At 33.8% G+C, this 144,179-nt stretch overlaps 1 protein-coding gene and 1 non-coding gene across 2 annotated transcripts; both read left to right on the top strand.

The window, feature by feature from the left end:
• Positions 1-26,646: 26,646 nt before the first annotated feature.
• On the top strand, positions 26,647-138,313 carry LOC128555182 (neuronal acetylcholine receptor subunit alpha-10-like). The gene is made up of 7 exons (XM_053536779.1): positions 26,647-26,944; positions 94,819-95,045; positions 104,252-104,361; positions 104,759-105,216; positions 113,581-113,667; positions 126,848-126,966; positions 128,167-138,313. Exons 1-7 carry the CDS (start codon positions 26,878-26,880, stop codon positions 128,608-128,610), a joined length of 1,512 nt encoding a protein of 503 aa, XP_053392754.1. The 5' UTR covers positions 26,647-26,877; the 3' UTR covers positions 128,611-138,313.
• On the top strand, positions 61,574-61,649 carry Trnas-cga (transfer RNA serine (anticodon CGA)). The gene has a single exon. It is a non-coding gene; the product is annotated as a tRNA-Ser (tRNA).
• Positions 138,314-144,179: the final 5,866 nt, after the last annotated feature.

Below are 144,179 nucleotides of genomic sequence, written 5' to 3'. Positions count from 1 at the left end.
TTGTTACAAATGGAGATAGGGACCAATTTAGCTAAAAATATAAACACGTTTAATGACCTCTTCTCATGAACCGCTTCATGAATCTTCATCAAACATCTGCTGTACTTATTCGTCTAAGGATAAACGAAACAAAATTGCAACCCTACGAAACCTTTGCGAAAAATTAAAAGAGAACCATTTAAATTGTTAAAGTGCGGTGTTTAGTTTTGCAATTTGAAAAATGTTAGATGAAAGATGAATGTTAGATGAAAAATTCATAAACTTCTTTCCTTATTACAATTCGCCGACCATCATTTTTAAAGATATTTCTTGTTATTCTTTATGTAGTTCTTTATAAAGTTGTTTCAATGTTGAACAATTCTAATTCTAATCTTAACCTTTGTTTTTTTCTGCTGTATTGATCCTCAGCGGATTAGCCACTGATGCCGTTATAAAAAGTGAAGCAGAGCTACATGTTTTATACGTGTCATCATATTTCAGAATAACCATTCTGGACAAGCTGTGTTTTAATGCAATGCTCTTTTTTCTATTTTGAAGAAGATATTTTACAACATTAGATAGTTACTAAAAATGAAGGTGCATGACTTTCATACGTCTAGACATTGAAAAATATTACTTTGCATGTTCCTACACAAAATGACTTCATAAAATGTCTGTGTTGCTGCTATTTTCGCGCTATTTGATGTGCATTCCCACATTCAGAACGTTTTATTAGTATGTTCACAGTTATTTGACTACACTACAAATAATCATGGTGTAAATATCATAATTTCGTTATAACATTAGGAGAACCCCTTTCATAAGTGTCATATTGAAAATAATGATTGACGATGTCAGTTGAATAGACAAATAGAGAGTAAACAGTATTTTCTGAATTAAATTGATATTGGAATAGTATGGACGTCATATATCTTGCATGTATCTGAGCAGATTCAAATTCAAAAACAAAATATTTACTTATATTTAATGTGAGATTTTATTGAACAAGATAATGGCAGAGAGGATTTGTTTCAACATTGCAATTGTGAAATATTTTAAGTGCTCTTTATGCACTAGTACGGCAATCTGAAAACAAAGTTGGAAATTTGATTAAAAAAAAAACACATTAAGACAAAGTACAAGTAAGAATTGCTACGTTCCGAAAGCCAAGCCTCACAAAAGCAAAATATACAGCAATGAGTAGTCTTACCATTAACATGCTGGACATGATTGATTCTGCCTTTGCGATCAGTATAGCTCATGATCAGCCTGCACAACCGTGCAGTCTGATCAAGATCTTCAGTCAGTATCTTTTTTTTTTTGGTAAGCACACTTTTTAACAGTAAATGGTATTCTCCAAATTGAAAGATGGACAAGTTCATTATAGAAATTTAGTAGGGTAAGTGTTAATAAACATTTACAGACCAAGTGAAACAAGTAAACATCAAGGACAAAGCAACAACATTAAACATCATAGGGGCTTCGTCTTGGAACGGCCTTTCTCATGATTTTGGAACATTAAATAATATAAATTTGCATGTTACACCCTTCGGTATTTGATGTTATTAAAATGTCATTAAGTAATTTGCGTGTTACACCCTTCGGGCCTGAATTAAAAATATAGAGTTCACACATATATGAACACCAGAAATAATATTGTTTTTATAACGCCAAGTAAGCATGTTTCTGCACTGATTTCCGATTTATTTCGAAAACAAAGTTTTTATCAAACTTTGAACCGAATTTATTGTCATCGAATTAATTGCTTGAATTAATAGATATTGGAATAAATACATAATGTCATTTAAATGCGTTCTGTTTCAGTAACCTTTGAATAAAGGTTTTAAAATATTCAGGGGTAGAAAAAATAGAAAAGATACAAGTACTCATCAAATCCGAATGTGCCAATAGTGTCAATATCCTTAGGTGGCTCATTTTTATACAATCTATGTTTTCGACAACACAGAAAATGACGTCAGACGTACTTCAGCTTTTCCCGGAAGTAAAGAAAATGAAAGTACACAGTCTAAACTTGAATTGGTTATAGTCAGGATTCACGCGCATGTGTAATCTCGTCTAAAGGTATGCGCGTTTTTTTGAATTGTAATATTTTTGTTTGTTTCTTTTTTTTTTTTTTTCTTTTTTCTTTTTCGTTTTTCTTGCTACCTGGCCTTAGCACGATCTGTCAGCTTTTCATATACAAAAAAAAAACGGAGCAGTGGTAATTTGGAGATTTCAGAACTTCGTTAAATTGTTTAAAAGGTCCTTTTTGATGTTGTCTAAAAGTGAGAATATATGCCTTGGATGTCAGATATTTCCGGTTTGAGAGCTGCAGACCTAGGCATTTGAGAAATATTTTCAAAATGAATTTCCTTTAATAAATGTTGATTCTACGGAAGTGTGAAAAGGCCATCAGACACTAATACGTTTCATTACGTTACAGATGCGGAAATGGTATATGAAATTTGATACAGTACTAGTACAATCTGATACAAGATAAATAAACTATAGAACACAAACGTTACCATATATTTATTACCTGCAACATTTTAGAAGAGTGGTAACCAAATAACAGCGGCATACTGGTCTCCATCTTGGTGCGTGAACCTTTAAACGGTATATTGGTCTCCATACTACGTTCTCTACATCTTCGATATTTGAATCGCATCGAATTTTGTTTAATTCAGCGAAAAATATTTTTGTTCAGTTTCAACATTTAAAATTAGATTAAATAACTAGTATTTTCAACAGTATAGACCACTATTTATTTCGTAACAAATAAAGAAGTTTTATTATTATCGATGAATAAAGAGAAGCGGTTATGCTAAACTTTTAAACTTAAAATGCGTTTGATAAATACATGTATAAAAAATATTAACATTATTTAATTTTAACAAGCAAACTTGTAAGACTAAGGTTATTTTATTCAGCTGTTCTGCACAAGCAAAAATGTGTGGCTGAGTATACATGTCTCCATACATACACTGATGCCTTCTTGTTTTAAATACTTCCTGTATAGCTTAGCGGCTAACTAACAGCAAATTCTTTTATAAAGTCTGTACATATATACATTTTATCATAAAATGTTTCTGCCAGTTCTTTATGCTCTACGCAGGCTTGAAAATTACTACGTTTAAGTGTTTCACTAAAAAAAGTAAATCGATTACAGAATGTTATATACAATAAATAGTTGTCTTGTCCACCCACACATTTTAGGCAGAGATAATCAATACTACTTAGAAAACCTTAAGAAAAAGTAAAACATTACTCACAGAGAGAACTTCATATAGGAATGGCTTAAAGATGATAAATTCTTTTTTTTTTAATATTTAGAAAATAAATAATCCAGTATTTAAGAATGATTAACATTTTTTTTATCATTTTGACAATAATTTTAGGATCTGACATGCTTTCTTCTGAAAGACAGGCCTTTTTCCCTACCCGATAGACAATGAAATCTGAAAACGCGACTGTTAGCGAGTTCTTTATCCACGCTGTCCCGACGCTTCGCTTGGAAAAACAGCTTTCATTTATAGGCAGACGTGTACAATTACTTTCCTTGCATATCACGTTAAAAAAGATCGCAATGACAAATATATTTTGGAATTTCCCGGTATTATGCAAATACATGTAGTTTATGACACCATATTACGGAAAAACCGAAGGTATTTTTCTGTCTTTAGTTAATGAATACGAGCATATATTGCTATGGGGCCCCTAGACAACATGATTGGGTTTTCCTGTCTGACGGCGCCATATTTCATATTAGCTTTTTCCTTCTATTGTTAATGTATACGTGCATATTTTCTATTCAAGCGCCATTTTGTTGTGGTTTTTTTCTACCCATGTTTCACTTCCTCAGGGTGTGCTGTTTCGCCAAAAAGAACTTTCATAACGACATCCAATAACTTACGCCTGAAAAATCACACAAGACTGGTTTCCTATTAATTGAAATGCTAATTCTCCATTGAAAAGATACGAAAGTTAAGTTTTCTATTATGCATGAACACTGTCACTTCGAGATGTTTTGCTTACGTCAGTAAGTTGTGCTGGAGTCATAAACTGTTGTTAAAACCATTAAAAGGATAAAAAAAAGAAACTTCGCAGACCTGGTCCAGAAAATTTAATGTGGGCATTAGTTGATGTGCGTTAGCCATGTGAGGATAAAGACGGAACTGGAGATATCTCGAATTGAAAGGGCGAGGCGGATGTTTAAGGGTATCCCTTGGACATATCTGATATTTAAATTGTAGGCAGATCAATATACTTGCAGGTTTATAAACCTATCAGGCTACGAGTTATATGACCTAGGGATCGAGTGTCTACGCATTTAGTATCTTGAGCAATGAAATGGGTCTAATCGCTAAGGTGACTAAGATGTCTTAGAGTAGTCTTAGACTAGCTGACAAGCTATGTAGAATGTCCTTAAAAGCATAAAGCTGGTGATACCTATGTACTTCATGTATAATTTTTTTCTCTGGTTACCTAGCCTAAATGATTCGTGTACCAATGGTTATGAGATAGATAATTTCAGAGATCAGGCAAATCACTCAATGTTTCAAACTAACAACCTTCAGCTTAAACTCCTACAGGCCATAGCAATAATAGAATGCATATTGAGTCATGCATTATCTGTGCTTACACATCAAGTTTCAATAAATCAAAAATACGAATTATTCTGATACCTACCTGTCAGGTTCATAAATGTGACATTTGGATGCAAGCAAACCTGTATTATCTTTAAGGGTAAATCAAACGCATATTAAAGCAAAATAAATAGTATGATATTGTATCTAAAACTCTGTTCATTTTCCACTCAATTGTATAATTACAAGGGAAGTAAACTAGTAGATATCTCTGCTTATAAAATTTTTTCTAAGGCAAATATTGTCATTCGTGTTGGTCACAGCTTTAAATTAAATACCAAAACTTTTTCAGTTATTGATTTAAACAAAATTTTCATCCTTCCTCTTAGAAAAAGTTACTTAACTCTAGTTGTTATTTTGTCACAATCATTCCCCTTTTTAACTTGTTAAAATCGTGCATGTAAGCAGGTTTCTCCGAAACTTCTGGAACAAATGCTTACAAACTTCATACATGTCTTTGGCATCATGATATGGCCTCCCAGGATAAGTTTCATAACTTTAGCTTTCATTTTTTAAATAGTTATGCCCCTTTTTATCATAGAAATTTTGTAACAGTTTTACTTGACGGAATGTTTTCAGATTCTCAACGCGTCTTTGGCATTATGTTCACAATTTAAACTACAAAATTTTATTTGACAATTACTCGTTGCTTATTTTTCAAAAGGTCATTTGCTAAATGTCATCGGTTTCCAGTGTCTCAATTGCTTATTGCTGTTTGCGTGTTGTAATTTTCTACAGATTTATTACTTTAAATAAAGTGCATTGCTTCACTGTTAAAGTGAAATTTGTTTCAATATATGAACAAACATGGCCAAATATCAAGTTGTAAACATGAAAGAAAGGTTTCAAAAGTTGTCAGTGTATATTGTACTACCAGGATGGAGTCATTGTTTGGTGAATGACAAGATTTTCTGAGAGATTCTCACATAGTTTTATTCAAATGTTCTTACACTATCAACAGAGCAAATGACAAACGGCAACTTGCAAATGAGCAATGGCAAACAACATTGGCAAATGAGCAATCGGCAAATAGCAATGGGAAAAGAGATATTGGCAAATAGCATTTAGCAAATGGGCAGTCGGCAGTTAGCGATTGAGCGATCGGTAAATGCCAACTAGCAACTAGCAATAAACAATCAGCAAATATTTTTTAGCAAATGTCGTCATGTCGGAAATGCCTTCAGCAAGTAGTTATTAGCAGTCAGTAAATGTCAAATATCATTTAACAAAAAGAAGTTGGCAAAACTCACCTGGCATATCCAAACACGTATTTCATACACAGTATATATTTTGACCAATTTTTGCTCTCTTGCCAAAATACAGCTGATATCGTTGTTTCTAGTAATACCTGTCACGAGGATATCTCGAATAATTAAAAGCTTTAAAATATTTTCATTACGATTTAGTTTATTTGAAAATGTATAACAAGATTAATGTTCATTTACGAAGCAGTCATAATCAAAAGTTTTATCCAGGTGAATGTAATAGCTGTGGTCGGATATTTATACAATGGACCATCAATGACTGATGGTCATTACGTTTTGTAAGATTTGTTTAAGCTCTAGTAAGAATGCATAATCTATGAAAGTATTCTCTTTCCACACAACACTATGGCGCTCAACTATTTGAAACTGAGCTTACAAGACAATCGTCGAGATATTCTGCAAGGTAGCCTTGAATTTACCCTTTATAACTAGAGCTATCACTAAAGGTGATGAATGTCCCCCCCCCCCCCCCCCCCCCCGCATGCACTGACACAGTACATTGCAATCTGACGCACACAAGATTGCATAATTATGTGGACTGTATGTATATAGACTGTATGTATACAGTATAGTAACAAAAAACAAAGTCCCATAACTATGCAGAATATTTATCTAAAAGAATGTAACATGCACCATGCATATCTATGCTTGGTACTGATCACTTGTGTGAAGTTTCATTAAATTGTGTGTAAGGGTTTGGTAGATTAGGCACGCACAAGATTGCATATGCAGACTGTATGTACATAGTATGTTAACAAGAAACAAAGTCCCATAACTCTGCAATTTTTGTCGCTGAAAGAACCTAACATGCCCCATGCGCCACTACTGTTGTTACTGATCACTTGTGTGAAGTTTCATTAAATTGTGTCAAGGGGATGAGGAGCGATGGTGCGCACAAGATTGTGTCTATGTATATAGTATAGTAATAAAAACAACAAAGTTCAATAACTCTGCAAATTTTTTTTCTGAAAGAACCTAACATGCCCCATGCGCCACTACTGTTGTTACTGATCACTTGTGTGAAGTTTCATTAAATTGTGTCAAGGGGATGAGGAGAGATGGTGCGCACAAGATTGTGTCTATGTATATAGTATAGTAACAAAAAAAACAAAGTCCCATAACTCTGCAAATTTTTTTTTCTAAAAGAACCTAACATGCCCCATGCATAACTACTGTTGGTACTGATCACTTGTGTGAAGTTTCATTAAATTCTGTCAAGGGGATAAGGAGAGATGGTGCGCACAAGATTGCGTCTACGGACAGACGGCCAGACGGCCAGACAGACAGACAACCTGAAACCAGTATACCCCCCCCCCTTACAACTTTGTTGTCGGGGGGTACAATGAGACAGGCTGTAATTCATGGGAGCATACGGTTGATTAAAGAAGGGTTTGAAGTGTTAGCAGCCACAGCATGAAAGATTGTGTAAAGGAATGCCAGTTTGTCTTTCGACAAAACTATGGTTTTCAGTAACGGATGGGCATACAGTGATTCTGCTCAGACCGTCTTTATCCGAAATATTGAACGTAAAATGGAAAGTTCTCTGTGGTATTGTTGAAAAGGATTACTGACAAACTTTAGCTAAAATAGCACATTTAAATGGAGTAGTGGGAAAGAAAGAATATTTGCAACTGTATTTGAGCCGTGCCATGGGAAAACCAACATAGTGGGTATGCGACCAGCAAGGATCCAGACCAGCCTGCGCATCCGCGCAGTCTGGTCAGGATCCATGCTGTTCGCTTTCAAAGCCTATTACAATTAGAGAAACTGTTAGCGAACAGCATGGATCCTGACCAGACTGCGCGGATGCGCAGGCTGGTCTGGATCCTTGCTGGTCGCATACCCACTATGTTGGTTTTCTCATGGCGCGGCTCATATTACAGGAGTTGATCAAGAAATAGACATTGGGGCCATAAAACGTGTATAATGAATAAAATCCTACCCGAGTACCTTCATCTAATTGCATTTTGTACATTGATTGCTTAAGGTTATTGGCGTCGAAAATATATTTTGTCATTATACAATAACAAAATTTAGCACTTCATAGCAAACTTAATCTTACTATTTTTAGGGTAGACTGCTGAAAAACGTAACTTCACATCATCATGATTTTATATAATAGGTGAATTATTTTGATGTCCGTTGGTGATTGTTTTTGTATCGTTTTTTTCTGTTTACAGAAGAAACGCTATTGTTGTGCGGTGCAATGTCAATAATAGGCTTTGAAGTTATGTGCATTTAAAACGAAACAACCCTCGAAAATAATATTTATGCTTGTGCACTTATAATTGAATTAGCTTACATACTTTCTATAATCAAACAGTGTTAACACAACGTAAAGCCATAACTATATTGAATTGCGATGCCAAATACATGTAAAGATTCAATGTGTAAAAACCAAGTTCTGTTGTTGCACTGATCCTTCATTCACATACTATGGCTAGAATGTGGGTATTACCTCACAAAAAGTGCATGAAACACATTTAATCTGTTTCTTTTCATCTTTTTTATGTCACAAGTCGTTTGACTATATAATAAGCCTAAATACTACCAATAAAATAAAGTAAAATATGCATTACTGTATCAAAAATTACCGATGAAACAAAAAAAGGTTCCGCAGTATGATGTTGAAAATAGACGATTTTCTATATGATCTGCTTAATGCAAATTCAAGCACATTGTCTCAGCGTATTTCATGTTTTACATTATTTAATAAAAGATCTATTGCCACTTTACTCTCACTATGTGTTTCTTCGGCCTCGACATCGCCCATTTGTTTGCGCATTCTAATGTTATATTTTGCGCGCATGATCTGTTACTAGCACACTTTGTTGTTATTAGATATACACGGTAGTCACATGCTAAATTCAATAGCAAAACACGTGTTCTTTTCACTTCCCTCGCAAGTGATGATATTCCTGTGAATTATTAAGATTGAAAAAAAAAACACATTTTAGCTTGCTCCGCACATCATAATAATATTTCAACAATCTTAGGTCATAATTCAGGCAAAACGCAATATCTTATCCCTCACATGGCAGAATCATTATTCAGGGGAAATAGATATTCCTATTCAAATGAAAGCTTAAAGCATGACATTTTCAGCTCGATTTGCATTCTAACACAGCAAAACACGTTAAATAAGTCTCCTTATATAATATCTTTATTCTGCATCTTTAGGATAAAAGCGAAATATCAGAGAGAGAGAGAGAGAGAGAGAGAGAGAGAGAGAGAGAGAGAGAGAGAGAGAGAAATTAGTAAAATATAGTTAGTAACCTTTAATGACCTTCAGATCCCATAAATGATACGTGAATTCTTAAAGTTTAAAAGCATAAATTACCGTGTGAACGTAAAATGAAACTAGCCAACACTAATTAAAATAAACACAGTGAAAAACCACATGTCGCCCAACATTGTTGAAGGCTCGTGTTGATTGAGCCTGTTCATGGACGGTAGTAGAAATGCAAGCTAACGTCCACACCCTCTAGCCCCGGGCTCAGCAGAACTCAACATTTACACATGTTATAAGTACCGTAATATATTTTAGAGACATCCGCAGATGTATTCATACGGCAGTGCACATGGAACCTTCAATGATGCACAGAGTGCAATTCCATGAAAAGCGGCATATGGTCCCCAGATAAAATAATGGCTTTGCCCTAAACGAGAAAACAATAGGCAGAACTTAATAGAACTAATAGGCATATCACAGAAACTGACAAAAGACAAAATTAAAAAGCACTAAAGAGGTGATTAAAAATACCCAAAGCTTAAAAAATATTGAACATTGTAGCCTTATGTCTTAACTAAGCTGTGAATACCATTTCTGACGAACGAAAAGGACGGATGTATTTCCGATCATGTGTATGAGTATGGTCACAGGAAAGTACTGTTTCATATTATATGACGCCATCTTGCCAAAATAATTCGATATATAGGTGAAGAAAATGATATAACTACAAATCATCCGCCAGATTACTGGGTCTTGTTGCCGCTCTGTTTAGAGGCAAACTTGCAGCATGACTAACTATCGATACATTTGCATCATGCGTAAATAATAAAGTGGTTACAATAGGAGATGTATCAGATAGTCACCTTTAAAGATGCTTTATAAATCATAGCTTAAACGTAATAACCTTATCTCAAATATTTACGAGGTACATAACTGTAGACTGATCTTGTTCTCAGAGACATGGCTTTTGAATAGACCGTACTTGATAACTCCGAAATCTATTTATCTATGTTGTCATAGACTTCATGCATTTATATATTAGTTTTTGGTCTTTTAATCGTCATGTACTAGAAAGAGTGCAAATGCTGGTTTGCAATTATATGATGAAAGGTTAGTGGCTGTTTTACCTTATTGTTCTCACATGTATTAAATGATTTCCCTACCATTTTGAACCGTCGGATATATGTGAAGTTTGGTGTCTTTAAAGATATTAAAGGGAAGCCCAATGTTTTATGAAATTTTATTTGGTAAAACCTTCAGAGTTTTTATCGTTTAAATTTGAATTATAAAGAATGAAAACCTGTACATTTTTGGAAAGGTCTACAATACTACTAAACGGTAAATTAAAACTGATCATAGTCCTTAACAATTACAAAAAGATAAAGGTCAATAAATGGAGTAAAAAACAAAGACAAATATCAAACAGGGAATGCCACGTACCAAAAACGCAGCCTCCCCAAAACGAAATCAACAGCACGCAGACGCGCACACCACAAACACATACACACACAAAAAGCCAACACATTAGGACAAAACGAACAAACAAAGGAACACAGTGGGGCACCGCCTTGGAACAGTCAGTGGCAAAAACACCACTGGGGAGCTTAAACCGGTTTATGGTGCGCACCCAACCTCACTCTTACCCCCACCATGTTCCAAAGACACGGGACAGTGTAAATAAAAGTAATCACCTCCAGGTGAATCACTAACACACGTAATGGAAACAAAAAGGCATGTTATGTAAAACACACACAAAACGTGCTATCAGCCATTGACCAGGGTTTACAGCTAGGAGTGAGCCCCTCTCCGTAACCAAATGTTCACTGCATGTTCCCTGATTGTGGGAACCATGTAACAAAATTACCTAACCTTTTTTTTTGCCCTAAATTATGCAGTGACATTTAGTATTTTATACACTCTTAAGCAAATAAAAAGGTCATAGGGTGTTTCCCTTGTTGCTCTGTCTTCTGCAAAAGCATTGAGTAAATACGTTTTTGGTTCTTAATGATTGTTTTTTTTTTGCAAATGTCAAGTGACAATACACTATATGTGTAAATAACTACATCAAAGTCTGCAACCTGAAAACAAATAAAGGATCATATCATAGATTTATTTAGGCTTAAAAATGATCTTAGACAAATTGTTCGGGAAAATAAAGACAACTTCACTAAAACTGTATTGTTGGTCTAGTTGACTAGGTACTTTTCATCTCCTGCAAACCTTGACATTATACTTATTTTACCTCTAGGCATAGAAAACGCATGCTAAAGTACCACTGACGGATTTAAGTAGAGTTTTAAGTTGTCGGTGATTTGAAAAGAACAAATATTTAGAAATATGACAAAATCAAGGAAAACAGAGAGAGAAACAATCAGACAGATTACTTTTCCATTGCAGTGAAATTACATGATTCAGATTGACATTAGGCGTTCACTCAACAATGTGCATTCTATAAACAGCCCCCCCCCCCCCCCCCCCCCCCCCCCCCAACCCTTGAATAAAGAGGGATTAGGGCACGTCTAGACAATATGTGAAGGTTTATATTAGTATACTTTTTTAAATATAATTAAAAAAGATACAAATATTTGAGGATTTTCGCTAATAAAAATTTGTGGAGCAATATACGATCTTAAACTTGCCCCACTGTGTTCCTTTGTTTGTTCGTTTTGTCCTAATGTGTTGGCTTTGTGTGTGTATGTGTATGTGTATGTGTGTGTGTGTTTGTGGTGTACGCGTCTGCGTGCTGTGGGTTTCGTTTTGGGGAGGCTGCGTTTTCGGTACGTGGCATTCCCTGTTTGATATTTGTCTTTGTTTTTTTTTGTGCTAGGGTCGTAAGGAATGTTGAACCATTTATTTCCTCTCTTGAATTTACTCAATCAAACGGTATTTTCAGTATGCTTGGCTGCACCGAATTGTTTACAATAAAGATACTTTATATAAATAAAATTCCTTAGCAATGTGAAACACGACGTCATGACCTTACAACGTTTAAGTTAAATAGATTGATTCCACATTTATTTACTGTGGACGTATATTTTTATATTTTTGTTGGTAAAGATGTACATTTATAACTTCATTGAAGTATATCTTTTATGAATTAACGCGTCCAAGTGTAGTTCCATGGATACAATAACAATGATACTATGGCAGTCTTGCGGTTAAAAAATGAGATTTTCAAGTAGAATTCACATTAAAATTTGAAAACTTTACTTTGAATATATGACAATATAATATTTATTTTTAGGCTGTAACGACATCGATGTATCTTCATTTAATTAAACGGAATGTCACAGTGCTGCATATCACAGCACCATTGTTTCATAACAATTTCTTAAACACTGCTTGCTGCAATCTTAACATACACGAAAATAAAGTAACCAAATGAACGCGTCATTTCTATTCTAAATACCATAGTGCATTAAGGTTAAGTACACGAACAGGTAGAAAAATACAATAAGAAGGGAGATAACCCCGTAATTTTAGTCATACGTGATTAACGTATTTGAAGCGTGAAAGGCTACATTCAGAACAAACGCAGGTTTTAGTTCATTTAATGTTTACTCCTCAAAGAAAACAACATACGGGTTCATCAAAACCTTTACTTGAAATTTTCAATTAGCGAAGAAGAGAATTTACTTCCCAACTGGAATGGATTAAAAAAAAACGTCTCCCGGTTCCATACGAAACAACAGCAACACAAACTGAGTGTGCTTATGATGATGACGAAACTTCCAAATTACGTGCATCTATCGTGCGGGAAAAAAGTCATGTTGTTTTGCGACCATTCTCTTCTTGTGTAACGTATGTAACGTTCTTTCCGCCATGAAATGAGAGCAGATTACACAAGAAATGTAAACTAGATACTTCGACACAATGTTGGCACATTTCGTCCTGTCTGTTCCTATTTGTTTGCTTTAGATATAAACCTTGCCACTTTACATTGCCAATTTTTATAAATAAATAAGTACACTTGTGCATTAAGTCAGCAATATTTTATAGTCTTTGTTAATTATTTTTATGAGGAATTCCTTTGGTGTATTTTATTTTGATGTAACATGTTACACGAGTTGTAAATGGTTGTTTGTTTGGTATTAACTAGAAAATAAAGAATAGGAAGAAGTAATGGAGAAAATAGTTTTATACTTCGCAGCGATCACTTCTGAAAGCAAGGGCAGTTTTGAAATACTGATTTCATTTTTTTCTTTATAAGAAGATTTCTGTGTTCTTTATTTTCTGTAAGTTTCTGGTAATAATATTGATTTGAGCATTTCATTGAAAAATACGTCATTAATTTGATATGTCAATTAAATTTTATATACGCAACAAATCTGGCAGCTATTTACTCAAAGAATGTTTATTGGTATGGCAACAAACCAAACAAGAGGACCATGATGGTCCTGAATCGCTCACCTCTTCCCACATGACCCAGTTTTGAGTATGACGTTTTTTTTTTTATTATTTGACATAGTGACCTAGTTTCTGAGCTAATGTGACCCAGTTTTGAACCTGACCTAGATATTATCAAGATAAAAATTCTGACCAATTTTCATGAAGATCCATTGAAAAATATGGTCTCTAGAGAGGTCAAAAGATTTTAATAATTTTAGACCTACTGACCTAGTTTTTGACCGCAGTTGACCCAGTTTCAAACTTGACCTAGATATCATCAAGATGAACATTCAGACCAACTTTCATACAGATCCCATGAAAAGTATGGCCTCTAGAGAGGTCACAAGGTTTTTTTATTATTTGACCTACTGGCCTAGTTTTTTATGGCACGTGACCCAGTTTCAAACTTGACCTAGATATCATCAAGGTGAACATTCTGACCAAGTTTTATGGAGATCCATTCACAAGTATGGTCTCTAGAGAGGTCACAAGGTTTTTCCATTTTTAGATCTAATGACCTAGTTTTTGACCGCACGTTACCCTGTTTCGAAGTTGAACTAGATATCATCAAGATGAACATTCAGACCAATTTTCATACAGATCCCATGAAAAATATGGCCTTTAGAGAGGTCACAAGGTTTTTCTATTATTTGACCTACTGACCTAGTTTTTTATGGCACGTGACCTGCTTTCAAAGTTGACCTAGATATTATCAAGATGAACATTCAGACCGATTTTCATACAGATCCCATAAAAAATATGGCCTCTAGAGAGGTCACAAGGTTTTTTTTATTATTTGACCTACTGACCTAGTTTTTGACTGCACGTGACCCTGTTTTGAATTTGACCTAGATATCATCAAGATGAACACTCTGACCAATTTTCATGAAGATCTCATGAAACATATGGCCTCTAGAGAGGTCACAAAGTTTTTCTATTTTTAGACCTACTGACCTAGTTTTTGACCGCACATGACCCAGTTTCAAACTTGACCTAGATATCATCAAGATAAATATTCAGACCAACATTCATACAGATCCCATGAAAAATATGGCCTCTAGAGAGGTCACAAGGTTTTTCTATTATTTGACCTACTGACCTAGTTTTTGATGGAACGTGGCCCAGTTTCGAACTTGATCTAGATATTATCAAGATGAACGTTCTGACCAATTTTCATGAAGATTTTATGAAATATATGGCCTCTAGAGAGGTCACAAAGTTTTTCTATTTTTAGAACTACTGACCTAGTTTTTGACGGCACGTGACCCAGTTTCAAACTTGACCTAGATATCATCAAGGTGAACATTCTGACCAAGTTTCATGAAGATCTTGTGAAATATATAGCCTCTAGAGAGGTCACAAGGTTTTTCTATTTTTAGACCTATTGACCTAGTTTTTGAGGCACGTGTCCCAGTTTCGAACTTGACCTAGATATCATCAAGATGAACATTCTGACAAACTTTCATAAAGATCCCATGAAAAATGTGACCTCTAGAGTGGTCACAAGCAAAAGTTTACGGACGCACGCACGCACGCACGCACGGACGACGGACGATGGACACCGCGCGATCACAAAAGCTCACCTTGTCACTTTGTGACAGGTGAGCTAATAAAACAGATGTAAGATATCTCAAGTTTTGTAGTAATCTTTCGTATTGAAAATAATGATTAATGATGTGGAGGGAATAGCATTTTCTTAATGTATTGTATTGTGCGTCTATAATTACTCTAACGTGTGGTGATGAGTAGTTTTGTTTACTCTGTCTTGCAATTAATGAACTTACATGCGGGTTGTGTAGGACGAGAGGAAGATTTAGAGTAAAGGTTTACCACTGACCGTTCAAAGGCGGTTTGCTATTCTCTCCTTCTGTAAGTTTGTTAATCTATTATATATGTCAATGTGTACACAGTCTGTTTGCACGTGTATGCATTTCCATGGGGAATGTTCTGTATGTTGCCCAGGTGACTGTGCTCTTTTGATCTGACTTTTTTTATTTGACATGTTCATTTTTACAATAATTCAATTTGTTAACATGCTTATAAACTTACAGTGATACAATCGTGCTACTTTTGAATGCACACCAGTACCTTTTCTGCTACTATAAGGCTGCAAAAAGCACATATGTGGCTTAATAAAAACAGGTATTTCTAAAACAAAAAATATATGTCTACTGCAGCGAAATCATGCTGTATCCCCCAAAAAATCAGACCTTTAACATGTTTTTTTTTTTAAACTTAAAATTGAGATGATCTTTTCATAAATGTTTAAAGTATCAACAATGATAAACATATAGACATGGAATGAGGTTGCTCGAGGGATAAACTCCGTCCAGCCAGGTGGGGGAAATTCGTCTAATTTATTATACATGTATATTGTTGTTTTTATATAACAATTAACAGTTGTTAAAAAATCTAGAATTGACGCTTCTAGATCTTAAGTGTCAGGGTTTTTTTAAGTTGTAATTCTTTCCACCATTTATCAAAAAAAATGTCCATATTTAAAATATCATAAACATACCTTGTGATGTCATTAAAAGTTACTAAGCATGAAATCTCGTTAATAAACCTGCAATGGGTGGGGCGCAGTTACACCCCATTGTGATACGGATTTCTTGTCTATTTGTTTCATTGCCAAATTTAATAAACTAGTTATTCTACAAAACCCGCAATGTTTCATATATCTTACAAGGAAATTCATTGATGCAAGCATCAAAGACGCCGCCAAGTGTTGTGTCTGAAGTACATTTATTGCAATATGAGAAATCACCTAATTATTATTTTGGTTAGTCTGACTGGTTAAAAATTATCAACATTAGCACATAATACAATATATGTTATAAACTTTTTAGAGCATGAAGAATAAGCATGATAGAAAAGTATTACCATGCATTACAAATCCTATACCTGCAATGACATTGACATTGCGAGTAGGTGGTCCCTTTAGATACATAATTAAATTAATTATTTCACTAACTAAGGTCAGCACCTGTGAAAAGTTCTTATATGCAGGAGCATGTGTATGAAGTTTCACAGAAATGCAGTTTATTGAGAAATGAGGAAATGTTGAAAGATAACTATTTCAATGTTGTGGTTCACAGAAACCATTATTTTTATTACCATATAATATAATGAGTGTTTTGTATTCACTGATGAAGTTTCATGGACCTTAGTCACCTGCATTATAGATTTCAGAATGCAGATTATACAGTTTCCGTTGCAAAACAACCAAAAATCTTGTCCAAGAAAAGAATGATATAACATGAATAATCTCTAAATTGCTCCTATTCACAAAGCAAATGTCATGAATCTTTCTTATATACTTTTGGAATATCATAGAATTCGTTTTTTGGACGAACGGTAAACTTGAAGTCCTCGTTGAACCGTAAGGTTACTAGGAATATGTCAGTGTCTAGGTTCAAATCTAATATTACAAGAAATTTAGCAAGCATAATAACCGTCTGCCAAAGTGTAGAAAATGTTACAATGAAAATCTGTTTTTAAGTTAGACAGGACTTTTTTTGAATGGACAGATACAAAAACAAACTATCTATAAAAGTAAAAAAGGGAAAAATGAAACAAGTAACATGATATAATACAATAAGAGCAACTGACTAGTCATATAAAATGAATGAAAATATAAATTCAACAAGGAAATCTATTTGAAAGTCACTGCATGATGCTTTGTTAAGTTATGATCCCATGGCTTTTGATATTTCGATCTAACCACATCTTAAGGAAGTATTAACTTGTCACTGACAAATTCAGCCAAATGATGGCCCTTTATTGCACACCTTAGATGATAGTAAATATCTGTAAACAATAAGTATATGTCACATAGACAAAAAAAAGTCAAAGGTTAGAATAAAGATGAGTCTATAAAATATTATTTAGAAATATTCTGACCAGTTGTACATGTGGTTACAAATGGGAAACTCCATGCTTCAAAGTTAAGGTAGCCATAACAATTGAATAAATATACAACTGTAAAAGGAATCTGCAAAAATGTGCCCATTCTGAAATTACATCACTGTACCTATCAACAAAGAAAAGATTAAAAATAAGTTAACAGCGGCACTTCCTACGTTCATTTCAACATATATATGCTTATTGATTCCTTTATTCAATTTGTTAATACGCTTTTTCAAGGAATTTTATGCAGGCAAAGTGTAATTTTCCGTATTTTTATTTTTTAATATTCTCTCGAAGTTAACTGAAAGGTTAATTATTGTAAAATACATGAACGCTCCCTTGTACGCGTTGCAGTATGGTATATATGCGATGTGTTCTATTTATAGAAAATTTGATAGGTAAGTAGGTCATGCTAAGGTCAGAAATAGAAAACTTGACTTACAGAGTAACCTCCCTTATCAATAAATCGGATCAACATTTTGACGAAATTATAAATAAAAAAAATATTTTCTGCTCGACAAATAAGGAGAGGAAAGACAGTTAACATTGTTTTATATCACATAATAAATTGCATTACATACATTTCTTATGTTTTCTTTTTGCCATTTTTTTGTTTATTCGCTAAAATCTATTCTGCAATATCGTGGGTCCTTTTACAAACTATTCACTGTGTTCAGTTTATCATTCCGAAACTATTCATTACCATCTTTACAGGGTCAAAAATAAAAGTGTATCCCATATACTCGACACCGCCTCCTGGCGGCGTCGAATCACAGGTTTACAAGGTGCAATTCTTACATTTACTGTAAGGAAAAAGTGCTATAGTTTAATAACATGTCAAATAACGAGAATCTTCTCTTGCAAACGGGACCAGTTTCGTTTGAGATTATATGGCTGATTAATATGAAGTGTGAAAAAATCGTAAGTGGTAAGAATGGAACAGCAATGTTTATTTAATGCTTTTCGATAAACCAAAAACATATCAATATTGCTTGATGAACAAACACAGATCAACACCATATAGAAATACCTCTGGACATTGTATTATATTGCAGTAAGACTAGTTAAATGAACGGAAATATTTTTGAAGGGCAAAGCGTGAATTAGCAAAGCGCGTTTTATTATTTTTTCGTTTAGGGCAAACCCACTATTTTAACTGAGGACCATACGCCAGTTTTCACGGAATTACACGCTAGTGTATCATTGAAGGTTCCATGTGCACCGCTGTATGAACACATCTGCGGATGTCTAAATGTAGTATTTTGTACTTATAGCATGTGTAAATGTTGAGATCTGCCCAACCTGAGGCAAGAGGGCGTGGACGGTAGCATGCATTTCCACTACCGTCCATGAACAGATTCAATTAAATCGAGCCTGCAACATTTCGTTTTTGTCGTGTTGAGCCACCTGCGTGCGAAGTGTCCACATTTCTATTTTATGTGGGGTTATGTGTATATTGGTTTCCAGTAAGGAGCAGGGAGTTTTAATCGACTATCATCAATTTAAATTCTTGTAAAAAAAAGTAAATGAACTATTTGTTTACATTCGCGTTGCATTCGAGTGTTCTATGCTTATTTAAAGAGATACAATGTCATACCTTTATATGCTATGGACTTGTATAAAAGCTTTAGAACATCTCTGGTATTCCGAATAACTTTATCAGTTTATCGTTATATAGTGTCAGAATAATTTGTATATTTGATATATTATTAATGTAACAAATAAGCACAGATAGTGCTTGACTCCTTTTTTCATGCTGACATTGATATAATTATAGTTGAATTGCTGAAAATAATAGGATTTGGGTCATTTATAGACGATTTTGGTTAAAACTGTGTTAGCTGGATCTCAGCATCACACATTATATTATATACAATAGTTAAAGGGAACCAATTATTTGTTAATGCAAGTACCCGTTGTAAAATACTATGTGCTTATTTGGACCAATCAGAAACAGGATTTATAAATAGCACCAATCAAAACTCACTTCTGATAAGGTATAAATAGGTAGATGGATCACAGAGAGGTCATTCTGTATCCAGCGATAGAAGAAGACAGACACATCGATGATTCAATTAATAATTTATCCCAATACCTTGATAAGGAAGTTATTGGATAAATTATTAAAAAGAAGACGTTTGAAGTTCATAGACTAAAGAAGAGTTGCATTATTTCAACAAGGTTTCAAGCTTTAGGGCCAGCGCACAGGAGTTTGCCCTAAAGGGTAGTTGAATGCTATAGATGATAGCAGATATAGACTGAGCATCGGAAAGCTGAGGCAGAGACATAGGTTTTAGTGATCTACGTGAGATAGCATTATAGGCGCTGAGCATTCAGGAGTCAGGGCAAACATACTGAGATACAGCATTATATAAGAGGCGAAGGCGGAGCATTTATGCGATAGGACTCGTACGTTGTTGTTCAAAGACATTGTCTGACGGGAACTTCCACAAAAAGACCAGTCAAGTATAGTATTTCCAGTCTATAGGAGTTTGAGCTGATTATCATTGATTAAAGACTGTTAGTTTGAAACAATTAGTAATTTACCTGATCCCTGAAATTACTGAGCTCCGAATTGAAAGCATTTACGAATCATTGGTACACGAATCATTTAGGCAAGGTAGCCGGAGGAAAATTTTATATATGAGACATATGGTCTCTCCAGCTATACGTCTGTCAGCTTGTCTAAGACATAGTCACGTTAGCGACTGGACCCATTTCATTGTTGAAGATACTAAAGGCGTAGGCACTTTCCTGGGTCATATAGCTCGTATCCTGACAGTTAGTCAGTTTTAGATTAACCAATTTAAGTCAGTAATAACATGTCCGTTTTATATTGGCGGTGTTTGATCAACTACTATTGTAACTATAGTTTAAATATTGTGGTAACGGCTGCTTCTAGTTAATGGATATAATGTAATTTTAACAATAGTTCAACTAGCGGCGAGTATGTTTCCTCTAGTTTTAAAATGGCGGTGAAAGGTTAGAAATTGTTGACGGGGCTGTGGAATTTCAGCATTTTCAATGTTTCAGTTGAATTTATTGTTCTTTATTCCTATCAAAATGAGAAAGAGTGAAGTTTGACATGTTTACAGAGCTCGTAACAAAGTATTTATAAAGGTATACAGTAAATATTGACTCACATTACACTTCACAAGTTATTTTTAATGCAAGTTCTTATACATCTATTTGCTTAATACTTTCTATTTCCTTTGTATCAATTAATTAAGCAATAATAAATATGTGCCTATATTTTATCAGTTAATAAAATATGGGCAGGAGTTCGGATGCGTAATAATTAAATCACGAGTGCGTAGCACGAGTGATTTAATATTCGCATCCGAACGACTGCCCATATTTTATTAACTGATAAAATTATTGGAACATATTTATTATTTCGATTCTAACCACGTTAATTCTTCGCATTTTACAGCACTACTTTTTAGCGCGATTGTCATTCAGCTGGCCATATGCTATTATAAAAACCTCCCCACGAATGGAAAGCGTTGCATCAAACGGAATTTTCCGATATTCAGTAAATTTTAATTAAAGTATTAAGTAGTTATTGCCGTGAAAATGTTATTTTCAATAACATCTAAGGTCGGATATAGAAATCAGAGGTAAATACTTAATTCAAGGTTTATATATGCAGTTTCTAAAAATAGTACACGTCACCTACATGATGGCACTGAAACATACACGCCAGAACATTGCGGCGGCATATAAACACGTAAAAACTTGAGTCTGGAAGATTGAAAAATTAATTATAATTTATTTACTGTCAAAGTAGAATCTAGTTGACATTTGTGGTGCCTACAACGCAGAAATTGTAAACTACACACACGACCAGACATAGATGCACTGGTGTTGAAGTTGAAACTACCGGGCTGAAACATATTCTTACGGTAAAATATAAACAAATAAATTTATCAGTTAGATATTGTTTGTTTCAGAAAATTTGATGTACTTTTTATTACTACTACATTACACTGAAAAAGTCGAGTATTTAGTCGGTATATAACGGAAGCAGAGTAGAGTCTCAGTCGTGTTACAATCGTAGGGCGGAATGGAAGAGCTATATTTTATCGTAGATTCATGTATAGGCGATTTCGCTATATGTTTATATAGCAACTGCTGCGGATCGTGTTAGAACAAACTGTTAAATCTTTGCTTGCTTTGTGTAGACAGCGAAAAATGATTACGTTTCCAATTAGTATAAATCACAGTTGACCAGGAGGATATTTGTTTAAACAATCTTAACTGATTTATAGATTTATATTCGATAAAACTGAACCAAAAAGAACATTATTTGCTGTTTGAAATGTTTGAAACAACCTTCACTTATGATTCATGCACGCTAATTAAATTATAAAGCAGTGGTTAAAGGTATGTGTTCATGCCTATTAAAATTAACTTTATATTATCTAACGCCTTATTATTGAAGGTATGTTTGAACAACACGTTTTGCAGCTTTTCTAGGATAATCATATACCGTGAACATGATTTATTTCTAGTTGTTAAACGTATAAAATCATCATTTTCTAATATATCTATAATAACATAAACGAACACTGTGTAACAGGACAGTGTAAATTAATGTGAATCTCAACCATGATCCATAATCCGGGACAATGTAAAAATATACGTGAATTATCGCCATGATCCATAATCCGGGACAATGTAAAATATATGCGAATCCTCACCATTGTCCATAATTCGGGACATTGTAAAAAATATGTGAATCCTCACCATGATCCATACTCCGGGACAATGTAAAAATACATATGAATCCTCACCTTGGTCCATAATCCGGGACAATGTAAAAATACATATGAATTCTCACCATGATCCATACTCCGGGACAATGTAAAAATACATATGAATCCTCACCATGATCCATACTCCGGGACAATGTAAAAATACATGTGAATTATCGCCATGATCCATAATCCGGGACAATGTAAAAATATACGTGAATTATCACCATGATCCATAATCCGGGACAATGTAAAAATATATGCGAATCCTCACCATGGTCCATAATTCGGGACATTGTAAAAAATATGTGAATCCTCACCATGATCCATACTCCGGGACAATGTAAAAATACATATGAATCCTCACCATGATCCATACTCCGGGACAATGTAAAAATACATGTGAATCCTCAAAATGATCCTAACTCGTATGGAAGGCAGACATTGATGACGGCATATTTAGGCGACCCCTATCACACTTTGTGCATTGATGGTGTGTGTGTGTATGTGTGCATGTACGTGTGCGTTTAACGTCTTTTTCAACAATTTATCAGTCATATAAACGACCGTGTCTACTTGTAGCAGTGAGCACAATGCCCAACTTTATAGTGCTGCCTCACTGGAATATCACGCCGTAGACACTGGCATGATATCACACCCAGTCACATTATACTGACACCGGGCTGACCAGTCCTAGCACTATCCTCTTAATGCTGAGCGCGAAGCGAGGAAGTTGTTAGTACCATTTTTACGTCTTTGGTATGACTCGGCCAGGGATCGAACCCAGCGGGCGCTCTACCACTAGGCTACCGAGGCGGTCGCGTTGATGGTGAGTTTTCATGTAATACTATGTGTCCCAGGGATCAGTACTGAGTTCAAATAAATACATCAAATTGTAGAACAGTATCACTTAAGTTTTTAACATGTTTATATGTTCTTCTTGTTTGGTTATGTTTATTTTGTTTTGGTAATCTAAAAGGCAGATTTCAATTTCTTTTGAATTTGCTATTGTTTGTATTTTTGGAATGTATTGCGTTGATGGTAAGTTTTGATGACATACAATGTGTCCAGAAATCAGTCCAGATAGCTACATCATGTACACTTTATCCGTAGGTGCCATATGCAGACGTCATGGATTGCTTCATCATTTCTGTAGAAGACTTTTGCTTATGTACATGTGCATGAAAAGAGTGCTATATGACACATGAATGTGTAATGAGAAATAAATAAATATTTCTGGACAGTACTGACGAGTCCTTAACACAAGTACTACATCAATTCTCATGTAAAAATATTCATTATATTATACCATATTTATATAGCGCTATATTCATGATATATACGTTTAAAAGCGCTAAGGCAGCCACTCAGGGCGCCAAATAAATCCTCTATCAGTAAGAATCTTGATATCGCCTAAACAGTTACCCTCGAGCCAGATATTTCAATCCGCTCTTTCAACCGGTGATAAATTCTACTTATTGCATGCCGCATTCTTTAATTAATTCAAGAACTGAAGTATAATAAATGATTTTCTTTTTGACACTTTTTTTTCGGCGTTAGCTGAATAACATGGATTTTGACCTAGATTCTGTAGTAATCTGGACACGGAACAGGTGCGTGCTGATAAGATAAACCATTTATTAAGTCTTAAATGACATTGATTATCAGAAGGCACATATTTAATGGAACATTTTTAGTAGTTTTGTTACCCTAAACTAAAATGATATATTCTAATTTAAAGTTTTTAGTAATTTATCACCGCCAGAGAAATCGAAAGTAAACTTCTTCCCCCGTTGCGTACCTCGCTTATGGGTGAACGAGTTGTGGGTGGTTGTAACTGTATCTAGTCAGTGTACCCGATGTCAGACTGTACGCGGTTTCGCACACTCGACAAATTCATGTTTTTCGTGAAAATAAAGCAGAAATTTTAACAATTCTTTGTTATTATTCCACGAAACTGAGTTATTCCCTACACATAATTTGACACCAGGGGTCTTTCCCCACTGGAGCCTCGCCCTGGCAAGTGCAGACAAAAACAAGAACAACACCAATGGAGGACAGTAGGTCAGCCGAAATTTTTTTATTTCATGAAAATAATGACTATGCAAACAACAACAATGTGCAAATTAAATTTAAAAATCTCTTTTCCATCATATATTATGTAAGTATTTATTTATGTATCTACATTGTATTACTTTACCCAAGTAAAAAAGATTTTAACATTAAATTCTATTGAAGGTATCCCAATCTGCAAATGTTTGATTTTTTGCTTTAATTATTTTTTAAACTGAGAACTTAATCAAGTAATTAGAGCTATGGGAGTCACTACTAGTGATTTTAAAGCTAGCGTTTTATTTTCATGTCAACTGCTTTAGCCTTTTCCAGTCCAACTAATTGTACGCTGGTCGACATATTGTGCTAGTGTGTTACTTATGGGGAATTCTGCAAACATTATTACCTCTACGCCGTTTGTCTTTTTAAAGACATTTCTTGTTTATAATAGTAGTGTAATGAATATACGCATTAATTTTAAAATATACCCCGGGGTGTAAGACGAGTTTTTCTAGCACCGGAAAAAGCACGGGAAATTCCTCTCTGGCATGCAAAATAAAACAGAGTTATCAGAAAAAGACCGCAGAACAGAAAGATTGAAATGTTTTTGATACAGGCCTGTCCGGCTAACCTAGCCTAGCTCTGTGCGAATAGACAGTCTTGTTCTTTAACATGCCCGATGTATATCACCGATACACGCGAAGCCGTCTTTGCAGGAACGAACGAGCATTGGTCTCTTAGTGTCTTTTCATTTCAGTGTCTGGAACAAGGTTCAAGTCCCCGACATGTAGACAGTTAAGCGTGGTACCACTAGACCATCGGCCTCTTACTTAACATATTAATTAAGAACGTGTTTAATGACTTTACGGAAGGCAGGCTAACAAAAGAAGTATTATTGAGACCCGACAAAATAGGACAGAATGCAAAAAGAAAGTCCCCGCGCGCTCTGAGAACTATCATGGAGATTTCCTCTAACTTTAAAAGGACTCGACAGTAAACACTGACTGACAATGTAGTGTGTCTCAAAATAGTTGTCATAATTTCTTTTGATAAAACGTGGAATTGATCAAAAACCTACGGCTTTTTTTCGAAGCATATGCAAGTAATGTTTCATTTTCGTTCCTGCTTCCTGACTGAGCCAACTATGAAGCAGTCCTGATTATTCTAATAATGATATCACATATTTTGTCTGACTCATATTACCATTATAGTACATGTATACAAATATTTATCTTTTTATTAAGAAAGAATTTTAAACCAAAAATTGATTATCTGATATATCCTCTATTTAAGATGTCATAATTTATTTCAAAAAGTCATGGCTTATTTAAATTATGTGTCATAAAACAATATTAAAGATATTGATGGAATAGTTATTTGGTTTATTAAGCTCTCCGCGGTTGAAAGAATTTTGTGTTAATCAAATTTCTATGAGCACGCGATTTGAAAATAACCTGTCAGCTATTGTTTGAATAAGAGAATATTGAAAGCTGAATGATACATTTTAAATGAAAGCTTCTGTGTTTGAAGTATTCTTATTGTTTAAGTCGATATATCGAATTGTCTTGAACATCCATTCATAAACTTCTCTTTTACAAATATAAAATTTAAAAAAAGCATTGATTGATTACACACGAAACACGCCACACAGTTAAATATCAACCAAAGAACACATGTCTTGTAACCGGAAGCTAGCATTTTATGCTAAATGGAATAAAAAATTACCTGAATAATTATATTGGAATAGAAATTTGTTCCGTAAGTTGAAGTGGCAGTTTAAACATTTACATTGGTCCACACTGTGATTAAAGTGGTATTGATTAGATTGCATATCTTGTAATTCTTTGATATATTCTTTTTACAGTTTTAAACAATTTTATGTTTTCATTTTTATTCTGTTAAAGGTGCTTTGATATTTTCAACTTATTTCTCTTTTTTATTTAAAATGTAATTTGAAGTGCTCGTGATAAATCATTTAGATATTGATCTCCAGTGTTATTTCCCTCCTCTTCAACACTCTCAAGGATCAGTCCAACTGTTATGATCAACTCGAATTTATTGCTCTCCAATAATTTTGATATAATGGACATTTTCTTTCTTAGTTATTTCTTGTTGTAGGTGCTTAGATTAAAGATATAGGACATAAATATCGCCGCTGAAGGATATATTCGCCCGATTTCAATGTCACTGGAAAAGCTTCCTCGCCAGAAAACAATAAATATTATTTGCTAGTATAGGATATTTACAAGTGTTAATATAAGAAACATTTATAAGGCTATGCCTCAACTTGTCGTTTACTGTAACAGGAATGGATTCCAACAAGCTCTTATAACTAGCCAATAGATCTGCGTGCTCGTATTTTTTTGTTTTAAAACTCAACCAATATTGTAACTCCTCCACTCTACATTTCAGCACAATCACGTGACTAGGCAGACACCATTGAAAGTTTCGCACAGTCGGTATCATCGCTCATAGCGCGCGCGACCAAGTATGGGTAAAGATAGAGATGCACGAGCTACACTTCTGTTTTGGAACAGAGCACTCAATAAGAATCGATAGGGGACCACCAACATAAAGTATTTAACTTGTCAAAGTAACTAGACAAGGATTAATTTTCTCCGCTTGTACATAGCTATAATCATTGCAAAATGCGCTTTCTCAGATCGATTGACTTGTGTTACCTAGTGCTTATGGGAATATTTGAACTTATTTACGGTAAGTGGCCAATTTGTTCATTTCTCAAGATTTTAGAGAGAGGTTTTCGTTGGTTGGACTGTTTCATATTTACAGTCCATTGACAGAACATTTAAATGATGTAGATGAAAACTTTCCTATTGCGCAAGTCATGTATTTTGAAAACTGTCGCAATTTGAAATTCTTAAGTATTATTATTTTTTTAATTGTATCTCTTAAAAAAGATTAGAGTCAGTCTCTTGATAGAAGACATATCTGTCTTATTAAAGTTATCGTTAAAAGAGATGTACATAACCTAATTTCAAATATTTGCTCAAAATATGTTTTTCAGATTTCAATTTTTTTTTTCATGTTTGTGGCAGCTTAATAAACCTACTGAAGGAAAATTAAACTTGGGTTTAAGACACATTTTCAAAAGCTCAATTTAACTACTAATGTTGAAGATAATTCCGAAAAGAAGAAAGTGTAATTCCGATTTACATGTTGATATTTTTGTCAACATACATTTGTATAAGCCAAACGAAATAGTATTTGGCCAGAGTAAATGTAAGTTAGATAAAACGTTAAGAATGTACTCCATTTCTTTTTTCAAATACCCTATCCCTGTGTCAAGTTATCCGAAACAGTACTGCAGCAAAATTCCAAACACCTGAAATTAAATTTAAAATATATAGTAAAATAAGCTGTTATACTTTTACCAACGGCTACCATGTCCTATCTGTATTTTCAAAATTTGTAACAACATTGTTTTTGATGTTGATTTTTGTTGTTGTTGGTTTGTTTTGTTTTTTGTTGTAATAGGCCTATGTCACACCATTAGCATTTGCTTTTATCCAAATTAATCACTGTGTATACATTTGGTACTAAATGTATATGTTTGTATTTTAAGTATTTTTTATTGAACATTTGCCGTATGCACCCGTTTTGCAGTGCAAAAGCAAATATGTGTAACGCAACAGTGACAATGATTATTTATTGTGCTAGAATAGAAAACACTTTGTTTCAATTTAATTTCTCTAAAATGAATGAGGCATGCGTTCTCGCCACTGGTTTGACGATGATATTCGTTATTCTTGAATTAATAACCTTTTATTATTTCATCGATATTTTCATTTTCTGAAAAATTCTCCGGAGATTACATGAAACTGTGAAGAAACCATGATTGTCTTAAATATTATTTTATGTATAATACATAATTATACACATGTGGTAATATAAATAATAAATCCGTACATTGCCCTCAAAGAAATAATATATAAATATGTCAGAGCTATTTATCTCTACATGTAATATATGAATACAGAGCTGCTGGTTGTTTTTTAAAAAAAAAATAAAGAGACGAAAAATGAAAATATTTGATGATAAGTAGGACAAGCTAATACCGCGACAAAATACTAAACGTACTGTTTAAAAATAAAGTGTGTACAGTAGTGTAACAATTTAGGTACTCATTAAAACAAAAAGAAATGACAGGACTTTTATCTAAAAGGCTAAATTATTTAACAGGAAAGACAAAAATATTTCTTTCATGAAAATATTATATCATCATATCTCACTGCCATAACAGCTGGTCGTAAACTTTCTACCCGTACCTAGAACATATATATTTTGATAAATTATTTGTATCTAATCTTTGAAGAGAACTTGGTCTTTATGTTATAGTGTTTTTAAAGAATATAAATTAAAGAATTTTTCACTTCATTTGACACAGACACGTATTATTGATTCTAAACAATGTTCTGCCAGAATCGTACTTTGTATTTTTCTAATCTCTGAGAATACTCATTAATTTCCAAATATATATATATATTATTTCAATATCGTTTTTTTTTTTTGTAATATAAAGCCTAATGTAAAAATAAAAGTATTCCTTTAGAATTTTTTAAAAAGAAATTGTAGTGAAAATTATAAAATCTGTTAACATTCAGTTTAGACAGACAATAGTAAAATCATTAATATTCGTGGAGGACAATTTTTCGTGCATTTCGTGGTTGGGTTAATCCATGAAGTTTAATCGGAACGAACAAGTAAAACTCCCATTCATTTTATGCCAAAGAGTTGAAAGCCAAGAATTTATATCCACTAATAGTCGTTTCTACCCAATCCACAAATTTCAATGTCCACGAAATTGAATGAGTTCACTATATACAATTTTACCAGACTTTGTGTCAATAATTAGTGAATCAGGTGCCGGCTTTCTGACAATAACAATGGTCTAATTGCATGAGAATTAATCAGTCAATTATTCATGTAAGAATGAATAAATTATTCACATTTCAACTTATGAACTGATTTTACTGATTATACAAGTGTTTGATCCCTAGAACCTCAATCAATATTATGTAAAACTATATTTGCTAAAATCTGAAGAACTGATCTTTTGTATGCATGTAATCTTAATATAGATTGTTAATAAAGCATTACTACGGAAAGGGTTTTATACATGTACCCTTTTGTACCAATCAGATAATGTTTTGTCTTTTAACTATTATAAATAACGACTACATGCCAAAGAATATTTTTTTCACTTTTACCGTAAAAAAACAAATCAATGAGATCAAAACGGAGTTTGAGAAATTCTTAGGATTAAAACAATTCTGGCGTATTTATCATGATTTACTGTCAAATTATATTTCATTCATATTCCTCGGGCAATCAGTTACAATAACAACATCATTTAACTCAACGCGTAAACTGTTCTAAGCACAAGATTTAAACTCAAAACGTCACGTTCTAAGGCATGCGGTATACACGTAATAACATTTCTGACACCGTCCACTATATCTTTGAAGTATCTTTCATATTGCTTAATACTGCATTTTTGAAATGTTCACACATTTAGAAAAAAAAATGTGATATTAATAACTTACTGAAATTTCAACGCAGTTGAGTTCTGCATTGACGTCTCTACTCATTGTTAAAAATATATATATATTTATGAATTAAACTAGCAAGTATCACTGAAAATGATCCGGAGGTGTAGATAAATGTTCAGTGAAATATTAAAAAGGTATCCAACCAAATTTGTATTTGTTTCGATCATACCAAGTCATACTGTTGCCGTCTTGCCACTTTTGAAACGAAGTGTATCCGCTTCTAAATGGTTCGTGATGGTAAAATGAATAAACAGATATGAAAATATTGTTGGATTATATGGAAATCTAAATACCTATTTTTTTTAATCGTAATGTTTGAAATTCTTGAGAAATTACGGAAGTGCTCTGTAAGTTTTATAAGGATATCGCCGAAGTATCGAGGGGCATTATAAGTTCTGTTTAGTCACTATAATTTATACTAGTTCCTTACTGCAGTGTATCCTACTAAAATAGTTCGTGCAGTATAACTATTTACTTACTCTCTTATACGTCAATTATTCTTTATTTATGTTTACTCAGACTTATAAAACTATCATCTAAATGCAAAAATATTGAAACACCATTTCAATAAACAGGATAGTAACTGTTTATCATATAAATGGCCTTTTTCTTCCTGTTATACACTACAAAAATTGGATGAGGAAATTATTGTTTACATACATTTCTATTGATATTTGCTTTTGTTAAATTAGACCTGCGTATGTATATTATATGGTAACTATACACTTTTGTAGAGAAGTGTAATCTCATTCTGTATCAGGTACCTTTAACAGGCTTTTGTCGTTGAAACAGTATATAAAATTACCTTAAGATCCAATTATGTCTGCATACAAAACGTGTTATAATCCTGAAAACTATATAGACATCAGTAATATAATTTTCGTTTGTGCATTATAAAGAACAAGAAATTCTAAGTGTAAGAGATATTTTACTGCCATGGCCACCTATCAGTCCCAGACGGTGTTCAAGTTATAGACGAAATAGATTATTAATTCAAAGACTTGGAAACCTTTCTTGATCTACGCCGGATCATTTTAAAACTAAAACACCAGTGTTAGAGCTTTTGCCAAAAACCCAATGTTTTCGTGAGTGACCTTTACATAACCTTGATGCAGAACAAGGAAAGTTTTAATGCATTGTACGTTTATTTAGTTTGCATGTCACTTGGAATGAATTAACATTCTTGCACGAAGCGGACACCTTTTACTGAATTCGGGCACGTATTAATTAATTAACGGGAGAAAAAATATCATGTATAAACAAGGCAGTTAACTAATTGTTAATACATGTTTTTTAAGTATTTTTCAAATGCTGTACCAAGGTCGAATATTTATTCTTGCGATGATGAACATCATTTCCCATTTGTTTCGTCCATAAAAGCCTCTTCTATAGCATAAAAGACGCAGTCCCACCCACAGAATGTTTTTCTGTAAAATAATTAATCTCTGCTTACCTACTGTAGCGATATCTATTTACAAAAATATGATGCATGCCTTGCTAAATCATTATTTATAAATATTGAATACATGCGTTTGTTTGTGTCCCCGTTTGTGGTTGTTTTAAAACATGCTAACCGTTTCCAAGAACAACAGAATGTTAATTTAATTTGTAGCTGAATCATCGTTATCACCATTTATTATTTGCGTTGTGTTTTTCGTGCAGGAAAAGCGACCCTGACCTCGGTCACCAACACTCCCACGTGCTTCTGTAGACGTTAATACACAAAAACGTGTATTTTCCCGGTATCAGTTGACTTGTAATTCCGCTGTCTATCAATTTAAGCAATTTAATTGGTTTAGCCGAGACGTTACATATCGATGAACTTTTTGTACATCATTTTTGTGCGAATGCGTGTATTTTAGCGTTGCGTCAATGCCAAAGTCGCCATCAGTAATATTAGAAAAACGGCGATAACTTTCTTATTTCTGAACAAAATACAGAAGTGTAAGCACACGTTTTCAAAGTTACAACACTTCCTACCCGATGATCATTGTAAAGTTTGATAAAAAGTTGTTTTCGAAATTCTTGATACGGAGAATAAAATCATTTAAAAATAAAAAATGAATGCGGAAACATGTTTACTTGGAACAATTAGGATAAACACTTTCTGGGGTGTTCATGCATGAGTTAATCAGCCTTAAGCGCTTAATTTAACATAGTCACTTTGAGCTTGTGTCATGTAGCTGTATTAACTATCATGAAATTCAGGATTTGGTTCAAAGTGAGTCAGTCGCTGCCATCTCAACTCCGGTATTTTCAGTTTGTACAAAAGCCCTTGTTCTTATTTTAGTAACTGAAAGCTCAGTTATTGTCTGTTTTCAGATATAACTAGTATTCAAGTTATGCTAAGTTTAGATAACAGTGCAAGTTGGTTTATCAATTATTCTATTGTAGTAATATGCCAAAAAGAAAAGATAACTGTCAACTTGTTATGATTACTTAGATTTATTTAAAAAATTGTAAGACTTTATGAAAAGTTGGAAGGAATATTTGATTAATGATTCAAACTAGTATGACCAAATTGCACTCGATTGAATACAGCAACAGTGTATTTTGTTTAACAAAGAAGACATTCAAATCTAAAGGAATACGTGAAGCAGATGGTTTTCAGTGTAAGTTTTCGTCACCATTGCTTTCTGAAACAATAAACACGGGCTTTGCAGAGCTTTTGTGCGTCCCTATATTAAAAACAGTTAAAACAACTTAAACCTTAACCTAAACATTTGGTCAGTATACATCAAAGCTGGTTGAACTGAGGCAATCATGATAAAGTACCTTGCCCAAGAATACACCACAATGGGTGACCAGGGTTCAAACCTGCTGTATTCGACTCTGTAGAAAAACGTCTTATCCCTCTCGACCAATGCGTCCAGTAATATACCAATAAACATGTTACAAATAAACAACGTTACTAGTATGTCAATAAGTCATCTTTATCGGATGCATGGCTGTTGCAGCATAACATATAAAGCTAAAAATATAGGAGCACAAATAAATCTACCATGCTGACGAATTGATAAGGCAGTACCTTATTTCCAAAATTTTAATGGGACATCGTGTTTAACGAATCATACTCATAGGTGCAGTAGATTTTCTTTTTTAATATTATACATTGCATAAACGCTCCGACATTCAGAATTTACATTGATGCACATAGATACAATTTCCGTGTCTCAACTAACGCGGACAATAATGTCATAACTCTATTTGTATACAAACACCAGTTTATTTGTACTTTTGAAGATACGTAATTTAGCTTATATGACATAAGCATATGGATAACACGTTGGCTGACTTCATCACTGTCTTCTTAGACTCTCTAGTCTTTGCTGTATAAGTACTTAACTAATTAGTGTTCCTGCATGACAATACATACAACTCTGATATCGATTGTATCTTTGGCTAGATAAACAGACTCTTATGCTCCTTTAGAACAACAGATGCCAAGACAAACAAATCAGCATCAAAATCAATTGGATTAAAGAGTAGTTTTCCTAACAATTTGCAGTGTATAATTACCGGTGAATAACGAGATTGTTCTAGTTGTGATGGATAGATGTTTCATATCTTGTGGTGGCGGTGGCAGTACACCACAAGGGGGTCATTATGTATCTCGATAACAAATTTTCCTTTCGTTCTGTCGCCAACATTTATCTCTGTAAATGTATTATGGAAATAGAGATTTTCTAGATATGTCCTAGAAATAGATATACAGTTAACACAGTAACGTTTTCCTATGTGTATGATAAAAAATATCATCACATTTTGCGGCGAAGTTTATGATAGGGATGTCAAAAACAGTCTCATCCCAGTACTTGAAGTGCAGATATCTAGTGACTTTCCAGTGCACATTGGTTGCAAACCTTGGGCATGCACATTGTATCGAATAATCTAATGTGATGAGACCCGTATTCTTGCCTGCCATTTTATGTTGTTGTTTTTTCTGCAGAATAAATAAAGTTACTCTTTAAACAAAATTTAACCTGTATAAATCAGATAGCTAAGGTGTTACTAGCAGACTTACTGGTCAATAGTCAAAACTCCCAAGGACTGAAGATCAGTAGCTTTGGCTTTTGACTGGTAAGCGTTTATTACAAGACATCGGAAACAGATTTCAATTAGTAAAATAAACCTTAAATCAGTTATAATTATAGCGGCCAGTTATAGGAGGCGTCATATAATAGCTTTTAGTCGATTTCAACAATTCTCTTCCATTCCAGGAACTTTTACATTATTGAAATAGTTCGCATTACTTTCATAAGCTGTCACCAGCCTCATTTAGCACTCTTTGAAAGAATGGCTGGAACATAGCACAATGACATAATGATTTTATCTTTTTATTTATATATGCCTCTTTTAGCATTTTCAACTGAAATATGAAAGCATACAGCATATCGATACCCACAAGCCTTTTTAGTACTTATAACTTGTATGCAGCATATTAATGAGGCACTGGCCTTTTCTAACATATGACTGGCATATAAATAGGACGTGAAGATCCTATCTTAGCACTTTTAAACATATATATTATCAATTAGGTCATGCAATATTACTTCGTGTGACTGCATTTCGATAGTGAAGATTGATTCATTGCCTAGTTTAGACAACTGATTTGATTAACTATCCTACGGAAAAAGTCGATTTTCTATTCGCATACCATCGGTGTATTTGACCTTTGAAGAGTCAAAGTAGTTAAGGTTCTCGTTAAGCATTGATTAGATATGGCGGTACGCCTTTAATTTGCCTTTAATGTCAAAGATCTATTCAAATAGATACGACAACTTGATTAAACAATAATTTGATATAATTCCACTTGTTTACAGCTGGGGTGAAAAACAAACCTTAGTGTCTTCATGTACGCATATTTTCTTATTAGAAAAAAGGTAAAGAGAGGTAACTGATAAGTGACGTTTGGAACTAGCAAAACAGAAAAAGCAGGTGATTGATATATGACACTGGGAACAAACAAAACGGTAAAGGGAGGTACTTGATATGTGATATTGGGAAATAGCAAAAAAGGTCGAAGCAGGTAATTAAAATGCTACATTAGGAAGAAGATAAAAGTTGATATGTGCCATTGTGAACTTACAAAAAAAAAAAAGAAACAGGTAACTAATATATGATATCGATAACTAGCGAAAAGAAAAGAGAGGTACTGATATTTCGAATATTGACCCTGTTGATATTATCAAAAGCGTCTAAAGTATTTCACTCTTTTCATATCCATTAATTCATGTCAATTACTGTTTGTACAATATACACGGCTTAACTGCTTCAATTTAACAACAGTAATCTAAGAGTCGATTAAAGGAAAAAAGTATATAGTTCAAGTTCGAGTACATAAGAAATGCTTGTAACTAACTGTAAAACAATCAGGTTTAGAGCTGAGAGAATAAAAGAAATGTGTGTACCTAACGTATCGAATATATTTAAACTGTACCTAATTCGTATGTTATGAATTAATTTCCTCCATAAGAACGGGCAATAAAAATTATTGGATAATGGAGATTTCAAATTTCAGTTATTTTCATAATATGGGTATACAATATACTAACACACTAGTGAGAGAAACAGACTTTATCATCCATTAAGATTTCACATACAGAGCCAAAGTCACAATACTTTAGTATATTCTGCACTTAAACATTGAAAACGGATATTAAGACCAGCAATGACGAATCCATAATTTACAGCCGTGCCCCGTGCGCCCCGGTAACCGGAGCGTCGGAGTGTTATGACGTTGATGTCATGCAATTACGTAAGTATTTATAGGTTATTAGATTTGTATCGAGAAATGTGCACGAGTTCTGCAGCGGATATTATTCCGCGACTTTAGGAGCGCAATATTATTCCGCGAAAGAACAAGTGCATATTTCCCGATGCTATTCTAATAATCTTTTTATTACATACACATAATACACTTGTAATTGTTACATAAATGATATAAATTTGTTCCTTAGCCTGAGTAAAGCTGAAAATATCGTTGTTAAAGAATTTTTGAACGTGACGACATACATGAAACTGACGTCACAAATGACGTCACGCACCCGATATGGAACTGGAACGTTAATATAGAAACATTTATTGACGTTTCAGGTTCCACTGTAACTTAACGGAATGTATAATTGATTCTTGCATACCAGACGGGGATTTCCGGTATTTTTACCGGTGCTGGAAAAATCCATCTTACACCCCGGGGTGTAAGATGACTCTCGTGCTTTAAATGACGTATTACGAACTACATATATGTAGAAGATTTATGTAGTTATTTATACTTTATTTCGAAAAACGGAATAAAAACCCAATACCTTGACAGTTCCTCTTTTTCCTGATAGTATATTTCTCGATTCAAAACACGTTATTTTATCAAAAATTCATAACGTTCCGCTGCAATTGATAAAACAAAACCGGAACTAAACATTGTTATTTATCTTTGAAACGTCATGACGTATTTCCTGTTTACGGACGTTGGTTTCCCGCGCTTTGTTTAAATACGCTGCTATAAGAAATAGTTCTAAAAAGAAAGCCGTTTGACTGACTTTATTTCTATTGTTATATCTTGATATCGGTATGCAAGAAAAAGATTCTGTCACTGGTTATAGGTGCATATGGAAATATCCGGCTCTCGGGTAACTGTTTAGGCGGTAACTCGGTAGGAACCTCGTTACCGCCTAAACAGTTACCCTCGAGGCCGGAAATTCCCATCTGCACCTATAACCAATGAAAGAATCTTATAGTATAATATAATAGAAAAGCTAATATGGATTATATAATGTTTAATAAAATTTAAGAAGGTGCAATCAAGCTGTACATCAACCTCTTAGTTAGATACATATAAAGCAGATGTCCAATTAAGGGGTATCCATGATGAGTTGATTAGAAAAGCATTTCTTTTAATATTTCATATGGAGTTACAAAGTTAGCATAAAGGGAGAAAATCAAAAGCAATGAATTTAATGATACTTTCTCCTGTGTGGTATAGTATTCATACCTTTAGCAAATTTATCAGTTAAGAATTTCCGAAAACAGGATTTAACAAATTATTAAAATGTTTTATGCTCAAAACAGAAGACGTGACACTTAAACAGAAATCTAACAAAGTACAAAATTTAATAATTATTGCAGAATATCCTACAAGACGTTCACAACTGTTTAATTGAATTATATGCATTATAAATGAGGCGGATGTATGTATTTATCTTTACTCCGCTGTTACCGGTGTCTTTCAAGCCAACCTTGTTGCTTGATATGTTATAATGTGATTGACCGGTAACTTTGAAGCCAGTCTTGCTGCTTGATCAAGTTTTTACTCCGCTGTTAACAGTTGCTTTCAATCAAGCCTTGCTGTTGCTTGATATGTTATAATGTTTTACTCCGCTAAAAACGGTAGTTTTCAGTTTTGACCAGAGAAAATAGGTTTCTTAGTTTTGCCCTTAAAAGTTAGGCTCTTGGTGCTCTGACTTCCAACAAGTTGTTGAGTACACTGGTGTAACAGCGGGAATTTTATTTACATTATGTTATCTAACGTGTTGAAAATAGGGTAAGTGCGAGGGTTGGCATGCCCTAAACGTGTTTAAAGCCATAGTTTCCTTTATATATGTTACTGACCGTTCCAAGGCGGTGCCCCTATTTTCAACTGGTTTTCTGTCTGTCTTGTATATTGTGTTGCGTATGTTGTCTTGTTTGTTGTTAGCGTTTCTTTCCTCTTTCTATCCCCCTCCCCCTATCACCCCCAACCCCCATCCTTTCCCCTTACAACTGCCCGCCCGCTTAGCTCAGTAGGTAAGAGTGTTGGTCTACGGATATCGGGGTCGCGAGTTCTATCCTCGGGCGGGGCGTATATTCTCCGTGACTATTTGATAAACGACATTGTGTCTGAAATCATTAGTCCTCCACCTCTGATTCATGTGGGGAAGTTGGCAGTTACTTGCGGAGAACAGGTTTGTACTGGTACAGAATCCAGGAACACCGGTTAGGTTAACTGCCCGCTGTTACATGAATGAAATACTGTTGAAAAACGGCGTTAAACCCAAAACAAACAAAATACAACTGCATTCTCTTGTTTTGGCATCTCCTCCCCATTTATTATGAATACATTTTCGTGCTCACCTTAATTTTGACTTCGGTGCCCGAGTCTTGCTTTTTCCTGCTTATGTTTATCTATGTTAGTTAGTTGTGTGTGGAGGTGTGTGTTTGTCTTTGCTACATGGATGTCTGCGCTACTGTGGTTTACGTTGTAGTGTAACTGTGATTAAGGAACGTAGCATTCCCTTTGTATATTCATCCTACTTCCCCTTCAACCCCCCCCCCCCCCCCACATTTCTACGCCTTACCCCCCCCCCCTCTATCTATATTTTGCATAAAATTCAAATGTACTTGATGGATTGTTTTAGCAACCCGTCTTTAATATTTTTCCGTTACAGCTTCTTTTTTTTTTGTTGGCCTACTTTGCAAATGCGTGGCTCTGAGGCTGTGTTTGTGGTCCCCTGTGCTTCCGAGAAATCTACCCTTACATATTATCTTTTGCAACGCTCTGGAGGACAAATCCCATCCTTAATGCCCCTTGTATCAAGATATTTGATTATGCATATGAATCAATGCTATTAGAAAAACCCAAATACCCAATGAAAGAATTGTTTCAGTCTGATAATATATGGATAGTCAAAACTATAGCAATGTTTATTTTAAAAGTTTTGACCAAAAACGGTGTTATGCTTAACCAACAGTAAGTCATGCCATTGATATGTTTTCAAAATAATTACTGATTATATATTGTGTACTGATTGTGATTGCCTTTGAAGTTACCGCTAATTTTCAGTCAAGCATTGCTGTTCCATGGTATATTATGATGTTTATCAGTAACTCTCAAGCGAGTCTTGTTGTTGCTTGATATGTTAAAATGTGTTGTTTTTACTCCGCTGTAACCAGGAGCTCAAAAGCTTATCTTGATATTGCTTAATACGACAGCTTTTTCCCCCAACCTTCGGGACAGCTTGGTTTTTCATTCTACACTTAACCTCGGGTAGGGAAACCCGTCTTACAAGACAGACATGTAAAATCCTCCTAGTCTTACACAGGTAGACATTTAAATTCTTTTTTCTTGCCTATCACGTTTGAAATAGCTCGTGGTGACAAATACATTTGGGTATTTCCTGGCATTAGTTTTATAGCTTTTGACATCATTACAGTACCAGTTCTGTGTGACGTCACCTAAGTCCTCGTTTTTTCATAATGACATTAGGAACCACTACAATATATATCTCTATCAATGTGGCTGTTGGCGTGTTTGTTTCAGCTTATTTGTTTACGTTGAGCGTAACTAGATAGATACACGACATAATTCAACGCTGTTTTGTTCAAATATGTAAATAGCACATTATCAGCCAAATAACCTTCCAAAATCACATCATTGAATCGTAATGAAAAGTAACGCCGATTTCATTACAGAAAATTACTGTCCACGCTTTGGAAAGAGCCAGAAATTAGCGCGAATAATTGCATTCCGAAATCCAAATAATTGAATAAGAACGAGCTGTTGAGAAACATTAAAGTTTTAGCGAAATAAACGGCTACGACATTCAATGAGCCTCAAGTAGCCCGGCAATCTTACATTCTGCCGTAATTGACTTTTATAAGATTAGCAGTGAACGAGAAAATGGAATTTGCGATACTTATACGGACGTGAGTGTCAAGTATAGCGCTGACACTATTCACGGGCCTGTGATCGGAATTACCGTGCTGTCTCATACAATATTCGCCCGGTCATTACACGGACGTTATACAAATGTGTCTAATGACACACTATGAACTTTGTAGAAAAAACTAAGCATCGCTAAGTTTGTTATTTTTGGTTTTGTACCTCAGAAGTGTATATATGAAGAACACAACGTAATGCTCTTTGTGGAACAAGCAACATTTTCATGTGTCCTGACAGACTGATTTAAAGCGAACTACGTATGATACATTAATGCATCTTTTTGATGACACACACTTTATTTTTTTTCTGTCTAATTTTAAGATATGCATATACTCATTAAGCCTTTCAGCTTCGTAGATTAAACTTCGTTTCAATAGCAGTTTAGGAGCTCTATGCATTCGTAAGGTGTTAATCAACCACATCAGCGACTTCAGTGAGAATACGATATTTTTTTGCATGTGATGTCAAAAGTTTTTGGGCTTCGGGTGCTTTGTTCTCCCAGGAAATCTGCACTTACAAGTTATTTTCTATTCTTACTTTTAGTTTTACATATCTTGCTTATTATTACCATTGTGTGTGTAATGTATTCATGTACCTTCTGTAAGCCCTCTATCTGTGATTCACTGGAGGGGACTAGTGGTATGTTCTCTCCCCACGCCCGTCCTTCCGTCAGTCAGTCTGCGGGATACTGCGATAATCTTTAGATCTTTAGATATGTACAAGATATATTTAAGGAACTTGCTACATTTAAGGCAATATAAAAATACGTGAGTCCTTTCTGTTTCCTGTGTCACAAAATGCGGCTTCTATGGCAATAATTCCAAAAATATGACATACATGCAGTAAAATTAGGATCCTTTGGTATATTTTTAGTGAAACATAATACATGAATATATGGCAAAAAAGTAAAATATGTATTTTGTTTGTTTGACACAAAATAGGGTTGATATGACAACAGATAGTTCAAATATGAATAAAAATGTGGCGAAGAGGGATCTTGCGATAAATAAAAAAAGTACTTTTTCCCCTGACATTTGATAGTTTGACAAGTTTATTTCATATAAATCCATTAGGCTAAGAAGCCCATGAGGCTTTATGGCGAACAGTAACAGCAATACACGTATAATGACTGAATACATAATAATGATAAATAAGTAATAACTATTATATACAATTTATGACAAAAATGGAGAAGGTTTTTCGAAGTTGAGGCAAACTCTAAATTGCATGATCATTTTATAGGTAATTATACATTCACAACACAATCCAATGTCTACAATATTCCAGATTTGAACGAAACGCCTAACTGGAGTAGAACTATTAAATTTATGCAAAAAAAAAACAAAAAAAAAACATTTAGTAATACGATCTGCAAATAATTATTGAAAACGTTCCAATTATCAGAATAATTATTTATACTGATATCATCAAAGCCCGGCTCCGCGGCTATTCAAATTCTATTGTGTGTATGCAACCCATGACAACAATAGGTAACAGTTATCGGTCAAGCGCCACACTTTATTTCATAGTTCATAGTCAGGATTTTCATGCTTTAAGGGTAAAAGGTAGGACTGGAGCAGGTCTTTAATCACAACACCGTGGTAAGTTATCGTCAAAAACTTTTCTAGGAAATTCGTAGAAATATCGGGAATACACTGGATTTATTACATAATGTGTAATTAATTATTACCATAATAATTATGATTGTGTATAAAAGTTCCAAGGTTTCTAACAGTCATTTTGTTTTCATTATTTAATAAATCTACAAATTTATACATATCTGGTCTTCTATAATATTTCAGTTGTATATATGTGTGTGTAAGTTCACTATACATTTCACATTCTATTATAAAATGATACTCGTCTTCTAAGAAGTTACAATCATGACATAGTCTTCCGTCTTCCATTTAATGGTATAGCTGCTGGTCTTGGCCAACGCCCTGCATCTATTTGTAGTCTATGAGAAGAAATTCTTAATCTTACTAATGATTGACAAAATGTTTTGTTTGTAAAATATTCTAAGTATGGCTGGAACCTAAAATTCGAGATGTTTCTATAAGATAATGCTCTGCTAGAGTTTTCTAATCTCATAGAAACCATGTGTACATATAACAAATTTTTCACCAAAGAACACCAATTTACCATAATTGATGCATAAGTCGTTTTTAAGCATTCAATATACTAGCGAGACATATGAGCCGCGCCATGAGAAAACCAACATAGTGGGTGTGCGACCAGCATGGATCCAGACCAGCCTGCGCATCCGCGCAGTCTGGTCAGGATCCATGCTGTTCGCTAACAGTTTCTCTAATTGCAATAGGCTTTAAAAGCGAACAGCATGGATCCTGACCAGACTGCGCGGATGCGCAGGCTGGTCTGGATCCATGCTGGTCGCAAACCCACTATGTTGGTTTTCTCATGGCGCGGCTCATATTATAATTATGCTTAGTCTTAAAATTAACTCGCCCTAATTCACCATATACAAAATTATTTTGCGCGGTCTTTTTTACTCCAAGTAATTTCTTACAAAACTGAAAATGAACTCTTTCAATGGGCAAATCATTGGCGAAGCCACACACTTCACTTCCATAATTCAAAATAAGAGCCACTAATGTATCAAATAAGTCTAATTTATGCCTAGGAGTTATATATGTATTTGTATAAATACTAAATACTTATTTAACTTGAATATGGCTTTCTGAGTTTGCCCAGATAGTGTACATTGTGCAATAGTTACAGAACCACCACTTGTGAAAACAATGACTAAATAAGTAAATCTGTTAACAATTTCTACTTCCTGATCATCAAAATAAAATTTAAGGTTTCTAGGAACTGCACCAACTCTTAAATATCACTACTTTTGTCTTTGTTGTATTTACTTTCATCTTCTAAGACTTGCAATAATAAATGTATATTCTGTTGCAATTCTTTGGCCGAATTACCAAAAATTACAATATCATCTGCATACAATAATAAATTTACTTTGAACATGTAAACGACTATACCATGTGTCCCACTGTGAATATATGAATATAGGTATCTTCAAGATTGTTAATACAAAGAGTAAACAAAAAGGGAGATAAGCATTCCACTTGTCTAACGCCAAGCATACAAGAAAATATGTCTCTCAATACATTGTAATATGGCAACATGGAAATTATACAGTTCCATTTTATGTTTTGCAAAAATGCACATGGTACGGCAACAAATAGAATAGTCTGTCAGCATTTATCCAAATTGCTAAGTTATATGATTTTTGAACGGCTAATGAGAAATAAAGGCAGTTTTTTTTCTGTTGAAACGTCACTTACTGCCCAAAAGTTAGTGCAAGGCTTTTTTAAGCCTAACTACTTAGATATAAATCGCAATTATTTGAGGATTAATGATTATCAAAACAGCGGAGTTACGATTATATTTTATGTTGAGTGCAGTTAGATTAAAATTACACGAGCGATTCCTTTTTACTGTTCAGTTGCTTATTGAAATTAAATTTTTTTTGGTTGAAATATTTCAAATATTGTTTATGAAACGCAATAAAACATGTGTAGTACTTTATGATTTGTATCACATTTGGCTCTCCTCAGTGGTGTTTTTGCCTCTGTCCGTTCCAAGGCGGTTCACCATTGTGTTCCTTTATTTGTTCGTATTGTCCTCGTGTGTTTGCTTTGTATGTGAGTGTGTGTCTTTGCAGCGTGCACATCTGCATGCTGTGAGTTTCGTTTTGGGGAGGGTTAATTTTTTGAACATGTCTTTCCCTGTTTGACATATTCTTGTTCTTTTTTTTTTCTTGAGAATTCTATACACAATTAACCAACTAGCTCATTACAAACTACTGTATACGCTCTCATTCTATCTAATTACTTTCTAATTCATCACTTCTGTTGACACCGAGCTGTAGCATTACAGAAAGGTCATGTAAGTACAAAATTCCTCCTTGTTGCCTGAAATCAATTTGTTATAGTAACAAAACAAAAGAATGCTGGTTTCCTGTCAAGTTACTTTGAATTATCAATCTGTCTGTGGTTTTATCATTTATGTAAACTGTATCGTGAAAGATGAAGATTTTGAAATTTCGTCATACTTCTGAGCTTTTCCAGATCACTAATGACGACCTTTTTTTTAATAAATGGAGACAGAGTTGGGATCTGTAATCCTGTCATATAGTCAAATCCACACAGTTACAGTTGCTTATAAAGTAAGAAATATTTATATACATTTTAACTTCTTTACAAGAAATATACAATGTGTTTAAAAATAATTTGCATCTACGTAATTCATTACCAAGTAGAGCCCACTCTGAGTGGGCGTAAATATTCTGTTACACATTATTTTGAAAATAAAAGTTTTGAACATTACATCTTGAACATGATCTAGGAAAGATCAGTCAAATCACCAAAAAAAATACGCTCCGTGGATTGCGTTTTCACACTGCACGTCAAAATGAATAATATGAATAAAGTGTGGGTGTTTTTTTTTATGAAATTCGGGTATCCATCCCCTGTGGTAAATATGTAGTATGTTCCAAAGAGAATTTGCTGAATCTGAAGATTTTATGCGCTTGAAATGTCTTATGGTTTTATTACTCGCCGTCCGGGCTTGAGTTGGTGACTACATTTGATTGTCTGTGATGAAATCATTTCTAAATAAGAAAGTTGTGGAAGTTTGAAAAAAACTCTGTACTAAACACTATACAATATTACATAGCGAAATATCACGGATGTTAAAAGTATATGAAGTATGCCTGAAAGATATATAAAGATACATAGGAACTTGTATATGTTTAAAATAGATACCGAGCTTTTAGCTAATTTTTCCGTAATGAATTTGCTTTTTGTTTGACATTGATTTTCAAGTGTACACAATCAAGTTCCTTATTTTATGTGCTATGTATTATATGAACTTGAGTTTGTCGTCAAGACAAAATATTACAAATGATGTTTAATATAACAACAACAAAAACGACATTTTATTAAGCATTAAACTCCTGAAAGGTGTATATAGCCAGTGTAATAGTAATAATTGATTTAGAAATTATTCAAGGTACTTAAAGTTTTTGTAGCGTTTATAAAATGCCAGAAGGCAAATATCGATGTTGTCCAGTCTCGTGGAGTCTTCTTTCTGTTCTGTAGACACAGCCAAAGGGGAAAGCTTAACGTTTAAGTACAAAACGCCGAGATAACCGGTATTGAAGTTAACATTGATATCTATGGGAAATATATAATTTCTTTGATTATGAGAATCTGAATTTCGAGAAAATTTTGCGGTAGAAAGCTGCATTATATGATTCTGATACAAATATCAAAAGGAAATCTAAAATTCCCCGTAGGGAAAAGGAGAAAATCACCTTTTTTTCTAGTTTTCAGGGGAGATAACTCATGAAAAACTAAAATTATCAGGGGAGGTAATCTAAAGGAAATTTTTGAGAACTTCTGTCACTATATAACATGTCAATATGCACCTTATTTCTATCGTTTGACATTTTAAAGCTTACATTATCAAGTTGTATGTACGCTTTTGGTGAAATTGAGACCTATTACACCATGGTGCAAAATAAAGACAAATGAATAGACATAAATCTTAAAAAAAGACTACACATTTTGTAATATAGTACTAAACATTATGATAGCCGTACAATATTCCCTTGAAATCAACACAAGAACAGAGAAACAAATGATTGTTTCTGTATTTTCTTTGACTGACATGGGGGGTCATTTTGTCCTACTTTCATGTTTATCGTTTTTCCGTAATCGGTCGGAAATTGTTCGGGATCACGTGATTTTAAAATTGTTTCAAATGAATATCCGTTTAAAGACGCGCGACAAAATAACTGTATTTCCATGATGGTAATTATACACGACTTGCACGAAAAATATGAAATGTACAAAATTTATGTTTAAAATTGACAGTGACATATATTAGGCCAAGACAATGTGTTTAATGTCTAAAATCTTATTAAATTAATGTAGCCATATGTACATAAATCAGTGTATTTAGGTAAATTTCAATCACATTTTGTTTCGGCAGTGTAAGACAGTTATTCATTTATATTCTTAAAACTATACTGAAAAGAGATTAACTGAAAAAGTTTGCAGACGAAGTTGTAAATAGATGCATAATATATTATATGCCCAAACGATAACGTGATTTTTACAAACTTAGCACATGGAATTCAACAATGTTGTAACTCACAAAACCTTCATGAAAATCATTCTTATAATACAGGTAATAAACAGCTATACTACAAGTTTGCGGGAGGACAATTCAGGCCCTTCCCGAATAAAAGTGTTTTTACAAATTATAGCCTCGTTTCGGAGGATTCTTCCGAAAAAATCCGAAGATGCTCGACGGGTTCGTAAGCAGTCGGAAAACATACTTTCGGTTTGACATAGGCAATATTTTTTGTTTATTTGTTAGTTATTCGTGAACATATTCATGACTATTTGGTCAGATCTGATGCAATGGGCCATATTTTCAGTAAATAGGAAGGCTCATCTACAAACTCTGGTTTTCATATAATACTCGTTCGGGTTTTAGTAATGGACCTTTAAGTTTCTCTTAAAATAACATTTTTTAAAGTGTACTCGTAAGTAACAATATCTGTCTACGCTTTCAGCCTATCTAATTATTTTCTAATTTATCTCTGTAGCCAGTGTCTAGATGTAACATTACAAAGTGTCAATCATATTCAAAAATATCATTCTCTTTGTTATCAATGATTCTTTTGTTGTACTTACAATTCACTGAAACGCATATTGTCCCGAATTTTTCTCTTTCAATATCAATCTGTCTGCGGAAGTACAACTATTCTCTATTTTATGTAGATATATCGTGATACAAGCACATTGAAATATATTCGTCATTTCTGAGCTTCCACCGTGGAGTAATGACGATGATATCATATGTGGACTCAAACCTCAATTATATTTTCCTAGTATTTCAGCAATTTAGTACATGCGTCAAAGACATCAGTTTTGAAATGAACTGAGAAAGAGTTGTTTTCCAATTGTTATTTAACTTCGCTTTATCTACAGTAAATATTGATTTGTTTAAACGGCTGAAATATATTTCATGAAAACAAATGTTTGATGGGTCTAGAACAATGCTGTATAACGTGCCTATGAATGTTGAAAAGAATGTTTTGGTTCCAAAAACATCCTGATCTGCACAAATTTGAAGACCATTTAATGTTGTCTTACAGCATGTGTATTATCTTCCAAATATCTATAATACATCATTGGGTACAAGATAATCAAATCAACAAACACAGAATTCGTGTCGTGACTATCCTTGCTAATGCATTTTCACACTGCATGTCACAACATAGAAAGTTTATTTCTGTCTAGTTTTTTGTTGGATATTCATGTCTGACTAAGTATGACTAAAATATTTCTGACTTGTCTAACGTTGGGGTAAGATGTATTTGGATCCACTCCTATCTTGAGCCACGTTTGGAATACTTTTAACGCTTTGACTGTTAACGGATTAAACCTTTCTGAACTTTATTACATTCTATAAATATTGTTAATTGATAGGTTAGGAGAATTTCTTGTGGTAATCATATGAAAAGGCAACGAATAAAGTGAACGACGCTGGTATAATTCCACCATCATTTTCCTTTTGGTGAATAGAGCCCCAGCTGGCAAAGGAATGTTAGGTTATAATGAAATCTTGGTATAAAACTTGATCTGCTTTTTCACTTTATTTTTGGCAGAAAGAAATATTAAAATATTTTCACTTGAAGAAGGCTTTATATATTTTACTGTGTCTATGTACTTCGTGTATGTGTGTCTATGTACTTTGTTTATGTATGTCTATGTATTTGTATGTGTAAAACATGTACACATCCCTGCAAATACTGTGACCATGATGCGATAAGCGGATGAACTTGACTGATCCTGCTGGGTATTTAGCCTTGTTTTTAAAGGGAAAAGCAATGTTGTTGATATGTCAATTCTGTCTTCTAGGATTTCTTAAATCATTGAAAGAAGTGAAAGAGTTTTCAAAATCGGCTAAATAATATAAAAGTTATATGCATTTAAATACTTGATCAAAATGATGGCCATTTTGTTTCCATAGCAACAAAAAACAAAATGGCGGATTGATTACATTTCATGACTCATATTTGAACTGTATTGACTTATAACTGTAAAATAATTTCCAGCTATAATGAAAGAAATTACCATGTTTTACACTCAAGAAACGTGAAATTAATCAAAGGTTATTTGCTTTATAAAGAATTCAGCAGTGTGTAACACTCTAAAATTGCTGCCTCCGTGATCAGCCATTTTCTTAGATTTCAAACTGCCATACCTTTTCAATAGCTTTCAGATTTTAAAACTTCTTTCAGCATTATGAATGGCTTATGGATGGCATTTATATAAAATTAACTTATTTTCAGGCATTCCTTGCCCTTTAAGTCAAAATATTTTTCTAGTATCATTACAATTATGTACGGAGTTACTTCCCACTAATAATTTGGACTGCCTGTAGTTTTGTTTTAGCGCAGATACAAGTATCCAGTATTTCTTTGCAGATATGTAACGAGGATTTGGAGATCCAGATTGGGTTTAGGTCTTTATTTCGTGATGATGGTCCCAACGCGTATACATTTGGATGTATTTTTGTACGATCGTTGTTGTTTTTCAGTCGGTGTTATGTAATGCTACCAAATGGATTTACCCATGTCAATGCCTTCCAATTCTCGTAGTAACAACACAATATCCGGAGATGATTTAGCTTAATTATAAAGCTTACAGAAAATCTATAAATGAATCTTTTCCGAAGACGTAATGTAATAGTTTGAACAGATACACGAGGTTGATTGGTCGTATTCACTGAGTATAGAAGAAAAAACTCAGACTAATCTTATATTATCCCCTAGTAGAAAATTACAACATTATTTCTGCTATAAACGAATAATGTGGCTGCAAATACTTTATATAAATGGCTTTTGTTGTCTCTCCGTCCAAACAGAATAAAGCAACTTAGGTCTTTATTTACTGTACAACGTACTGTACTCTGTACAACGGTAGAAATAAATTCAAATACTTTAAAGTCAGTGGTCTTTATTTTATTTTTGACTATAACAGGTAATCTTTTAAACAGCAGAAAGGTGTTTCTTTACACTTGATGAAAATAGTTCTTGCGTTCTGAAAATATGGTAGACAACGAATAGTTAATTCATCTCAGCTTGATGACTGGACATTATGTTCATGATCAAGCTGTATAGATAACTGATTTCTAGTCACCAACCCCACCCCATCCACTCCTCCTCCCACTTCGCCGATGTGCAAGTGCTGTAGAATTTTACGCGGACCATAAAGAGCTTGAAAAACGCCATAGGACCTAAATGATGTCTGCTTAACTAATCCGTACATACACTGCTGTAATTTGTGTGGTTACTTTCTAAGTGACGACAGGATCGTATATCACAGGTAATCCTATTGGGTCTTTGTCCTTGGTTTTTACACCAACGTAAAAACGACAAATAAACTTATCTATACACTTTATGGTGCTATTTATCTATAAAGGCACATAACGCAATTGTTTATAATGTGGCGAAGGTTTTTGTTCTTTTTTTCTTTTGAACATAACATGTTAAATCCTAATGTCGACAATTGTCTCTTTTGATATTTTTCAAAGGTCTGAATATTGATTTACACAGTTTTTACTGAATCTATTGTTTTTGATTACCTCCCTTAATATGGTATAAGTTCATGTGCTGTATTGAAAGTAAATGCATTTCCGACTATGTACAATGAAATTGTACAAAACGCTTTGTACCTGTATCTTTAAAATACTTTCGAGGATGAAACACTGAGGGCACGGTGATACAGTCTCCAAAATACAGAATCTTTGGTTGTGGGGGAGTGGGATGAATGTTTATTCTAACAGACGCATTTTTCATATTTACGTCAATTTTCTGAGTTGATTTTTAACATTTGGCGCCTTTCTTTGAAGTTAGACTCATTTGCTTTATTTTGTGAAAATATAAATGTCCCAAGTCATCTTCTTTCAGTGGTTTTAAGATACAGTGTACATCCTAGTTACTGTAAAAGTAACTGGTTTTATTAATCCCCCGCCGTGGCGGAGGGATTATAGGAATGGTCTGCGTCCATCCTTCCGTCCGTCCGTCCTTCCGTCTAACCTTCCGTCCGTAACAAAATCGTGTCCGGTCCATATCTCCTAAACCCATTGAAGGATTTTCATGAAACTTGGGTCAAATGATCACCTCATCAAGACAATGTGCAGAACCCATAAGTCAGCCTTGTCGGTTCAAGGTCAAGGTCACAACTCAAGGTCAAAGGTTTGAGCCTGCCATTTTGTGTCCGCTCTATATCTCCTAAACCCCTTGAAGGAATTTTATAAAACTTGGATCAAATGATCACCTCATCAAGACGATGTGCAGAACCCATGAGTCAGCCAAGCCGACTCAAGATCAAGGTCACAACTCAAGGTCAAAGGTTTGAGCCTTCCATTTGGTGTCCGCTCTATATCTCTTAAACCCCTTGAAGGAATTTTATAAAACTTGGGTCAAATAATCACCTCATCAAGACAATGTGCAGAACCCATGAGTCAGTCATGCCGCCTCAAGGTCAAGGTCAAAACTTAGGGTCAAAGGTTTGAACTTTCCATTTTGTGTCCGCTCTGTATCTCCTAAACCCCTTGAAGGATTTTCATCAAACTTGGGTCAAACGATCACCTCATCACGGCGATGTGCAGAACTTATGAGTCAGCCATGTCGGCTCAAGGTCAATGTCACAACTGAAGGTCAAAGGTTTGAGCCTTCCATTTCGTGTCCGCTCTATATCTCCTAAACCCCTTGAAGGAATTTTATAAAACTTGGGTCAAATGATAACCTCATCAGAACGATGTGCAGAAATTATGAGTCAACCATGCCAGGTCAAGGTCACAACTAAGGGTCGAAGGTTTGAGCCTTCCATTTGGTGTCCACTCTGTATCTCCTTAACCCCTTGAAGGATTTTCATCAAACTTGGGTCAAATGATCACCTCATCAAGAACTCATGAGTCAGCCATGTCAACTCAAGGTCAAGGTCACAACTGAAGGTTAAAGGTTTCAGCTCTGTATCTCCTAAACCCCTTGAAGGATTTTCATGAAACTTTGGTCAAATGATCACCTCATCAAGACGTTGTGCAGATTCATGAATCAGCCATGTCAGTTCAAGGTCAAGGTCACAGCTAAAATCAAAGGTTTACCCTTTCACTATCCATAGCAGTGGCGGGGGATTTAGCTGTCTTTCAGACTGCCTTGTTATTGTTCAAGGAGTAAGGATATCCTTATATATGCAAACAGTCGTACAAGCAAGGAAATTTTGAAAAGACACACTTACTTTATTATGTACAAGAACATAGACGAAAAATGTCTCATTTTCCTTTCCAAGGACTTTTCCGTAAGTCATTCTATTTGCTTTCTAACTTTCATTGAATAAGTTACGTTTCATAAAAGACTGTTTCAATAAAAGAAACGAATTTTAACGATAGTTCGTACTTTATATGCACTGTAAGGAAAAACTTAGATTATATGATATGATTATCATGACAACAATAATTGTTTTGTAAATCAAAGAAACATATTTTTATTTATCGAATTATAAGCAAAATTAAATTTCACTACAACCCAGTAACAAATTCTCAGCAGAAGTATTTAAAAGGAACACAATTCAGAGACGTACACGGGTATTTAGGCGGACATTCAAGCGAGCGCTATAAACAGTTCCTGCACATTACATTTGCACATTTGTCTTTAAACAATCCGCAACTCTAATATACTATTATATTTCTGTCCCTTGAAATAAATCATACTGTACCTAAAAGACCATAACAGGTAAAGTGAATAATGTTAAACACAATCACTTTTATCTAACCATTTCTGATAATGTACCTGCAAACAGTTACATATTTGGGGTGTTACGGTGTTTATTACCTTATTATTCTAGTCTCTAATACACGGCTACTAAACCCTAGCGCCACCACTAAAACGTGATGGTAAGGAAAAGAGCTATCGACATTTCCGTGGTGCAGTTATCACCAGTTTCAATCTGTAAATGTTTACATTCTGTCTTATATTTTTATTGATAAATTTATTTCAAAAATCGGAGAATCTAGTAAGAACACTTTTACTACAGGATGACTATAATTTCATTAAAATATTATGAAAATTAAGATCTGAACAAATTAAACAGTTTTATTTCTCATATAACCAAAAAATCTACAATCACACACAGAAAAGCCGAGCATTTCCGAAATAAAGGTGTCCACCACATAATATTTCCTATGGCCATTTTCATCGAGAAATGTATCGTTAAACATATCTAACCTGCTGAACTCCATCTGCATTGAATCAAGAAACAAGATACATGTAACATCAGCATGTGGAATTTTCCTGCCTGCGACTCTGAAATGACAGAAACTCAAATTTTACATTTTCTTTTTCAAATATTTCCAGAACATTTATTAATACCTCTGAAATGGTTTTCTCTTTGTTAAAAAGGAAGGAATCAATCGACTTATCTGCCTAATTAATGACACGTGCACCAAATTAATACAATTAAGTGTCACATTCTTCCATTTCACTAATATTAGTACTTCTCCATATTCATTGTCATGACTAGAATCGTCTCATATCTTAAAGTGTTTGTTAATTTGAAAGTGACTGACTTTTCAAAAGTTTTGTTTTAATTGGAATGCGATTTCAGATTTATGACCTATTTTTTTGATCGGTGAACAAATTAAGTCTTTTTTTTTTTTGAGTGACATTATTTTGGAGGAGTATGTGTTCTGGTTGTAGAACCTGCTTTCAGTGGGATAGTTGTGAGAAACAGTTCTTGAGCTGATTTGAAATGGATACGTGGCTTTCAATCAAACTTTCATTTGATTAATTTACTTTTCATTGATTGATTTTTCTAGTAAACACAGACAATTTCCTTATTCTGTTCAAAATGTCAGACAGAATGAAGACTTTGAGTTTAAATATGTCCTGACCAATCACCAACCTTTACATTTAGAGTGATGTTTTAATCGATTGAACAATTATCAACATAATAAAAAATTCTTGTAGTGCCAGAGTGATAAATATTAGAACAATATAAAAGTTCTTCAATATTGCAATATTGGTTTGTGTTTTAAAAGATGAAATCAGTGTACACGGAATTTTTTTCAAAAAGGACCTTTTATGATAAGTGACCTCTGACGGTCCGGTCATCCGACCTTTCGCGATGTATGCACGCTTTTCGCCGATGTTTGACTTGCAGATCAAGATATACTTTTGCCCCAGTCGAATATGAAAAAGGATGAATATTTAGCAGGGAACACCACGTTAAAAAAACACAGCCTACATATACCAAAAGATCACACGCACACGCACACACGCTCACAAAGACAAAACTTAATATCTATAAAATACCCGCACGTATAGATATTTGAACGCAAATTTTTTGCACTTGTTTTGCTTGCAAGTGTTTAATGTGAATACACAGATAAAGATTTAGTTTGGCCCGTGCCGAATAATTATTTGCGGAGGTATTACCTTAGTTATCACATGTTTGATGTCGTTGGAGTGAAATATAGCCTTGTCATATTTTTGGTATTACACTAGTACAATATCATTTTGACATTGACGTAAATTCAAGTATAAAAGTATTCTTCATGATTTCTTCAATATCGGTCTCGCTTTATCTAATTATTTGCTAATTTATCTTCATTGTCGACGCCTAACTGTAATATTTAAAAAATTTCAATCATATTCCAAAACACCATCCTTTGTTATTAATGATTCAATTCTTGTGGGTATAATTTCCCGAAATGTATATTGTTCTTCCTGAAGTTGTCTCTGTGATTGCCAAACAGTCTATAAAAATACAACTATTCTTTGTTTTAAGTTGTATCACCAAAGACATATTCTTTGTAGTGCTGACAATTACTTATGAAAAAACCGACAGTTTTTGATTCTCTTGTTACAATTGTTTTGCCATATCTGAAATAATTATTTATTTGTTTGGGATAATATTAATGTTTATAAAAACAATGTTTCCTTACTTTAAAACGAACCAGCAAAGCATGCTTATGAATCTTTTAAAATATTGGTTTCGTTCCCACACGTCCTGATCTTCACATGTTTGAAATCTTTTTCGTTTCTAAAAATATTTGCTCCTAGTTTGTCAGCTATCTCTCAAAATTGAAAATATTTATCTCTCAGAACTGAAAATATTTATCTATCATCTTGGCAGAAACACGGCATATCATTTATTTCGTACGCAAGTCATTTCATTTTAAAAACAAATCATGCATAAATATCATAATTTATAGGCCTTTCTAGAAAGAAACAAATCATAATGTTATGATTTTGTTGAGATTAGACAATTATCGTTCATTTGCAGGTTTGATGAAGTTCATATGGTTATCACACGAAATATCAGAAATAGATTTAGCTTCTACACATGTCATCAAGAATATATATAATGGATTTTTTTTTATTTATTTTTTTTTTTGAAAACGAAATATATTTGTTTACACAGATACTCGAGTTTGAAGGACCGTAATATAATATTATCAGTATACGTAACAAATAACACGGACTGAAGTACTTCATGTGAATATTTTTTTGTCGTCTATTCGTCCAGTTAAGTAATATTTGCAGACATCGAACCGAGTGATTCTCCCATAGTGGGTTTAGTGATTAATTGCTGATAAAATTGGGTTTCATTACAAGTGAACTGCTGACTGGTGGAAAAAACGAACTATACACATGTATGCTGGTATGCTGGATGTGTCGTTGTATGAGCAAACATTCGTACTGTGTTATGAATTGCAAATATTTTCCCCGCAATTACACACCATGGGTAACGATGTTCCTTCTGCAGACAAAAATATTTTACATTTCATTCATATATTTAAATATTCACTTGAGACTTTTTCTTATTTATGCATATTATCTTTTAGAACATGTCGTTACCTCAGTGCAAAAAGTGGATAACTCCATTGACTTAAAGGAGGACTTAGTCACTTTTTGCGCTAAGGTGACGATGTAATATCAAAACACGTAAACTGGTGCTATTAGTACGTTAGACAGCTGTATAGTTAAGTCGATAGGTCATTCGCTCTGTAACTGAGGGGGTCGAGTTCCTAACTGACTGCTATTTTTATGCCCCCGAAGATGGGCATATTAAACCCGTCCGTGTAAATTCTTGTTGAGACTGTAATTCTGCCACCCATACAGGGATTTTGAAATAACTTGGCATAAATGTTTACCATAATAAAACAATCTGTCAAGCCCTAGCTCCAAGGTAAAGATCACACTTAGAGGTCAAAAGTTAAGACAGGGTCTGTTTCGTGTCCATTCCATAACTCTGTCATCCATATATGGATTTTGAAATAACTTTGCCTAAATGTTAACCATATTTAGACGATGTGTCATGCGCAAGACCAAGACCATTAGCTCCGAGGTCAATGTCACACTTAGAAGTCAAAGGTTAACAGGCTCTTTTTCTTGTCCGGTCCATAACACTGCCATCGATGAAGGGATCGTAGAATTACTTGGCATAAATGCTCGGGGACATTTGTCACTCATAGTGACAACTCTTGTTCTTACACTAAAACATATGTACTACCCACAAACATATAGCAAATGCATAGTTTCAAATCTTTCCTTATTTTGAAACTTCTGTTTGAACAGAAAAATAATGTTACAATGGTAACTGCTGTTTTATTTTTCTGAAAGCATGAGGACATTGATTTAATTGTATCATATTAATATTGTATCATTTGTAATGTCTAAATGCATCAGTCACATTATATATATATGTCTTTTAAGTTTGCTTTCTTACTTAATATTTTATCTTAATTCTGTGTTGATCTTAACCTAAGCAAGATAAAAACAGGATCAGTCTTTACTTGATTTATTCTACTCGTTGGAGATAATGAAATGTGCAACGTCCCCTAAATGCCCCCAAATGCCCCTTAAACATTCTTTAAAAGTATCTACTTCTATGTTCGCACTTTACTGTTGTTCTCCTTATACAACAGCAGCAGTAAGAAGCGGTCTGTCCTTCGAACACATGTACTGTAAACAAGATCACTATGCTTGGTAGAACTGATGTTTACCTGTGATATTACAATGAGTATGTCCCCCAATCCAAACATTTCAGTCGGCACTTGTGTTGTAATGTGATCTTTACCTTATTGGTACCAGACTGAATTATTTTCATATTTGTTCAATATGCAGTGTTTGTTAAAATAGAAAAAGTTGATCTGACGAACCGGTGAGCAGGTATTCTTCTACTACCACATGAATAAATAAACAGGTAATCCTTGACCTTACGAATCGATCGTCATGTATTAATGACATTTAGAAGGTGATTGATGTTATTTACTCAGTTTGGAAGGAAATGCATTACTTAGATTAGATAAAGAGTACAAAGTAGAAATATTACTGTTGTCAAATATAATGAATGCTAGTGAATACTTTATTCTTTGGGTTTCTTTATGCCATCCATATTTATGAATACCATTTGTCAAAAAGGTTCTTTATAAGCTTTCGTCCATTACACAGATCATACGAATGAAATGTCAAATACTGTGAAAAAAAGTTGTTCTACTGCTGGGAATATAATAGTATACATACATTGTATCATCGAAATTGTATTTTACTTGCGTTTGACAGCATTTATGTTCAGATTGGTGTGATCGTTCATTTTGAAAGTTTACGGGGTTTTCTGTAGATATAGGACTGGCAGTGTATTATATCGGGAGCTGCACTTAACTTGATTGTCTTTGTTTCAGACAAAAAGCACAATATTATAGCTGCCCTACTGTCATTCAGATATACTTAATTCTTTGAGCGAATATTATACCAATCTTTATTTAAATGGTTGTTTCCACTGTTTCTTAAACTAGCATGGAGATATGTAGAGTCCTTGAATGTTTTAGATCTTGCTAATTTTGAAGGTATCACTTCTTTTGACAAAGAAAGTTTCACTCTATATTTAGAATCATATAATGCCCAAGAGATTTGTCGACAAAATATTTCATTCTTTGCTAAAAATGTAAATGATAAAGAATATGTAATAAAACGTATAACAGTACCCCTTGAAAGCAAAGCAAGCAAGCAAGTATAAATAATAGCAGGCACGATTTGACTGAGTATGTTCCAGAGAGGTAATGAAATGTACAGCATATGCCCATCTTTCTCGAAAATATCTTACATTAACTGTAGAAAAATTATCATCAAATATATTTTATTTTTATAAATATATAGACTGATCGTGCATATAGGGCTATCATAATTAAATGTTGCAAGACGTTTGTTAAAAAATGTGGTTCAACATGTACACATGTATACTGTGTTTAGTTGTACATGTAGTCAGAGCGTATGTGAAAATTATATTTGTTTATTTTAAGATTGCAGCCATTATTCATATTTTCAAAGACGAAATTAAGGTTTAGTATACCTTTAAGCGGACTTCTTTATTATAATTTATTAACTCCACGATCCCAAAGGACCAGAAAATAAAACAACACTGAATCCAAATGTAAACTCAGTGTCAAATTTATCATTTCTACAATAACCGGCTTAGGAAATAAACTTTAAGATAACAGACGGGGCGTCTCTCTTCTTTCAGTCAAATTCAGAAAAATCACTCTGGATGTTATTGAAAGATTACTGACTGATTAAAGACAAACAAAAATTATAGGAATCTTTATGATCTCGCAGTATTCTATAAAAAGTGATCTTCTGTAAGTGATATTTCTAAAATCTGCAAACATGTACCTGGAGCATCTATAAATATTAACCTAAAAAACGTCAAGAAACAGTTAAAAGAAGATCAGTTTGGCGAGTTGCAACTAATTCACGCACATATCTGTAAATTCAAAGCAGAAGTTTTGAAATATGTGTATTTTCCGCGATTATTCTCAGTGTAATTTAAGATATACACTACGCGACATGCGATCACTCAAAATTTAAAAGAATCGCCGAAAATCCGTCTCATTTATTAATTTGTTTATTCATATTTAGGGAACTGCTGTACTTTATGTCTTTTGCAAACAAGCGGTTCGGTTTAGGCACGTTTAATTATTGTCGTGTAGCACGACCGGCCTGTGTTTTCTTCACCATGCATATGATACAACCATTTTTCGATAAATGAGAGGACAGTAGTTTAGGACAGTATTTTATGCTAGTAAAAAGTAAATACCTATCCGTCTAGGCAAACCTAATCCTGGAGATTTGGTTGAAGATAATTGTATTGCTTTCTTACACGACATTTACTGACAATAATTCCAACCAAAACAAATAGTTCCAGTTTTTTTCGGACATAAACCATTAAGGCTTCGCCATGCGATATTAAATGCAACTAGCTGGTATGACTAAATAAGTGTGTGAATGAAACTTACTCCTTGCCAGACTCAATCGATTCTGGAACATTTGTTATTTCTAAGGTGGCATTTAGCACTTACGCACGTATTTCGTGGAAGCTACTCGACCAACCAAATCATATCGTAGGCGGCTAAGGTAAATGGTATCAATATGTTTGTGTAAGGAGTGAGCGAGTTTTACGGCTAATCGACACAAAAAGGTCATATATCGCCGAAGGAGGCGATAAAGACTGTTATAGCTAAACACCACCTTTAATCTGGTCATTTACTTTGGGGAGTGTTAAGTTAAATGTTTCTGAGCATAGAATTTGCCTTTTTACCATCAAGTTATAGTTTACCAAACATTTAGTCTAGTGTTTTAATATTTAGCTTATTATGTTTTAAATTTGTTTAGCTTTTCATGTTTAGCTTATGATTATCATTTTCTTACTTCAGCTATTTAATCGAGATCTAAGATTTTTCGAAACGCAGTCTCTCTTTTTTAAATAGCTATTTATATACAGGATATATGTGGTAATGCTGTCATTCATATGGTAATAGATAATCAATGAAGTTCTCCAAATGAACATGGAGAAACAGATTTCACACATCGGAAGCATCATTATGAAGATTAAGCAGTTTGTCTGGGAAATCATCTTGTTGAACAGGCGAAATTGATCGAGCACTCTCTATCCCGTGTTTACTTTCTGCAGGAAATTACCATGTTGTCTCTTCTATTTTAAAAGTGTTCTTTCGTCTCATTAAACGACACATACAGTTAAGTGATGACAGCAAGTAAATATATATAAAAAGTGAGCTTTGTAGCATTTCTATAAATATACACTTAAAAAAACCCTATAACCCGTTACCTTCCATTTAATAAAAAGCGATATTCGATTAGGAAACATCCACTTGATTGGAGCCATCAAATTGATGCTATCATTATAATCTTGATTCTACTCAGTTTGTAAATATTGCACATAAATACAGACACTACGTAAGAATGAAACATGGTTTTAAGTTGTACGTTATGAAAGACATGTTCATGCAAACTCTCTGACATCCTGCTATTGAATTAAGATCTGGAAGTTCTCTGATTGCTCGCCGACATGAATATGTACAGGAGAATTCTTGATAAGAAGATATCTTCTCTTCTAAGATGCCTCCAAACAGCTAAACATTTTTAAAGAAAACTTGTTTCTGTTTCCATGGTAACAAATATTGATAATTGCGTGCGTTCAAGTACTAACAATTAAATCGTTTTAAGCGGCTAAGCATTTTCAGCAATAAGTACATTATCATGTTTCTATATTAATATACCATGGGGACATTTTTGATGTGGTAATTACTAAACTTCATTTTACCATTATTGCCTTCCATATCCGTTTCTGATTGACGTGTTGCGAATAGATGCTTTAGCACACTTAATATTGCCTCCAAAAAATTGGGGCAGTTTTCAAAAATACCCCAGTGTACAGTATAATTAATTAAAAGACAAAGGATTGGCCTTCTAATTGCTGTGACTAACAGGCGCTGACGGCCTGATGACTGTCTAAATCAATTTATTTTAAGTTCTCTTTTACATTTACTAATTAATTACATATCTAAAGAGACAATAGTAGGCGATTTAAAGGTACTTTATTCAGTAATTGCTTGCCAATAGCATATACCATCAAAAGACGAAATTATACCAGGAACGTCTTTCTCTCATAACATTTATTTTATATAACTATTTAACTTGAAAAAAAAAAACAATTTAGAATATGATGAAAAGTCGAAATGCATAAATTCTCCAAAACAATTTTTGCTGTTTAAGATTGTTGTTGTCTTCGTTCTTTTTTTTTTCAATTGATTTTTTGAGCGAACCGTAAATCTTTGCCGAAAGTTCTTACAGAAAACTTTTCACTAATATTTCTGAAGAATGAGATAAATCAGCACTTGATTAAAGAAATACACCCCGTTTGAAGATTTTAAAGGAAAAATGCTTAAATTCATTCTTGTCCCAGTAAAGTAATAAATTTTAAGTTATTGTGTATTTCGTTATATTACACGTCGTTGTGAATTTGACTACTTGTTTTATGGTCTTAGTGAATCATTTCTGGCCCAGTACATTTCAATAACATGTTCTTGCTGACGCCTCTTTCAAGAAGAGACAGCTTTACGTAATTAAAATATTGCTTCTTTTGCTGTTGAAAACATGTGAAAATGTAAAATTATTAAGTAAGCTATACAATCTTGTGATTTGTACCAGAAATAGACAAACCCTCTTTGATAGCTTGACGTGAAACAAAGAAAAAAGACCCACTTTACCCAGAGCTAATTTTGGTAAAAGTGAAATACGGAAAAGCCCTTTTACTGATGCAAATATGAAAAGTGCAAAAGAAAACTCACACATTTTGAAGAATGACTATCAAGTAAAAACAAAATAAGTTTCTTAAATATATGAAAAAATACAGAGAAACTTTTGATACAATAACATATCGGTTGCATTTTATTTCCCATGTCACTTATGTGAACAAAATGCAGACCGACAATCAATATAATTGTTTAACAAGAAATGTAAACACATTTGTACGACCTAAAGGCTTGCACTTGTGTGAAGGGCTACCGTGACCGAGTGGTTAAGAACAGAACAGCAGAACTGAACTGAATTCTATTTCTAGGATTTGAACATACAAGTTCCTCACCCGTCACATGTATGAAAAAGAGTAAATTAAGGTCTACATACATACATATACAAGCATGTAAGAGTACAATTATACATATAAAGAAGAAAAGGAAAGTGATCAAAATTTTCCAAGCATCCAGCTGAACATTTAATAAAGAGTCTCTAATTTTTAATGCATCTTGGATAGTCGAAAGCTTATTTAAAGTTTTGTTATTTTTGACAATAAACAGTTCAGTTAGTTTCCACATGCTTGGTCTCTTCCAGTATTATTGCGGTATTAGAGTTTTTCTTAAATTTGCATATTTAGGACAACTCAAAGTAAAATGATATTCATCCTCTACCAGTCTATTTTCACCACACACAAGACACAGTCTGTCGCTTCTTTCAAGGCATACAGACACTAAATAGAAAAATGGCGCGAAAAAAATGGTAGCGAAAAAAATGGTTCGCATAATGGCGGATACAAATTGTCCTCAGTTTTTTGCTCTGTAGAGCTATTTTCCTTATTTTCTTTGCATTTTTTTTTGTGCTAAAATCACATGACAGATCTATACTTGACATGTAGGTAGCATTTTCATAATGAAATAACATGACAAAATCTTTCATGGAAACTTAGATCATACACCACCAGTATAGTTTAGGGTCTCATTTTTAGCTGATTTTGCAGTTTTTGTGTTTGACTGAAATTATTTTTCTTGCATCAAACATGACCCCCACTTTTCTTTTGATTTTTATTTAGCACTGACAGTATTCTTCAAGAAAATGTAGGTTACAGACATTTAAAATGGGTCCTGATATGTGCTGCGGCCATTGGAAATAAGTCAATTTTATATGGAATAAAGAACAACAACTATTTAGTGTGCTATAACCTCAAGACGTAGATTTCATTTTATCTAGGTATTCTTCATCGCCAATTTCTGGTTTTAAGTATTCAGTATACACCGTCAGTACTCTATTTGCATTTTTATTTTCATTCCACTCTTGTGTAAAAGAGTCAATCAGTCTCTGTTTAAATTCTGAAATGAGTAAGTTAACTACGGGACCGCCTCGGTAGCTTAGTGGTAGAGCGTCCGCTTCGAGTGCGGGAGGTCGTGGGTTCGATCCCCGTCCGCGTCATACCAAAGACGTAAAAAATGGTACTAGCAGCTTCTTCGCTTGGCGCTCAGCATTAAGGGGATAGTGCTAGGACTGGTCAGCCCGGTGTCAGTATAATGTGACTGGGTGGGGTATCATGCCACGTGTCTACGGCGTGATATTCCAGTGAGGCAGCACTATAAAGTTGGGCATTGTGCTCACTGCTACAAGTAGACACCGTCGTTTATATGACTGAAAAATTGTTGAAAAAGACGTTAAACCCGAACACACACACACACACACACACACACACACACACACACACGAGTAACTACGGTGAAGGTCACATACCTCATCTCGATATTGGTGCTAAACCTCTATTAGGGTGTATAATATTTCAAGGAAGGAGGCCAGTTTTTCCAATAGGTGCTGATTTTTAATGTATGTCAGTACTCCATACAGGTTATTGAATAGTTTTGTATTGATGAACATTCAAAATACGTTAATACAATACGTTGTTCCTTCTATCTTACAAAGTTTACTATAACTTGTTTTCAGTGTCTTCGAATCCGATATATCAGATCTATTCCCGGTATTACGTCCTTACAATTGCACAGACTTACGACTTTGATTGATTTACGAGATTGAAACAATTTAACTTTTGGGAAATAAATACAAAACATAACCCAAATGTATTAAATCACCATGAAAGAATGACAGACAGAAAATTACAATTGGCTGATTTTTCATGTTCTAAATATCTGTTTTGTAAAATTTTGCATGTTAGGAAAATGCATAGACAAAATTGGAAAAAGCAATTCACAGTTTAAATATTTACTTACGTTACACAATATAGAGTTACAAGTACAGGGTCTTCTATCCGAGTTGATCATAGATGACACATACAAATGACGATTGTAGACAATATAAAGTAGAATTGCATGCCTGCTTTGTAAGTTAAATCACCCATCATAAAATCTGTCTTGTGATATTTTTTGTATACAAAAATCTCTATTTGTATAGTTCATGTATGAGCACACTTCGATCTATCAGAAAACAAAGTCTTTTCTATTATGTCAGAGACAAAGTGACTTTTATTGACCAAATAGTGAGACTAAAGAGCTCCAAGCTCCATGTAGCGTTTACAGGAAAAATTTCAAGGCATTGTCATGCCGAGAAATTGTATAAACCTATAAATCTTTCCGGTAAATTACGTTATGCAACCGATCTAGACATTATTGGACATTGTAGAAATCATTTTGTGACAAAGATGCCTTAGGTGTAAGTGTAATTATTTTGTTTTCTAGACACTCAGTTCATTCAGGTATGTAATTGATAAAGGTGTATGTAAGTGTATGAAACCAAATGGCCAAGCAAAGAAACATATTGGGGCACCGCTCTGGGAGCTCCAGATTGCTTGTTTTGGGTTTAGCGCCGTTTTTCAACAATTTTTCAGTTATGTAACGGCAGACAATTACAGACTGATTTTGACGTTCGAGAGTTCCATTTATACACTCGTCTGTCGAATAAGGAACTCAGCATGTTTTTATCTTATTTAGGGAAAGAACCACTATCGTACTAAATAACTATTGAGGCTATTTAACTTTAGTATAATTATGTCCTTTTCTTTCTCAAACCATAGATAACCAGAGCCAAGAATGACGGTCAGAATATATAAGAGAAATGATTTAAAAAGTAAAAAAAAATATTATCTAGTCGGTGCCAGATTATACCCTAAATACATAAAATATAATACGAAATGGACAAAAAGCAAATTTACAATAAGGGCACCGCCTTTGAACGGTCAGTGACTCGTTTAAACAGGTAAACCTCATACTAACCCATACTAACCCTATTTTCAACAAGTTATACACCCCGCCGGAGAAGGCTCTTACATCAGTGACAAGATACTACATTATGTAAATTAAAACATTTAAATAGGATACATTTTAGGTAAAAGTGCACCAATGTATTCAACAATTTGTCTGAAGTCAGAGGCAAGACTAAGCAAGTTGTATGTATCTAATATTTTACTGTAAATCCCAGTGAATGATTTAAAACTTTAGACTTTGAAATTCGTATAATACCACTTCCTTTTGTCAAAATGAACTCCCAAAGATCGAATTTTTTTTACTTTACTGAATTCTTTCCAATCTCATTACTTCTTATTATGACACTTCCTGTATTCGATTTTCCCTGGCGAGTTATGGAGACGATTTGTCTTAATAATTAGCCGAATACAAATTATTTTCAAACGAAAAACAGACAGACTGTGAAAATATAGAGATTGTGGAAGAACTACCGACTGTAAAAACCCGTAAAATAATAATATTAAACACGAAGCCAAGATTTACGCACATTGTAGAATAATATGCAGAAATGTGACAAATGGAGGCGCGTTTATTTATGTCTATGTGTAATTGGATTGATATTTTAATTATATCTGTTATAACTGTTGTTACAGTCTGGCTCACAATAAGTTAACACACAAATTATACTTAATATTTCCACAAGCAATCTGTCAACGACTGTATGTACAATTAAAACTTTTGATTATTCTATAAGAAAACAAACCTCATTTGTTACAAATTAATACTTCCGCATATTCCATTGTTAATGTCACTGATTAACACTTAGAACGATTGATAAAACTACCTTTTCTGTTTAAGTGTAACTGAACTTTGCATATGTTTGACCCGAAAGTTGTTTGTTTTTGTAGAATAGAAAACAAAATAACAACCAAATCAAAAAATTGCCATATGATTTTTATGGAACAGGCAGTAGTAAAATCAGACAAATTGCTATAAATTCCTTGCTGCTGGACAAACAAACCCAGTTGTGTGACCACCCAGTTGCCTCACTCCTTAAAAGTGGTCATAGTACGGAACAATAATTTGACAGTTGTTTTACTGTAAAGAGTCAAAACAGTAAAATGTTTGAGATCAGACTTGTATTTTCTGTATATATAACATTTGCAAAACGATGTGAAAATGTCGCATTTTATCCAGTTTGTGCGTTATACTCGCATAAAACCCGAAGATGATGATAGAAATCTTATAAAAAAAAGACTGGATTTTCTGAATGCAATATGTATATTTATATTCCCTATTGGCAGTTCAGTCACTAGTGAATGAAAAACAAAGTATCAATAAACAATCTATATGTCGTAAAACCTCAACACATTTCAGATTGACGATGATTAAGTTTGTTATTTTACACTTGAGATGCTGACGACAGACGGAAACAATGGCATTTACTCATTATACCCAGCCAGACGTAACCTTTTAGAGAATTTTGATATTGTGTCTACGAATTTATTCCACAGGCCACCATAATGCAAAGCATATCATAATTTCGATTTAAGCGCTTGGTTTCAAAACTACCATTACTGTGCATGTACATAAACTGCCGACGACTATCATTATAATAAAACTATTCAGATTTGTTATATACCTACGAATTTTCTCTCGACTACAGCGGAACGCTGTATTCAACTCCCATCGGGTATGGAGAAATATTCAATCGGAAATGACGTAATTAATATTGGCGTCTAGACGTCCCATGCGTCAAATAGTTCAGTTCACCGCTCCAAACCAGTTATCAGTCTTATCTATATATAACTTTGGCTGATGTAACACTAGAAATATAATATTAAGAGCTCTTGGTTAATGAAGTTTTTTCGGGATTGTAACAAGACGAAAAATGGTGCCTCACACATCAAAGGAAATTTTTTTTCTGATAATTATGTTGTGTTTTATTTTTCAAATAAAGAAAACAGAGAAAATTTTCAATCTGGTTATTCTAATGAATAATTTTGAGCGTTCAGATATAATTCTATTTAATTGATTGTTCAGTTGTATTGCGAAGCTCGGTGTTTGAAAAGCTAATACAAGTAAGTGGTGTTAGTTTAACTCGCCAGTTTTCAGAGCTTCTCGGCCTTGAGTCGCCTACCCAACTTTTAAAACCTCACACGTCTGTAACCACACACCTGAAATAAAGATATTGCAACATTAACATGACTGTATGCCTATCGTTACAAACCATCTGCAATATATCCCTAATATCTAGTTTTCTGTTTACAAGACCTGAATTTGTGCTCTCCCGGTCGCGGAAACTGATGACGAAAAAAACTAAATTTGCCAATTTTCAAATCGCTGTAGAAAATTCCCTGCAAATGATAGCCCAAACTGCTACATGGTTTCATACTCCGCTAACACTGTAAAAACTGAAAATAAGCTCAAATATATGTGCCATCCGTACCGTTTTTTTTTTTCACTATTCCAGTTTTCCTGAGGCCTCTGCTAAAATGACAATTCCACTTTAAGCTAGCTCAGCGGAGGCATGTATTCGCATCTGCAAGTCATCACGTCATAATATCAAGATCAAGGCTGCTCAACTATTTTTTTTTAAATAAATGAAACTCAATTCTAGCCACTGAAACTTCAATTCTAGCAATTATTATTATTTTGAAGTTCAAATATGCACTTCAATCCTTAAATTGCCTCTTATTTGTAATTTGGCCAATTCGACACTAACAGCTGAAAACTGTTTACTGCCTCCTAAGAGCAGGACAGATTGTGTATTAACTGGATTTAAGCATGCTCAAATAGTACGAGAGCCCCTCGTATCTATAATTAAAAAGCATACAAGTGTACAGATATTCAATGAAATCACATTTTCAAAGATAAAAATAATATTTTTTTGAAAATGGAAATGGGTCATAAAATGAAATAAAATAGTGTCATTCTGCATAGACGTTACATGTATTTACTAAAATGCACTTATATATTTATAATATTTTATAAATTACACCGAAAACAAAATTATTGTTATAGACGTCGCACCTTTATAGTATTAGTGAATGCACCATCTTCAACATTGTTGTAGCAAAGAAATAAAATATATAGTTATCCTTTTATAAAGTAATTAGTCCAACGATGAAATCTATATATTAGAATGTACAAGTTTCCAGTTCTTAGCTGTTCAAACCGACAGCGTTTAGGACCAGATGATCTTTATCATTTGGTCATAGTGGTCCTTTTTCTTCAATTCGGACAGAATTGATTTCTTGCAAGAAAAAAAAGACCCTTTATTGTTCATTACATATCTGAAATCACAATATACCTATTAGATCTAAATACACATTTATAAACAAAAGATAAAATGTAAGGGTAGATTTCCCGGAAGCACAGAGCACCCAAAACACAGCTATAGAATAGAGAAAAGTGGAAACTTCACAGGTCGCCCAACACGACAAAAACGAAAATGTTGCAGGCTCGGTTTGGTTGAGCCTGTTCATGGACGTTAGAGGAAATGCATGCTACCGTCCACGCATAATATATAGAGCCATGCCTTGCAAAGTAGGCCCACAACAAACACTCGTGTAATATTTAGACCACAAGAGATTATGTTTCAGTTTCTCCTACTCAGTCATATTTGATTGATCTTTATAACAAGAAAGTGTGAGCTTTAAATAATTTAAGACAAACATAAAATACAATGAAAAAAAACTAGGAGATAATATCGTTCTGGATCAAATAGCACGCTATGCTCAGACGTATAAATGAGAACCGCACCTAGGAACGTTGCGTGCTAACTTGATAGAAAACGTACAGTCTGTGTGATATTTATCAAAGGTAACAAGTGACCTGAAATTGTCAAGAAAATGTTCTTAATTACTTGTATCTCTCTCGTAATATGATAAAATCCACATCAATGACAGATGCGCGTCAGCTACAGAGAGGATACAACTATTGACTTGTTGTTAAGTTATCTATTTAATTGTTTTGCATCCACCATGTACGGATTAAGTTTGATTTACTGTTTCGAGCACAAACATCTAGAGATGCTAAGGCGAAGAGTGTTTGTTAAAAGATAGTTAGTGACAATAACAGATTCCTTAAGTCAAGTGATTCTTTGTCAAAAACAGACATGTTTATGTAAAGAGGTTTGGTGCAAACATTAACATGAACTCCCCATGCCGTGTCATTGCAGGTTTGGTGCACCATTTACCTGAACTCCCCAGCTGTGCCATTGCAGACTGGAGGCACCATTAACCTGAACTTCCCAGCTGTGCCATTGCATCCTCGAGGCACCATTAACTTGAACTCCCCAGTTGTGCCATTGTAGGTTTGAGGCACTATCGACCTGAACTTCACGGTTGTGCCATTGCATGTTTGAGGCACCAATAACCTGTACTTCTCAGTTGTGCCATTGCAGGTTTAAGACACTACTAACCTGAACTCCTCGGTTGTGCCATTGCAGGTTCGAGGCACCATTAACCAGTACTTCCCAGTTGTGCCATTGCATCCTCGAGGCACCATTTACCCGAACTTCCCAGTTGTGCCATTGCATGTTCGAGGCGCCATTAACCTGAACTTCCCAGTTATGCCATTGCATTGTTCAAGGTACCATTAACCTGAATTTCCAGTTGTGCCATTGCATGTTCGTGGCACCATTAACCTGAGTTTCCCAGTTGTGCCATTGCATGTTCGTGGCACCATTAACCTGAACTTCCCAGTTGTGCCATTGCATGTTCGTGGCACCATTAACATGAACTCCCCAGTTTTGCCATCGGCAGTGACTGTTCCAAGACGGTTACCGACAGTGTTCATGTATTTGTTATGTTTCTCTTTGTTATATATATGTTTACTTTGCTTACATAGTTAAGATTAACGTGCATGATGTACTCTTGATGTACTATGATGTACACTTGACTTACATATTATGTACACTTGATGTTCATTATGGTATACACTTGATGTTCATATGGTGTACACTTAATGCACATATGTTGTACACTTGATGTTCATATCATGTACACTTGATGTACATATGATTTAAACTTGATGTAGAAATGTTGTACACGTGATGTTAATATGATGTACACATGATGTTCATTAAGTATAACACTTGATGTTCGTATGATGTACATTTGATGTTCATATGTTGTACACTTGGTGTTCATATGACGTGCACTTTGTACACATATGGTGTACACGTGATGTTCATATGATCCACCCTTGATGCTCAATATGTATTAAACTTGATGTTCGTATGATGTATACTTGATGTTCATATAATGTACACTTGATGTACATGTTAATACACTTGATGTTCATAATATATACACTTATTTGTTAATGCGCATATGATGTACACTTGATGTGCATATGTTGTAAATTTGATGTACAAATGTTGTACACTTGATGTACAGATGTTTTACACGTGATAATCATATGCTGTACACTTGATGTTCATATGATGCACACCGCTTTCGGGTTTCGTAGCGATGGGTGTCGTTTTCTGAACACGCCTGCTCTATTGAATGACAACGTGTGTCCTTGTTTCAGAGATGGCAAGAACGATAACAGAAAGGCTTATAAAAAAACAAAGATCATTGATAAGGGCAAGCTTACACGATATTCAAAATATTCTGTCTGGACATTTGTAATATGAAAATTCTAAATTGCTTTTATATTATGTTTCTCTAATTCCCCGTTTTCTTATGTAAAGGGATGGCGTCGGAACATAATCTTGCACTAACGCTAACAACAGAAGCTATGTTTAGGAATCGTCTCGCTGCACTCAGTTATTATTTAAAGAAAACGAATAACATTTCCAGGCGTTTTGACACAAGAAGCGTTCTATGTCGATTGTTTGTTTGAATCAATTAGTTTTAAAGAGTCAGAATGAAGAGGATGAATATTTTCTGCCTAAACGTACCTTATTTATTATTCATATAATATTACAATGGCAAAAAATATGGGGTACAATTTCTTTTATATTAACTATCGCAAACAAAATTGTCTCACTAAAATTCAACAATTTTCCATACGAAATACTTAAAATTTTAGCATCTGACAAGAAATTGAAATGGATAAGAAGAGCTTGCGAATTCCAGAGAGATATTTGTAAATTTCATCTCAGTTAAAGCGCCTGTCATATCCTAAAATCAATGCTGAAACAACGGTGAAATCTTGACTTTAAGTAATTATGTCAGAACGCCGCTTTTATGCCTTTGTTTCAGCCTGTTTGTTAAAAAACATGTAGTTATGTACGGAATAACTCAATGTATTCCTTAACTGTTGAAAATCAATTATCTTTGAAATGGCAGGGGATTGATTTAAAACAAACCCATCTCACATAAAAATACGCCTTTCATGATTTCATTGGCATGGGAACAGCAGCAAATTTAAATTATTTGTAAATGTCATTTGGTTTATTTTATTCAAATGAGATTGTTCTCTCTCGGTGTCTTTTTATGGAACACAATGCTAAAGAAAAACCGTCTAAGTTTGATTTATGCTTATAATTGTATGTGTATGGAATGTTAGGAGAGTGTAAATAGATTAGAGCAATTTGTAACTATCGCTGATTGATTTTGGAAATGACATGCAGATTGATACTTTTTATTTGTAGCCTATAATTTGATGTAAATGCTATATCTGTTCTGTTTCTAAAGCAATGTTGGACTCTAGCCCGGCTATACGTCTTTGATTGATTCACAAGTTGAACAAATGTGACTCTCTTGGAAATAAATTCAAAACATAATTCCTAGGTTTTAAATCATTTTGAACAAATGTGGAATTACTTCAACACAGACAGAACATTTCGAACATCTTTATCATCCTGTATATTTGATTTTGCATACATTTACAGAAAAAAAGGATAACATTACTTGAGACACAATCTAAAAAGCAATTTATAGAACAAATATTGACTTGTGTTACAAATGTATTATTACGCGAACTAGGTCTTTTTTTCAGCCGAAAAGATGATACGTCAGTTTATAAATCACATACAATACAGTTAAAGAAAGAACAGAGTATACATGTATTTCTTTTATACTTGTAGATATCAGTAACAAAGTTTGATCTTTACCTTACAAAAAAACGAAAACAATTTGCATGGCAGCTTTTTCTTCGCAATATCATTACTTTGATGTCATTTTTTTCCCTAACGTATTATACTGCTACAGTTATATCAGAATCAAACTTTCATAGCATAAAATGAGGAAATGTTCCTCAGACTAGAAAGTTATCGCCAAATGTTTACTTAAGCACTGATGCGGAGACAAATAAATACAAATAAAACAATTAGCAAATTGAAAATGAGATGCTAATGAAGGATTTCATAGAAAAATATTTCCGCATGACCCCTGGTTTTAATGGAAGGATTTAAAGAGGCGAGCAAATGGATAAGGCCAATATTAGACTTTGCATAAAATAAATAATTCAATTCAGTACATTAATACAGTTCATTGTTTTGCTTAGTTTAGAAAAAGGCGATGTCTAGAAACAAGATAGCAGTTTTACAGTGTATGGATGAAGTCATATAAACCAGTTACATAGATACTGCTAAATATGAACAAATCTCTAAAACAAAGAAAAATCGACGCCTAGGATAACACCAACATTTCATGTTTACCTAAACCCATTACATGCTATTTGTCTTAACTGGTAAATTTTCCATAATTATATTGCGGATGAATGTTTCTAATACAGTAGATGGATTGATTTACATTAACCAAATGACAAGATTATACTTTGATATACAGTATCCGTTCCGTCTATAGTTAACGTGTTTATAATAGCGAGAAAAAATCGCAGAGTTAGAACTATCAGATAATGAAATCATTTCTACTGTGTCAGATGCAGGAATATTAATTGACCTTTCTTGACCAGTTGCGAGATCTGTAACCAAGCTTTTAACGCAACTGTCGTAACATTTACAGGGAATATGTTCACGCTTACACTTAAAGCCTCGTTATCCCTTAAGACTGCAGGGATCTGTATAAATTTATCTTTCCAGTAGATTGCTTGACATTTCCATTTCTTTGCAAGTAATATAAGAGGTATCAGGACATATCTAGACAGAACTACTAAGAAAGATGCATCGGTTTTGTGCCACGTTAAATCGTAAATAGGTGAGTACACCCAAACGGATCTAATGTAATATGTTTTCTGACTTGACGTACAGAACGAGGATTATTTATATGACAACGATATATGACCAAGACCTACAGTCTATCTCGATCGTTGATTGTCGTAAATGATTTCTGTTATTTTTAAAATAAAGTTGGTACAGGAATGATTTAGTCAATGCATCCTATGAAAAAGTATATGCCTGAGGTAGACAGGTCTCACCTGCTCTGCAGCTGAAGGTATGAATCACCCATATATAACATCACTTTATCACCCAGCCATGTAAGCCGTATGAAAGACAATGATAGTATGTCAGTTTACGATTGTGAGAATTCACTGTTCTGACGTCACAATTATTACGTCATAAAATCTACATTTAAAACGTTTTCTGTACGAGACAATGTCATCAAACTTATTTCAACATAAAGAACACGACCATGTCAATTTTATTACCCAAAATTGTTTTAGTATATTTTTATATCTAGAATGGATATGTTGGGTATTTGGAATGGCGATATATGACTTAAAACCTAAGAAAACATTATGTAAATGATTTTGATCTTAAAATACTTAACTGCAATAATGGAGAAGAATTGGTCATAAAATGGATGGTAACCGCAATACTGATTTTTGAGGGTTGATTATACGTTGGTGGCTAGTAAAAGCCTAGTAACACAAAATTTTAGAACGGAAGTGTAAGTTACTTTGAGCATATGGTATGGTAGTTTCATACGCGCTGCTTTTATATGGAGTTTCTTGTTTAATGATGAAACGTAAATTGATAATTTTGCTGGTAGTTGCAGTTTTATGGCAATTTCAAACAGAAGTCGGTAGCATATTATTTTCAAATATATTATTCGGACAACGTTTTCTATGAGTATTATTGTAAATACTAAATTGCTTTTAGAACGGGTTTCGTCTGACTGAGATATAAAGAAACTCTTTCTGACATAACCTAACACATGTAATTCAGGAATACCTTAGTGCACTGCATTATTGATACAAGACAATGAATTAGCTCTCTAATAACTGAGACGCAAAATGAGCACTGAGGGGCGATCTGTCTAAGTCAATTAATTTTAAGAGACCTATTTGCTTTTCCCTGCAACAGAGTTGAATAAATACCCATCTCAAGAGGCAGTAGCTAACAAGTATGTTTGTACAGAAAGGAATGATGATATAATATGACTTTTCTCGGTGAGACGTTTAGAATTTGTAAAATTTATTTTTTTGAGAAAAAGTTTAACTTTTGAGAATGTGTCAAGAACTTGAAATGGATTAGCGATGCATGTGAATTCCTGACAGGTCCAGGCACTGGAAATTTCTGAGATGCTCTTGAGTGTCTCCCACCTAACTTTATAGAGGCCTGTAATGGTTCTTCCCAGGAAAGACGGCTTCGCGTGTATCGGTGCTATACACTGGGCACGTTAAAGAACCAGACTGTCTATTTGCAAAGAGCTAGGCTAAGTTAGCCGGACAGGCCTGTATCTAAAAAATGATTTCTCTCTATCTGTTCTGGGGGCTTTATCTCACTCTGGTCAGATCGCTCTGTGTCTGTACTAGTAGAGGATGAATTTCGCGTCCTGTGTGGCTGCGTTTGCTATATGTAAAGTGCATTTGAACGTTTTTACTATGAAAAGGGCGCTATATAAATCTGGTATAATAATAATATAATTTTGATTAATACTTTTCAAGTCATACTCCGGACAAAAGTGTGATGGACAGACGGACGGAAGGACGGACAAAGCGGCAACTTTATGATCGCCCTTCGGTGGAGTTCAAACATATATCCAACAAAACAAAAAAATGTCTAAATAAAAAAAAATTACATGTTAAAGAAATCCATTATTACAAGTCGGAGTAGAAATAGTCTAATGTTATTTGTGGCGTGATTAAAAAGACTAATTTGCGTTAATTGGTGACAGGGCTTATGTCCGTACATAACGCAGAACCACAACAATAGAAATCGATTTAATGGTTTTAACAAGAAAGCAAATACATTATTATTGAATGTTGATTTTGTGACTTTAGACATAAGTATATGGCCTGTCAAGCTGGACAACTATCGTTATGTCACAGAAATAAATTTCTAACTGAAACAGCCATTTCTTTTTAATAATTTAAACTGCCATTTGTTCATTAAATGTCAGTCAACTGGCTTTTTCCTGATACTCAGACTTGCATTATGATAGTAATGCCCTCAGATCATTGTGTATCTTTTTACTTTGTATCAGGAGATTGTGGAATACATAATTTATGAAAAAAATAAATTATAAATATTTTTTAGGACATTGTAAAAACTGATTAATTCTAGCACTACAAATAATGCTGTTTGAAGTGCAGTATCTACTTTATTTCTATTTAGAATATAATTTCAAGGTCATAAATCATCGTGAACGGACTTTCAACTTACACATAAGTAAGTATATATAAAACAAAAGCAAAGACTCAATAGAAGGAGCAATATTCTTAGATTTTGCTTTGCAAACATCTGTTGAAAAATATAACATCTATTGAAAACATATGACAATAATTAAGACTCTGTGTAAAATCCAGTTTCTTTCATATCGAATATAGTAAAGTACGTGGATCATTTTTTTTTAAAGTGTACATACCTTACGATCACGTAAAACACAAAGAACAAATCAAATTATTTTCACAAACTTAACGATTCCTCTTGACGTCTTGTCCATACAATATTTATTGTTAATAATATCGTCAAACGTTTTACTTCCACCATCAAGTCAAATTCGCATCGAAATTTGTGTCACATTGCCTTATAGTTGTAAAGCAGTTCTGGACATTAATAATTTAGAATATTTTTGATGTTTTCAAGAAGGCAAGCTTTTCTTTATATATGCTTTACAATGTGTGTAAAATAATTCTTACATAACACAATTAAGGGTATTTGGAAATTTTTTACCCAGTCTGTGTGAATATAGACAAACCATCTTAGCCTTTCGGACAATGGAATTCTTTAACTTCTATACGCCTAGTATGTTATCACGTGTGGTGGTGGGCGGATACCACTAAAATTAAAGGCTCTCTATCTTTAACAGTTTTAATCTAGTGTTCCCAAAACTTTTGGACTTAATACCATATCCGATAACCTCCTGGATTGTTCAAATGACTCTGGAGTTACGGCGCTTGAATCACCCGAAAGAGCGAAAATTGAGTGTCCGATCTCCATCTTGAACAATTCATATCCTACCGTCCCCATAACCGCCCACAATACTGGCTGCACATTTTTCTCACCCTGTGACACTCGGTAAAACTGTTAAAGTGGCAGGGGCCAGTTTCGCATTTGGCCCGGGTACGTTTTTTTAAATAAAATAGACAGATGCACTTTAAAGGCATTTATATTCAACTGGTTATTTATGATGTTTATAGAACTGAGGATTCCTGCGTACGAGTAGTTATTGTGTAAAATAAATATGTACTTGAATCGATTTTCCTAGCTCCGTGTAGACAGCCGGGTCTAAAGTCTTACCTGAGGTAACGGAATTCAGACGAAATGGAAACGGTGATTCATCCATCCAGACTCAGCTCAAAATAGCGGAAAAAGTAAACGGTTATGAGATACTTTTCTTCCCACCATTTTTTTCGTCTGGCCACATGCTTTACAAATATGCATGTGTTTTAGGTCAGTCATTTGCAGATAATACGGTACAGGGCGCGCAACGTGTGCATTTTGGGCCATTTTTGCCTAAAAATTTAGTGTCCTGAAACCTGTGTTTTACTCGTTTCTATCACAGAAGCAACAGAATCGGCAGGCTGAAAATGTCACACAATGAAGTGCTAAGTCTATGTAATACATTCGCTCCACACTTGCCTTGAATTTATCAAAATTGGATTTTTCATGATTTTCTTTGCACTGGTATCGGCGCAGATTTGTGGAATGTTCAAATTAACTGTCCCTTGCCCCCATTATCGACATAATGTGTTGGCGAGATGTCACAGTGGCCCTAATATTACGGCTCTCGAAATACTAAAACTAATTTACATTGCTCGCATTCTTGAGTAGGTCTTATTCATTTATCACAATGTGTAATGTTTATGGGCATAATACTTCAGCAAAGTTTGAAAACTAGCCGGCTAGAAGTTGTTTCTCTTAAGTTATGTAGTTTCTAATAAATAGTTGATATTTAGAAAATTGACAACTAGTTCACTGAATAAGTAGAGTGTTTTAAAAGTCAAAATTAATTCGCTCTGAAGGTAGTTATTGTGACAGTTTAGCACTCCTGTTCTTGTTATAAAATTCCACTTCAGCTCGGGCTAAGAAGCAAGAAGCTGATGTTCATCTATGCGCTTGAGTTAACAGAGAGGAAATAGGGAGTTAGTACACTGTTAGTACCGGCAGAAAATTCCATAAGTTCGGAGTCCTTTCATTGTTTCATAAGTCAGTTCTAAAAAAACATTGTGTTGACCCAGTTGACAAATTGAAATGGTGTTGTCCGATGGGAATTGTTGACCCAGTTGACAAATTGAAATGGTGTTGTCCGATGGGAACTGTTGACCCAGTTGACAAATTGAAATGGTGTTGTCCGATGGGAACTGTTGACCCAGTTGACAAATTGAAATGGTGTTGTCCGATGGGAATTGTTGACCCAGTTGACAAATTGAAATGGTGTTGTCCAATGGGAACTCTTCGTTAGAAATATGTTTTGTTTGATAAATGTATGCCTTATAATCTGGTTACTATAGTTTCCTTCGTTTACAACTGTAACTCTTTCAGTTGGCTTTATTTGATATATCATTTTCCCTGGCGAATAACGGTGACGATGTGTCTTGATAATTAGCCATAAATTAATGTATCACAAACGAAACCAGACAGCCTGTGAAAAAGAGATTCCAAAGGAATATCGGATTGCATCAAACAGTGTAGAAACAAAACAGAAATCAAAGTTGACAGGCATGGATTTCAGACAAACTTCAAACGAAAATATGTCTCTCATTCAAAAATTACTACTTATGTTGAAATACAGTTCAAAAACATATTCTTCTAAGACTAGTAATATACTCCCATTATTCAAACTGATCTCGATTAAAAGAGTTTTTTTCCGAATTCCGAGAGCTTAATTTGTTGCACTTATTCAAGGGCTAAAAATAAACGGTAAGGGTAGATTTCCCTTAGCACACAGCACATCGCACACAGCCTGAGAGCCCTACACAAAAGTAGGCCCGCAACAAAAGGAAACTGTGGTGAAAATCTTTAGCAGACTGGTTGCTGTAAAAATCCAACAAAAAGTACATTTTAATCATATGGAAAGTACAAAAAATTGGTAAGTGATAAATAAAAAGATGGAATGTTTAGGGAAGTGATAAAGCAATAAAAGTGTTTATTTCCCAAAGTCTGACATTTGACAGTATTGATTTCAATAACATTTCAGAAAGACACTTGTATAACACAAGTGTTCAATCAATTTTCGGGCAGCCAATTTTTGTTTGGCTCTCGCTGGTGTCTTTCGTGATGCTCTGCCTTGTGCAAAAGCATTGAGAACATGCGTATATGCTTTAATTTAACTTGTTTTTTACTATGATACGAGCCGTTTTCAGCATCATCTGGTGGAGATAACATTTGTTTATTCTGTCTGTTTGTGACATTTGAGGAGACATGGGTCTGGTGCACCATGAAGCGGTTTTAAACTCCCCAATGTTGTTTTCGCCACTGACCATTAAAGAGTGTTGCCTATTATATTCCCTTTTTAATTTTCTTCGGCTGTTTAAATTGAATCTCTTACAGATGGAACACATTTCACCAAAAAAGAATGGTACTATTTATTTGTTGCTGCTTTAGTAGAAGCCTTTAACTAAACAATATTACACTGAATTTGTGTGGACATACTGGTGGAGCAAACAAAGTCAATTGTACCTAGATATTATAGCGCATTAACGTGTAAGTTCTTTTTTTGTGGTTGATCATATAACACATGTTTTACTTTGGCTGAGTAATTTAGATATAAGTGAAGTTTATCAACAGGTAGTCAAGTAGGCATGTTTTTACGGTTTCACAACAGTTTCAGTAAAATGATACATACTCATACATCATTCTCGACTGAAAAGATGTGTACATCATTCAAATATTGCCTCTTTATATTATCCACTTTGTTTACGGTTGTATTGATAACAATATGCACCCGCTTTATCATTGAAGATACTTTCAGCATACCTGATGAAATGTACCAGAAAAATAGGCTGATGAACCATACGTAAAATGTTTGAACCCACCAGCGCCAACATAGTTACCTAACAAATATTTGAAAACCTAAAAATCAATAAAAATGTAAAAGGCTTTTTTGGGTTTTTCAAATGTCATGTAGTTATGTATCAACTTTCCTAACCAGTTGCTTTTTTAATTATATTTATTACAAAGGATTTATGCTTGAAAACTATATATAATTTCTGACATGAAATGAGATAAGGAAATAGGACAATATATCGTTTTTAGGTTAGACACGCCATGCTATTAAACCTGCCATTTGAATGATATCAATATTTAAATGCTGCGTGTGAACTTGATGAAAAATTTAAAGGTTGCGTGATGTATTTTCACAGTCAGTGCTGTATACGTGAAAGGAAATAAACAAGACTGAATTATTTATTATGAAAACACAAGTAAACACTATTTTTTCGAAAGTAATCAAAGGTAACAAGTTACTAAAAACTGTCACGGACGTTTTCGTAATTACTCGCTTTGCTTAGCTTGCTCTATATCGATGACAGATGTGCATCAAACGCAGGGTTAAAAGAAATATTGCTTTATTGTCAAGGTATTTAAGCCACTTGCCCCATGTTTGGGTGGGATGTTTTTCAACATACTTATTTCTTCCAAGTTATAGTATGTATGAGCGTACATATACGAGTATATATGATACGATACGAGGATATATGACATGAAAATGGTAAAGTTAGTGAACATATGTGTAAGATATTAGTATGGACTGTTGAATTTCTCCATTTTTTTTCAAAAGCATTTCAACGGTTTACTCCTTTCAGCACAATATGTTTGGTTGTTTATTACGATACCTTGAGCATAACATAATAATTATGTCAGTAAGTTTGCACCGCAGAACATTTTCCAGGTACCCACATTTTTGGAGTTTTGATAGAAATAAAGTTCGCCCAAAATGTGTGAACGAATCTTTTTTATGTTTATGGATTAACGTCGTTGTATTTTGTAATACACCACTTTCACCGAAGTAGCCGTCGAGGAAGACTAAAATATAGAAAGTAGGTAATTCAGTTCAAACAGTAGAAAGGTTTAGGCAAAGTGTTTAGGTGTTACCACGCAATGGTTCTATTTTACACTTTATGAAAATAGTTATTATATGAAATGTCATGGACTAGGTAGACAATCCATCTTGTAATGACTGTGTAAGTTATAGGCATGTTGCTTGTAAGCAGGCATGTTTTTTAATGATAAAACAAGAAAAAACACAAATTGATAATTATATGTTGAAAGTTCTGTGTAAGTGATACAACAGTTTTTTTCTCAAAAAGACTACTATGTGAATACGGACATATTTTTCTTGCTAAGATATACAGAAAAGCTTTCTGACACAACCAAACCGTGACCAGCAGCTGAAACACTCTTCATAGAGTATCCTAGTGCATTGCATTATTAATTAGAGATAATGAATTAGCTTTTAACTTAGACGTAATGGGTACTGACAGGTGTCCAATTGTCTAAGTCAATTAATTTGCTTTTCCTTGAAACAGACCTGATTAAATACCTATATCAAAAGACAATGGTAAACGATTAAGGGTTTATTATCATACCAGCAGGATGTGAAAGGATAAAGAGAATGATGATATATAGCATTTCTTGCGGAACAGTTTAAAAGTTGTAAATTGGTTTCCTTGAGAACTATATATTCCGTTGGAGAATGTGTCAAGAACTTGATATGGATCAGTGATGCATGCGAATCTCAGAATGATGCTCAGTCTTTCCACTTAAAATCAGTTGGCATGTATACCACTGTGGGAAACAGAAAATTTAACAGTTCTATCGAAATGTCGCGGTTTTTGTCGTATATTTTAAGTGTAATTAGTTTTAAAATGATATACATCAAGAATCTATATATTTTTAACAGATTGCCTCAGTTCTTATAATCATAATCATAGCTAAACTTCTTCCAACTTACATTAAATCTGCAGGTCATCATAATACCATTTTCATTTGAAAGGGAAAATGATGAGTGTTGCTCATTCAGTTGTTTTACTATATACTTAAATGAACCAACTAATGAAGTTACGAAATTTCAGTATATATGCCGCAATTTGCAGACGTCGTCCTCCTATAGACAAACTGTTCCATTATTTTTAAAAGATAACAGTCCCATTTAAGGACCGCTCCCTGAAAAAGAAACAATAACACCGTGTGTTCTATATTTCTTTTAGACGCTACAACGTTTCTTATTAGCATGAGTAGAGGCTCAGAATGTAGAAAACGATTATTTTCAGCCTAGGCCACGGCAAGTGTCATGTTTGCCTCCACCGCGTTTAGTGGAATCTGATACTGTTGGTAGCTCCAAGCATTGAATAGCTGCCGCCGACTTACTGTTTCTGTTTAGACGTGGATCTTTTTGAAATATGTAATTGTAATATATTTTCCCATATCAGATTAAAATCATTGCGTTCATATTGCCCTGCTACATTTAACAAGAAATGTGTTATCTAACCCTTAAAAGGAAACGTTGTTTCTTCGAAGTTTGTCTTTGCCGCGGAGTGCTTTTCAGATAGGTAAACTTGAATAATTCTAGAGAATAGCGTCGTTATTGAATGATTTTGGAAATTTACAACTAGGAATAAAGAAAATATACTTCTATAGCAACCGCTTTTGTTTGCCTGCGTGACTGTCATGATGCTGTCGTTACACTATAACTGTTGGATAACACATTATCTTACATATCTGATTAGATGTTTTTCGTAATTTTACGATGATTGCATAATATATTGAATATAATAACTTCTGTTTAAGAAAAAAAAAATTCCACATACATAACAATTGTTGAAAATGAAATTAATTTCCTTTCACTGTCACGTCTTTATCTGAACAAAACGCAGAGCTCCGAAAATAGGCCGCAATATACATAATCGTTTTACATATTTATACTGGATGTTGACTTTGTGATTTTGGACATAACCATGTTCCCTATCAATCTGGATTACTATCAAGATCTGGCAATTGCAAAGTCGCATAATCTTTTTTAAGTAATTGATACTGGCAGTTAGTCAATTATATGTGAAACAACTAGTTTCATGGTGGAGTTCAAACATACATAGAAGACCTAATAATGCCTTAAGATTATAATACATGTTTGTATATTTGGCTTAAAGAAATGATCGGAGAACAGAATTATATGTTAATATTTTTGAAAATGAATTTCATAAATTATTTGTTTTGTATACTGTAGTTAATGTGAAACCTGCTCAATTATATTCTATGCATTTGATATAAATGCTATTATGTGTTTACATTTAAAATGCAATATCGTATTACGCTAAGTGTTATGCATAGCTATCTCTGGAGAGTGCAGGGACCTAAATAAATTTACTTTTCGGTAGAATACCTGTTATTTCTATTTTTTTGCAACAGATATAAACATCTCCAAAGATTTTCTGAGAAAGATGCACCAGGGAGGTGTTATTATTCTGATAAGTAGACACACAATTGTAAATATTCAGATGAAATGCAAATCGAATAGTGAATTTTCATTTTCAGACCTTTTCCAATAAAATTGTATTCATAAACTTTCGAAGTAACCTTTTTTATCTGTAACATAGTTTTGAATAAGTTTGCGTCTAAAACTATATTTGTTCCGATATAGGGACTAAATGTCCTATTATCGGTGATGCTCAAAAGTATCTGCTCGTGCAAAAAAAGATGCAACAATGTAATTTTGTTGCTTTGGTCATGATGACATCTCAAGTTGATAATTCAAGAATATTTTTGTGTAGATCTAGTAAACAAATTAGATAAAAAAGAGTTTGACAAATGGAAATGGGTTTCCTGAGACCTCATCGTAAACACACTGTCTGACATTCTGTAAAACTGAATTTTCCAAAGAAAGAAGTATTTAAAAAAAAAGAACTGATTGTTTCAAGCAGTTGAGAAATGATATATTAAGAAAATATCAATAATGCAACAAATATTTGGACAAACATACAGAAATACGATTCTCATTTCAAGAATTGTGTTCACAGTTATGTTTTCTTTGATAAATTCTTCTATAACAGTTGACAACAATCACAACACCACACGTATTAAGTATTTGTTTACAAAGGCCACGTCTTCCCTTAAACACTTAACACGTCCTTAGTATTTGTTTACGAATGTCACGTCTTCCCTTAAACACTTAACACGTCCACGTCTTCCCTTAAACACTTAACACGTCCTTGGTATTTGTTTACAAAGGTCACGTCTTCCCATAAACACTTAACACGTCCTGGGTATTTGTTTACAAAATATCACGTCTTCCCATAAACGCTTAACACGTCCTTGGTATTTGTTTACAAAGGACACGTCTTCCCTTAAACGCTTAACACGTCCTTGGTATTTGTTTACAAAGGTCACGTCTTCCCTTAAACGCTTAACACGTCCTTGGTATTTGTTTACAAAGGTCACGTCTTCCCATAAACGCTTAACACGTCCTTGGTATTTGTTTACAAAGGTCACGTCTTCCCTTAAACGCTTAACACGTCCTTGGTATTTGTTTACAAAGGTCACGTCTTCCCTTAAACACTTAACACGTCCTTGGTATTTGTTTACAAAGGTCACGTCTTCCCTTAAACACTTAACACGTCCTTAGTATTTGTTTACAAAGGTCACGTCTTCCCTTAAACACTTAACACGTCCGATGTATTTGTTTACAAGCCATCCAGCTGGCTTACGGAAGGTCGTTGGTTCTACCCAGGCGCCCGCTGGTGATGAAATAATGCGAGGAGGGGCACCTGTGGTCTTCCTCCACCAACAAAGCTGGAAAAGTCACCATATTACCTGTAATTGTGTCGGTGCGACGTTAAACCCAACAAAATAAGTAAAAAGTTCACGTCTGCTTTTACACACTTTACATGTCCAATGTATCTCATACTGAAATGAAAACAAGATTCACCGTTTACTTACATGACAAATTTTCGTTTAAAAGTGAAGAAAAACTGGAATATCGCAATATTGATTTCACAAAATGTGGTACTAATGTATTAGTTACACGAGGTTTGGCTATGACACAGTAAGTTACCCAAGTGTTAGCTTTGAATTGTTATGACTGGGTTAGTCACATAGATCTACTTGCTGTATTATCAGCCGACATAAAACAAAATACATTTATTATTGCTTTAATTAAAGATAACAAATTAGCTTTTAAACCCGAGAGACATATTGAGCACTGAAAAGGGATCGATTGACAAAACCATTTAATTTTAAGAGCCATTTGGTTTTCCTAGAACTTGAGCAGATGAAATATTGCCGAACGATTAACTTACCAGCAGGATGTAAACAGATATGCAGAATGATGATGTATAGATTTTCTTGCCGAACTTTTGAAAATGTTATGGGTTTACTTGAAAATTATACATCCAGCACTTGAAATAGTAGTACATGCGAATCTCAACTGTTCAGTCTTAAAACACTTTTAGTAGCACCGAAGCAACGGTGATCAATTCACTTTAGTACGTGATTCTGTCGCAATGTCGCATTTCTACCATTTTACTTTTTGTTTCGAGAATGATTAATTAAAAAGGGATATCCATTAACAAATGGCATCGTATAAAATAACAAATATCGATCTTGATATGATTATAAAGAGTTGTTAAATTACTTTAACTTTACATTTGTCATCGTAACATTATTGTCCCTTCACTTTTGCCTGCCGATAAAGGCTGTTGCCTTTGCTAATAAGAAGGATAATCTCAGTAACGAAAATGTCTCTTAGAATTGTTATGAAACTCATATTATTATTCAACTTTACAATATTACATACTGTATTAGATCAATTGCAAACATCATATGAAACAGACAGAGCTAATACAAAACATAACTGAGCCAGTATGAGTAAAACAGGGCCAATACGAGAAAAACAGGGCCAATACGGAATTCAAGCATTTTGATTGGTTCAAAAGAGAGGGCCAATACGGAGAAGTCACTTCCGTCAAATTTTTAAATGACGCCATTTTGTTTTACATCAGAGTTATAAATTACATGTTTTTTTCACATTTGACAAAAAATCATCTAACATGTTCATGTAATAACCAAGTATGACTGCGCGGGATGTACGTCTTCATTGATTACAACGTTCCTTTGCTTATTCGGTATTGTGTAAAATGTAAGTGTTTCCTGTCAGAAATTCTGGCAGTTGTCAAGGGAAATAATGAGAAAATACAGAAACTCAGATTATTTAAAAGGATGAGACTTATCTTTAACAGACATTTTGATAGTGTGGACTAATTGAGCAATGATAAATAGCGATTCAAATGCTGGAAAGTGGATGAATAAATTGGCGAACAAGAGTGTCAGTTGTGAACTGCAAACAATTTCGGATAAGAATTAAACGAGGCATAGGAGTGTATACTATGTGCTTGGTTGGTTGTATTATCTTGATCAACACATAAGTGTACAATTTTGTGTCTCGTTTCCTGCAGCCTAAAAGGAAATGACTTTTAAAGCAGTTCTATCACAGTTCAAATGATAAGATAACTCACTAAAGAAAATAAATAAGAATTCAAAAAAAAGGTAAGTTCTAGTTACTCTTGATTATATCACATCAAAAATATCTCTCAAAATTATTCTCAAGTACCTACATCATGTACATACAATTCTTTCTGTTTTACCGGCTAAAATGATTATGAACTCACAGAGTTCTTGTACTGTTACAAGAATTGTATTGGACAAATAGCAAGGCCAATATGAAATTGCTTGATTAATAACATTATATTATTTAAAGCTTAAATACAGAATACAACTAATTTAAAAAACACTGTCAATAAATCAAAATGAAACTGTATTTATTTGTTTTTGTAGACTTTCAATATTGTGTTGTTTGAGTGACAAAGATACTGATTTAATATTAATTGTCACTGTTGCATGTTTTAACAAGAAAGTACTAACTTTGTTTTGGATGTCACTGTTCATTCAGTGATTTAAGACATAACAACGTAGCCTGTCAAACTGGATTACTATCAAAACTTGGCAGTATCAATGTGAAAAATTTTAAAACAATTTAAACTTACGGTTTTTTTTATACATTTGTATCAGCTGGCTTCCTCATGGGGCTCAAACATTCACGATACCAATAATGCTTCCGATTGAGATGTATGTGTGCATTTGTTGGTATAAGAATGGTTTGGAAATACGTTTGAACATTTTAGTTTTTATAGTTTATTTCTTTTAACCTGCCTGTTTCTAGTCTACGAGTTCGAAATAAATGCTTTTGAAACTGAATGAATGTCTGACAAAAGCAGAGACCATTAGATTTTACATATTTGCAGACAAAATCATCTGGAAAGTAAATGCAATATTAAATTCCTTAGTCAAAAATCATCACGAACAGATGTGGCAATTTCAACATACAAGAAAAATTCTATTTAATGAATATTTATCTGTTTTGGTATATTAGAAATATAAAAAGCAAAGACAATGTCTATCAGGAATAAATAAACATACACAGAAAGAAATAACATTACTTTTAGACATTTTCTCAAATTCAATTCACAGAACAAATATTTATTAACGTAACAAATGTAGTGAAACGTGTACATGACATTTTTATCAGAAAAGAAGTAATAATACTTTACTTGATAAAAAACATATGCTAGGATTGAAAATACGTGAAAACTAAGGTTTTTTTTCATATAACCGTTAACATGCATTATTTTGGCTTCTGGTAACTTTGTCCATAGAATCCATAAAATGTTCCTATATAAATGAGTTCCATTTCAGCAAGTGGAAGTGGACGTGAGGGGTGTTGTACTTTTCATTACCTCTGGTGAAAAGTTTTAATCAACCCGGGTTTGCTATTTTGGTTGGCTTCTGTGCTTCCTGGAAATCTACCCTAACCTTTTATCTTTCGTAAAATGATTCCAGTAACCGTACTGGTGACCGTAAAAATGACCGTAATTGGTCTCAGCGGTGTCATTATTAAATGCCACCCAGTACTTGAATTTAGCGATGCTATTATTGCTGGCGTGTAGAGATCATTTAGTCCTTAATTTTTCTTATATACTTCCGCTTAAGTCGGTGCTTAAATAAGTATAAGTGAGGAGTGTGACACTTTGAACTTCCTGCACCACCAAATGATCTTCATATACATTTGATTGAATTTATATAACCTTTCTTTCAATGCATGGTACACTTTTAGGTCTTTCCCACTGGTCACATTCTACTGTCCAAGGCTATGACAAGGTACCTGGTATTCTGAATATTGACAACAAAATACTCTTTGAAAGATAATACTATATAAATGATCCCTTGAAGACTCTTATTGACTGGTTTTACATACACACACGCGCGCGCGCACGCACGCAAACACACATGCACGCACACACACATGTATAAAACATACAAAGCAAATCATAAAGACAATAAAACATATCAAACAATTAAAAGAGCCTAGTGGGGCATCGCCTTGGAACGGTCAGTGGCAAAAAGCACCATTTGGAAGCTTAAACAGGTGAGTAGTGCGCACCTAACATCACTCGTAAAATCCATCATGTTCTAAGTCACTGAACAGTGTAAATAAAAGTTATCCCCGCCAGCTGATTCCTTAACACACGCAATGGCAACAGAAGGCATATAAAACACAAAAATGCTCTTGTAAATATATCATAAACAAAGCAAAAACGTTAAGAATCAAAACACGCAAGTACTCAATGCCTTAGCAAAAACATAGATAGCATCAAGAGAAACACCAGTCAGAGCCCGATTAAACTGTGCAAAAGCCAGATATCAAGACAGCCTAGTCTCATTGGATTTAAGAACTTCATATTATAGAGTCATTCACGTGTTCCGTCAGACTCAATCAAACAGGAAAACGTAGCGTTATAATAGTAAAAGGGTTGAACACCAAACATTCGTTTTTCCCAAAACAGTCGGCCCATTTTGTCTCTTTTAATAAAACGTATTAAAACTTCACCAAATACAGATCGAAAACTGCTATAATCCAAAGTTGTACTTTTGTTATCAACATTCTCAAAAAGCACGTGTTGATAAACAGGCTATTTACGCAATTTACGAAAAAGGTAGCCTTACTGACGAAATTTGTTTGTTATATATTGATTAGGTTCTTCACAATCATCGATATGACTACATACTCTGGCAAGGCGATTGAATTAAGATATGTATACTGTTGTATACCGTTATATACCGTGATACTCCATAAAGTCAAGTTCGTGATAAATCGTGTTGTGTCAGTCAGAAATCATATTTTTTTCACCATTATCATAGAAACATTTCAACATTCCTTGATAATTATAATTGCTGCTAACGGGTCGCTCTTGTATCTACTCTAAAATCAGTGATAAACAAGATAACACTTCTTCATTAATCTTACAATTATTTTTTCTAGTAAAATATTGATCATAATAGTGTATGGGTCATTTTCTTTGCTGATTTATTACGTGCATCTCAGGAAATATACAAAATTGGCTCGCTTATAATTATTTACGGACCTAGATTGCTGAATGCGCAAGTATTTTACAGACATTATGTTGACTTGGATATTTCATGTTAAAGCATTCATAATAGCGAGAACAAATAATGCAATTTGATGTACCAGATAAGTTACAAGCAATTTAATTGGTTTTTCTTGATAAAATATTAGAAATGACAGAACTTATGATAAAATACAACCGAGGAGTCATCGTAACTTTAATAGCTTTGACTTGAAATAGTTTCCATCTTCGTCTTAACACCTAGTCATCCCGGGAGATTGTGGGAATCTATATACATTTATCTTTCCGCTAGAATACTTGTCTTTTTCATTTCTGTCCAACAGACAAAAGCGGTCTTTGACATATCCAGGAGGACTTTCTGAGAGAGATGCATTAGGTACGTGTAATTATTCCGCTTAACAGACAGTTCATTCAGCTTAGTCATCACTAACAGTCATTTTAAATACGAAAGGGTGGGGAGATGTTTTAGATGTAATGCAAATCGATTTGTAAAATTTTATTTTCAGATGGTTTCAAATTTCCTGTCGAAGTACACTCCTTCTGTAGAAATTATTTTAATCATTTATAGATTCTGCATTAGGTATACTGGCAGACTGTCAGACTGGAATTAGGCAGACTGTAGTATTTTACGAGTGTGCAGATTTAACGTCTCAAGTCCAGGTTTGTTGTGTGCAGGTTGACAATATTGATTAAAAAAATCTGTAAAAAGATCCTTTGGCAGTATAGAATCCAAACAAACAGTATAATAGCAGACTCGGTTTGATTGAGTCTGTTCATGATAGGTAATGAAAAATGCAACACCGCTCACGCCCCAGCACAGGCTAAAGCGGAAATCTGTCACACAAAATTACATCAAGGAAAACAGTTGTTAGGTAAAATTGCAAATAATTCTATATCAGTTTACGACAGGCAATGATTTCTTCTACCGTATTCCGATATTTAAAACCTTCTATGTATAGTGCAAGGCTATCAAACTTTTCAATATGTGTTCCCAAAATTGACATGCTAACATTCTTTTATACCCAATGTTCCAGAAAATATTTACCCTGAATAAGACTAGATTAACTGGATAGTATGAAGCATGCCTTGATGTTATCAGTCTAAAGTCTTATTGACATATGTTTGACTTTGACCTTGCAAAACGAGATATTTTTGAGATGATTTATTTGACGTTCCATGTCTTTGTTGTTGCACAGTAAACCGCAAGCAATCTCAATACGACGATTTATATCAGTCTGCACATCATTTTCCTGACCTTACACAAATCGTCTGTTTGTAATATCTGGATTTTTCTAATAAATCGGAAATCATCAAGAAAATATGGATCAGAATAGATACATTCAAAATTAGAGAAAAAGCAAATATCTAAACTTGCTAAGTAATGTTTGACTCCGCCGGCAGCGACACAATATTGAACATTTACAGGTTTAAAATGCATTTGGCTACTACGAGTTCATTAAACTGTATAAAATTAAAATGAAACGCTATTGTACCACTCTTCCATATTAATCGTTTTCGATTGATTTTTATAACAAGGAACTATTGCTTTGAAACTATAAATTATTTCAGACATGAAATCCGATAAAAGTAACAATATATGATATGAAGTTAAAGCAACACGCCATGCTAACCTGTTATTTGAATGAAATCCACATCTAGAAACGCTGCGTGTGAACTTGATAGAAAATGTAGAGTTTGCGTGATTTATTTGCACAAACGGTACCTATTTACGTGAAAGGAAATAAACAGCGTTGCATTATTTATTCAGAAAACACAAACAGTATTGGTATCTGCGAAAAGTATTTCATAAATTCCTGGAAAAAATCTTATTGCTTTACGTATAAACAACAATGAATCTTTTATATACTGTTATATTGATAAGGGAACATTCAGTTGATATTTCAAACTTAGTTTTTCTCTGGACTCTATAAGTAACTAGTCTCCATGGCAACGTAACACGACGTCATCAATTTAGTATCTTTTTTCCTGTATTTTTATTGAAAAACTACTTGCCACTTAGGTTTTTTCCAAGTTTTCCCAAGGATGCGTTAATATTTTCATGAATTTTGAGTATTACGCCAACAACATTATATACAGAATGTGACGCCATGAAAATGTATGGCAGTGAATTTGGTTTCGTCATTGTCTGAAATGGAAGCAATAGCAGTTTGTGCTGCTGAAAAAAATGTTATACAACACTTCAGGGATAATGTCCTGAAAAAATCAACACAACATTATAACACTAGATTGGGAGGTTTAAAAGTGTCTCACGACTTGTGGATCAGCCGTCAAAAGAGGAGAATGTTACGTCACAGTTTGAAGAGGAGAATATGACGTCACAGTTTGAAGAGGAGAATATGACGTCGCAGTTTGAAGAGGAGAATGTGACGTTACAGTTTGAAGAGGAGATGTTAAGTTACAGTTTGAAAAGTGTAGAACTCCTTCATAATGGTAAGGATAAGCGCATCATATTCATCAATATCATACATAGGTAGTATCTAGACCGTCTTTAATTGTTGATAGAAAAATTGTGGTCTAGAAAAAGCACTCGAACACGAAATGAATTTATTAAAATGAAATGTTTTAAAACTTAATCATTGTGTTGAAAATAATGTCAACAACAAATATGCAACGTGTTCCTATATACAGTTTTTTTTTTTTGCTTCTATAATTACTTATCGACTTGTTGTGTATATATATTTTTCTGATTCTATTTGTCAGTTTCCACTGTTAATCTAACATTGGTCAGTGACAAAAGAGGTCAATGCCACCAAATATAATGGAAGAATAATATGGCCATATAGAACAATCGATAAAAATATTAGATTTTATCAGATATTTTCTGATTTGGTTGTTTTCATGTTTATTTGTTTGTTCCTTCCGTTGCATAATATCATTTTAAAAGAAATCTAGAAATGGCATAGAACGACTTCATATTTTGTCCACAAAGATGTTTGTAACGTCACTGACATTGTCAAGTCGTGACGCAATTCACGTGACGGTAAAATGGATAATGGATATAAACCGGTTAGACAATTGAAAAGACAAACTATATAGAGTATTTGTACAAAAACAAGGCTTGTGACAAAATTGAAATTAAGGCGGAACAGGGATAAATTACCAGTATTGTAAATATATAAGAAGATCATTTAGAAACGTAGATAATAAACAGACGTTGTTCGATCCGGGTCTGTTCATTAGAGGTAATGAAATGTGCTAACTCTGTATTCTTTTAGACCAGTTTAAGCGGGAACTCTTTTTAAGACTAAACTGAATTAGAAGCCAAGTTGAAATGTATTATTCAAATTTCGTTCTGAGGTCTATCTGTTTTTGTTTTATATTTCCTTGCTTTGTAATTAGATTAGACAGTTCCTTGTTCCGTTTTCCTGTATCCTTTCCAGCATCATGTTCTCCAGTTTTTCTAGGAAAATGTGAAAAATGAATTAACTGAAAAGTAACACGTATAAGCGCACACTTCCATTACTTTCTAAAGGATCACAAAAAGTATGTATAATAACTTTCTTGCAATTTTCGTCGTGTTTAATCATCAGAACACTCAGTAGTTGTGTGACTTCAACACCTCCTTTGTAATTTCCCTGGAGTGTATTTAAATTTCCTCTATTTCACTTCAACGCCAAAAACAATAATTGATGTCTCCTTCTTATTGTTGAGTCTATGCATAAGTTTAAAACTCTTGGGTCGCCTTGTTTGGTTTTTGTAGGATGGTTAATATGACGCATATAATATTTGTATATTCTGGTATCTATTTCATTTGTAGAAAAAACATGTAGACAGACGACATGCCTTAAGAAGCTTATTTCTTTGATATTTCTTATGTATTTTCAAAGCCTTCACCGAACATTTTTATTCTTACTTCCCGAATTAAATCACGTTTGAGCACACATTCAGCTTTCTTTCATCTTCATTCATATAGCATTTAAACAATATAGATCTTGATAATTATGTTCAAACCTTTACCTTTTTCTGAAAAATAACAATATCAGGGTGAAAAAATTAAATAACACTTGCTCAGTACACAGAGTTATATGAATAAATACAGTTTTGTAGTTGCCGCATTAATTTACATGGACATTTAAATTTCACTTAGAATATATTTTGAAATTTCCAGATTTTTACTTTATTTTACTATAGTAATTTTATCTACTTCGCACTAGATTCTCCATTATTACGTTGATAATTTCAAAAGATGAACTATAACCTTAATGTATGTAATGCATTTTTTGAAAAAGAAATACATATCGTCACCTTAGTGCAAAAAATGAATAAGTCCTTCTTTAAGTCAATGCAGTTATCCGCTTTTTGCACTGAGGTGACGATATACATACATACAAGGCTTTAAAAGCATCCAATAATTTTTCATATTATGAAACCTTTTCTTTCTGTGGCAAATTGAGTAAAACATTTCTGTCCGTTTTCATTTAAAAAGCATCTGTCTTCTGTTTGCATGTTTTCAGTGTGCAATAAACTGTCAAGAAATGACAAATTGCTTTTGTCAAACTTTAATGTGAATTTAAAGTCCTGAGAAAATTTATTCAAAAGATCATCTATCTTTATATTCAGGTTTTCAAAATTCAACATATCTCCGAGGAAAAAATGTAACGCAAACGAAGAAACCATCAATGTGCCTATTGTATGGTAGACAACAGGATGAAATCTAAATGAATCATTCTGGTAGTCTATAACAGAATAACACATTAATTTGCCATTTTTAGGGTAGCTAAAAGGGTGAACTGTAAATGCGTTATTCCCGTGGTACGACACGGGTTTTGGGCCTCCATTGCCAAGCTTTAAAGTCGCTGACGTTGAATCCCTTGCCCCTCACTGATGTTGGTTAAAGCCTCGCTTGAGGCGTAAAATTCTTCATGTGAGAAGTCATCCAGCTGGCTTACGGCAGGTCGGTGGTCCAAACCAGGCGCCCGTCTTGGCCATGAAAAGCTCGAAAGCGGCTATATGATTGTTTCGGTTTGATGTTACAACAAACAAAAAGTACATCTTTATTTCTCTATCAACGTTTTTCAAGGTACCATTGTAGTTAATAATTTTATGTACACACTTTCTTTTATCTTTGCAGACGCTTTGGTATGCCGTGTATATTTAATTTCTACATATCTTTATTTCTTTACCATCCACAATTTTAATGTAAAACGGTCCTTCAAGATGGACACATTTTAAATTTTCCTTTTTTATCAAATATATATGCATGCAGTATGTTTTAAACTAACCGATATGTCACTCAGATATCTAAAATAGCGTATATGTATGTATGTGTCTATGTATGTATGTATGTATGCGCGTGCCAATTATGCATAAGGAAAACAGTGTGCAAAAAAGTATGCATTTAAAATAACTTTGGAAAATATAATTACATAATGGTAAACATAAGTAGTTTGTGCTTTGTGTATCCTTTTTAAAGGTCAGTATTTCATTTTTTTAAGAAGAAAAATGTTTGGTTTTTTTTATATTGAACCCTTTATTTATAAATATGCATTAAAATTCATTGCGCGTTCCCATTGTATCTTTCACACAAACAAGGATTACAATATCTAAATAATATGATATTGAACAGTGAAAGCTAGCCGGGAGAAATATTCCTTTCTCATTTCTGAACTCTGCTATTTGCTGAATGTGTTTTATCCTGAAAGCGTTCTTGTTTGTTTTTAGTTTTTATAATTAAAGACGATTAAAAGTTTGTCAGAAACTGTCTTGGGCGCTGCAACAACTAATATTGTCTTGTAAATCACCAACAGTGTCATTGATCAAAGTGTAAAAGCCGACCTGGAATTCACATCACCAGTTCATTAAGCCAAACTCGATGCTATCACTTATGTTATTGAAATAGAAAAAATGCTTCTTTATACGGGATTAGATATCTGAGAATTCTCTATTGATCTAGGTTTAAAGTTTGTCGCAAAAATCTAGAATTGCGGTAAAAGTTTTGCGTGTTAAAATGTAATTACACGCTGAGTGCTGGAAGTGGAGAGGAACACTAACTTTCAATTTATCAGATAAATACCAGAGAAATCATGTTTCCTCTCATCCCTTCCAAATTTATTAACAGCATTAAAGATAATAAGAAGTGACATTTGTTTGTAGCTTATTTGGAGTTAGAAAGAAAATTCATTTATCATCAATTTCTTTCCGAAATTGCTGTCTGCGACTAAATCAATGGGAGATTAACGTTCGTTCTTCATATGTTCGCATGAAGTATTTTTGTATTAGGAAAACATATCCTTAGGACGGCCAGCACATATTTATGCAATCTCGCCAGGCACATGTATATTTTTGACAACACAGAAAATGATGTCACTCGACCTTCAGCTATTTCCGGAAGTAAATAAAATGAAAGTAGAAATGCTAAACTTGAAAACGAAAGCCGCATCTTGATTCGTAGATAGTCAGGGGTCACGCGCAGGGGTCACCCCGTCTAAATGTATGCGCGTGGACTTCTTTTTTTTTTTTTTTGCTTTTTGCTATCGGGGAGCCAATTTTCAGCACTTTATTACGAATTGAAATTACCTGGGCTTTAGTACAGCATGTCAGCTTTTAAACTATGAAAAAATAGTTGAGCTCTGGATAAACAGAAATCCCACAGGGGTCCGTAACGAACCAAGGGTACATCGATAATTTTGGAACTTCATCAAATCGCTCAGAATGTCATTTTTGATGTTGTCTGAGAGTGTGAGTATATGACACAGATGTAAGATATAACCGTATTTGAGAGCTGCAGACCTAGACATTTCGGAAATATTTTCAAAATAAGTTTCGTGTAATAAATGTTGTTTCTACGGAAGCGTGAAAGGGCCATCAGACGCTAATACATTTTAGTACGTTAAGGCTGCGGAAAGGATATATGATATGGCAAGGCAATTCCACAATGTAATATATCACCATGTGTTGTCAGTATACGATAGCCATGTGTTTGGCGTTTACCGCAAACTATTCCCTCGTGCATTTATTTGTTTAGCTAAATGTTTGCCGCAGTGTGAGATGTCGTCCATGGGGACTGACGTTTTTGCCATGGTTTTAGGTGTCGTCTGCTGGGACAAATACGCCTATTACACTTACAAAATACGTTTATAATTACATCTGTTCAAAGTCTATTTATCGTCGAGAGGTTTGTCATTAGCAGTTCTATCGCAAATGATGCTGGTCAGTTTGCTGGATGAGAAAATATCGTAGAGAGAATTACACTAACGAACTTAGAAGACAATCACTGTATAATTTGATAGGAACAAATCGGAACTTTTTCCTGAGAATTGAAATAGATTTTGGTGTTTTGATTGACATTATTAATGCTTAGTCACTAATGGGACACATATTTATAGACTACTGGAGTCGTATCAGATACTGTAATTTTGTAAACTTGTGCGTAATGCACCAATAATTGTAACAATGATGTGGTGAGTATTTGTTGCTTTGGAGAAACGTGTTGTGCTTCTACCAACAGTACAGTGTCATTAACTTATTTAACTGTCAGTTGTTATATCATATTAAGCCTTTGTTGGAAAGCTATTTTCTACAGAATTCAGCAGCTTATTAATGTTCCGTTGCCAAAATAATCTGTCCAGTTAAAGAAAATGTATGTAATCTATTTTCAGGATTTGATCAGGAGTGTCCGATCGACTGGGCAATGTATGAATCGGTGTCTAAAGAAAAGGCTCTCATCAAGTGCTTGCTAGAACGATACAGCAATTACACGACGGTCGGACGGCCAGTAACCAACACTTCAGACATGATAACTGTTGAGTTCGGTCTAAGTCTTGTACAAATCATGGATGTAGATGAGAAAAATCAGGTTCTAGAGACAAACGTCTGGTATACGTATGTAAGTTCTTTTTACCATATTTTACTCTGAATGCCATAACAAAACCCCAGTAAAGGTACCAGATCTGATTGGATTCAGATCCAACTTGAACATCTGAATTTTAGAAGAAATCGTCTGGAGTTTAGATTAAATTGCTCTTAAAGAGTAAACATTACTTTGGACTATTTTATGCTGAACACCAAAATTATCCCTAACTTGAAACTATTCAGCAGTGGTTTTAGCATTCATATTAACATACTGATCCTATTTTCACTGTATCTGAGTAGCCAGTTACCTTCCGGACACATACAATCTTGTTTTGACAGGTTGAACAGTTCAATACGCAGTCAGTGTTCCAAGCTGCGAGACAATTTCCGTCCTAATACAGATACTGAAAGCATGTCCGATACACATGATTCTCCAGTAATTTCTATTTCACCAAATTTGCCAAGATTCTCAGCGTTATGATAATAATGTCAGACTATAATCTGTAAACAGTGCCAAAACTCTGTCTTTATAATGCACTGTGTCTGACAGACTTCTTCCGTTAGGTAGCACTAAATTTGTCAAGAACGAATAACCTGTTTACTGCTCTAGTTCCAATATTAGAATTGGATAACTAAATAAAAAGGGAAAGAACAAGTACAATTACTGAAAGAATTTAATAGACCTGTCACAAATAGAGCCGAGGACTGCACATACAATTTGATATCGTAATGTGTTACATATGGTACTTTTTAAACCAATGCACAATACATGTACTTATTAGTATAAATCAGTGTGAACTGGGAGGCCACCACCAACATACAAAAGATAGACATTGTTTACGAAAAATTAGTTACAGAAGACAAGTTGCAAATAGTGCGGTACGTAACCTAAGAAAAAAAAGCAGCACTGGAGGTTTCAACACACTCTCGGCAAACTAAACTGCTTTCTATTCCTAAATGCGACTTGTTGGACAAAACAGTTTAAATGAAAAAAAGTCCAGTTTTACTAAGTTCTAACTAGACCGGTGTACAATGAATTTGGCTACATACGCCAATGTTATATAAATATTTTATCGACGTTTTTAATGTTTGTATGTACTTGATGGATATACGTCTGCCAATTAGTCTGATTTATAAAATGATGAAATCAAACTTAAAGCGATCAGATTGCTGTTACTTTAACTTATCAATTTAATAAATGAACACAGTAACATGGTTCAACAAAATTGCAGTTCCTGGATTTTTTAACTTGAAAACTTGTTTTGGTCCTTCTCGGCGTTGAAACTTTCTGACAACATTCTCTCAGCCTGTAAGGAAAGTCTCAGACAACATTTCAGTATGTAATGCCAATGCAATACAAAGTCCCCTACTGGAAGGCAACTAATTTTATCTACTGCAGTATAACATAATGATCTGATATCTTGCTGTATGTAGTTTAAATGTTATCCATTCGATATGCTGTAGGCAAAGGTTGAGATGACACTTGTATAATGAGCAATATCAAATTGCTTAGAGAATTGAAATGACATGAAGTCTTTCTGGATTATATATGCATATTTCCTCGACTGACAGAAAACTGAGATGAAAATTAATCAAGACAATATAGTTATAGTCTGCTGTCTTGGGGTTAGCTTCAGAGACTGATTACAATTTGTGTTGGCAACGGATTTCTTTACTTACCGATACTGCTGTAATAGAATGGAGAAGCAATCAGACTGAATTATGTGTTTTTGGAGCAGTGTCTTTACAGGAAAATCAATTATAGCATACGGAAATGTTTTGTCTTACTTATTTTCACCTTTATATAGACTGTTTGTATATTTCCATCAATTTGCCTAAAACTATTCTTCTAGATACAATAATTTGACAGTAAGGAGAGAACTTACAGCCAGAAAGATATCGATAACGGTCGATGTATATACTTCAGACTAAATGTTTATATTGCAGTGTATATAAGTTAAAAGCTTTGAGATGGGCTAATATTGAATAATTTCCCTAATATTTCACAATTGTGTTACGGTTTTCTCATCGATCAAACGTCACTGTTAAGATTTGTATAATTTAATCGAAAGAGATTTCGAGCTTTTCAGATCTTACGAAAGCCGATTTCAAAATTAATTCACTCCGTAACAAGAAAATCAGTTGATATCATTGAAGTTTTCTTTGCAGGAAAGAATTTAGAGCCAAGAAAGAAGTATAGTATACCCTCGCGGTCAAACAACTTTTACATATCTTCCATCTGACGCATTTGCAATATTGCAATAATATCTCAGTGCTGAAATTGACATAACTAGGTTAAGCATAGTTTTCAGCTATTGTTTTCAAATGACACTCATTTTCAAAGAGGGACAACTTTTAGAGAATATTTAATGATGTTCTTTACCAACTATTTCTTTGGCCTGGTAATATACTACTAAACCTTAAATACTGTTGACAAACAGCAAACAAAAATCCTTACGTAGGTACATATATGTAAAGAACTTAATAGAATAGCCAAATGGTTGAGGTCGCTGACTTCAAATCACTTGTCTCTTACCGATGTGGGTAGGGGACGTAGAAATATTTATGTGAGGAAGCCATACGGCTTACTTAAATAAGGTAGGTGTTCTACCAAGGAGCCCGCACGTGATGAAATAATGCATTCCTCTAACATGAAAAGCTGGAAAGCCGCCCAATCACCTATAATTGTGTCGATGTGACGTTAAACCCAACAAAAACTTGAATTGTATGTTTCATAGTTAAAATAAAATGAGAACTTGTAAGAAACACGTGTAACACTCTATAGTAAACATTCATTACTAGATACACACGCAACGATACAAACCCTATTCTTTGATAGTCAGTTTACGATCCATCTACAAAACATACTGGTTCCAGTAGGTGTGTGACTTGTCATTGTAGATCAACCATTTATAAACGTTTTTCATTCCGAGAGACATCACGTGTCGGAACAATTTTCCGGGCACGGTCTTTAATCTTGACAGTTTGGATAGTTTTAAACTTGTTTTCCGGTGGAAATAAAAAAAATAGATAGATATTTATTCAGGTTTTATCACACATTAACAAATTATTAGCCTAGAAGTTGACTAAACATTTATTGATCTAAAAAAGCTGAAGGCTGATATCAGAGAATACTGTTTAAAGTGCTACTTCATGATCCAAAGATGTGAACATTCATGGGTAGGACATCATATTCCCTGTAGCGGCCAACATCATTTTATAGTAATAAACTCTGTGGTCAGTGTTGAGACTGACTTAAAAGGGTCCTCCGACATTATGAAGGTTCTTTACTTTTTAAGTATAAAATGAAGATGCAAACATTCGAAGGTTTTATCAAATAAAATTTCGTAAAGCTTTACATGTCACCAATATGTAAGATACATTTGTACGTTAAAACAGACTCTGTCTTATACGGAATGATACAATAAAAATCTAAGTTTTAAAGCATCTGTCTAATACCGAATGATACAATAAAAATCTAAGTTTTAAAGCATCTGTCTTATACCGAATGATACAATAAAAATCTAAGCTTTAAAGCATCTATCTTATACCGAATGATACAATAAAAATCTAAGCTTTAAAGCATCTGTCTTATACCGGATGATACAATAAAAAACTAAGCTTTAAAGCATCTGTCTTATACGGAATGATACAATAAAAATCTAAGCTTTAAAGCATCTATCTTATACGGAATGATACAATAAAAATCTAAGCTTTAAAGCATCTATCTTATACGTAATGATACAATAAAAATACAAGTTTTGAAGCATCTGTCTAATACCGAATGATACAATAAAAATCTAAGCTTTAAAGCATCTGCCTAATACCGAATGATACAATAAAAATCTAAGATTTAAAGCATACCTTGGGTGTTTAGACTGAAACCTGCCTGTTGACTTATCGAGGTGTTTTGATTTTCTTGAATTTCCATATTATAAAAAGCACCTGCACTTTGATTAGACTAATAGTATTTCTGTTGTGTTCGCAATTATCAGATCTCCCCCCTCTGTTACAGTACATTAGATCATATAAAATCGTGACGCAAGGCCATCACTTTGCTAATATTGAGAATTAGTTTAATTCAAAAAAAGCCACTTTTTCTTTGAAACCGAGAACATTTTCTGACACGAATTTAGTTGCTACATTTCAACTTTAATTCGATTTAACAAGACGTTTCCTTTCCCCCTAATTTGCTTACACACAGATAAATCCAATTTTATCACTTTTTACTGTTAAATTACTGGTAGTTCTCAGAATCATTAATTGATTGAAGTGACACAGTAAGAGATATAAGCGGCCTAAAGTCAAGAGACGTAATGTAGTATAAAAATTGTTTCGAAAGTTGTGGAAAACAGGGCTCATTATACATAAGCAGATGCAAAGACTAATCTTCTTCCGTAGTGTCACTGTAATAGTTTTGCGGCAAAGAGAGTTTTAAAATACAGCTATGTTGTTTGATTGACAAATGCAAAGTTACGGCGAAACAGTCCTCTTTAAATTGAAATCATGCAATCAGGTCTTACTGTGCGTTGCTAGTTAATTGATGCGACTGTTTTTAGCACTTATATAAATGATTTTTTTATTTCATTCTTTCCTCAGATTTAATGTCACAATGACATAATGGGCCAACTGCGTCTTTAAAGCTCAAACTTCATGAAAGAGGCTTTTCGTAAGCCTGCAGGATGGCTTTCGCGCATCAAAGCCAGAGGTCTTTTATAAATATCTTTAAATAACTAAGAGGAATATAATTGGCTTTCAATGGTTCACATTTTGCAATTTCGGGATACACTGTGCACTGTACTCTTGAACAATTTAAGCCTTATATACTCATATACTTATATACTTAAGTCCAAATATACTGGTACTAGTAGAAGAAGTGTCACATACGTCTGCCCTTTCTGAGTAATGCCACCTTTTCGACAAAAACATCCGGGAACACGGTCATTATTGTTGGCATTTAGACAGTTTGAAACTGGCTGTCTACTGTAACTGTCATCGTATATAAACCTGACAGTGAAATGTACATTGAAAATACACTAATTGTAGATATGAGAATGGACATATATGGGTACCATTGAAGTTGTAGTACCTAAGTGTTTTGAAGAAACCATATACATCGGTGTACATACATACATTGTACTCCTTAAAACATTTCGAGGGCTTAGCGCAAAACTACTGTATCTTGTTCTTTATTTATATACAGTTACAATAGTTTTGCACCAAGCCCACGATTTAATGCCAATCTTTTACTTCCAACTAGTGAATTTATTACACAGGCTATACATGACAGGATGTATGCTGAATAAAAGTATAATGATATACATGATTTACACATACATGATACATAACAAGAGGTGGTTCTTAATATAACTCATCCCAGAATTAATAAAAAGTAGTTCATTTAATGATTACTTATTTACTCGCGTTTCTGTTAACATATACATGCTCTTAAAGTATGAGCTAAAATTACCAAGCTAATCTATCTAAGATACTCGTTAAAAGTAACATGTTTTGAATAATAGCTTGTGGTGAAACAATAAATTCCGTCAAAGCTGTAAAGATTGATGTTACAAATATAAACACTATTAATATAGAGAATACAATACTGGTTTGAGTGTATGCAATGTTGTGGAATAATAGGCTTTCATTGATCAAGATCTTCCATCAGTTATCAATGTCAAATTATGAAAATTGCCAATTTACTTGTAAGAAGGTTTTTTGTTAGTCTGAATTTTGGCTTAAGGGAAACTAAGAAGAGCTATTGTTTTTGAAAATTGGTATTAGCACTGGGAAAGGTTTAATGTTATTTCTTTTTTACACTATTTTAGAATGCCAGTATTCATTAACAGTAACACTACACTTAAACCATAATATGCAACAATTTTGCGATGTTATTTCATAGTTATGAGATTCAGTCTGGTTGCATCACCAGGGTATGATTGAGAAATACAGTTCTGAGAGTTGTCACACATAGTCAGACCTATTTCAAAAACGAATACATAAATGACATTTTAACCACAAAAATACGCCGAGAAAAGTAGGGTTCATTTATCTTCTACTTTTTGTCTGACATGTCAACACTATACGAAAGCTTCGATAAAGATATGGTCACATATGGAATAAGGAATAAGGATTTTTTTTAAGATGTCTCATTTGAAATGCTATCAAAAAGTCAATTTTATGCCCACAATGAAATAAAAACAGAAACTTGCTTACATAAAACATGAAATTGCAATTTTTACTTTAAAGTAATGATGGCTGATTTTTATCAGACTAGACCGGAAGTGCTGCTTGATTACCAAGATCACATCTTCAAATAAATAAGCCCTTGGGAAACTGTTGTTGAAAATCAGTAAATAAACTTACAGACCGTTTCCATATTCTGCAAGTAGTAATATTTTTGTTAAAAATCCTGAATATTGTTTTATTTTCTATTTATTTTGAATTTTGTTTCTAATAGAAAAAAAACAAGGATGAATATCCAATAGTTAAAGCCACTTTCCAAAACGGCAGCCTCCCCAAAGCGCAATCCACAGCGTGCGGACATGCACAAGACTAGCACACATAAACAAGCACAAGCAATCACACGAGGACAAACGAACAAATAAAAGAAGACTTCTGCAAATGTTTATAAACAGTCGAAAATTTAATCAAAGTACCTTACATATAGTGTCATTTAAATCGAGAATCATCCCAGTTTAAGAACTTTAAGGGTTTGTCTTTAAATATTTTAGTTTAGTTCGTCATGTGAAAATGTTATATAAAACCAAAACTTTGCACTTAATTATTCCGTTTTAAGAAACAATATCCTGAGTTTATTAGCTGAACATTGATTTCTAGCTGTTCCATAGATATTTATTTCTGTTTGAACGTGTTAACTGTCAATCGCGTTTTCATATAAAATGTACCTAATGTCGGTTTATTATAGTTACACTCCTTTAAATAGTTTACTACTTCATAAATATGTCGTTTCTAGCAGAATGCTGTTAACTTTCATCAAAGTAACCGCATTATACTTGCAGTATATATTTCATTAAGATTCTAATAATGACTACCAACGAGGTTATTCTATTAAAAGAACAACAGTTTGACAGAACAATAGCAACACATGCTTTTTTATGGTATGATGAGTTTGCTTAAATTGCTGGCAAAGCATGTATTATTATAAAATCGGCGTATTCTATGGTGGCGGATTTCTGCCAATTCGTGTTTTCGTGTTGGCGGGGCGAAAACATGAAAACACGTCAAGTATCTTATTTGTCGAGTTTTCGTGTTTTCTGTTAGACATGCGCACAACAACTGCTGAACTGAACATGACGAAGGACTTTTTCTTGTCGTGCCCGAAGGCTAGCTCAACCCTTCTGCCAAATATTTATATTTTACTGGTAGATGTGGGTTCTTTGGGTGCTACACATCTGGGATCACTTATTTGTCCCACAGAACAAATATTGAAACTGAAACAAAGCAATAATTATCTTAGATAATATATTTATTATACATATAGGTAAACTCTCTATATATGCATTTATATCAAGAAGGCAAGTGCAAATGAAGCATTTACTTTTATACAATACATTGAAAATCGAAATATACATGTACACTTGATGTCCTAACAATACTACAAGAAATACTAATTTTAGAACAATTTACATCAAAGTCATATTACCTAATACACTTATAAGTAAGCTCTGTAACTAATGAAGTAAAAGTACTAACCTGAAACAAAGCAATAATTATCTTAGATAATATTTATTATTCATATAGGTGAACTATCTATATATGCATTTACATCAAGAAGGCAAGTGCAATGAAGCATTTACACTTGCTCTCGATTATTGCAATACAAAGACATAGATTAAAGGTTAGTACAATTCAGGTCGGGGTAGACAAGGATAACGGTAATTTATTATGTCAAGTATAGGGTTATAGGATGGAAAAGATGTACGGATTTTTAATAAAGCATATTTGGGTGAAATTGTTACACTGAATCTTAAAAGGGGTGTACTCGATTTAATTACAACAAGAACAATTTTAGTATGGTTTATATTTTATTCAAGAAGATGTAAAACAATTAAATTCAGAACAACACCGTCATGCCCTATGACAAACACAACATATCTGCATGCTAGAAAATATAACTTTAATAACTAAAATTGACTTATGTTCTATGTATATTTCGACCGAATATCTTTTTGTTACATAAAAATATATCGAAAGACGAAGGTCGAATATCAAAATAATATTTTCTCACAATTTAGACCCAAAAAATGCACCAGAGGCCACCATTGCATTCCTAAATTTCAAAAATTTTGGACAAAAATGCAACAGGGACCACCATTTCATACCTATATTTGAAAAACATGGCAAGGGAGAGACCCTGTGATTCCACTGTCAGGAGTGGGTTAACCCCCGTACCTCAAACTTTGGACTAAAAAATGCAGCAGGGGCCACCATTTTATTCATGTATTTCAAACATTTCCAGGCGGACACGCCCTGACCTACCTAACATGAGGGGTTACCCACTTCTGTACCTAACCCTACTCGGCTCGCCGATACCGCCTTCATTTAACTGTTGCCGCTCACCGCACCCCAATGAAATATTTCTGGAACCGGGTCTGATATACATACATTTTGTATTCTTAAAACGATAACTGACATCTGACATATTATTGTACTGTTTTATAATCTCAGATCTTTAGTGAATGTAAATAAAACCCTATGCCACTGGTTTCAGAATCAGTTAACTCTACGTTTTATAAGAGATGTCTGAAAAGCATTTGTCGTGTTTTCGTGTTGTCGTGTCAGCGGGGCGAAAACACGACAACACGAAAACTCGACATATACCTAATTTGTCAAGTTTTCGTGTTTTCATGTCTGCGGGGCGAAAACACGAAAACTCGACAAGTAATGTATTTGTCGTGTTTTCGTGTTGGCGGGGTGTAAACACGACAACACGAAAACTCGACAGATAAATTTGTCTTGTCGGCGCCCTCTAAACATCGAGTTTTTGCGTAAAATGTGTCGTGTTTTCGCCCCGCCGACACATTTTGTAATAAAAACTCAATATTTATTTTTACTAATTTATGTTGAATGCAAAAAGGAATTTTGGTTGTATGTGTAGATAAGAATATTCGGCAGTTATTCGTTGCAGCCTAAATAGTTACCCTCGAGCTTGTTACCCCTCTTATAATCATATATTACTTAGTATTCTAATTTATTTTATTGTTGTTGTTTTTTCAGCAATGGAAAGATGCTTTACTTAAATGGGACCCAGATAAATATGACGGACTAAAGAAAATTATGGTTCCACCTGAAAAGGTTTGGATACCTGATATTGTTCTCTATAATTTGTAAGTACATCCAATTATCAAATAATTATATGTATTCCAACAACAGCAGAATGACAATATGACTTACGTAGTTTATTTATATTTAACATGGTTAATGGTTATTCACTTAAATAAGACTATTCTTAAAGGTTAGGATTTATTAAACGTTTATACTTTAATGACATCGACGTAAATATATTTTAGACTATATTTACTCAGTATATATTTAGTCACACGTGTCTGAGCATTCACCATATAACATATAATTCATATAACAGTTAATCAATATAAATGTATTACTTAATTAAATGTTTGTGTTTACTGCCTTCATGTACAAGTATATAAGTTTGTGTCGTTCAATGTATGTTGTATGAACTGTGACACAGAGCTGTTTTCTGCTCACCCTTGTCCTATCTAGCGCTGACACCCGGCTGATAGAGCAGCGAAGTGCCCTTGTCAACGTGTTTGACGATGGGTCCATTCTCTGGATGCCTCAAGCTATTCTCCGAAGTACCTGTGCATTCGACACTAAATACTTCCCGTTTGATGAGAATGAATGTCATCTTAAGTTCGGCTCCTGGACACATGATGGAAACCAGATGGATCTGCAATTCTTTGATAACCAGTCGAAATTCCTTGTCGAAGATTTTATTCCGGGCAATGAATGGGATTTAGTTGGTAACCGCGGTGAGAGAAACGTGGAGATATACGAGTGTTGCAAGGACACGCCTTACTTAGACTTGAAGTTCTATATATTGTTGAAGAGAAAGACAGCCTTTTACAGCTTTATCTTGCTCCTGCCATGCACCCTGCTTTCTTGTCTTACACTGGTCATCTTCTGGGTTCCTCCGGAGTCGCCTGCAAAACTCATGCTTGGTGAGAATACTGCACATTTTTAAGGAATGAGTTTATATTTCACTTTTTCTGTAGAGGTGTGTTTTGACATATCACTTGAAAATAAGCATAGTGGTGTCATGCCAGTCATTAACCTCACCCTTGTACATATCTCTCACTATTTTTCTGTCACTACTCTTCAAAAATAAAAGTGTTTTAGCATGAGCAACAGGCTGTATCTCTCTCACTCTGTTATGTGCACGACACGTATTGCAATTAGTCTGCGTAGAAACTAACATTTGTATACATTTATCAATTGTCAAGGCCAAAGATTGTTATATAACATGAAAGACATGAAAATCTACCAGCGGAACTACATGATAAAATAACATAAAGTATCTCTTCCATCAAGTTTAGAAAGTTTATAGACCTGTTAAATTCTGAATGAACTGAACGAATATTATCTTTGCTACATACGAGGGTCCTGCTAAAAGTTCTGTCATTGGGTTCGGATTTCTTAAGTGTTACGTTTTATCAAAATTATTTTTATTACAAACCTTCAAAGTAGCCTCCCTTTACTGAAACACATTTTTGTAACGTTTTTACTCAATCGCGAAAAACAGATAAATAGTTTTCTTTTGTAGTCTACTTGAGACACTGATAAATGGCGCTGCCAAGAGAACTTCTGGGCTTACTTTCTTTCCAGAAAGCATTTTCTTATGCCTTGGAAATAAAAAAGTCACAAGGACACAGGTCAGATAAGGCCGATGATTTATAACGTCCGCATTTTCAGAAGCCAGAAAAGACTTAACAATATCGCACTTGTGAGAGGAGGCGTTGTCGTGTGTAAGATGGACTCCTGACCATCCTTTGCTTGGACGTTTCTTATTGTAAAACCTTTTCGCTTTCTTCAATACAGAGTTCTTATAGAATCGTCCAATGACTGTATGACCAGATGAATACAAGGCACTTGAACGACTGGCCCACTAGAATTGAAGAACATTGCGTACAACATCTTTTTCGAACTTATGGTTCTCTTGACAATACAGGGGCGTTTTTATCTTTTCTCTTCCATTGCTTATTATCAGCCCTCTCTGTGGCTCAGACATGTGCACCCAGATTTCGTCACCTGTTAGCAAGTTAGAAATGACCCGACTATCAAAGCTTTTGTATATTTTCAAAAGTTTCCGGGCACATTTAAAGCGTTGTTTCTTTTGCTCCTCAGTGAGCAAATGAGGTACCCATCTAGCGCAAACCACCTTTCTCAGGTTCGAACGCTTTTTCAGAATTGTTTGCACACTGCCTCCTGATATGCCAGTACAAATGGCTATATCTTTCACCGACAATAGCACATCCTGTTCGACCACAACTTTTACAACAGTGATGTTTACCTAGGGATCAGAGGTTTTAGGCCTACCAGGACGGGTATCATCTTCGACAGATAGTTTCCCAGCTTTAAAAGCTTAACCCACCTTAAAACTGTGCGAATTGAAATGTCCTGAGATCCATATATACAACACGATTCAACAAATATCTGCCTTGAATCTATATCATGCCTAATGCGGCATTTAATATAGCTACGAATTTTAGTCTTTCTTTCGTCCATTTTACAATGTGCCAAGTAAATTGGTCAGTTTATATGACTGCATGTATTTCAATTTAAGATAACTCGGTCATTTGAAAAGCAATTTGCATGATATCAACGGATATCGTTAGCTATTGGACACACCGTTCAAGTGCAATGAGGCGTTTTAAAAAACACTTGGGATAAAACTACGGAAGCCAATTAGTGACAGAACTTTTTGCAGGCCCCTCGTTTACCTGGACGCTATACATCGATTTATCAACATGAGAACGAACTTTCATGGCAGTCCATGCTATATTATCAGCTATTTATTTTTTAAATGATTAATTTTAGGAATATCAGTGTTTATCTAATGAATAGAGTTTCGCGCTACTGTTATGATGCTGGAGCAGTTAATATAGAAGGTTTTGCAAGCTAGTTCCAGTGAAATCTATTGAGGTTAAAGGCAAAGTATTTCAGAGTCACATCGATCTGCCTTGCCTTAAATACATGCTAGTGGTGCTATGGCTTAACAGGGAATCTTTGGTACAGCCTACAAACTGTCGACAGTGAAACAGGACGACAGTTATTTCCAAATTTTGATTAAAAGTGGGAAGTGAGTTTTCGCGTATAAATGAAAGTTGACATTACGCAAAACTGTGGATCAATTACATACTGTATATAAAAGAGAAAACAAATATTACTGCAGATATAAAATATAAATCGGGATCTGAATAATGTATTCATTTAGTTATAAATTTAAATATACGTGCAGGCCTTCTGTAATGAATGTTGAATGCTATTAGAAATTTGCGACGTCCTATGACTTAAACATGCCCAGGCCCCGTCTTCGCAAAACATTTTCAGTCTCAGCTGCGTTTAATAATGAAACTTATTTGTCATTTATATCTAATTAGCATGTGTAAAACTCAATTTTAAGTTAATAACTATTTTCAAGTGGCTATTCAGTATTGATGGCCAGTCTCATCTGGAATTTAACCTTGAAGTTTTAATAAAATTGTTATTAAAATTTCTAACTGAAACTCAGCTGAGACCAAAAATGTTTTGTGAACACGGGACCTGAACATCAGATGGTTACTATAATCATCAAAATATATTTGATCACAGCAAAAGGGTATTAATCATGCCTTTATGCTTGAAAGACTAAATATTCGGAGATGGGGTTTATCTCATTTTGCTTTGGAGTATCGGAACGATTAAATTAATCAACATACTCCTGGAAAGAAACGAATTCACTATAATAACACTACATTTGGCAGTCTAGTATGAAATAAATTGTTAATGCGTTACTGAACTACAATGCTTTTTGTGAGAAATAATGTTGGTTAAATGTATAATGATATTCTATAACTCTTTACTACAACTATAATGTCCTGTTATACAGTTAACATAGGTTCTTAATAAAATACTATGGAATTCATAGTCTCACAACTACAGTGAGCTGATAAATTGACAGTAAAAAATAATTTTGGTGTCAAATCACAGGTACTTCGAAGACGAGCACAGGCCATCTACAAACCTTTTTGTAAGGGTGATTTCGAAACTGCCAGTATCAGAATGTACATTATACACATTTCTGAGTCCCTGCATGTCATTTTCTTCACTATCGCTATGCTGACATGCTTTATTTTGGGTTTGTAGCGCTGATTCCCGGTTAACTGAACAGAGGCCGGCACTAGTCAATGTGTTTTCGGATGGCACTATACTATGGATACCACAAGCAATTCTAAGAAGTACCTGTGCAATCAACACCAAATATTTTCCTTACGATGAAACAGAATGTAACTTGAAATTCGGATCATGGACACATGATGGTACAAAACTAGACCTCCAGTTTTATATGGGCCAGGAAAAGTTAATGGTAGACGATTATATAGAGGGAAACGAATGGGAACTATACGGGAATTATGGAGCTAGAAATGTGAAATATTATGAGTGTTGTGAAGGCGTTCCTTTCTTAGACTTGACGTTTTTCATTCGTTTGAAAAGAAGGACAGCTTTCTATAGTTTCATTTTACTGCTGCCCTGTGCTTTATTATCGTGTTTAACGCTGATAATATTTTGGGTTCCTCCCGAGTCACCCGCAAAACTGCAACTAGGTAAGTTTAAATTCTGCACCACGCGAAAGGCGTTTGAAAAATAGCCTTATCATTACTTTTTATACCCCCACAAATGAAGTTTTTGGGGGTATATAGGAGTGAGCTTGTCGGTCGGTCTCTCTGTCGGTCGGTCGGTCGGTCGGTCGGTCCATTGGTTTTCATGGTTTCTAGACAATAACTCGTGAAATGCTTGACAGATTTAAATAAATTTTGGTACACAGGTGTAACATTATAGAATGCAGGTCAGGTTCGATTTTGAGATCAGTAGGTAAAAGGTCAAGGTCACATTGACCCAGAAGAGTTAAACGGTTTCCAAATGATAACTTGAGAACGCTTGGTCAAATGATCATAAATCTTAAAAAACAGGTGTTACATCACAAAAAAGGTCAAAATCGACTTTGAAGTCAATAGGTCAAAGGCCAACGTCACAATGACCCGTAACATTTAAACGGTTTCCGGATGATCAAACTTGACAATGTTTGGGCCTAGGATCATAAAGTTTGGTACAGAGGTGTAACAATAAAATGCAGGTCAAGTTCGACTTTGAGGTCAGTAGGTCAAGGTCACAATGACCCGGAACAGTCAAACGGTTTCCGGATGATAACTTGAGAACGCATGGGCCTAAGGTCACGAAAGTTGATAGGGAGATTGGCCATGGCCAGCAGATCCCTATTGATTTTGAGGTTCGACTTTGACATTGGCTTACTTCTGTGACAATGCCGTTTTGTGGGGGTATGATTCGTCTCTCCTGTGACAGCTCTAGTTTTCATTATCTTTCATACGTTGAATGCTATTTTTTCTTCTGAATTTACTGCACATTAGATCCAAATAGCTTTCTGTGAACACTTCATCGGCTTGATAGATTTTTTGTTTCTTCCCAGTAAATCTACCTTATTCTGGCATGACGTAGTATAAATTTATTTCACTCAGATAGAAATAAATAATTCCGTGTTTTTTTTCTATTCTGTTGATACTTTATGTAACTATGTACGTTGTTATTTAATTTACCAGCTTTCCTCTCAATGCGATTTATTTCATTTTCTCAATACATATGCCTGTCGTTCTATCTTCTACTGATATTCGGTTACATGAAAACCCCCATTTATTTTATTTCATGAAACCAACCTCCTTCCTTCTAACCATTATATACCTAGTGAAGTTAACATCCCTGTATACATCTAGCAGAAAGAGGATTACAGACGTTACAACTCAACATTGAGCCAAAGGAGTCAGCATGACTTTCAGTATCGATGCACAGGGAGCTTCAAACATACTGACGTCTTTCTTGCCCTCGGATATATGTTAAATGTTTGTCACGTGTCTTCACGTATACTCATTCACGTTTGTCACTGAGTGTTGCTATATCAAATTCCATTTCAACATCAGCATCTGAGATGATTGAGTAACTTTCAAGACATGATGTGATGTTAAACAAGGACCCCATTTACCATTATAGTAGCATTTTGTAGCCCAATATGTATATGCATGTCGAATTAGTATAGATAAAATTGAAAAGAATGATTTGATTTTATATAAATACTACACTTATCTACATTAAAGAGTGTGTGTCTTGAATGTTGCTATTTTGTTAATTATGCATATGTTAACAAGAGAGGACGTCATTTCTAAGCTCTTTCTAAATAGTTTTCTTCTGCCTGCAATTTAGCGCAGACGATAGATTGCTGGAACAGCGACCCGCCCTCGTTAATGTGGAACATACAGGGGACATACTTTGGATGCCACAAGCTATTCTTAGAAGTTCTTGCGCATTTGAAACCAAGTTTTTTCCGTTTGACACACAATCCTGCTACTTACAGTTTGGTTCTTGGACACACGACGGTACTTATCTAGATCTCCAGTTCTTCCAAAATATTACACGTTTCATGGTAGACGACTATATAAAAAGCAACGAATGGGATATACTAGATAACAAAGGAGAAAGAAACGTTCAGTTATACGAATGTTGTAAAGATGTGCCTTACCTTGATTTAAAATTCCATCTAACTGTGAGACGTAGAGTGGCCTTCTATACATTTATCTTAATTATGCCTTGTGCTCTATTGACGTGTTTAACACTTGTGATATTCTGGGTACCTCCAGAAGCTCCTGCCAAATTAAGTCTTGGTAAGTACTTATTTCATAGACAACTATCACACACAACTAATTGCAATTTTAGAGATATCATTTATTGCATAAGAATCGTATATTGACCTCAAACTAATGTTAATCTATTTCAACGAGGAAATAGGTTTTAATACATTTGACACTATAACAAAGGTCTTAGTATTCTATGAGAAACCCTTCATCAATTGAATCATCCAACTCTTTCATCTCCGTTTCATCCATTTATTTGCTTGCTTCTTCAGTTAAATACTCTATTACACAGTAGTTGTAGAAAAGAATACAATATCAATGATTTAGTTTATAAATACCAATGGATGTGTGCATAGTTATATAGTTATTTGAAATATTATTTTCACTGATGCATCATGTGTAACCACAGTGTGATATTGTCTTGACACAATTTTATCTTTGAATGACATAGATATGACTTACTACAAACGGTGGTTTTCAAAGTTTTCGTAACAAGGAATACTTAATAGCAAATTATTTACAGCATGTGTTTTTATATACATATGTATTACAATCATTTGTTAGAAATGAATGATGCTAAAGCTGACTCAAGTCTTCCCTGTGACGAATAAGTAATGCCAGAGTTGAATGAAGTTTTGCCTGTGGATTTTCATGTCTTTCATAGCGAACAGCTTATGTTAACAACTACTTAAAATGTGTATAAAATGAAAAAGTAGTAATGATAATATATATAATTGACTTTGAACTGGAACGAATTTTGTATGTTAGTTTTAAATTTCCAAATTAAGAAAATTGTTATTTAATATTGATAAATACGTTCAACAAATATTGAGGAAAATGTTTACTTAGCTCACCTGAGAATGAAGTGCTCGGGATGAGCATTTCTGATCACTCATCGTACGTCGTCCTTCTATATGGTTCTTCAAAAGACATCTCCGATGCAACTAGGAATAGACAATGAAACTTAGCCTGAATGTTCCTTATATGACTCAAATTGTTAAAAATGATTCTACTAGGTTGCACGTAGGGGCCGCAAAAGCTATAAGAAGACAATTGTTTGAATGACATCTCCTCCTAAACAACTGCTCCGATTTCCGGCTGCCAAAGGAAAAGGCCACTTTTAGTAAAAAGTGCAAAAATCTTCTTATCGAAAACTGCTAGCCCGATTTCAAAATGATTGCCATCAAAGATCTTTGGATAACCCTCTACAAATATTGTTCAGATTATGTGATGGGGTTAAAACTTTTCCCTATATGTTTGTAGTGGGAGTTTAAAAAATCTTCTTGTTTGACTTTAAAATAATTTCATGCAAATGATAATTGGTTGGCTACCAAGATTGTTCGAATCATTTTTGGTCATAAAAGACATGACCTCCAGAGGACATGGTCTCGTTTTCGGTTACTGTATTTATATCTAGGAAACTTCTTGCAAGAAACGTGTGGTCAAATTCATAGTTTTTACATGTTTTCTTTGGTGATCCGTTAGAAAATTCATTCAGATTATCTCGCTTCTCAAACGGCCGCTAGAGCAAACATCAACATAAAACTGTCAAATAGATCTTAAAATGATTTTACAGGAATGACCATCTACGAAGAATGTTCATAATATTCTGATTTGTCAAAACATATTGCTACCAGAGGTAAAAATAGAAATATCTTCAAATGACTTCTCTTCTTGAACCGCTGCTTAATTTTTAAATAATTGCACAGAAATACCCACTTCTTTAATTGTTTAAAGCCTTCATGATTTGTCAAATAAACTTGGCTGCCATGTGTGGATCTAGTTTTCTACATAAGACTGTATAAAAATATTTGAAAATATTTTCCTTTGAATCTGCAGGTCGGTTTTCAAAATTGTTTGACAAATACTTCTTATCAGATGGGTTTGAGGTGAGCATTATTGCGCTACCTTAGCTCTCTTGTTACATATCTTAGCAAACATATACGCGCTTCGCATGAATTGCCTTTTACTAAAGTCACAAGCCCCTCTGCTGCTACTTGGATCATTTTAATAGTGTATGTATTAGATCCTCATAATTATCCTGTGTTTGGTCAATATCCCATCCAGGGTTGTCGTTCATGTTACTCTGGCAGCTTCTAAGCTCGATTTTGTCAGAAATTAATATATGAAAGATGTGGCGAAATGATTTTCTTCATATTAATGTAATATTCTAAACATATTTTTGAACTACTTCATATGTTGTAATCTTGTCTATTGTGGGGCTTCTAGTAGTTATTTTCGTCATGTAAATGTCTTAGCTGAAAGACAACCAATTCAATTGGTTTCGTTTGTAATATTAACCTTTCACAATATTTATCAAAGAAACAGGTTGTACAACAGGAACATGGCATTTTATTATCTTCCTGTCTTTCAATGTTATCATGTAACTTCGTTCGTAGACGTTGACAGCGAAGAAAGAGAACCCATGAACGACAACTCTGAAAACATGCAGCAAAACTCTCATGTACAAGACATTACTGTAATAATCAATACGTTAAGGTAACATGTAAAATAGTCACGGTTGTGTTAACATTTTTGAAATAACCTTGCACATTTCAGTTATGAAAGGCTTGAAAATCGCAAAGAATAAAAAATGTTTACATGTTTCATATGACTTTATTATTTCAGGGATGAATATATTTGTTGCATTTTTTGTCTTGCTGCTGTTATTGTCCGAATCCACACCGAAGGCCGCAGAATCGATTCCCCTTATAGGTAAGATTTCCTATATTTGCTGAAAACCTCGTAGAAATAATGACCTCAACTGTTTAACGGTCTTTTAAGGTCATCGTTTTCTCGAGTAGTTTACCCACAAACTGCTAACAAAGTGTTGATTGTATTTATGCTCAGATCTGTTTCCACAAAGAGTGTAAAGGTTTGATGACTAAATCTTTCAGTTACATTCCTCTGAATGACTGTAATGTGATTTAGGTAAAGAACAATATAGGTTGTTTTAATCTTCAGGGGAACATCTTAATTTACCTTTTAAGATTGTACTCGATATCGATCTACATTACAAATTAAGTTGCTTTTGAATAAGAGCTAATTTACTGGTATAAAGGATATATTGAAATTATCATTAAATATCTGATATTTGTATTAACAACGACAAAAAGCGAGCATTGAGCATGTTGAAAAAAAAGTTAACACTTTTATTGGATGTAAAGTATTCAAACATCTTTCTTGGCCCATACTTAATATGAATAAATGTCCACGCAAGTCCCATTTAGAAACTTTAACTTTTTCAGTCGGCTACTCTGTAGTTTCGTTTTGCAGTCCATAAAGTTAATTTAACCCTTACCCTGCTAAATTTCTAAAATGGACTTTTGCATTACTCAATTTTGGCAATACCATTATTAATTGAAGGGGTGTTCATTGAAAATTTACTGACTGAATAGCGAACAGTGCAGACCAAGATCAGACTGCGCGGGTGTGCAGGCTGATCTTGGTCTGCACAGGTCCCAAAGGCAGAATCACTTGCCGCCAGCAGGCTAGAGGCTAATAAGTAATATAATCAGTTTTGTTTGCTGAAGAAACGCTAAATGAGGTTTTCATGTAAGTACGTTCGGCTTAGGTTAAACCAGTTTGCTTTTAATTTTTATAAGTTAAAAGCGCGCCATTGTTTTTTGCTTTACACAATATAAAGTAATACATTCTGGCTCAAAAGAGATAAAGTCTAATTTCATTCTCAAGTCCAAGGGGCCAAGAAATAAATCGAAAGAGACCTAAAATGTATAAAGTGCTTCTTGTAGTACACTTGATTAGAAACACACATGAAGCATACTGATCCAAATATGACAGAAACTGCGATAGATCTAAACAATGTCAGAAACATTTGGGGGCAAACTGTTCCCCTAGAGACGTGGAAATGTTCCAAAAACACATATGGAACAATAAAACGTGTGTATGCTGACATTCCTTGTAGAAGCTTTCAGAGAAGCGACTGTGAGTATTCACAGGTGAACAATTACCATCCACCATGAATACTTGATGAGCGTAACATGGCTTTATATGCTATTGCATAGGCTCACTGTGAATAGTCAGAGAATTGACCGTGGCGTTATTCTTTTCAATTACAATTCGGCGTCTACATTCTCACCAGATATAAATATTTAATTCACGTTTGATTACAGTATTTTAACATGCTAGTGTCAGACGAGATTTAGATCAGGAAGGATATATTGCATTGTAAGTAGAACATAAACAACTTTTGTTTGCTCCAAACGCATCTCAGCCCAAAAACAAAACGCCAAATGAACAGGAATATAGAGATGTTTTTAAGAGAAAGCATGATTGCTAATCCGGTCAAAATGTCGAAAGTATTATCAAAGTAAAAGCATTTGCAGAAGTGTTATTACTTACAGGGCTGACCATCAAGATAAGAGTTCCTGGCTACTTTGTCAACAAGAAAGGACGCACCAGACAAAAAGATAGACACACAGACAGACAGATAAACAAAGAGACAGACAAACAGATAGACAGAAGTAAACCATACTTTTGTAAATAACGGTTTAAAACATAAACGAATCTGCATGAAATAGTTTTACTTACGATTTAAGAAAGTATACACATTAGTGCAACAAAAAGGTTCTTAATTTAATAAACGCATGATAACTGAATTTGGATAAATTTCAAATATTGACTAGATTATGATTGTTATTTTAAAGGGTAGTAAATTTCAATACATTAAGGTAGTTGTTCACGTTCGAGTCATATTCTTTTTTTCAATTTAGAATTTAAAAATACCTGATTTTTCAAAACTTCAAAAATATGCTAAGCAAAGTCGACAGATGAAAAATACAGGGTCGTGTGCTTGATTTTTACTAGATTGATTTGAAAAGTTTTGACCTCACGCAAAGTATATGTGAAAATCACAATTTTGATGAAATTTTTGAAAAAATTGTAAGTCAACATATTGTCAATTATACGGTCAAATAAAATGTATAGATCAAAGTTCTTTTTTGAGATATTTGCCCATAATTTAAAATATCAGCACATTTCTGGCAAATTTGAAGACATTTTTGGAATAACTTCCATAACAACATTTTTATTATCATCTTATATCCCTAGAAAGAAAGTAATGTAGTTGTTGATGATATTTATACGCAGAACAAGTGCTTTTCTGTTCGCAATACCCGGACTGTATTCTATATTCTCTGGACAATTGAAGCTCTGCCATGACTTCCAGTTTGCTGAACGTGCACAGCAACTTTAACTAAGCATCATTATTTTCTCTGACATTGAAGCTTTATGAGGTGGTCTAGATGACTAATAAAAATAAATACTAGTATACTGCCCGGCACAAATATTTAAGCAAAAAAAATATCTGGGTTAATTTTAGCAACATCTATACTTTTCAAAAATACTAACTTCACTCGCAATAACTCCTTTTATTATCCAAATCCTACAGACTGATATTTGAAAAATATTTTTCGTATCATGGACTTTAACTTTTAGCCTACTGGCGGAAAGTGATTATGCCTTTGCGACCAGTGCAGGCTGATCATGGTCTGCACTGTTCGCTATTCTGTCAGTAAATTTTCAGTGAACACCCATTTGAATAGTAAATGGCACTGCCCAAATTGAATGATTGACCAGTCCAGGCTAAAGGTTGAATAGTTATGAAGGTAAAGTATAATATAATATAATATAATATAATATAGATTCGCGATGAAAATCGAGATCGATCATTCTACGGTAACATGCGATATACCGAATGAGATATATACTATCGAATTAAAAAATGTGTCCTTCCGGCGCGTGCACAGAGCGTCTGACTTCGGATTCTTTTGAAGAATACGCTTTTTCCTTGTGCCTTATAAGCGTCCATATAACTTGTCGGAACCGCAACGTCTTGCACATCAGTACAAATATGAGCAGTGTTGTTTTTCTTCCAAAATCTACCTTTGAAATGATATGGAATCGATGCTGTCATTAGACAGTTCTTTTAAAATCTTATGGGATGAGTTGAAGTCGGATCGATTCCCGATTGAGACAGTGCCTTATTTCATATTATAATATGATATAATATATAAGTCTTGGAATAGCAGATACGCGCTAAAAGTGTAGCACTGATTAAATTCCTTTCAATATAATGTAAGAAAAGAGACTGGAATAGACATATAAAACAAAAAGAAAATAATTGACAAAACATTTAGGCAGGGCAATAGCTATTGTAAAAAGTGAAAAAGAAAACAGCAGGTAAAATCGGAGCTACTTTTCCTTAAAATTTTCTATATAGATAAAGCCTATACACACATTTAGAATACAACAGAGTTGTCATGATACTTGAACCGTAATATTCAAAAGTACACGTTATGTTCCTCCAGGAAAATAAAATGCCTTTAAATAACTTATAGATGCCTGACTTATAAACAACTTTTGTTCTTAAAATCTAAAATATACATCACTTTTATATTGCAGTTCACTAGAAGTCACTTATTCAAATCCTTCTTTGTTTCATATAAAAACGATCCCCGCGACCACTTCAGATCTTGAGATCTTGTTTACATACCTTTATGGAAGATCACTTTTTCCTACACCTACTTTTCATGATTTTCAATCACAAATTGAAAAAAAATAGAAAAAAAAATAACAGATTGAATATTTCCTTATAAAATGCCAGTCAGTGGTAGTCTGCTACCCTAAAACGACGCATAGTTACTCTTGTGCATATATATGCACTACGTTTGGTTTCGATCAACAACACGTGCCATCACTGGAACATAAACAGGAAAATCTTCTAATTTCACAAAGAGTGATTCTAAGAGCGAAAAAAATTGTGATTAAACCACCCGTTTTAAACAAATGTGTACAAAAATGGGAAACATAGGGAACTATTAAAGTTGCTCTTCTTTTGACTGTAACACGGAAGCACAATTTTGACCAAATTACTGACCTTATTCCTTTTGAAAAGATAGCGCGCAACATTTTTCCTACCGCTTTCCACCACAATTGACAGAAGCGAGGGAAATACTTAAAATAACTGATGTCGTTTATATTGTGACTGCATCATAAAAAACAAATCGCATCTTTTAAAGATATTACTTGTTAAATATTTATATCTGTTAGTCTATCATTCGAAATTTTACTTTTATACGGTCTTTGAGTTTGAAAACAGGTTATTATTAAAAGGTAGAACAACAGGCTAAGTTTATCATTTTTCATTTGAATGTGTTTCCCTTTAGGAAGTTTTTAAAAGGCGTCAGTTGGCGAAAATCCGCAATTATTGAAGTTATTATCCAAATTACGTCAACCCTTCAAGATTTTGAGAGCAATTATTTTTGTAAGATGAAAAAGCAGACATGTATGATTATTTGGAAATTTGCACCCACTTCAAAAGTAATTTTCGAAGTAATGTAATCGAAAGGTTTATTTAAATATATGTTACAAGTCTCCATGACAATCAAAATGAGTGACAAAATGTTATTCATTTTAGAATTTCTCCTTTATAATTTTATTCGAGCTAATTTTTGTGAAAATTTGGTAAGATTTTAAAGAAGAGCACACCAGCGTATTTCAATCATTTGTATATTTTTGTCTTAGTTATTTATTAAAAGGAAGTATAATTCAAAATTACCTATAAACACCATAAGCCAGTAATAATTTTCGTTGGATTTACCGTCGAGAATTGCTAAAACATGTAAGTGCGGTCACTCATTTTTTTGAATAAATCATTTCTTATCTGATGGTCATGATTTTCATTTAAAGGAGTTCATCACAATATTTTCTGCGCAGCTCAATCGCGCAGCAAGCGATATCCACTGTAAAGTTCCGAATTCGCCGCCGAAAGTGCATAATTGTCGGATATGAGGAAATTGTGCACCAGTGCTTTTATTTGAGGTTTCACTCAATAAAAACAGATTTATGTCCCTTGACGTGGTCAAATATATACGTAAATGGAATGTGAAAGCTTGTGTAGCACGTATCTCAAAAAGTATTTGATCTAGAGGCTTGCAACCTTAAAGGAGCATTATTCCGCATGTGAGTAAGAATATTGGTTAAGGAACTGGTAATAACATTGTGCAATTTGTTTTGTAAGAAAAAAAAATGTTCATAATTTTTAGGTGGGTGGGGTAATGAAAAAATACTTTTGTGGGTTGAGTGAATATTTTTTAATTTTTCTTGAAAACAAGCACGGGTTGATATTATTTTTTTGGTTTAGATTTTTTGTCTTAGTTCTAGCTTACATAATATAAAATTTGGAAAAAATCTGTCCGCTAGATTTTTCATATCATTAAGAAATACTTCGTGTTTTTCTCAGTTTCAGATACTTTCGACATCTGTCAAGAGTAATTTTTCTGAATTAATATATCTATATGTTGACATTTTATGCATAGTTATAGTGGTGTTATTAATTCGGATGCATAAAAAGTAACATCAGAGTGAAACTTCGAATAAATAATTGTTTGCAGTAGTTTTATTATAACATTTCTGTACTGTTTCTTCAGACAAAAATACCGATTTGGTGTTCTTAATAAACTTTGAATATTGAAAAAAAAAGCACGGGTACCTATTAATTTTATTTTTTATTTTAACTTGTCATACATCAATCTATAAATATGCAAAGTTACAAAAAATTCTGTCCGCTAGAAATAATTGTGAAAAACACCTTTAAACTGTTTTTAAAGGGTTGTTATCAAAATTTTTGCAGGGGAATTATTTTATAGTTCATGCATGTGTAAACTGAAAAAATAATGTAATCTTGTAATTACTTTATCGATATACATGAATATATTAATATACTTGTTATAATGCTTGAAGGAATTTGTGCTGAAAATTTTGTTTGTTATTTAAATGTGATCTTTCCGTCATAGATACAAAATAGTGTATCAAAATTCGATCTCCACGATATATAATTGTCTCAGCATTCACTGTTTGAAGCCTTTCTCCATCAAATATACAATAAAAAAAATAATTAAGTTGTCAACTACAATTTCCCTTCGATATGTTTAAAGCACTTAAACGGACTAACGTTCATATGTTTTCCTCTCTAGATGAGCGCGATCGTAATGCTGCGAAAACATACAAGTTATTTGGAAAATGGACTGTAAGATTGATTCCTTCGTCAGTGCCTCTCCATATAAATAAGCTTTGACTGGTACCAACACAGACAAAATACTACACAGTCAATTTACACCCAAACATTATCAAAACTTGGCTACTTTCACTTTTCAGTACTCATTGCAGACGCAGTACTTGGAAAATCTGGTGTCAATATTTCCGAATAGCACCATGGTGTATTGTCTATCTTCTATAACAAAAATGCTACCTATTTTTACAGACGCCTTGAGTATCTAATGACATAAAGAAAAATGTATAATGCACAAACAAGTTGTTTAGTGATTCACATTTGCATCTTGTTGACATCCATTTAAATCAGTTTCAAGTGCAAGAAAGATTCTCATATATCGGCACTAAATTGTGTCTGGCAAGTTCCATACATAAGAAATTTTATTGACTGTTTGAAAAGATAAATATTTTTATAAAAGTTTATTTAGTTCTGAATATAAAGGACCTTATATAAGAAGTAATTGTCTAATTAAACATTTCTGTAGATTTTTCTTGTCTCTATCTAGCTTTTTTCGATTTCCAAGAATGAAAACATATTGTAACATAAAACATTTTCTTACATAATATGTCATTCTTAAGTTCTATGTTCTATTCTTAGGGATAACGTTGAACAAGAGTTTGAATATAACGCAGGTTTCATTTTAGGACAATAGTATTTATGTTTTACATCAAAGTCTAAACAATTGATGTACAAGCGTTTTTGGTTGTGTTTTTTTTTTTTCAGGATATCCGCCAAAGTGAAAAATGTTTCTTTGAACATTTCTTTCTAACCAACTTTATACCCAAAATAGATGCTTAGTCATCAAAATATGGCTATGATGTACCATTTAATCAAGCAGATTCTACTTGTTGCGAAAATAAATGTTTTATCAATATTTTTGGCCGGAATTTCCCTTAATCTTATAAAAGATGCACAATGGGATATGGGTTGGTAATTTCAAATATCTGTAAAAGTAATGCATGTTTGGTTGTGATATTTTTCTGACTGACATAAAGATTGTGATTTAATTCAGTATAAAAAAATTAAAAACATCCTATGGTATACGGGGTGCACAGTTGATAGTAAGGAAAAATATAGTATAATTATGGAATTCTAAACTTATATTTAGTACAGGAAAAAAATAATTGTCAAATATCGTGCAGAACTAATTGTGCACATAGCAACTGAAAAGATTATTTTATCAAGGAATCCACATGGTCAAAATATATGACATTTCCAATTATAAAACATAGTCTAGTCAAATATAGCAAATTGAAAAAAAAGTTTACATTTCATTCAGCTGACAAAATCAAGATTTTGTCTCTGAACATACATGTGTAGGCCCGTTTAGAAATCTTGGCATGTGCTCGGTTTAATGGTGCTTAGGAATCTATCTTGTAGTTTTGAGAACTCACTAATAGGAGTGCTGGTCAATTAATTTTTAACAATGTGTAATTTCTGCAATGAAATGAACGTTTTTGCTGCAAGGTGCCGAATAACAGAAACGATTATGAAACATTTTAATAAAAACACAAAATTTTATCATGGCTTTTTTCTGTAATGTGTGTGACTATTAGACACTCTAGGATGTCTTTTGGGGAAAAAGTTGTTGGTTCGCGACTTCGTTACATCTTCTTTACTTATAACGACTTTCTAAAGCATGTCAGCGACAATTCTAAGACGCTCGGCAAACAAGAAGAAAGAAACTAAATGGCCCCAAGAAACGTCAAATTTCAGACGTTATGATATATAAAAGATTAAAACTGTAATAAAAATATACATGTTTTGCGGATCAGAAGACCGGACATTTTGACAGGAATTACAGGCTAAAAACGAGTCAATATACTATATATCCCTTTGAGACCCCATATCGCACTTGAAGAAAACCAGTTATATACCATTTGAAGGGAAGGTCTTATACTGGGATACCACTTACGTGATTTACGACTGTTTTCGAATAGGTAGTGCCGAAGTCTAAATACTAATTACAATAAAACAAACAGAAATGATTAAAGCTGAATCACTTAAGGTGAAATGCGCCCAAAACTTTTTGCCGATTTTCGTCCTGAAATTTATACTGTATAAAATTCAAGATATATGCGATTGAGCTCCGGTTTTACTTTATCGCCATATTGTTCGTGTTCTTTGCTATTGTGTCACAAAAATGGCCCCTGGCGTCACTTTTCGTGCAACGCCCAGTTCCGGGTGCTTTCGGTATTTTTCCTTTCCTGCGCTTTGAATGTCATATAAATGAAAACTACAAAATAATTGTCATTTTGCATTCAGAAAATGCTACTTAATGGTATAAAATTCAGCGAATTAAGATTTACGCCTAGGACGTCAGAGACGATATTGTGACGCCAGAACGGAAAAACTCGCATCAAGTTTTGTTACAAATTTTACCTTAAAATCCAGTTTATAAAAATTCGACCCGATAAAAACCTAAAATTTTGGTATGTTGTTTCGCAGTGTGTGTTCGTCTAGTAGACACATAAATACTTAGGGGTCACCGACTTTAATTTTTCAATATTTGACGATATTTTATCCCTATCCCATAAAGACATGACACGTTTAATCGTCATTTTTTCAACAAAATAATCGGAAGAATATGCGAAGCTGCATGTATTAACGGTAAATTCGGAATGAAATGAATTGACATGAAAGTATTGAGAGACATATGGTGAGATTTGCTAAGAAAGTGTTAAAGAAAAAAGTCGATTTTTTTTAAACATGTAATAACATTCAAGTGATTACGGACCTGAAATATCTTAATGAGATGTTTGATAAAGGGTGTAAATTATGTAAATGACATTTCGCATCTAAGGATGTTATCGAAAAAGACTTTTGATCATTGATTAATCAACATGTATTATGTGTGTTGATTCTTTGAAATGACTTATAATTATTTAGACTTAAGTGTTCAGAATGTGAACACGAAACTACAGTTCCTACATCTATACCCAGGGCATCCGGAGAAACAGAAATGGCTTTTACTTTTTCCGTGCTTCTTAAATCTGAAAGCTGCAACTGGTGAGGGTTTTATGAAATATTTTCTAGCATTCAGTATTAAGAGCTTGTAACTGCACTTGATCAGAAGGTTCCCGCCAAGAAATAAATTATTTGCATCGGACCAGCAGTTGTGCTTGATTGTAATAAAAAGACACCGTCTGAAGAATAAATTCTCTGCGTCTGACCAGCTGCAATACTTTATAGTCATTTGAAGATTTTTTCTAAGAATAAAGTCTGTTCGCTGGACTAGCTACTCTGCCTTACTATGACCTCCCTGTCTTTGTCTCTCGTGCGGAAGGTCGGGGCTTTGATCTCTAGCTCAGCATTATGCGTATAGAACAGACTCTTCTCTCAACTCGTAATCTCGCACGAATGAGATGTGGAGATTGATGTGTAAATTGGTAGAATTTGTTTCATGATTTACAATAAATTAATCCGTGTAAAAAAATATTAATTTCATATCAGATATAGGATCTGGTATACTGTTTTCGTGCTGATAATACATGTGAAATGGAGCAACAGTTCGACATGCGTCGATGAATATTTCTGGTAAAATCAGGCAAACCCTCATATCATAAAAATACATAAGAACGAAAATTCTAACTGTTTAAAACATGTTTAAGTACCTATTTTCACGAAATTAAGTCATCAACTGACCGCATACTAGCTTTTTTTTACAAAGCTAAGTTAGCATTTTGCCTTAGACTGAGAAGATTAGTAACAGAAAAGACATCTATTCTTCAAGCTTTGAATCTGCATTTTGAAACCATCAAAAGGAATAACAAATGGATAGTAAAAGTGGATAATATTGTCCATAAGTATTGACCTGGCCCTCAATAGAGAAATAACTACTGCGTAAGATTCTTTATATGATTTAAAAAATATCGCATGTGCAAGTAGCTGCGGGGACAAAACGATTAGCCATCAATCTCGGAGTTGTGGGTTGTAGTCCTGTCTAACATCTTTTTTTTTTTTCAAATTTTATCTCCAAATTTTACTAGACGGAAAATTAATACACTTACCTATTTATTTTTTATGGTTCATTTATTGAAAGAAATATACTTGTATTCTAGATATTTTGTAGTAAGTGTCGAGTAAAATTTTTAAAGGTATCTTAGATAAAAAGACAAATTACTTCCGAAAATAGAAATTACAAAAGAAAACAATTAGAATTCGTGAAAATCGTCGCAAAAGATATTGAAAGAATAAAAGCAAATACGGTAACACTTCATTATATTGAATTCAAAAAAATGGTCTGCTGTAATTTCGCAGCCGTGGTAACGTGCGTGGAAGTCAGACGGTTAACTATAAAGGTTATTTGTGTAATTTTAGATCTTTTCAGGATACAATATTGCGTAAAGTAACGAAAACGTCCGAAAATATTAGCGAAGATTGATGAGTGTCAGGTCAAATACTTACGGACAATGTACAAGATATACATTTTGTCAAAGGTGTTTCCTTTCACTAGTACATGGCATCTGAAGTTGAGATCGAATATATCGTGAATATTTCTTATAATAAATACATCTCGTTTTTAACACGAACGTGAGTTGTGTAAGTTGAGACACATTCTTTTTTACTCTAACGTCATACAGCCACAAACCGTGGGGGTGGGGGGGGGGGGGTAAAGTTATGTTATATTGCGAAAAATTAAACTCGGTGACCCCTAAGTATTTATGTGTCTACTAGACGTACACACATTGCGAAACAACATACCAAAATTATACGTTTTTTGATCGAGCCGATTTTTTATAAACTGAATTTTAAGGCAAACTTTTTAGCAAAACTTGATGTGATTTTTTCCATTCTGACGTCACAATATCGTCTCTGACGTCCTAAACGTCAATTTCATTTCACTGAATTTTATACCATTGAGTAGTATTTTCTGTTTGCAAAATGAACATTATTTTGTATTTTTCATTTATATGACATTCAGAGCGCAGGAAAGGAAGAATGCCGAAAACACTCGGAACTCGGCGTTGCACGAAAAGTGACGTCAGGGGCCATGTTTGTGACACAATAGCAAAGAACACGAACCATATGCGAAAAAGTAAAACCGGAACTCAATCGCATATATCCTGAATTTTGTACAGTATAAATTTCAGGACAATATTCGGCAAATATTCGAAACAGTCTATTTGTTTTACAGGACGTTGCTACAAGAATTGTAACACAACAACGTTAGAATGTAAGCAATTCAAATAGCCGTTTTAGCCATGTTCAATTATGTATCAAATAGATAGTTTTCATTCACTTTTAAAACGCCCATATCTTTCACTATTGAACGGTAACACTGAATCAATGTTGTTTTCTTTTGGGATCATGGTCTTTCTGATTTTATACAAATAGGGATTGAAAGCGCTCAGGTGTGAAACTATGACAGTATTGCAAATGATAACAGTAATTGAAAAATGATGTTTATTTAAATATATTATTTCTGTTAGAGACCTGCATTTTCGGAAAATATCGCAAAATCTTGAATGTTCTAATTATGCAATATCGGCAACAACTTTATTTTATTTTCCTGCTATGTTTTTAAATGGACATGCATGCTGCATCATGAATTGATGTGAAAGCGTTATGTCACACCACTATCTCACTCTGCAAAACATTATTTACCATAAAATTATCGACTTTCGTTACTTCTCATGAGCAGACACAGTCAAAAACAAGAAAAACAGTTCAACAGGAAAAGATAGTTTCAAAGAATGCATGCGGCATTTGGAAAAAGAAGTTTATGTAAATGCATATGCGCTAACAGCGGGTGAGCACCTGTATACATGTACACATAAACAACAAGAGTGCCATAGTCACAAAATACGCACGTCGAGAGCTTGTTAGAAGAAAATGGGTGTCATGGGTGGCCTACATATAAAGTTTGGTGACAACATGTGGAAGCATTCGCCTTTCATTCATTTTTATAATAAAGGTCACAGCTGACCTTGACATTTTAAATATGACCATGACCTCCAAATGGGTGTCATTGGTGACCTAAAAATGAACTTTGAAGTCAATATATGGAGTTACTCACCTTTCTATGCATTTTAATAAAAGAAGTCACAGTGACCTTGACATTTGACCTATTGACCTTGACCTAAAATGAGTGTCATGGGTGGCCTGCATATAAAGATCTAGGGACCTGGTTCTTGCACATGACACTCTGTCTCACGATGTTGAACAATTGTGATAAGTTACATCAAAATCCTTCCATGCATAAGAAGTTAAGCTCCGGACAAAGTTGTCATTCTTGTATCTGGCCTTTGATATCTAAGTGTGACCTTGACCTTAGACCTTGAGACCTGGTTCTTGCGCATGACACTCTATCTTATGGTGATGAACAATTGTGCCAAATTACATCAAAATTCCTTCATGCATGAAGAAGAAATGCACTGACGCCGCCTGCCCGCCAAGGGCGTTCCCGTAATACGTCGCGTCTTTCAGACGGGAGTATAAAAATGAAAGCAAAAAAAAAAAACAACTGAAGTTAGAAACAGACACAAACTTGAAGAAGGATTACAGTAGGTCACAACCTTGGAACGGTCATTGACTTCACAAAAACTAAGGGTTTTAAACTAGTTTACCAGCGCCAAAATAAATTAAACCCCTCTAAGTGAATGCTATACGCACGTAACTGTATGAAATGAAACTGAATTTATTCTATAGAGTTTCATCAAAATACAACAAAGCTCAATGTAGTTACTGTAGTTACGGCACTCCTTTCAAAACATGAAGACATACTGAATACCAAGCAATAAATTGCGAGGTCTGTGTCATGATCTTAAATGAGAATATTTGGTAATTTTCATTGTACATTTTATTTATATTATATTTCAGGGGCATATTTTTGTTTGTCTATGGTGATGATCACCATGTCCACTGTGCTGTCTACAGTGATTGCCAACATGTTCTTCCGTGGGGTCCGTATCAACAGGGCACCTTGCTGGCTTAGAAGGGTAATCTGTTAACTATTACTAATTAAAATGTCATCCTTGTACCAGATCCATTAACATTGTTTCCTCTGCAATCCCAAAACAATTAATGCATCAGTTTAAAATGGATTTCTGCTGTGACAAACATCTGTGAAACACTTTTTGAAATTGCTTTATGATAATGACTGGAACAAAGACAATAACCGTAGTCTGTGAGTCTGAATTAAACCAGAAAGTAAACTTGCGAATGCATTTTGCTGATGAAAAAAAACGTGTGTTTTTTCGACAGTATAAATTCTTCACGTGAAGTACGAAATCGATGCTCAATTTCATAAACTAAAATCTCCTTTGTGTTTTCCTATTTCATTTTTGACAGATCTGTTTGACAAACTAGTAATTTATTGCATCACGGCGTGATTGTTACACAATATAGGATTTATTCGGATTATCAAACAAGCAATATTTTATTCCTACAATATGCTTATTTTGGATAGGCAATTCCTTATTTATGTAATTGCTTCAGTGTAAGTGATGGGCCTATCACATAAAAGGGAGTTTTTTGTCTCTGATATTGCTTGATAAGTAAATTAATCAAGGATATGGTCAGGATATCACCGCATCCTATTACAAATATTGATAGCGGTAGCTGCTGGCTAGTCACACATTGGTGACATATTACAAATAAAATAGCGCGCCAGTCTCTCTTAGATTAATTACTTTAACGAAGATCCTTTTCCGCAAACGGCGGTTTTATGTATCTTATTTAAGTGTCATTTCTTATCAGTGTTACGCAAAGTTACATTTCTAGTTTTATTCTTCTGTCATGAAAATATATGTCCGCAAAGAAGTAGGATTGGGAAAATAAAGGCAATTTCATGGAAATATGAATTCTCGTATTTTTATATTATTCATGACTAGCATAATATCTTAACTCAATGTAAAAGGTAGTGTCTCGAAATAAGTAGGAAAATGCCTTAATTAGTACAAGTTTTATAGACTCAATCAAACCATTGCTTGGTTGAATTCTATGCTTCCAAAAGGATCATACAAATTTTATTTTAATAAGCGCACAATTTTATATCTTTGATTAACAATCATCGGTATGTATATTATAAACTGATCCAAACAAAATTAAGATTATCTAGCTAAATATTCTAACTAGCTAAGAATTGACTTTTCCACACAAATGGACAACTTTTAGTCATTTATTTTCATAACAAATAGTTGATGATCGACGGTATAGCCACAGTTCTGTGTCTGAGGAGCCAGCTGCTAGAACCCGATTACAAAACAGATATGCACAATTACACGCGAAGCCAGTACGCCGACGCTGAAGCAAGATATGCCAAAGTTCGTCTGCTTGACAATGGGCGGGAGAGTAAGAAAGTTAATGTTTCGAACTACAATGAATTAGAACACAATAATGTTCATGGCAACCAGCTGGGAGACTTGTGCTTAAACACATCATTTGCTGCCGATATTCGTACAATAAGAGAAATATTAGAACAATTCAAGGAGAAAAAAGCAAAGGCTGAACTGAAGGAGAAGTGTTTGCGAGAATGGAAGGTGATCTGTTGTGTGACAGACAGGCTGTTCTTTATCTCGTACCTGTTGGTAAACGTGATTGGCATTGTTGTCATCTTCTTTGGACAGCCTGATCCTTCCTGAGTTTCCACTTGCACAAAATGTATTCTAACCCTTTCACGCTTCACGAAGAACCTAATTATTTTTAGTTCTCAGTTTTATAGTTTTAGACAGAATGAAACATTATTTCCCTTGTGTTTTCTGTCAACACATTGATTTGCACTATATGTGTTTCACTTAAGGATGTACGAGCGTTTTTTTCTTCAGGATATCCGCCATTTTGAAAAATGCTTCTTTGAATATTGCTTTTCTAATAAATAAATTGCCAAAACTTTATGCTAAATAATTAAAATATAGCTAAAAATGTACCATTTAACCAAATAATTTCTACTTTTTTTCGAAATAAATTTTCACCCTTATTTTTGGCTGGCATTTGCCTAAAATTGACGTAAGATTTACGATGGGGTAGGGGTAGTTAATTTCAAATATCTATTAAAGTATATCAGGTTTGGTTTTGATATTTTCCTGACTGATACAAATAATGATAAACTATAATTCAAATAAGTTTTCAAGATAGCACATTATATTATCTAGAAAATATAATTAAAACAAAAAGAACAAAAAATATCAAAATTCACTAGTTTTTAACAGTTTTTTTTAATAAACCTCTTAGATGCATGATGACCCCAACTTTTTTCTTTCCTTTTTGAAGTATTTTTTGTCATTAAAGCTGCAAAATATTTTGAAAATCTTAACGTCAGATTTCTTTTTGTAGATCTAAATACGTTTTTTTTCCAATGAAAATAAAGTGGGTGGGGTAATTATGTAAAACTTAAAGAAATTTGTTAGTGACATTTATGCTTATATAATACTGAACTCACCTTGTATTAATATTAACCTGTAAGAGCTGAAATCTCTATAACATAAAGTGGGATATTATAAAGTACCACCACTTTTTTCAATTTTGCAAAATTTCAGACATGCTTTAACAGTTGATGAAGAAAATGCCCTATAGAATTAAAACGAGTTTGGTGACCTGTGTTTTTTCTTCTCTTGTTTGTCTTGGAAACTAATGTTCTTCAAGCTCACAGAGTATGAAAAACATCTTAACATTAGAAAAAATTCGTTCCTACATCCTTAACACGGTACCTTTTCATCAGCCACAAAAAAATGTTGCAATAGGCAAGAACTGAAACTTGCAGATTTATATATAATTAAATTATCAGTTTCGTTTTCGACCTTTCCGCTTTTTGCATTTCACTGCCAGAATGTAAATGCTACTCAGTGGTCAGAAACGTTTTGACTAGAATGCTTGTAGAAAGAAGTGATATTTACATGTGTTTGTTTCTGCTCTTTGTGAATGTTTGCGTCAGTATTTTTCCGTTTAACTAATTTCTGACAAATCAGGTTTACTTGTTTTATTTAGTGTTGTAAGACTCATTACTGTAATAGAATTCACTTTTGTATTGGCTTCAGAGGTGTTGCACATCACATTATGTCACGTGACCAGACTAAATGAAAGTGAGGATGCCGTTATTTTTGCTTGGTTGCGTTCTACGATTCCAAAGAATCTTCTTATAGATATTATCAACTGTATTTTTTCATACGACAATTTCGAATTTTATCAAATCTTTTACTACTACTTTATTTCAACACAACAGTATAAAATAGTGTAAATTGCACACAGTAAATTCTATTTAAAATTTTCAAAACCATTTATTTAAACTGTTAGCCCATAGAATTAGTTTGGCCTTGTCCTTGTTTTTCTTCAAGTATTCCTTAAAGTCACATTTCACAGTTGCGCTGATATTTAGTATGGAAACATGTAAAATACTATAAACTAGTAAGGTTATATATAAGTTACAGCAGAAAGTCTAAAAATGGACGATTACTTGCAAATTAACGTATCAATAATTGGACGTTAACGGCTCATTCATGTGCAAATTCGTTTCGGTTTGAAAATCTTGCTCGATAACCATGAAAATGGAAAAAGAAAGCAACTAAAGTAAAATGAAATTTATCAGCCACATTTAACATATTGATAGAAGCCGATACAGTTACCGACAGGTCCGTGGCTTGTAAACACAACAGGCATTTCCGCATTTTCTTTCCATGCGCTAACATTGCATCGTATTCCTGTTTCAATTTAATTTAATAGCTACATATTTTCACTAAAATAAAAAATCTTCTACATATATCCAACGATTGATTGTATCATATATAACTGATTGCTACTTTCTGATAATTTATTTGACTTTTGTGAACTGACAAAAACGTGGGAACTGCTTTTACGGGTCATGAACAAAACGGATTATATAAGTAATTATAAATGGTTGAACAATTAAAGTTCATTTAGTCTCAGTCAAACTGTAGAATATGTGATTATTGTTCTTGTATTTTTGTTTGCAGGCATACCTTACACATGAATGGGGTTAGAATAGTTCATTACATTAATTAAGGTTATTTAGTACATAGTTATATAATGAATTATATAGCAGAAACATGTTTAAATCTATTTGACAAAGACTTTATATATTCCAAAGAGCTTAGTGCGGGTACATTTTTCTTCTAGGCATATAACCGAGTCTGTTTTATTTAATTAAAACACTTTTCTAATTTCTAAATTATTTTGATTCTAATATTTCATATATATAAAGTAATAGATCGAAAATAGTAGCATTATTTAAGTCGCTACAAGTTAGTTAGCGTAACATCACCGATAGCTCACGTGTTATTATTTATGAAATGAGATTATCACATCTCAGTATGATTTCCGTTAAGGCAGATTTGCACGTTCGGGTAATTTTTTTCTATAATGTAGAAATCGATTAAACCCTGATTTTTTTTTTGAAAACTTTAGAATATTCTTGTTCTATAAAGACGAACAAAATATATAGGGTCGTGTGCTTGATTTTTCGCTATACTGATTTGAAACATTTGGACATCGAATAAGTTTTTATAATGGGAAAATCACAATTTTTAGTATATTTTTATCTAATAGAAATGTTTATACATTGTAGATTATAATGAAACTTCTTACAGTTTTAATACCATATGTCCTATAATGTATAGGTCCGTGTTTTTGTTTTTGATATATTTGCCCATGACTAGAGATCCGCACATTAACCGCTGATTTTAAGACCTTTTTTAAATTATTTAATGTGTCAAACGTTTTAATTTCATATTTTATCTTCAGAAAGATAGAAACGTTGCCGTTTAGGTAGGTTTACTCACGGTCTGCCAAGAACTCATGTCCTGGCTCTATTCTACGTTATCCTGATAAGTGACGTGTCATATTTGCAATAAAACGCATGTAAGAACGCATATATGAATGTACCTTTAAACCATTACTATAAAAAGGAATGACCTGTCCAATGCAATTTTTGCAATTGTTTTCTATGTGTGCATATATTCATGTATTAATACAAATATTTAGATCTTACTGTGTACAGCATATTTCATCAATATCTATATTACTTCTAAATCTTAAACATTTTTAAGCATAAACACAAAAAAAGTAACACAGGATCCATATTATTTAACAAGGAACACACTGTATGGTGGCAATAGAGCAAGTTGAGGTTTCGAGTACTCAGAAGAAAAATATAGTTGTTACTTTATTTTTATACTTTTAGTCCTCTTTAGCTCTCAACCTATAAACATCAATAAAAGCGCAGAACATCGTCCCTGTTAGATGCCACAATATATGCAATTACTCATCTTTTTCGTACAATCAATGCATAGTAGTTTCCAGACAAGCAAATTTAATAGTTTGAAATAGTACAATGTATTTCGTTTAAATATAGAAAAAAGTGGAAATTGCAAAGGTCGCATGAAAAGCCAGCTTTATTGGGAACACATATAAATACCATACACCAGTAGCCTGTCGTCTGCCTACTACACATAGTGATCACATTCTCAAGAAGTTAGCAAACAACAATACAGTATACTTTATTAAAGTGAAATATATTTGTTATAAAAATATCAGATATATTTTTCCTGTAAGAAACTGCAAATGAAGCGTTAGACTTGGATTGAGTTTCATTTGTATTCATTTCATTGTGTATTTTTGAAAGTTTGGCCTTTTTGTTATTAATTTAAGCTGTGTCCGTAATGGATTTTTGTATACATAAATGCTCTTAAAAGAGGATAGATCAATGACCTGATCCAGGGAAAACTTAACAAAACACCGGTCATGATCGAAAATGATACTACTGCTACGGGTGAAGGTTGAAAAAAGCGTACAATTTATTTCTTTTATATTATGAATATTGATATCATCATATTGAAAGAAATTATGCATAATTTTTAACGTTATCAGTCCGTTTGAGCTAGTATGTTACAACGTAAAACAAAAACGACAAAAATCCAAATACAGCCGCCCATACAGTACTCAACATAAAAAAGGGGTACCTATAAATGTATACGCACGTACATAAAGACAAGTATTACAATTACACAAACGAGTGCAATAATAATGCTGAAGTAACAAATATACTTAATCATACATGAAGAAGGATCAAAGCAAGGCAGCATGGATCGGTCAGTTGCAATAAACACCAAAGGAGAGAAATGTTTATCATTTTCTTTCCAAATGTTTTCTACATTTTACAAAGCACAGTGTTCTAACCATGTTTTATTCAATTCATAACTTTATCATGACATCAGGGGTTTTAACTGACCAATCAGAGCGTTGCATTTTCAAGTACCTGCCAGTTTCCAGGTATTTTACAATTAACATATAGTGACTTTAGAAGTAAATGTCACACTATTTCAGAAGTCAAATTAGATTTTTGACTGCACATGCCTCAGGTCATGCTACAAACTACAAATTTTCGAAGCTTCATCGAAATATTTTATGGTGTTTTTTTAATGGTTTTGTTTTAGTTTAAAGTTTGAGATTTTACACAAGGAGTCTATGAATGGTTTTATTTTAGTTTAAAGTTTGAGATTTTACACAAGGAGTCTATGATAAAGTCCGAGTAAAATGTAATCATTACCCAAGTGAATTTAGTATCATTCCGCAATGTCTCGGACATGTTAAAATTATGAATATAAGGGATACCTATTTAATAGTTAAGCTTTTGCATAATTAAATCACTGTCATTCTTCGCCAATATATTTGCATGCATTACAAAAGCCATGGAAGCCACTGCACAATTTGAAACATCAAAAAAGATTATTTATGTATGGAATAACATTTTCTCTTAAGTACAAACAGCAGTTAGCGCTAAAAGAAGATATAAAGTATATATGAAAGAAGTATTGAGTTTAGTAAAAGATAATACAAGTTTTTTATATTTTTATTTGAAAGATTTGATGTTGAGTTTCCTTTGTATTTATACAGCGTATTCATTGGTGTGTCGTGTTCATTTAGTGTTTTCGCTGCAACGATTCGTTTAGAGATTGTAACGTGCTGACCTTTATGTTTGTTTAGAACGTGTAGAGCACGCGTAAGAGTTTGTATCATCGTAAGAAATAAGTATTGAAGAGAGAGCTGGTATTGTATCTCGATGAGACGTAGTAACATATATACGTTGTGATATGTTATACATTGTATACAACACAGCTAAAGGGGTTAGTCTTTGATACATGTTGTTAGTATATAAATGTATATAATTTTGTTTAAGCAACGTAAATATATCTCCACAATGTATTTAATGTACACACGTCACAAAACATTTTTCAATTAAAACCATCTTAAACACTTTAATGCACAATTGAACTCATGAATGCCATATTTTTATATTACTGAACAAGAAATAGAGATGAGTTTGCACAATACGTTCATGAGAACTCAGCCATGTGACCCACAGTTTTTTTAGCCTTCACTATGTCAGTCGTCAGCCTATATGTTCTAGTCCAATATGGTTCTGGGACCAATTATCATGTATTACAAGAAAAGGAACCACTGTCTTCGCATTGCATAGTTGTAAGTGGCGACTAATAGGGTCTGAACACTTCGTTTTGCTGTATCTCTGTGACTCCAGCGGGTAAATAAGTCTTGTTTCCACAGCTCATATTTTATTTCGATGTAAATGAGATTTGAAACCAAAGCTTTTTATCCTGTTTGGTGCCTGTACTGTGTTGGGATGTAGTAAAACCCAAATCAACAGTCAATATTTCACGTGTTCCACGATTGTCTAATATTTGAAAATTGTGTACAGATAGAGCTGTTATTACTGTTATTTTGCTTTTCTTAGAGTCAAAATTTAGACCACACTAGCAAAGAGTATGACAAAGCTTCATAAGCATTTATTACATGCTTATCAGTGAATTGTCGAAATATTAGAGACAAATATATTAGGTATTTTCCTGGCGAAAAATATCAAATATAATTTTAAATGGTAAAAACCTATAAAATGGATCAATTTAGACAAAGAATGAAATGAAAAGAAAATTTGTTTGTGTTACATGAAAGATCAAAATATCGTTCACACATGAAAACAATATTTTATATTTTACTCGTAGCTCTGCCACCCGTGACAATATTACATCTGGTGTTTACTCGTGAAAGATATTCCAATCCTATGCTGAAACAAACAAATATACTTTGTTTATTACATACTCATTTATAAACTCCGTTAAGTTTCAATGGAACCTAAAAAGTTAATATTTTCCATATTCGTATCGGGTGTGTGACATAATTTGTGACGTCAGTTTCATGTATCTCGTCGCGTTTAGAAGTTCTTTTACGATGATATTTTCAGTTTTACTTTTATATCATTTTTATAATAATTTTAAGTATAAATGCGTAAAAAGATTATTAGATTTGCATCGAGAGGTAGGCACTCGTTCTTTCGCGGAATAATATAAGTCGCGCAATATTTCCGCTGCAGAACTCGTACATAATTTTCGGTACAAATCTAATAACCTATAAATATTGTTGACCAACTCCAAAATGTTATTTTAATAACTCATTGGACGAGTCCATTAGAGAGTAGGAGGTCAGCGCTTCAATGCATGGTCGCGTCGTACCATGAAAATGGTACTAGTGTAATCTATTGCCCGACACTCATTATTTAAAGAGTTGTACCAGAAAGTAAGATACGCCTAAGTAATTATAAGCTATATGGACACATAGCCGAAAAGAGCTTTGATACTCGTGTTGTTTGTTAAAAATATGGACGCTAGATATAGCAAATTTTGTATGTTTTGTTAAGTTGAAATTGCAGATAAATTACAGAATGATTATTATAAGCTTAAAAACTGAATTTGTTGGATGTGTGTACTTAGTAAAATCTCAGCTTCAGTGTTGTTATGGAAATGAACATAGTTATTTTTGAATGGGTCATTTATGACGCCGGCTTTAATAGTTTTGCCATATTGTTTAGGATCAATCTCATCTAAACTCTATTTATCATTGTAATTTTCACTGTACATTTAAATGATATTTTGCAATATTCCTTATCAATTTTATCGAAGGACAGTTATCGTATTAATTAGGAAAGGCAATTTTTCTATTTTGTCAGTGAACTATTTCTTACAGGTTGTTGTTGATGTGCATAAGACATCTTTAAAAAGTCATTCATTAAATAAATAAAAAAAACTGATTTAATTACACACAACTTGTTTCAGCTTTAGTTAACATTAGAGGTTTCTTTTTATGTTAAGTAAAGAGGCGTGAGTGATAGATTTGCCTGATTTACCATTTCTTGGTAGGGAAGGAGTAGGAAAGGGAATCTGTTAAATATGTTTATGTGATTACATAAGTTATGGCGGTGTGTTTGGGGACTAAATGGAAACGAAAACATTGTTAGCCAATAAGTAATTATGAAATAATAAATGCACTGACGTCTTGCCCAGAAATTTACTTCACTGTTTCAGATACTTTTGCTGGTAATAAATGGATAAAACTATAATTTATAGTTTAAATGATATGTTAAATGAGTATCTTGCTGATGGTTTTAACTGTTTTGTTTGACATATTTTGGTGAAAATGTATTAGTTTGTAGTTCGTCTGATTTTTGAAAAACAGAATTTACAATGTATTGTCATCACTTGAGCGCCTGTGTTGGTTAAAACTATTTTATGTCTATTGTTTTAAGGAGCTATAGAATTGACACTTTGCACACTTGTTTATCATCATTAGATGACTATTAAGGTCAGACAAAATAATTTTTACATGCATTTTTTATACGCCCGTTTGAAAAACGGGACGTATTATGGGAACGCCCCTGGCGGGCGGATGGGCGGATGGGCGGGCGGGCGGGCGGCGTCCACAGACTTTGTCCGGAGCATATCTTCTACATGCATGAAGGGATTTTGAACCAGGTCTCTAGGTCTAAGGTCAAGGTCACACTTAGAGGTCAAAGGTCAAATTCAAGAATGACTTTGTCCGGAGCATATCTCCTTCATGCATAGAGGGATTTTGATGAAAGTTGGCACAATTGTTCATCATCATGAGAAGGAGTGTCATGCGCAAGAACCAGGTCCCTAGGTCTAAGGTTAAGGTCACACTTAGAGGTCAAAGGATACAAGAATGAAAACCTTGTCCGGATCATTTCTTCTTCATGCATAGAGGGATTTTGATATAACTTGGCACAAATGTTCACCACCACGAGACGTAGTGTCATGCGCAAGAACCAGGTCCCTAGGTCTAAGGTCAAGGTCACACTTAGAGGCCAAAGGTCAGATACAAGAATGACTTTGTCGGAAGCATTTCTTCTTCATGCATGGAGGGATTATGATGTAACTTGACACAATTTAACACCATCATGAGACGAAGTGTCATGCTCAGTTCCCTTCTCTAGAATTACTTCCCTTTGTTGTTACTATAAACAGCTTTTTTTGTAACTTTTTCATTACTAGTCGTAGGGAAAAATCGAGACCACTTTTCTGTGGTACAACATGCACGCTACATCCAATTTTGAGGTGTATTTTGACCAGTCTCTACCTGGTAAAGATATTTGTGAGGACTTAATTTTTTCTTTTTTAAGATTAACTTCCCTTAGTTGTTACTATAAATAACTTATATTGTATATTGTATCTCTACCTGGTAAGGAGTTTTTTTGTGGACTTAGAAAAACAAAACACTTACAGTTATTACTAAACAACCACAAAATTAAAATTCCGTTTGCAAATACAGGTGCTAGAGTAAAGAAATTTGCTGTGACGGGCGTATATTGTGACATCCTTGCACTCTTGTTCAGAATTATGCTCATTTTGTACCTAGGAAAACAAAATTCTTACTGAAAATTTTGTTTAGGTCCACTTTACTTGAACACTATAACAGCAATAGCTGTGGGAAGTTTGCAGTCATAAGTCAGAAGTTACATAATGAGGCTAAGAATCATAGCTCTTTTCCTGTGTATTGTTTTACGTCAAGCACGTTCAGTGAACGTTGGCACACGCAGGCGGTGTTCTTGTTATTGATAGTGTCTGCCTACGAGTTAGAAAGGTAAATAAGGCAGTTGCTTATACTTAGCAAAGTATGTCAAGTAAAAAATAAAAAGATCAAGAATGTAACATAAACAATATCCTTGCATACAATAGATGTTAGTTAATAGTTTAGTAGGCTTATCTGTTAAAGTATGTATTACAGTATTTCGAGAAAGTACGTACATATGCAAATATTGAATGTTATTATGTATAGCATGTAACAGATGAAGTGTTGTCAATTGATAATGATGTACTTTTAATTGTTAATGGTATATTGTTAATTGATAGTGGTATATTGTTAATTGATAATGGTATATTGTTAATTGATAGTGGTATATTGTTAATGGATAATGGTATATTGTAACGTGATATCAGGTATCTCACAAATAAAACTTTAGCTGCTTCAGTCATTGTTTTCTCTTAATTGAAAGCAACCAAAAACGCATCCCTATCATATGTAATACAATCGACTTCTCTCCCCCATACCTCCTTCTAAAGTTCGTGATGGCTTAAAGTTTTGACTGCGAAATGTGTTGGGTAAACTGACTAACTGACGGACGGGTAATAGAAAAGTGATTCTTGTACGAAAGCCTTTGCAACTGCGATACTTTGTATTTCTTGTCTTCTTGCCAAACATACAAGATATAAAGTCAATTGACAACTGATCTTGAACTGTGACCTTGACAGTAAGTTAAATGCTTAACTATTGTATTGTTTGTTCTGCAAATTGCAATACCAAATATACCAAAAATCTTGTTACGCCTACAAGGGTTTAGGAGAAATATATCAAACACGGTATTCAAGGCTTTTCGGACATGGAATCCAATGCTTATAAAATTCGAGCTTTGTTTCTGACCCTGTTTCTGGTTGGCACTTTTGAAACGTATTCTGTACATTGTCTTGTCTGTAATACAATTATCATTTGCAGTAGAAAACAGTGACTGTTCTACTACGTGACGAGCTATTTTGATCATCTTGTGTCAGTCGTCCGTCTATTGCTTTACTTCCATTACCCATTGGATGCATTATCATCAAACGTACCGCTGGATGCATGTTACGTTTAATGGTAACAATCGCTTGTTACTTATAATACTTCAAATAAAAGAAAAACAAACCAGCAACTATATACAATAACAAAAGTAACACTTCGAGTACCTTAATGTAACTATCCTTCAAATGTTAAATATTCAAACTGTTATTTTTTTGTAATTAAGAAATACAGGAACGTTTCTGATAATATCTTTAACTGTAGGCTCTGTCCTTTCCTCAGACAGCTCCCTATCTAATGTAACATGGAGAAATCAGAACTTTCATGATTCACCAAGAATAAAAAGAACATTCTGGGGAAAAAAACAAGATCAATCAAGACTTTAAAAAGAATCGTCACACTCTGTTTATCAGTAGTGTTGCAGAACACCAAAGAATATAAATAGCTTATTTACATGATATCTCTAACCTAGGTCAATAAACAATAAGTCATCAATAAAGCCTGAAGGGGGAATAAAGCATCCTGAAATAGCCGTCTCTGCAGTTTATTTTACAATATTTGTATTTGATCGAATAAAGGATAAAAATTAACTAAAAATGAAAGACCTTTAAACTTCTTCTCAAGAACCGATTTATTTTAATCACATACAACCCCGCATGGACCAGTCTCTGGTTTACAGGATATAAGGTAAGGTTTTGTACTTGGGATATTGTCTAGTGATTCGATTCCAAGCTTGTTCATACCAAATATGGGCCTTTCACAGGGTTCATTAGATTTGTATTTTTCTACAAGGCATAGAAAAGCTTAAATGTTAAACAAGTTTGAATGGTTGCGTTTTATGCTTCCAGAGGATCTTCATACAGATTTTATAAAATACCACAACAGCAGTCTTCCAAGTGTCGTGTGGCAGTTGTTAAAAGTCTTCCCGTGCTTGGAATACATGGCTGCTAAAAGTCTTCTCGTACTTGAACACGATGTTTATTTTTTTTTCTTGTCCTCTAGGATCACGGGGTACATAAAATTTTAATATATCAGAATTCCGGTTAAGCCAGTGCTAGTGTTTGTGAGGGTGTTGCACATTTCATTACCTTTATGAAAAGACTCGGTCTAAAAACGAAAGCTATTAATTTGCTTAGTTGCGTTATGCGCTTCTGGAGGTCTTCTCATAAATTTTGTTAGTTTGCGAAATAAAATAGTATTTATGTCAGGTTTAGAAATGCAGTTTTCCGCTGAGTTATAGGTATACACATGGGAACTGCCACTTGTTGCAGATTTGTGTTTTTATTGTTACGAAAGAGACATAATGTCTGGCCTTCAAAATCACTATTCTTAAAATCACGCTTATTTGAATGATCCGATTTTGGCTCCAATAGCTAATACTGTTTATCATCGGGAACATCAGTGAAATGAAACTTACAATCCGTTGTTTATTTAAAAATTCTTTATAAAATAAGATTCTTATGAAGATGTTTTTGATTTACGGGACGAAACTGAGCAAAATGATACTTTTTTCGTTTGGACTGGGTCTTTCATGGGAGTTAACGAAAATTGCAACACTCCTCGCGAGCTCTAGCACCACATTAAGCGGAATTCAATTATAGAACATTTAATTCCACGGACCCAAAGGACCAGAACATATAACAACAATGAGTATATAAAAATGTTATTCATGCAAAAATGTATTATTTCAATTCTAGTAGTATAAATTTTCCTCTGGTATATTAGGTTTTACACCCGTGTACCATCGAATCGGATATACTCAACTCAATATCGTTCTTCATTTCTGTCTTCATCTCTGACATCTTTTTTACAGATTTAAATGAAAATTCGACATATCGTCTAGGTATTATCCTATTTTAATAAAGTATAACAGCGATTACAATTGGAAACAGACACCTTTAGCTACAATAAGGTAACAATAACATAAGTAAATACGAACTGACAGCGGTACACTTTGAACACGTGTTTATTATTCATTCATTCCATTAGGCTATCATAAAATGACACTAAGTTAAAGATTTACGAATTAAACTGATATAATTCAAATTTTAACATATACATATTTACATTTACATTTTATGTGTACATATTTAGTTTAAACATAGTGCAAACGAATCATTACATGTTTATTATACATATTTACACACGCATTAAATAAAAGTTTGTAAAGCATGTTAAGTAACATAAACATAGAAATCAGAAGCATAAGGGTTGGGCCACAAGTGTTTCCAACATTAGCGACGGCCCTACCACATGAGTAGGTTAAGGTAACAGATTGATCTAATATAAACATATATTGTTATATAGAGAAAATGAAACCTTAAAAAGGCATTACATGTGCACCTTTCCATAAATCTGGATATGTTTTTTCTTGAATTGACCTATTGAAAATAATAGTTTATGGTACACAAACTGTTCACTTGTTTCCTTTGACAAACTTTGGCTAATTTCATCCGTTCCGTTTGCTTTTTATGTTAAGGTTATAGTAATTCGTAATTATTCAACATTTTTTTCTGGAAAAAGTTGTAAGCTTGCTCGCATCTCATCAATATTTGAAAACGGACGAAAAATAATCGTTTAAAGTATTGGCTGTGTCAATATCATTGAAAGAATCGTTTAGTAAAGGAGGGATGAAATCGAATTTAAACGAGTTTTCTTTAACGACCATTTTAAAGATTTTCCAATATTTGTGAGGGTTATTAGAATTAATATCTGTAAGTTTAGATTCAATGTTATTACAGAACATTTCTTTTGCTTGGTTTTTTTTTCCATTTTACTAACTTTGTTATGTATTGGTTTAAAACAGTCCAGTCAGCCGGTTTACCAGAGTTTGCAACGTATGGTTCAAATGGACCAGCAGGAAGTTGGCAGTTAGTAGTTGCAGCAGTTACAGCAGTTAACTGCTACAACTGCCAGCAGTTACAGCAGTTAACTTAAGTTTAAATAAAAATATCCGATTATTTGAATTCAGTTCTTGTTCTATCAGGAATGGTCATTCGGTCACGGCCAAAACAATGAAAGTCATACCCCAAACATTTGCAAAGGATGAGCTATATCATGATGTCATACAGTCCTTCAGGAAATGTCTGAGCAGCGTGTCAGTAAAGTGTATTGGATGTTGAGAACGAAATTTATGTGGCATTTTCATCAAAATAAATTCTTATCTTTTGTTGCCTGAAATACTTTTATTTTCATTGGTTGTTACAAAATGTTACATTATTAATAACATACCGAATAAAATGTAAAACGTTGGCGTCGATGTACCCTACTCGCCATATAAGTACATATTCTTTTTCGGAAAATCATAGAAATATTATGCCCATACTTGGAATAAAGAAAACAAAATAAAGTAATTAAGTAAAGAATCAAATATTAGCAGACCTATTCTCTTCTAGTACGGTAGAAATTATGAAAGAAGTGCAAAAGCTGATGCAAGCGCAAAACTTCACCAGCTCATGTGGAAAATCAAACGTGAAAATCCAAACGGTATATAAGTTCTTATTCATGATGACAATCATTTCAATTTGATTAACTGAAATAATTCCAAAATTATTATATTTTGATGAGTTTAACTCACTAGTATGATAGTTTTGTTGTTATTACAGGTACTTGTACTTAGTTTTAATTAAATCACCTAATTCAAGTCAGTGAAACTGTCAAGAAAACAGGTTATTGAATACAAAGACATTCAAATTAAAATGGCCACCATTTTTAAAATGACTGCTTAAATTTGATCGAACATGTACATATGGAAATGTATAGCTCTTTGAATGGTTATAGCTGCAACTGAAATAATCCGACATTACTTTAAATATGTTACACAGGATTTTACAGTTCACTTTTGGTCACAATGACCACCTGCAAAAAATGTACAAATATTGATGAGCTACCACTATTCAAATTTTCATAATGATAAAACACACCAAATGATATATATTTAAATAACTTACTTTTCAAGGAAAAGAAGTACTTGCTTATTCAGAAAAGTCTAATAAAGAGACCGTCATTTTCAAAATGGCTGTTTGAAATATGCGTTTAATCTTATTTTAAAACATCATTGAAATTACATTAATAGTATGTTTCGGGACGAGAGTTTTTTCTTTTTTTCTGGATGGCGCCATTTCCAAAATGCATTCCTGAAAAGACGTTTAGATAATATAATTTAAATGCTGTTTTTCTTTCGATTAAAACTAAACATATTACTCTCAATTTTCATTTAAACGGTTTTGCATGTTACAAAGATTTATATGTATCAGGATGGCTGCCTGTTAGACATTACATATAGAGCGTATCAGAGTAAAATAACGGGGAGTAATAAAAATGTTTATTGTACAAACAGTGTGCAATCTTTTCTCTCTTTTAATTAAAAAGTTTATACAGCAAAGTGCATGTCTGAATGTCACAAATCACTTCATTTTTACGAACACTTTAAAGGACAAGCCCCATCTGATTGCACAAACGGGAATAAAACATACAGATCTAAACCTATGCTACATATTTATTTATTGTACTTTTTGTCAGTATTTAAACGTTTTAGCTGTCTTGTATGAAATAGATCATCAGATATACCACAAAAAAAATCTGCATTGTCCCTCAACAAAATCCTTTTAATGCGTAGACTTCTAAAATAGTACCAAACTATCATAAATACATCTATAGCGATGTTTACGAGACTTGTCCCAGAAAATCTTTTATTATTTCGAAAATAAGCGACGCATGAAATAATTATTTTAGCTGATGGAATTTCAATGTATACTCGACAGGCGCAGAAAGTATTTATAAAATATATTGTGTAGGTCGCGGTATGACTTCAACACACAAAAAAACGGGAAGTGGGAAATTCTGAACGTCAGGCAAATGTTAACAGGACACTTGTCTTTACGTGGCACAAACGTTTTAATGAAGGTTGGGCCAGTGATTCAAAGAGAGGGTGACATTATATTTTTAATACTGTCTTCGCCTCGAACTTATCTGATGTCATCATTTCTGAAGGTGCGTGCGACAGTTGCATCACTATTTAACGCAAGTGACGTCAAAGACTTGAAACTAAAAATAATTACGCGCCACATATTGCCATTAACGATGATATAAATTTTAATCCTGTGAAATGTATATCGGGAAAAATACTTGAATTTAAAAGGAAGCCGCTTCTTTTTTGTAAGAGGAAAACTAAGTGTGCGCCGACTAGCACTTACTGCCGTCAATTACTTAAAAAATACTCTAATAATATGACATATGTTTAATTTTAAACTCTATAGTCCTGTCGAGTATACATTAAAATAAC

The sequence above is a fragment of the Mercenaria mercenaria genome, chromosome 2 (genome assembly GCF_021730395.1).
Source record: "Mercenaria mercenaria strain notata chromosome 2, MADL_Memer_1, whole genome shotgun sequence".
In the NCBI taxonomy this organism is placed as follows: Eukaryota; Metazoa; Mollusca; class Bivalvia; order Venerida; family Veneridae; genus Mercenaria; species Mercenaria mercenaria.
The sequence above is the reverse complement of the archived record's forward strand: the minus strand, read 5'-3'. Positions and strand labels throughout refer to the sequence as shown.

Excerpts from the sequence above, each read along its gene's own strand:
- LOC128555182 (XM_053536779.1), top strand. The coding sequence starts at position 26,878 with ATGCGCTTTCTCAGATCGATTGACTTGTGTTACCTAGTGCTTATGGGA. Across the intron at positions 113,668-126,847 it reads AGAATCGATTCCCCTTATAG|GGGCATATTTTTGTTTGTCT; the intron begins GTAAGATTTCCT and ends ATTATATTTCAG. Across the intron at positions 126,967-128,166 it reads CACCTTGCTGGCTTAGAAGG|TTGATGATCGACGGTATAGC; the intron begins GTAATCTGTTAA and ends CATAACAAATAG.